Raw genomic sequence first — 124165 nt, 5'->3', positions numbered from 1 at the left:
CAATTTATTTAGGGATGGCGCATCGATGTTAAAAAGCGTTCCGCCAACGCTTTTGTTTAGGGAAGGCAGTAAGTTATAGAATTACAACGAAAAATGCCTTTGCTTTTTATATATTAGAGGGGGGTTGGAGCAATCCCTGGACCGATTTCAACTATTTTTGCCAACAAGCTATATTATTTCAAAGAATATATAATATGTTCACTTAATTTTGCTAAGATACATATTAACCGATATTCACGGTATAAAGTTAGGTATATGGAGGCATTGTCCTGATATGGCCAATTTCGGCAAAGAGGCACATTAGTAGAAAAATATATCTCCTTTGAATTCCTTTAGAATGTCTGAGAGATTTTAGTATATTTTCGGTAATAAATACGTCACAAGTAGTGACTCTCATGTTTGGTATCTGGGGTCTTGATATGTTATAGTCTGATTTCGGCGATTTTAAGATGGGATGTCACACTAGAAACGCAATATTTGTGCAATGTTTTTTTTCCATTTTTTTCACTGGTGCTTCAAAATTGTGGTATAAGAAAAGTAGGCGTAGTTGTGAACCGATTTATCACATTTTCATACTATGCTATTGGGACGCTAAGGAAATGTTAGGGCCGACTTTGAATAGGATTTTTCACTCATTTAAAATTTTGTATAAAAATTTAAGTGCAGCCCTTCTGTACCATCTTTACCATGAAATTTAAAGCATTTTTACTAGTTTTCAACATAACCTTTTTATGGGCGGCAGGTGTGGTTATAATCCGGTTTCCTCCATATTTATATTATATAAGGAAGTGCCTAGAGGAAACGACCGTAGAGAGTTTGTGTTGATCTAGCTTTGCTTTAGTAGTATACGAAGTATGTACAAAAAATGAGTAAGCGGCCACGCTCAATTTAGTTATAGTACTACAAATTCTATATGAGCATTACCACACATCGAATGCAGTATATGTCCGAAGTTGGATTTCGATTATTTTCTCTAGTTCTCGATATGTATATAGTAAAGTCGCGTATAATGGCATTGTTTAATTATTAAGATTTATATCTAAATAGCGGAGAAAGCAACATAAAATTAGAAATGCCCATTTAAATATTCAGTGTGTCACTTATTCATAGAGTTTCAGCTGTAAACAAAAATAAAAGAATGGAAAACAGCTTGACTTCTAATTATTTAAAATATACCACACAGTACAGTTTATTCTACATAAGGTAAAGTATAAAGACGCCATAACTATTTACAGTGGTTGTGGACTATGAAATAATATTTACATACAATAACGACAAAATGTTTAAAATGCTATCAAAACGATCAAAAGTTTATTTTATATTTTCAAATGCGGTGGAGCGCAGAAAACCAAAGACACCAAATTTTGAGCACAACCAATAGCAGATGCCAGCCAAAAATGCAAACTTGCAAACTCGGTCCAAAATGTATAACCTTCACAGGAAAAAGATATTAATTAGTCATACACACATAATAGTAGATTGGAACAATACATCGTAAACATAGCATGCTTACATTTTAAGCTGAGTCCTCGCCCGGGGCAATGAGGACAGTGGTTCTTTCACAACATATTGACGTCCGCCGAGAATTGTCGTTTTCAGATAGTCATATTCATCGATGTCGTTCATTTCGATTTTAAACCTTTTTGAATTTAAGCCAATATAAATTGGAGAATATGCCAACAAAAACAACACTTACATGATTTTGTCGCCTGGACTTAACACCTCTTGAATTTGTTCGAAGTTTTGTGATTTGAAGTCCCAGCACCGTGTGGTGAAGAACTGCAGCATATCCAAGCCGGTGGCAATACGCGTCTGAACGCGCACCATACTGAAGAAAGGCAAAGAGTGAATGGTGAAACTTGTTATTACTTCTTCTGTTCGAGACAACTATTGATATTCTAGGTTTTTACTCACAAGCGCCGTTGACCGAAAATAGTTAACAATAAATCCACAGCATAGGCTGGCAACCACATGAACATAACAACGCAGAACCAGTGGTAAATCTGAGTAAAAAGAAATATTTTTATATTATGGATATAAGTAAGCTGGAATGATGGAATAGAGATTGCGAAAAGAACGCTATTTGACAAAATTTTTTATACTTCATGAATTTAACTGCTTTCTTTGCTTTGCTTGGATAACTGGTCTTTAGATAAGTGGCCTCTATTCCTTCACTTATATAATAATATCTTATTGTTACCTTGTTGGTAGTTATGTTACCGTCCGGATACCAAAGTCCAACTTCGAATGGATATTTTATACCTAGATCACGCCCAACATCCATAATCCATTTCCAAGTGCGCTTTTTCGTTTCTGGTACAGTTAGATTATATACCGGTATATTTTGGGGCCTAAGTGACAAAAACATGTTGGGAAAAAATAGCATTAAATAACTGTTAACCAAGAATATACAGTAGTGTTATGATTTCTTAGACATTAATTTCAACTATCTCATAGATAAAGGTTATAATTACACTTTTAATAGTACAGTCAACTTGAGCTCTTAAAGTTAAACGTCTGTAGCCACGGTATTAATGGATTTTAATGTATTTTAAAATTCTAATTTTTTTAATTCTAAATTTAGATTAAATCGGGAACACTTTCAAATTGTATTCGACTAAAAGTACTCTTCTAAAAGGTATTCAAAAGGAACGGTACAAAAGTAGACCGATAGGGACAGCGTCTAGACTTCTGCAAGCGTACCCGTGGTGGTCAAGCAAAAGAAATTCATATAATCCAAAGTTTCATACCTAATTAAATCGAATTTACTTTCACAAGAATAAAGAATGTCATTGATATCCCAAACCGCTTTTGCTTTTGAAGCGCTCTTATTGAAAAACCCTTTATGTACGATTAAGTACTGGTATATTATTTTAAGTAAAGCTTGGAACATTTTCAAATAAGCTTACCTGTTCTCCATAATATTGAAACGGTATGGTAATAAAATTAAGCCGTTAATAGCTATATCAATTGGCAATATCTCCGACTTTAATTCACCATTGCATAGCATTGAGCGTATTACTCCTTTTCCAGCACCGATCATTACACCAGTGGGTCCATTTAGATTGTCCACCCAACCGGGGAGAGGTTCCTGTACAGCAGGTGTTACTATTTGCAAAAGTATTTTTGATTTGTTAGAAATAATTAAATACATTAAACATTATATTAACACTTATATGTATATATACCTCAGTTTTGTTAAAATAGTAAGGAAACACGTTTTACTTCCTATATAATAGGTCACACTGAATAAAAAAATTAATTTCATCAGGCTTAATATTTAGAATTTTTGTATTAATTGGGTTTTCAAATTTTATAACAAATAATTTTATAGTCTACGGATCAAAAGGTTACATTTTGTTTTATTGTTTTATTCTCCCATTTCTATCTTATACATATGTATAGTATATTCAACAGATGGGTTTTGTTTCGAATTAATAAATTGCTGAATTTTGGAAACAACTATAGTGAAAACATTGGCAGTTTCTTAATTAAAATTAATTATTTTCTTGTTATGCTTAATTTAAAACTAAAAAGTCTGTTCTTAGCATGAAAAGTCAATATTCTTAATTATCTCTCACCAGAAATTTCATTATCTATACTACTATTATAAAGAGGAAAGATTTGTATGTATGTTTGTAATGAATAAACTCAAACACTACTGTGCCGATTTCAAAAATTCTTTCACCATTGGGAAGCTACATTCACCCCGAGTAACATAGGCTATATTTATTGCTTGAATTTCAACTTTATGGAAATAGTTCCCAGGTGAGGGTATCAAAAGGACTCCGTGATGGAGAATCTTAATTTGAAACTGAAAATCGTCTTGCGAGTCATTCTCTTCGCATCGCAATCGCGTGCTAGAGAGTCGAGTAACGAGCGCTCGCAGTTCCTCAAGTACAAACTTGAGAGTCGAGTACGGAAGATGTGCAGCGGCTTGAAGCACAAAATATTAGTAATATACAAGCTCGCATTAGGGCGTCGACTCTGAACGTTCCCAACGCCTTCATAATAGAGAGAAAGACAACGGACGCCAAAGACTAGAGGTCTAATCAAGTTTTAGCTCATTCCAAAAAAAATATAATTTCATGTTCAAATTTGCCGCATTTTACGTTTTTAAAAAGAATCCACGCAAGAAATGGGAAAGTATATACATATGTATGGGAGAGCGTGTATAATTGTGTAAAAATTGATAACTTTTGAAACGTTTGTTTAAACCCGTGCGAAGCCGGAGCGGTCTGCTGGTCTCTTACAAAAATAATTATAAACTTTTTGTAACACAAAAAGCTCTTTAAGAGATGATATTTGTGATTATGAAATCTAACTTAAAAACTTATTATAATAGAAATAATTCTTCGAAAAGAAAGTGTTTTGTTAAATAAAAATATGTTTATAATTTTAATTTTAGCATTTTTAGAGATTAATTAATTAAATAAAAAATAATATCTCGTAATAATGGGTTTTTATATCATTATGATATTATCGAAGAAATTGGGGATAAATTCAACTTTCAAAAATCTCAATTTGAATTTGGTGCGAAATTACCTTTAATACTCGAAATCACTTAAATTACTAATTAATTAATACTATTTTTTTATCACATTAAATCATTCCAGCATTCTTCAAAATTATTTGGAGAATCTTTTCAATATTGTAGACTGTAGACAACTTATCTATCATATAATAGGGGTATTCGTTTAAACGTGTAGAAGTCACGTAAACTTCGAAAACCGTATAAGTTTACCATTGCGTAAATGACTTGTCAAAATTTGTGTGAAAACTCATTTACACACATCGGATAAGATAGTAAAATTATTGAAGTGTGATCAAGAGTCTTCTCGTTCCCCAATTGAACCCAGTCGGTAAAGTATTATTATAAATTGCACTTGCTTGCACGAACGCGGGCCAATGAACACTTCGTCATATTTTATTAGCTTAACGATAACATCAAACGTTGTTCGGCTGACCTACACAATTTGTCTAAACCTGTTTTCATCCAAATGTGGCAAAACGTTCCTTAACAATTCCTGCGATTTTGGAACAGAATCCATATCTAAACTATTTAGGCAAAGTCTTCCTTAATTTCCTGATCTTTTTTAAATTATGATTTTATTATTGAACACTCAAAATAGTCGCAATTAGATTACCATAATTTTTTCCAAATAGCTCCAACATTTGCAGGGTTTTTTCAAAAAAATTAAGAAACTTCACCTTTTCGTTTACTCTCGGAATTTTAAATGTATGATTTTGACAACTAAACAGCTGATCGATAAAAAGCATTTACACAAATAATTTTAAATACAGGGCGTAAATGTATAAATATATGAAATTGGTAAACTTGAACGCTGACGAACACTAATATATTACTACTTAACCGAAGAATACTAATAATAAACAGTAAAGTGTGTTAAGTTATTTTTTTATACTGTTGATTAAACCCATTGAAAACAAAATAATAATAACACAATTTATTATAAAGCTATAAAAATATCATATAACACACATATGTAGTTTTATTTATTTTTATTCAATTAATAAAAACACGTCATTGATAAAAACGCAAAAAATTCCTTTATGTTTCATATAGAATATTAACAAATAAGAAAATGAACTTATTTGATACAATTATTTGAGGTAGTAATTTTTCTATAATTGGCAGGAAAAATGAGGCAATTAAATATAGAAGGTACTATACATATCTTATTCTTATTGTGCATTGCTCGAAAATAAGGCCAAAATGCCCGTCCATTTCAGTAAATAATATACGAACAGTGCCACAAAAACAATTTTAAAAAACCGGTCGATGCCATACATTCTGAAAAAGAAATAACAGGATTAAGGATATTTGCACAAATATGGTTGGGTTGGAGCTGTTCACGATCGCACCAAATCACAAATATTTCATAACTCAAGTACGTATATCGACTTTGGATTTTCATAAATAAAACAATAATATTATTTTAAAATATCTAAATATACTCTTGCTAAAAGAACACTTTTAAAAAGTTCAAGATTATAATCCTTTTCAGGATAAATCTAATTACATATTTTCCAATTTGTGCCACTATTATCCTGAATGTAGGTTTTGAACCGACTGCGAACGTTTAATGGATTTTGGAATCGCTTTAAAAATAGAAACATTGTCAAAATAAATGGAATAGTACCATAGGGAACTTAGGTGTGAATATCTTTTTGTAGCACAAATATTGTTTTCAATTAAAAGGTTTGGTGCTATTGTAGGAAAAGGGGTTAAAATACAACGTAGTGAACTTTGTCGCAGTTGAGCAAAAACTGTAATTATTGCATTTGAGTTCTGTTTGTGCATTCCGAAGACAATGATATTGGTCTATGACTAAATAATTTAGTTTTATTCCAACTTACATCTTCTGATGGAATCTGGCTTTTGGCAAGTCTTCAATCTTTTCTTTTAGAATGTACTCACGACCTCCCTTAATGCAACCGATGATGTACTCCTCTTCACTATAGTCGGAATTCATGTCCATGTTGAAGCTAGATTTCGTTGGGAATAATAATATAAATAATTGATTATATTTTCTGATTTTCACAAATATGCACAACGCTTACATGGCCTTGTCCTCGGTTGCGAGGTTATGCCACAAACTGGCAAAATTATCTGATTGAAAACACCAAGCATGGAGGGTGAAGAATTGCAAAACATCGAGACCCGTAGAAATTTTATTTTGAACACGCACCATGCTTGAAGAGAGTTTTGTTTTGATCAATCTAATTTTCTAAATTCGAACTTCGACTTACAATCGCTTCTGTCCGAATATTAATAGCAAAAAGTCCAGGAAGTATGCAGGTAACCAATGGAACATCAGCACATTGAATTGATGATATATTTTGTTGGTGGTGATGACAGCATCCGGGTACCAGAGACCCACGTTGAGGGGATAGTCGCGTCCCAAGCGTTTGCACATGCTGATCACATCGCCCATTTTCGTTTTGCGGTGATCGGCATTTGTGATGTTGTAAACGGGAATATCGACAGGACTGCGGAATACAAATGCATATATATATAAGGAGAGTTTTCGATACAATATATGCAGTCGTCCCTGTGCCAAACAAATTTTTTTGAGAACAGCAACGACTTTTTTTGCTCAGTGAAGATTTAATAACATTTTCTAACCGTTTTTGACTTTTATAGAACTGGTATGGTATCACAATAAGTCCGTTTATGGCGAAATCGACTGGTATGACTTCGGAGCGATTCTTCTCGTCGACGAGCACAGAGCGTATGACGCCTTTGCCAACGCCAATCATCAGACCGGTGGGTCCATTCAAGTTGTCCACCCAACCCTTCTTGGGCTCGAATGCGGCAGGTGACACTAAACAGATTTCCAGAGATTAAGTCAACATTTGTTTGTTATCTTTTATTTACTGAATATATAGTTACCGGTTAGCCGCACCACAATGGCTCTATTAGTTGGCTGTGAGTGGATGTGTGTGTTATGTTTGTAATGTGTGATTCTGTGAGTAGGGGCTTGTGTTATGTAGGTGAGAGTGTGCGTGTGAGTTCGATTGCTTTTATTTTCAATAAAGTTCTTATGTAATTGTGTTAATGTTAGTATATAATTGTTTTAAATTTCTAAGAATAATATCTAGTTGTATATGCTTGTATACATATGAAGGTGTTTCAAATAATTTAATTGTGTGGAAATTTAGGGTTTTGTAAGTCTATGGTATAGCCTAATCTAATTGTCTGTAGTAAATGTGTGTCTGAAATAGTTTCTTTGTTTTTTGAGTATTTCATGTATTTGTGTAGCCAACTAGATGACGAAGATTTGTATTTACACATTTCAAACTTTCCGAAAGCAAAATATCAACGCGCGCGGAAATTCAACCAAACGGTTATAGGTAAGTATGCACTTATTATTTTACGATTAATCACTGTTATGTTTCTTTGACAACAGCTAGTTTCGAAGAAAGTTCGTATAATTCAATGCAGAAACTATGATTTAAAAAAAATTCAGGACCATGTAAGGGAAGTTCTACAAAACAATCACGTGTTATTATAGTTTTGTCGATATTTCTATTTCAGTAGACGTACAGTAGACACGCATCATACAATATGGATTCAAGATTCACAAATATACTATTTATGCACATATTTATGCACTTGTAAATATAATAAAATACGATAAGCTTTAAATGCCTATCAGTGGTTATATATTATTACTAAGAATTATATATGTATGAATACAAATCAATAAACAAAAATATAAACTTGATACTTTCTCATTCGCTTATTCAATATTTTTCACATAAAAAAATTAAATTTCAAGCTCCTCTTTCTACAATTATATATATATTTGAACCTACGTTTGACGATGCTATGTTCTCTTGGATCTAATTATACCAAATGATCCTCAATTCCATAAAAAAAAAATACTTAGTCTAGTTTAGCGATTGAAAATAATATTCATAAAATTTAACAACATCATCAAATTTGTTCATAAGTAGCTATGGCTGATTTAATATCGAACCCTATTTTAAGCGCTTTATGCAAGTAATACTACATATTTCAATATTGTCAACAGAACAAGCAGACATTTTTTAAAGTTATAAGTGATTTTAAACTTTTCGATTTTTTTAAGCAGATGAGATCAGAAAGTAATTTCGACATCCGACATAAGACTAAAAGCTTTTTTCACCTGTCGATATATTAATGCCCAAAAAATTCATTCTCTTTTAATTTTTACTGATATTTCGACACAAATTCGTTAAAAAAAGCTTTAGTTTATATTATAATAACATATTTTCATTTCAAATTTTGGTGTTTATTAAAACTTTAACTATATCTTTTAAACTCAATCTAAACGTACCTTATTAAGTTAAGAAGGTAGAAGTTCTTGTATTGTAGATCTCTCTCCCATATGGGAGATTTACAAAACATACGAAAACCATCATTTGTGGCCAAACTCAAAAATTCAAGACATTTCGGTAATTTTACAAATTGAAGCCTGATAATATTTCCAAATTTGAAACATTGGTTTCTCTTTTCCATAATTCCCTGAGTAGAAGAATAAAATTGAAAAGAAAAACACACCAAGATAATAAATGTGCACAAAAATATGCATTTTTATTTTATTCAAATTAAAACAACATCACACAAATATTATATGGAATACATATGTAAAATGTGTGATGGATTCACTTAAAACTAAACCTATAAACATACAAAAAAAGATTTCATAACCATTAGGTACATTTTGTGCATATAAAGCGAATTGAAGCATAAAATTCGAAATTCAGCGCTGCAAATATAATAAAAAATCATTCATCATGCTCCTGCTTCCATGATGATAATCTCACGTTACTATATACAAAGCCAACTCTAAACGGAGATAAAAGACGCAATGCGATTATAAAGCCAATAGGCCAACATGCCGATAATCACTGTCTTACAGAACCGATCCAAAACGTATAAGCTGTAAAATTCGGAAGTGTTTACAAATACATAAGACATCGGGTATTTCAGAGAAGTGGCACTTGGTCCACGTTAGTCTCATTCGCTCACATTTTTAGATTGCGGCGTGCACGCGGCAGTGACTCAGGCGTTTCTTTCATCAGATATAGACGTCCGCCATGCAGACAGGAAAGCATATACTCTTCGATTGACTCTTTGGGGTCCATATCCATGTTGAAACTATATACAGTTATTGTTATTTTCTTATTTCTTATGTTCAAATGTAGCTTATACTTTTGCGGTTACGTACATTTTTTTATCCTCCGGCGTGAGATTTTTCCACAGGCCATCAAACGCTGGTGACTTGAACACCCACGAGCGCATCGAGAAGAATTGTAACACACTAAGACCTATTTGAATACGCCGCTGCACACGTAACATGCTAAAATTTTGAAGTGTCAACACCACGTACGATTTTCGAAAGATTTCAACACACTTACAATCGTTTCTGACCGAGTAGGAAGAGTATGAAGTCAATAAAATATGCTGGTAGCCAATGGAAGAGTAGCACGTTGATTTGATGGTGCAATCGGTTGGTGGTGATGCAACCATCCGGATACCACAAACACAACTCCATGGGGTACTCATAGCCGATTTTCTTACCCATCTCGATCGCCTCGCCCCATTGCATTTTACGGTGTTCCGCTGCGGTGATGTTGTAAATTGGCACTGAGGCCGGACTGTGTCGATAAGTGCAAGAGTTTAGAGATTTTTTGGGATTTTATACTTGAATACAAGAAAGGGTTTGCATACCGCGTTGGCTGTGTGTTAAACTCGTAAGGCATAACAATAAGTCCATTAATAGCGTAATCAACCGGAATGACTTCAGATTTGAAGCGCGTATCGATGAGCATCGAACGTATAACACCTTTACCGGCGCCCACCAACAGACCAGTGGGTCCATTCAAGTTGTCAACCCAACCGGGTACGGGTTCATACGCCGATGGCGATACTATATAATAGGAAAGGAAGGAATGAGTTATCGTTAATAGGAAGAAAGGCGGGGATTCTTAGTACAGAGATGGGAAGTTGTTATAGAAAGGCTAGGTACATAACAAGGATTGGTTTATTGTGAGAAGGAAACGAATGTTTGTATGAAGGGAATAGATGGCATATATAATATATCTGATGTGTCGCAGTAAAGGATGAATGGAATAACGTGAATTTAAATTTTTCTTGATGAGGCCGGAAAATATTTTTTATATTTATATATTTAATGGATCCACTGTATATTGATCTGATGTATGAATCTGTCTGAATGAATGTATACAAGTACGTATCATTTGATCTAATAATCATATAATCTAGTATTAGAGGAACTTTTATTTTGGTCTTGATAATGTTATAGTAAGTTTAGTTTTTTTGTTTGTTGGGTAAAAAAAAAGCAGCTATTTTGCATTTTTTTTGGAAAATTTCGAAAAATAAATAAAGGGTAAAGGGTTCTTGCTGTCTATATCTTATAAGATGAAATAATATCATAGGTATAGTTTACAGATATAAAATTTTGCATTGAAAATGACTATCAGCCAACCTTCATTTTAAGAATTTTAGAAGAGAGATACCCTGGATCAAGGGAACTGTTTGAACAGTTTTTCATATGATATTTAAAAAAAATATCTAATTAATTAGAGCATACTATCTTAAATAATCTAAAAATGTTTTGAGATTTAACTGTTTCAATTTAGATGAAATATTCTAAATACTTGTTGATATTTTGGAGTTTTTGCTCGAAATTAGCTTTAAATCAAACAGTGTTATGGACAGGGTTTCTCAGTAGGTAAGACCCAATATTGTACTGGTACTTGGTAGTACACTTTTCTCTATTAGATAACTCTATATATAATATTTAGGTTAATATACCTATGTAAATAAAAACAGATGTATTTTATGAGTGTCGTAAGAAATGAAGAGGCATAATGTAAGTTTGAACTCTAAGTACTCATGAAGCTACTAGAGTATACGCTCAGTCGTTATTGTTTCAAGAAAATATTATTAAATTCATACCTTTTTATATAAATATGAAATAATTTGGAGCATAAAGCATTTGAAAATGATGAAATTAAAAAATATAATGAGGATGAAAAAATATGTATGAACTTGGATATAAAGGGAGGAATAAAGAAAAAACACTTATTCTTTGGAATGGAAAAGGAAGCATGGCTTGGAAACTCGGGATGTGAGTGTTTCTTCGTTGTTTGTTTTTTATTTGCAACATACCGTTATTCACATGTAATTTTTTTGCTCTTACTTTATTAAAAGCACTGGCCTTAGCAAAGCGTTACAACGGCGAAGTAGTGTTTCAAGACGTGCGGGTCGGTATAAAGTTATCAGCTGGGTAGGTTTAGCGGTGGCATTGCAACATTTCATTTGCACTTTTAACTGTTTCACACAAACACGTTTCGTTTTTTTTACTTTTGTGTTTGTATTTCGTTTGCGACAATGCTGATGTTTTTGTGGAGGCGAGCGATTGTGAGGAATTGTGAAGCTTGAGTTTGTTCAATGAGCAGAAGCTGGCAGCAAACATGTCCGTTTGTAAGCAAGTTCGGTAAGCAAATAAGGAGTTCGTTAATAAATGTAACTGTGTATGCATGTTGGTAATGTGTAGCAATGGCAGGTCGTTTTTTTATTGTTGTCTTTTTTTGGTTTTTTAAATTTTTTTTTCTATATTTTTGCATTTTATGAAATTTTTATAATATTTTATCTTTATTATTTTTCATGTTTTTTTTTAATTTCAAGTATGTAGGCACTTTTAATTACTAATATTGTGTTGCACAAATTTGGGTAAACGCACTTTCCGGTTAATAGATACATGAGGAATGGGTGTGTAAACCGATTTTGACTGTAGTTAAGCACAACTGCGTTTTGTCGCATGTTTTGAGGTAACACTTATAAATATTTGTTTTAGAATTTTCATGTCTTGTTTATGTTTTAGTTACACAACACAAGCGAGAGAGTAGACGGAATGTTCGAAAAGCGTTTTAACATTAAAAGCACATAGCACAATTTCATAAAGAATTTTGTTAGCGAATGTAAAGCGAGACGAAATAAAGCTTTTTTAAAAGAATAAGCTATATATATTAGAATATGGTATTTGTAATATAAACAAGTTATAATATATTCGATTAAATAATACTGTAATTACATATATATAAATAATAAATAAATAATTATATTTGTATAGATATATATTTTGCAGATTACCTAAAATACCTATTACTCAATAAATATTCCCTAAAACTAACAAACTAAATAATTTCTCAATATATTGTCTCAAAACTTTGGCTCAGAGACACAGAGACAAATATAGTAGACGGTAGCAACTTCTCTTGCTTCAAATAAAAATAAATTATCTACCTATAAATTTAACAAAAATAAAAGTTCTCAATGATTCTCTAACCAAAAATATGTTTAAGTTTTCATTTGTCTCTTTTTCTTACCAAATCATTGTAACAGTATTTTCCTAAACAAACCGACGCAAAAAGGAAATGGCTAATGAAATGTTTGGTGTTGAAAAACAATTACCGCTTTACAATTCTTAATTCAAATTGAGTTGTCCAATTGCTAATTGGAGTTGAGTTGTAAAACAGGTGGTTTACAGCGAGCTATACAAAGTGCAACAAAATTGAAAGAGGTGTTGCGTGGATACTGTTGATGATATATAACAGTTTGAAACACACACAAATATCTGTTAGCATTTTACTGATTTTGAGTTAAATTCATAAACATTTAGATGTGAATTAGTTATATGCAACAATATAGATGCTAAAATTATTATTTGTTTTATTTTTTTGTTGCAGGAGTCTGTATTTAAAGACAAATAAATATTGAATAATTTAATTCAACAAAATATGCTGATACATACTTAAATTAACTTAAAATTTTTGTTAATTAAACTCAAAGAGGTCAGTGAAGCATTAACGCATTTTAATTATCTTAAAACTACGAAAAGGGGAAAATGAAGCATAATGCGCCAAGCCCATTTAAAGAACGCATATTTATGGTGTATATAAAAATAATAGTTAAATGATTTATTATATATTCGTATAGAAAAATGTTGGTCACTAAGCACTTACCGATACTGGGACGCGCTATAATCACCGGCATAGTCTCGTAATGGTCACGCACCAAAATTTCAGCCAAACGCTTCGAATAGGTATAAGTGTTTGGATGCGGTTTCATCAACTCGGGCGTGATGGACTCCAACGTTTTAAGGTCCATCCATTCAACCATGCGCATAAGATCCTCTGGCTTGTGTGGATATTCGTAGACCTTCTCGTACATAACCTCCTGATCACAATTACAGAAAGCAGTGGACACATGTACGAAAGCTTCAAGACCCTTCATTTGTTTGGAAATATCCAGAGCGCGACGTGTACCCGTTGTGTTCATGTCAATGGCATCCTTTAAGTTGCCCTCAAGTTTGAGAGTGGCCGCCATGTGAAAAACGATGTTTGTGTTGTCAATGACATATTTCAAATTCTCACCGCTGAGACCCAGATCTGTGAGATAGAGGAGATAAAAATCAGGTGTTTAGATTTTGTAATGTATAGAAGTGAAAACAAATCAATGGACATATAACGCAACTAAATTTAAGAATTATGAATATACCGCGACCACAACGAAATAATTCAGAATAATATTATAAACCATAATATATTTTCAAAACACTGCTTTTAGTACACGGAAACTTACTTTCATAAGTCACATCGCCATTGAAACTGGTGACCTTCTTCAACACCTCCGGTTTCTCCTCACGTATACGCTGGAAAATCGGCAACTTGAACATCTCTTCCAAACGCACTTCGGGGCTCTTTCCGCGCTTTGGACGAACGATGATGATGATCTCTTTTAAAGCGGAGCACGAGTACAACAGCTTCTCGACCAAAACCTTGCCCATAAAACCAGAGGCGCCCGTAATGAATATGGTCTTGCCATTATAATACTCCTGAACTGGTGTTAACTCCGGCATTTTGATAACTGCAAATAAAGTAATAAAAATAGGAAAGTTAATTACATGAATATAGAAATAAGGTCTTAATGGATAGAAAACTCGATTGCCTTTTTATTATAATATATTTATTTTATTTTATTTCTTTATTTTTATCAAAACTATCTATATTCGAACCCCCAAAGAGCGCCAAAGATACCATTATTTGGGACTTTAATATATTTATTTACAAATACAAAGTTACAGTATTAATTTCAGTGTAATTTCATTGCTAGTAATACTGTATTCGATACGGTTGCCTGTTGGAAGTCATTGTATCAGTGCCACTTGATGAAGGGTTCAAGTACTCGCATAATTACCACAATACTCGTGGCTAGCGTAAAGCATTGAAGTAAGTTGTGGCAGAATGATTAATGGAAAAGCTAAAGCGAAGCACACTCTACATTGCTATCAATCTTTAAAGGGTCCTAGGCACTGATTTCAGGCACAGTTGCTTTCTAAAACAAATCAGAAGTTTTTGCAACAACTCATGTATTAGAATAAATTATCTTTCGATGTGGAAGTTGGTTTGAAACCAAAATAGTTCAACAAAAGATTATCTTTTCATTGAAGTTCAATCTAATTCGTGAGAATCGAACCAATGATCTTCACTACATTTGTCCCACACAAGCCTAAATTTCTTCGTCGCAACAACTTTGTTCGCCAACAGTGCCAGTGAATAAGCATTACAAGCACAAGTATGAGCATGTCGGTGGCATGACAGCCGACAATGCTTTGTTGCAACAACAAGTAGTTGAGTAGCAAAGTGCAACACTCCGCAGAACTTGAGTGGCACTGCAAGGCGGATACTTGCATTTATTGTAATATTATAATTGGAGTTTCCATTTCATATGCTGTCATACATAAATATTTTTCTCCTGCTGCAACAAATTGTAGCGCGTATTGTTGAGGCAACAGCAACGTCATAAATATGAACAGCAGACAATGTGGCAAGTAGTAGTGGCGGAGTTTCGCGACGTTGCAATGCCTTTTCCTTTCGAAAATAGAGAAGGTAGCAGCCGCGAAACAGGTTGCAGCGATTGCTAACAATTGCGAATACAGGTATAGCGGCGGCAGCAGATAGTTGCACGCGCGATTGGCAATATTGCCATGCCGCATTTACGATATTGCATTTGCGTTGCGGTTATGTAACGAAAGTAGTGCTGAAATGGAAAAGTAGCCGCGTAATGTCGTTTAGACACACACAGTTATGTAGGCAAACCGCAATTCGAGTGAATTGGGTGAACAACTGTTGTTGTTGTTGTTGCTGTTCGCAATTTTGTGGTCGATGGTCAGAATCCAAGTGCGGCGTGTGTGTGGAATCGCGCAACCGGGTGCTTGTGCCAGAATTAGCTGCCTAAGTAACGGCAATTGTCTGCCACTCGCACAATAAATGGCCAATTGAAGTTGCAGCAAAATGTGGTCGAAGAGTTATTGCGATTGCGTAGTGTTCCTCTGCGCTTTTTTGGCTTCGAAGTAGTTGTATGTCTAATAAGCGAAACTTATTTACAGTAAGTAAAAAGAATGCGCGCTCGCAAATGGTGCACGTTCACTTTGTCAACATTCAGACGTTACAATACGGCAATACGGCAATTTAGTAATTTTATTTATTTCGAGGATCAGAAAAACTTACTGCTAGTATGTCTTTCATCTCTTTCAATTGGATAGCTGTTCGTTAATGAAACTTTCAATAAACAAATTGTGTTATTAAAGAATACTTTTCTCTAGTAGTATGAATTTATTATTATCATTTGGGGTAAAATATTACGTAGACTATGTGCTATGTATGAGGACCATACGTCTTAAGGAAAAACTAAAATTTTACACTTAAACTAATAAATCGAAATATTCTTTTTTTTTATTTCAATCTATCGACGGAGAAAATATTGAGTATTCATAATACATACATATATTAAATCGGCGTGAATGTTTGTGTTTCTATATTTTGTAATAACTTTCTGGGATTCATTAAATTTTTGGAGTACCGACTCAAACAGAAAACTGGTATAATTTACAAAAACCAGTATAATCAAATTCTACATAGAATAAACAGTTTTATGAGATAAACTAAATAACTTTGTGTTTACTTTTACAAGTAATTTTTACTATTTTAGTTAATATTCTATATCCACTATTAATTAATTCTAGTTAAATACAGTTTTTCGAAAAAAAGATAAAAACCGCACAAATAGCATAAAACTGAACGAGTTAGATATAGGGTTTTATATACCATGATCAGGGTGACGAGTAGATTTGAAATCCGGATGTCTGTCCGTCCGTCTTGAGTAAAATTAAGATACCTTAATGAAACTACGCCCACATAATGACGTTAACCGAAAAGTTTTAAAGTACTATAACTAAGCAAAATAAGAAAATAACTAAGAACAAGTAAGGAAAGGCTAAGTTCGGGTGTAACCGAACATTTTATACTCTCGCAATTTATTGAAGAAATTTTATTAAGATAACGCACAAATTTACCCATAAATTCGGCATAAAGTTTAATAGAATAATTAAAGTCATATATAGATATGAGGGCTGAGGTAATTCCTGAACCGATTTCATTCAATTTCACCAGCAAGATACACTATATCCAATACTATACGCTCACTTAATTTTGCTAAGATATATCACATATTAACCAATACATATATGCGTGATAAAGCCCAACGAATTTTTGAAAAACCTATAATTATGTATATGGGAGCTAGGAGATGTTGTGGCCCGATTTTAATAATTTTTGGAACAGAGACACACTATTGGAAGAAAACAATTTCCTCTGAATTACATTAAATTAGCTGAGAGATTTACCGATATTTTCGGTTAAAATTTAACCTTAGGCGCTGAGTTCAACATGTTCGATATCTGGGGCCTTGAAAAGTTATAGTCCGTTTTTGAATATTTTTCCACAAGTGATGCCACAGATCATATACTGTATTTGTGTAAATTTTTATTTCGCTATCATCATTGGTTCCGAATGTATATATTATAAAGTGAAGGATTCAGATGGAATTCAAAATTGAGTTATAAAGAAAGTAGTCGTGGTTGTGAACCGATTTCATCCATTTTCCACACATGTCATCAGGGTGTCAATAAAACATTATACACCGAATTTCATTAAAATCTGTCGAGTACTTCCTGAGATATGGTTTTTGACCCATAAGTGGGCGATGCCACGCCCATTTTCCAATTTGTAAAAAGATCTGAGTGCAGCTTCCTTCTGCTATCATTTTTGTGAAATTTTGTGTTTCTGACGTTCCTCGTTAGTGAGTTAACGCACTTTTAGTCATTTTCAACCTAACCTTTGTATGGGAGGTGGGCGTGGTTATTATCCGATTTCTTTCATTTTTGGACTGTATAAGGAAACGGCTAAAAGAAACGACTGCAGAAAGTTTGGTTTATATAGCTTTATTGGTCTGCAAGATATATACAAAAAACATATTTGGGGGCTGGGTCACGCCCAAGGAACACCTGTTCCAAGTTTCATTAAGATATCTCATTTTTTACTCAAGTTACAGCTTGCACGGACGGACAGACGGACAGACAGACATCCGGATTTGAACTTTACTCGTCACCCTGATCACTTTGGTATATATAACCCTATATCTAACTCGTTTAGTTTTAGGACTTACAAACAACCGTTATGTGGACAAAACTATAATACTCTCTTTAGCAACTTTTGTTGCGAGAGTATAAAAACAGCAGACACTCAAAAATGTATGGTAAAGATGGTATAGGAGGGTTCCACTCATATTTTACTATATGGACTTATTTTCGTTATTCTAGTGGACTTTATGTCGAATATACGAGAAGAATTGTGTGTTGTCTTAATAAAATTAACTAAATAAATTGCGAGAGTGTAAAATGTTCGGTTACACCCGAACTTAGCCCTTCCTTACTTGTTAGATAATTTTGAATATCGGCCGATTTTAATTTCTACTCAGGCTCAAGTGGTCACACATTCAGTCCAACGAAGATTTTATCAAAGTACTAAGCCAACTACGAGCAGTTTTATATAAATTGTTCAATTCAGTTCTGAAAATTGTATTGGCATAATAGCCAGTTAATGGAGAATTATTACCGTATTCGTAACATTTTAAAAGCTCGAATGAGTAAACAAGTAATGTTTTGAAAAATCCGGTTTAACTGCTTTAATCGGGATTAATTCGGAAGTTATCTCAGTTAACTCCATTTGCTAACTCGCATATAATCCTCAAAAGAGATTAGAGAGTTAGTGGAATTTTCGGCAACATTGTTAAAAATGGCCGCTTTTAAGCTATTGTGAATGAAAACAAGACAGATGTTTTTCAATTAAATGTAAACAAAAACATTCGCAGGCAATTAAATAGCTAAGTTTTCTAAAGTGAAAGTTCTAATAATAACTTATTTATGTATATTTTTTTAATAATCTATGATTTTGTACTAGTTGTGCGGCTAACAACCGTCTGCCGTCTATCTAAGCTATAAAATATAAAGCAATTTACGGAATAAAAGCCCTGAAACTGGTTTGTGTAAATTATGAACAGAAAACTAATGGGTATCCTACATAAATATATTCTAGAAGAATCACTACAATTAAACTTGTTATTGTTATTACCTTCAATTGCGATGCCTAACTGTCTACAAAATTACTTTTGTTACTAGTTAGCGAAAACATTTATACATATTTAAGAGCATTTAAGAGAGGTCATTGCTCTGGTTGTGCAAAGTCTAATTTTTGCTTACATTTCATTTATCTTTACACACACACACATCCACAAATGTAAACGTAAGCGTAAGTGTTTTTACAAAATGTAAACATTGCTTCATAACCCGCACCGGTTAATTTAATGCTAGCAGCCATTGAGGAGCTACTAGCTGACTGCCATCCAACACTTTCGGTTGTCTAGCTGCCGTTCCATCGCACCACTACGGCATGCTCCAATTGCGTTATGTCGGCTCAATGGAATTTGTTCGCATTGTAAAAACACTCGGAATTACATACATATGCATGTACGAGTATACATGTAAGAGTGTGGAAAAATGTTGTGTGTTTTGACGAGACATTCAATGCACCGCTATGAAATAAATCTGGTAAGCAATTTGAAATATGTAATTCTGTTTTATGTGGTAGAGTAACTGACATAATTTCTGCGGAATTGCTTACATAGTTTCACAATGTAATTATTTTCATTCATATGTGCTGTGATGGCATTAAAGCGATTAGTTTAAAGGCAATTTAACATTTATGTGATTAGTCGTAAATATTGAATGTTTATTACAAAAGACTTAAGCAACGAACCCAACCAATTACTCTGTCATTACACAAATATTGCTTATCTTTTTACTGTGGGAAACTGATTTATCTTTTTTTTGTATGAAAGTATGTATTAAAAATGCACTGGATATCTATTTTCAGTTAATTTTTTTTCGGTTTTAGTTACTAAATTTTTTTACTTGCTTGTAAAACCACAAAATATGTATGAAAGGCAAAGGAATATGTATATAGGGGAACCTGTTTAACTGCTAATTTACTGTAAACATATGTGGGCTGGTACATGCAATAAGTAAGCCCTCATAACGTACTTTTAATGACAAAGAAATATCCAGAGACAGACAAAATGTGGACATTTGTAAACAAAGTATTAACACTGGAGTAGACATTAATCATATTTACCACATAACTAACGGTTTTTCAAATATACTTATTGAGTGAAAAGCAAGGAGACTTGGACTCACATCTTCATATTGCTTTTTTATAAATTTGTTGCTAAACGTGACCCCTCTTCCACAACCAACAAAAACACTAAGATGTGGCTTTAAAGGAGGAGTCACTGTTTATTAACACCTTTATATCTACGACGATCCAGTGAAAATCTTTTACAAGATTTATCGCCAAGTTAACGCAGTGAACTGATCGGAACTTCGCGCACGTGTCAATTGCTACCGGTTTTTGCCAGCGTTGCACAGCAACTTTAACACACACCATATCATGTTCGTGGTATTGCGAAAATCATTCTTTTGCAACAGACTTTGCAGTTTGTTTGCTGCCATTGCCTTAGACGCTCCGTAGCTCTTGAGTGTATTTATTTTGCTAGAATATGAGTGTTGTAAAAACGATTACACACACAGAAGTGCGCGTGTTTGCTTATGAAGAAACTTATCAACAAACATTTTCAATGAAACCAATTCTGTTTGACCTCAAGTGCGATAAATATTTGTACAAAAAATAAAATAAAATAAAAACAGTTGTAATGTGTAATAGCGGGGTGGAAAATTTTGAGCAATTTATTGCTATTTTGTTTGCGTTTTTGGCGCATGGAAATTTTCCGCAAATTTCAATAAAACTGGTTTATGGTGAATTTAATTGTAGCAAGTGTTTTTTATGATTTCTCTTAAAGCCTTTAACTATGGCTATACAATAATAAAAACAAATATATTGCCCTACAGAAATTGAGAAAACATTTTAACGTCAGCAAAAACCACGCCCATTTTAATTTTGTATACCATTTTGAGTGCAGCTATTCTGTACGATCTTTATAATGAAATTTAAGGTTTCTGGTGATTTTCCGTACTGAATTAAAGCATTTTTAGTAGTTTTCAACATAACTTTTGTATTAGAGGTGGGTTTCCGATTTCCTCTATTTTTGGACTGTATAAGTTAGTACCTAAAAGAAACGACTCTAGAAAGTTCCATTTGATATAGCTTTAGTAGTTTACGAGATATGTACAAAAAACTTAGTAGGGGGCTTTTACTTAAGTTACAGCTTGCACGGACGGACGGATAGACAGACATCCGGATTTAAACTTTACTCGTCACCCTGATCATTTTGATATATATAACCCCATATCTAACTCTTTTATTTCTTGGTGACACAAACAACCGTTATGTGAACAAAACTATAATACTCTGTGCAACATGTTGCGAGAGTATAAAAATTATTAATTGTATAGATTTATGGAATTAAATTTTTTAAATAGTGGCCACCAACACAAGACTGCAAACTTCATTACTATTTATTATATAAATTTTTCAATTTTTCAATAACTGATCTTTCTTATTTTTGAACTGTGTGGACTATAAATTTAATCTCATATAAACCAATAAAAACTTGTTGGAAAAAACAAACCTTGATAATATAAGACTATTTCGGTCGATATAATCTATTATTTAGAACGTCGAAACAAAAATTCCATATTATTATCTTCTCATAAAAATTCGATCAGTGGTTTTTAGGCTTCGTGGCTCTTACATGGGTCGAATAATCAGCCGATAATAAATAATTATTCGAAATAAAAATTTATATTTCATTTTCCTATTTTAGGTGTTTTATTCTGAACACCCAACTTTATTTAGAATTCACCGGTATTTGTTGTTGGCATGATTTCGCTACTCTAGCAGTATTTATACGGCATACCGGTTCATTATGTAAACTTTTGTTTAGTCTTCTAAAGCAATAATATAAAATAAAAAATTTCCAAATATTTACAAAATCATATGCGCAATTTACTAACCAAAGCGATACGAAGCTGGATTTTGCAAAGCCCACCGAAGTAAACATGAACAAAAAACAATTAACTGTAAAATTTGAAAGAAACCAAAACCTGTTAGAGATGCTTGTGTAAATTCGGTTCGGTTTTATTATGGATGCAAATTGCCTTTGGGAATATTTTTAATTATGCAAACTAGCAGAAAGTGAAAAAGAACAAAAATTCAAAAATACGAAGATAATAAAATCAAATACTACAAGCTGGTCAGCAAAAACGAAAGTGTAGGTTGCATGGCGACAAATGGAATATAATGGGATAAGCGATGCCGTTGGTGCGCATTTCGCGATGCTCCAAACGCTCACACCGCAAGCGGCTAATCTTGTAAAGCTACATGTGTGTATGTATATGTGTGGCGAAAACCCGATTTGCTTCTCTATTTTTGGCAAATTATTTTTACTGTTTTTAACTTTTCGCTTGCAATTAATATATGATCGATGAAATGGGTTTTAAACCGTGACCAGTGTGCAATGAATTGCAAAATATAACTGCTAAACTGTAAAATGAACTTCGAATATAATTATGATAAAATTAAAATATATAATTAAAAATTCGATTGCAAATTACCATTGATGCCGTTAACGGAATTAATTATTATATTTTATTTTGTTTTATTTTCCCATAAAGTGTGTTGCAATATATAAAATATCATTAATAAATCATGAATTGGTTGAAAAATAATTTGGTATTCGCTGCTTTTTGATTTCTAATGCTTATGAAATATGTCTTTTACAGAACTGCATGAAAATATTTCTTAACTGCACTTTAAGTGCTTCTAACCTTTGCTCATTGTTGTTTCTCACATTTTGAGCAATGACAATATTTAGCACAAATATTTGGAGCTGAAAGCTATTAGCAAATGCAACATCAGCTATTTGCTTCAGTGTTTTGTGCATATTGCCACTAATGGACTCTAAATTAATTGCATACAAGGGTACGAGAGTTAACCAGTGTTGTCCAGTTAAAGTGTAAACTGTTAAAGGCGAGCATAACTATGCCTTAATGTGCACACTTAATGCCACATTGCGCTGGTTAAGTGCGAAGAAACATGAGAAAACGCATAAAAAGTGAAAACGTCAGTTTACAACTAATTGAAAGCTCAACAATTACTATATGGTGCGAAATGTACGAGTGGAGAAGATGAGTAACCAATGCTTGTGCGAACGACCAAAGCTGAAGTGTTTAACTTCAGCAATTGTGTTGCCCCGAATGGTCGCATTTAGTATGATGCAACGATGCGGCACAAGTTCATGACCTGACCTTGTCTTACTTTTTGTAAATTTTGTGCATATTACATGTAAACAACACTACCAAAGAGTGCCGGCGGGTTACGACTGCATTGGGGTATTTCGGAAAAATACTCGTAAACATATTTCACAGAAGCCTGAGTGTACCGTTGAAGCATACGATTATAAAGAGGTTGAGATTTTATTAGCTTCTTATTATTTTTATTAGCTTCTTCAAAAGACACGTGTATAAATTTCACAGTAATATAGCATTTTGGTTACACTAGTTTTGATGTTTTGAGATGAAGCAATCATTCGAAAGTTGTTTGCTTTACTCCAACAGAACTCGAGACGATGGACGCAGTGGTCATTCAAAAAAGATATTATGGATGAAATTGTATACAAAATGATTGCAGAAGATATCGAAGGAAGTTGCTAAATATATCGTTCACTAAGATTTGAGTGTTCGATCAACACCAACACTGAATTGATGATCCTGAGAGGTCGGAACTCTTAAATCGTAAAATTCACGAATTTTCGCGTGAACATGTGACAATGAGAGATAATAATGTATGTATAAATATGATGATTAGACATCTTTTTTTTTGAAAAGCAAGCAACATCAACAGAGACAGTCCTATTTGAAGAACTATAAAGTGCTGATATTTTGCACCGTTCAAAAATTATAACGAAATTGAACATCGGGCCTTCTTTTACCTTAAAATAATGTTCACTAGAAAGAAATAAGCGCCAATGAAGAGGAAATTAACAATATAGTAATAGGTTTTTCTCATTTCTTGAATACTATCAATACTCTGAACCAGCGTTTCTAATAGCACTTTATTATTTTTTAACCTCAAAATATCTCTACTGGGTATAAAATTCATAAATGAGCGCTAAACATTGCTCACAAGCTCTCAACATTTTTTATTTACAAAGAAAACGAAGCTTTTAGGTTTTAATTAGCTACAAATATAGTGTGTGTACATTTGTATAAAATAAATTACCTCAGTTTAGATGCCCTTTGTCTTATACCCATATAACTATACACTTATGTACGAATATTCATATATATATAAATATGTCCACAAGCCATTGCTCGGATATCTTCTCATTTATCTTATTGTTGTTTACCGCCACCTACTTCTTTTCCACTTCAATGACATGTAACATTAAAGTTTTGTAACGCAAACATTTTAATGTCGCTGTCGGCTACGATTTAGATTTTACTGTGTACTTTATTTTCAATTTTGCATTTTTGAATTTTGTTTTGAACGCTTCATTTTGCAGTGTTGTACAACTTGGATCGCCTAAAATATTTGCCGAGATGTGAATATTTTACATATTTATTTAGAAATTCACTAAACTCTAGATTGGGTTAAAAATCGAAATATAATACGTGTGTTTTATTACGAAATAAATAACATGGAACGTTTTGTTTCCAACCTTTTCATCTCTCAAATTTCGCGGATCGTTACTCAAGGAAATTGGTTGTTTCGTTGCGTACAATTTTGCGTCATTATCTTTTTCCGACATTTAAATTTTCCCATTTCGTTGAGCATGAAAACGGATAAACACAAGTGATTCAGTTATTAGATTTACGATAGAAAGGAAACTGATTTTCTTAAAATTGTAAGAATAGTTTTTATCAAAGGACGACTAATGCTTGTGATTTAAGTATATCGTTTTCGTAAGTCAAGTTATTTCGAATCAAATGAACAATTCGTCAAAGGGGTTCAAGAACAACTGTGTAAACAGAATATTTTTAAATAAATATTGTTCCAGCAATTATAGAGGTCTTACAACCCTTAAATGAAACCATTTATTTCTTAAACGTGAATATGTACTAAGGTCATATTATAAGATATTTTCTTAACTTGAATAGAATGATCTCTCTGTCCTCTGTCTTAGTGCCTGTTTTTAGTCTATAAAGAACGTGCATTCTTTAAGAATAGGCACCTTCATCTAACCAACGACGAAGATAGCATTTACTCAATGAATATAGCTTTCTGAAGGATGATTGATGGAAATCTATATATTAAAATAAATTTTGCATAAAGTTAGCACATTTTGTATACAGATGTTAGATATATTGAGATAAATATATGAAATAATAATTCCTCCTGAAATAATCTGGTCAAAAACCCAATTTTATAGCTGAAACCGTACCCTGTAATAAGTTTGTAAAGTAAATATTTGTTACTTTCATGTGTAAGCTTTAGTCTATTAATTCAGGGGAACTTGAAAAATGTGTATGTGTTCTCTAAAACCCTAAGCGCTAAAATAGCTAAGACCGGTAGGGACCGCAAATAGCTAAGCTAAGCATAATTTTAGACTGAAGTTTTTTTGTTTCGTTTGTTAATATTTAAGTTAAAACAAACATTCGATATTTTTATACTCTCGCAACAAAGTTGCTAAAGATAGTACAAAGTTTTGTTCACATAACAGTTGGATATAAGGTTATACATATATAGCAAAGTGATCACGGTGACGAGTAGAGTTGAAATCCGGATGTCTCTCCGCCCGTCCATCCGTTTGTCCGTCTATCCGTCCGTGCAAGCGGTAACTTGAGTAAAATTTGAGATATCTTAATGAAACTTCATACACCTGTTTCTTGGCGACCATAAATTATGCTATGAAAGTGAAATTTGGTACAAAGGATCTTTCTAGGTAGGGGCATATGTGGATGTAATTTTTTTGATGAGTGAAATCGGGTCATAACTTCCCCTAGCTCCCATATACCTAATATTAGGGTTTTCAATGGACTTTATACCATAAACATATATGTATGCCAGATATTTAGTCAAATTGTGTGTGATGTTAATAAAATTAAATAAATAAATTGCGAGAGTATAAAATGTTCGGCTACCCCCGAACTTAGCCCTTCCTTTCTTGTTTGAAAATATAATTGAAATTCACTTTCGTAAGTATGCAAATCTACCCACAAACACTAACGTGGGAGAGATCTATGCTGAAAAGAGAAAAGAACTTACTAGTTCACTCGAAGAAATCAAAATTCGGTGTTTTAAGGATAGTTTTGGTAGAATATTTTTTGGCTATCATAAATAACTTTTTCATCACCGTATACGAAATAATAATAATAAATATGTCTTTGCTTTAATAAAGATTTTCATTAAAAAATTTAAGAGGTCTACTATAAATCGAGTTCTTGATAATTAAATCAAATAACTATCTGAAATGGACTTGCGAAGTTTTATAGTTCTTTCGTGGTACCAAAAAAACGTAAATATGAATCTAAACCCTCATACATAGACTAAGCTTCTTAAACCCATCATATCTGTTCAGACGATTGGTTTTAACACCAGCTAGTATGTCACGAGAAATTTCTACCTTGCCGTCTTTAAAATAACTCCGATAATTGGCATCCATCAGGATTTTCAACCTTAACTCATGGTTGACCAATGAACATAAAGATTCTCCAGCACTCCACTGGGCAGGAGGACCGAACGGTGCAAGTGCTGGTAGTTGCACAGTGCTCTAGTAGTAAATAGCAGATGTATGTCCTGTTCTCCGTCTGATGATATTGCAACCAGAGTTATCATCTTGTAAGCTTTACAGTTAGCGACAATTACCTAGTCATCGATCATTCATACAAATTTTATCACAAAGTAACTCGTTGCAATTAATAATGAGGCTAAGCACTAGTTTTGAATGCGCCGTCAATGGGTGAGCATTATTAAAACATTTTTATACTCTCGCAACAAATGTTGCTAAAGAGAGTATTATAGTTTTGTTCACATAACGGTTGTTTGTAACACCCAAAACTAAACGAGTTAGATATAGGGTTATATATACCAAAGTGATCAGGGTGAAGAGTGGAGTTCAAATCCGAATGTCTGTCTGTCCGTCCGTCCGTCCGTCCGTCTGTGCAAGCTGTAACTTGAGTAAAAATTAAGATATTTTGATGAAACTTGGCACACTTATTTCTTGGCACCATAGGAAGGTTGCTTTCGAAAATGAGCAAAATCGGACCACTGCCACGCCCACAAAATGGCGAAAACCGAAAACACATAAAGGGCCATAACTAAGCTATGGAAATAAAATTTGGTATGAAGGATCGCACTATGAAGGGGCATATTGGGATGTAATTTTTTTGGGGAAGGGGGCGTGGCCCCGCCCCCTACTAAGTTTTTTGTACAAATCTCGCAAACCAATAGAGCTATATAAACCAAACTTTCTGCAGTCGTTTTTTTTTAGCCACTTCCTCATACAGTCCAAAAATTAAAGAAATCGGATTATAACCACGCCCACCTCCCATACAAAAGTTAGGTTGAAAATTACTAAAAGTGGGTTAACTCACTAACGGAAAACGTCGGAAACACTAAATTTCACATAAGTATTGGCAGATGAAAGCTGCATCCAGATTTTTTTAGAAAATGGAAAATGGAACTACTCGACCGATTTCAATGAAGCTTGGTTTGTAATAGTTTCCTTACATCCCAATGATAAGTTGTGAAAATAGGCCAAATCGCTTCACAACCACGCCTACTTCCTATATATCAGAACTTTGAAGACAAATCTGAATCGTTTACTTTACAATATATAAAGTAAGTACTAGTGAAAATATCGGCGCAGAACTTTGCACAAATACTGTATTTATAGTGTGGCAGCCCATTCTAAAAATCGCCGAAATCGGACCATAGGTTTTTAAGGCCCCATATATCGAACACGAGGACCTCGGTGCTTCTAACCTAATATTATGGTTTCCAACTTTCAATGGACTTTATACAATATATATGATGGATATGTGGGCCAAATTGTGTATTATATAATATAAATAAAGTTAAATAAATAAATTGCGAGAGTATAAAATGTTCGGTTACACCCGAACTTAGCCCTCCCTTACTTGTTATATATATAATCATAAATCAAGTGCGAGCAAAGTTCAGATAAGAATTGTTGTTAATTCTACATATAGCTTGATAAATGCATTGACATTTAACCTTTCAGTAAGTATTAGTTAAATAGCGAGAAATTATAAAAGAGCTAAATAATGTAAACAATGCGCTCGAAAAAACGCGTTGCCGTGTTTTAGGCTACAATAGACTTAAGCGACAACCGCCTTTGATATTCGCATGCGCATGTGTCCACTGCTGCGCCTTCGCATGCAATTTATAATAAGAAAATATCCTACTGGTTTTACCCCTTGTTGGCGCAGAGGCAAAGAATTAGAAGACTTCTTTTTCTTTTCTTTTTTGAATTTATTTTAAATATCTGACTGAGGTCCTCATTTTCTATATGTAAGACCTTTAAAAGTCTATGCAACAATCGAAATGCAGTATTTGTGCAAAGTTTTGTTACGATATCTTCACTGGGGCTTAACTTAATAATATTGTAAAGTGAAATAATCGGATAGATAGATCGCCTATTTTCAAAGTATACTATTGGGATTTTGGGGACCGAATTTCGATGAAATTGGTCGAGTAGTTCCAGAAAAGACGGGGTCACGCCAAATTTTCATTATTTACACCAATATGAGTGCATTAACTAAGTATGTTTCGAGAGTATAAGAATACCTGGAAGTTAAAAATATCATTTAGGGGTCTATTTTATATACACACACTTTTAAAAATAAGTTCCTTCGGTGCTATTATGTTTACAGTTAAACTAATCTTAACAACATTAATTGCACAACGCACACAAGCTGAACCAACAACAAACACATCTAAGCACACGAGGAGCTCAAGTGACACTTGTCAAGGGGTTGCGCGACAAAATCAACACAAATCAACACGAATAAATGGCAATGGATAAACTTATGAATATGCAATAAATTAAGACACTTGTTAGCTGTCGCCTTAGGTTAGTTAGATTAGGTACGTACACGTTCGACGGACACTGCGTTTGCTTGACTGATGATCAGATGCTGTGCAATTCTAGCGAAAAGGTTACTCGCGATTTTGCCTTGAATGCGCAAAAAATCTGCTAAGCTGCAAATTTATCAAACAGAGTGACTTGAAACTTGAAAAGTTGAGCGGTTTTCGATTCACAATTCCACTTGACAGCTTTCACGTTTACTTTTGCGTTTTGCAGGCGAAGACTGTGCACCGAGCAACGTCCGATTGGAGACTGAGCCCCATCCACGGCTCGCCGGCTAATATGAATGGGCACGGCCGGCTTAGCCGACGAGGACGCCGACTGCGCGTAGCGCCATCGCAGCAGCAGCAGCTACAGCAAAAACGGCAAATTTGTTTACTAACAGCAATCACAAGCAGGTTGCGGCTGCGCCGTCTCAATGCGGCACACTCTCAATCAACCATATTTACCATATATGTTTGTGTGTTGCAGTGTCACATTTGCGAAAATCGAGTTGCGCTTTTTGGCTTGTAATTGGCCCGCTTTATGGCGGCGATATGAGTTGTTTGTGCTAAAATTGTAGTAAATTAATTTTATTACCTCTATTAGAGTGCGACTTATTGTTGTTGTTGTGTGTTTTATTTTGCCTTAGCCAGCGCTTTGAGTCGCTATGAATCTGCAATTAGCTGCTGTGAAAGAAGAACGAAGAAATGCGCTTACTAATTATTTAGAAAATGCAAGTCATAAGCTGCAAGCTGCTCAGTTTGCCTTTTACTTTTATTTGAGGAGAATTCAAACAACTTGCGCACCGCAATCTCTGATCGGACGCTCTTCAACGCCGTCCATCAGCCAGAACCAGTTCAGCTGCAACGACCGGCATGTTACCCCACCGCTTCGGCAGGTTTCGAGCTGCACTTTGTTTCACCAGCGGCTAGTTCGCTAATTAAGCCGCGGATTATTGATTTTCAGCTGCGAGCATTTTTAGTCGACTGCTTTTTGGCTTCTTTGTTGGTTTTGCTGTCAAATTGTTTACTTTGTACTTTGTTGAGATATGAAAAATGCGACTCAGTTGCATTCGTTGCTTTGTCTTATGGGATGCATTCAGTGACGTATTATGTGTGTGTGCGTATGTGTGAAGGTACAGCGCAGACATGGCTCATTTTCTTTGGCTTACTTCACGCTTCGCTTGCTGTTATGCTCGATAGTAGGCGCAGATGATCTAGCATTGTTTTTGTTGTTGTTATTTTTTTATGAACTGTTTCGGTTAATATGATACGTGTATTGTTCAAAATTACTTTAAATTATTTAATTGTTTCTTCTTGACATCATGTTTACCTTGCATTGGTTATTATGTGCTTACTAAATTTCCATAAATTACAAAAAATCGTATCACAATAGTGGAGCCAGCGTTAGAAATCTTAAAGTGGAGCTAAAATAACAGAGTTATAGTTGAGACCTTACAACATTTCAGAAGAGGTGTCAACCGAAATTTCCAAATTTCATTTGATACATATTCATATATACACCATCAATAGCCACACTAAAGTCGAATTAGTCCAAAAAATTATTGAAACAACTTATCAAAGATAGTTATAACTTGATTAGAAATTGGGATATATCAAGGAGCACATGTTCCTTGGATAGAAGGCCCACACTCACAACAGTATATCACAGTGTTAGGATCGAAGATTCAAATTTGGGGCAAACGTTTCACATACTAGTAAAGATATATCAACCAAGCTTAGCTAAACTCTTTCAACTATTTCATGATGCATGAAATCGAATAATAGTCACGTATACAAATATTATTTTGAAAATAACATACACGTTATCTCACTCCCAGATGATTTTTTAGTATCCTATTTCGTTTCGAGTGACCTGACCTCATAAGCGCATACTTTAGTTACTGGTTTTGCTTCCACCACGAAGAAAAATTTCTTTGTTGCTATTTCGAGCTGCATATTTTGGTGAGAATTCCCAAATATATTGAGCTCTTTGACATAATCTTAAGTGCCATAATAGGCCTAAATATATACATCGGTCAGAATGTTAAATATCTTAACAAAATTAAGCGAAAGTATTATCTCAGACGTATAGTAACTTTTGGATACAAAATAATATAACATTAGCTCAATTTTTCCACGCTTTTGGTGTTTACAAATTACTTGGGTATATAATACTCGGATGTTTTTCCCTATGTGTTTGTGAATCAGTTTATTGTGAGTAAATATTTAAAGTCGCAGAATGATGCATGTCTCTTTAGATTCTTATCGCGTATTGAAGTCGTAAGCAGTAGCCATGAAGGTGATCGTGTTGATAAGAGAGCTGCGATTTATTTAAATGATATATGGCTGACAGAATTTATGTTTTAAGTTAGTAACTTTACTTGTATTACATTTGACATTGTTCTGAAACAAACATATTAATATGACTACCAGTACTTAGATATTAATTCATTTTAAACGAAACTTTATAGGAGACGGCACAAAATAGGATAATTGATCGAATAGAATAATACATTAGTGCGTGGGCTCTGTAGCAAATATACTTACATATAAATAATACTAATGAAATCCTACATATTTACCATAGGATTTGCGTGATATATTGATTTCATCGCCATCTATTAGGCAAATTAATGTCCGAATATTATATTTTATATCATTAATATTACTTCTATATATGAATAAAATAGGTCCCTAGTACTTTTTATCGTGTACAATCTAGTCATGAACTAAACTCTTTCAACAAATCAGAATAGTTTTATTTTAATCAGTTCATTCTTATATGAACAGTTTTGTTGCATATACTTTGCAAACTCATTCGCCAACGTATTATGTATAATGTTATTGTTTACTCTCAAATGATGTAGTAATTAATTACTGTAATTGTTACACAGTAATGATATTACAGAAGGTTCGAATAGTTATTATAAATTATATGTTTTGTTTTGTACTTACATAGTATGCAGTGTTGTGTTCCTGCATAATCGCTTGAAATTTAATTTAAATATTACTAGATTTTGAGATTACAATTTATTCAATGCACAAGATGATGATAGTTATTTAATTTATTGCGGCTATAATCGCTGAAGCTGTTCCTAGGCCAAATATATATATAACTAACAGACCGCTCCGGCTCTCGCACGGGTTTAAACAAACATTTCAAAATGTATGTACTTTCAGGTTTCTTGCGTGGGCTAATTTTAAAAATGTAAAATGAGGAAAATTCGAACATGAAATTATATTTTATTTGCAATGAGCTAAAATTTGATTACGACCTCCAGCCTTTGGTCTCCGTTGTCTTTCTCTCTGATTATGAATGCTAGAATCTTAACAGTTTTGACTTGAGCAACCCCTTACTTGAGCTCCACTGGCCGAAATTGGCTCTAGTATTTGATTATTCTATTTATATACTTGTTTTCGATTGAAAGCGTGGATCTCCTACCGACTAGATGGTAAAACTTAGCAAATTTTAAATCAAGCTCACCCCTTTTTTCTTGAGATGCTCTTTCCAGCGAAGCTTAGCATCTAGGGTGATTCCTAGGTACTTAGCATTATTATGATGTGGTATACGAGTACCATTTATATAAATGGGATGGTATAATGGTCTTTTTTAAGTAAAGTCTACGTGCATTGATTTGGAATCGTTTAATTTAGTGCGCCACTGACTGCTGTTTGCACTCGATGGGTAAATATTGAGGTTGACTATACTGCTGCTAACAGGGCTGTGCCATCCGCAAATGTCGCAAGTTTGAGTATGCATCCTCTTGTTTTATGCGAAAGTATCTATCAATCATGTTTGGGTAACATTCATTTCAATTTCAGCAGTATACCCGAATGCCAAACTCTATCAAAAGCCTGAGACACGTCTAAGAAGGCCGTCGAACAAACGTTCTCTTTATCCATAGCATTTTCAACGAAATTAACGATTTGGAGTACCTGGCCAATTATTGGATGATCATCACGAAAGCCGAACTGATGTACTGCTATAAGGTGTTTTCAATCTATTATTGATTTCAGCCTCTTTATGAGGTCATTCTCGAAGACTTTCGATAGATCTGGCAGCAGCGATATTGACCTATAAGATGTGACATGTAGAGGTTTACCGGCTTAGGTATCATAATAACGTCAGATACTTTCCAAAGCGATGGAAAGTATCTTAAGTATAATGCACTGTGTACAATGTTTCCACTTTTTTTTGTACTCTCGCAACAAAAGGGTGACGAGGCGAGTCAAAATACGGATGGCTGTCCGTGCGTCCGTCCGTGCAACGGATAACTTGAGTACAAATTGAGATATCTTAATGAACACATGTCCCTTGGGACCGTGAGAGAGTTGCTTTCGAAAATGGGCAAAATCGGACCACGGCCACGCACACAAAATGGCGAAAACCGAAAACACATAAAGTGTCATAACTAAGCCATAAATAAAGTTATAAAAGTAAAATTTGGAATAAAGGATCGTCCTAGTAAAGGCCATATTTGGATGTAATTTTTTTTGGGGAAGTGGGCGTGGCCCCGAGGAAAATGAGAGAAATCGGATAATAACCACGCCCACCTCCCATATAAAGATTAGGTTGAAAATTACTAAAAGTGCGTTAACTCACTAACGAAAAACGTCAGAAACACTAAATTTTACAGAAGAAATGGCAGATGGAAGCTGCACTCAGATTTTTTACAAAATGGAAAATGGGCGTGGCGTCGCCCACTTATATATCAATAAATTGCGAGATTATAAAATGTTCGTTTGCACCCGATCTTAGCATTTCCTTACTTGTCTTTATTTATATTTTACAGTGGGCTATTATTTGTTGGGGAACTATCAGCTTTCGCTTCTTTTTGAGTATCCACTCAGTTTCTTTAGCTAGTTCATCTTCATCCGTTTTGTATACTTCATCAACACTTACATTTGATGGTTTTGTTAAAATGCTCTAAAATAGGTTAAATATAGACTGAAATGCTGAAAGTATACATAAAATTAATCCATGCATTTAGCATTCTTTCCAGCCTGAGTTATACTTTGGTTCGTCTTAGTTCACAATACAAATAACAACCTAAAATCTTGTGATGTCATGGAGAATAAATCAATAATTTTCCAAAATGAGATTTCAGACAGGGTGACTCACTATCGTGCGACTTTTTCAATCTTTGCTGTCAAAAATAATAATACGAGCTGCAGAGATAAATAGAGAAGGTACAATCTTCTATAAGAGTGTACACGGCTGGCGTATGCCGATGATATTGATATCATCGGCAGCAACAATCTTTGTTCTGCTTTTTCCAGACTTGATAAGGAAGCGAAGCGTATGGGTCTGGTGGTGAATGAGGACAAGACGAAATATCTCCTGTCATCAAACAAACAGTCAGCGCACTCGCGTCTTGGCTCCCACGTCACTGTTGACAGTCATAACTTTGAAGTTGTAGATAATTTTGTTTATCTGGGAAACAACATTAACAACTCCAACAATGTCAGCCACGAAATCCAACACAGAATCACTCTTGCCAACAGGTGCTACTTTGGACTGAGTAGGCAATTGAAAAGTAAAGTCCCCTCTCGACGATCCAAAATCAAACTCTGTAAGTCGCTCATTATTCCCGTCCTGATGTATGGCGCTGAAGCGTGGACGATGACAGCATCCGATAAGACAACTCTTGGGATTTTCGAGAGAAAGGAAAGAAATCTTCCGCATAGTTAAAGATATGAAAAACAATGTAATTTCATCCATAGTATTATAAATGTTGAACAGAACTGAGCTAATTCTAACTTGCCTTCTTTCAAACAACTGCGACAATTGCCATTCATCAGAATTTTCAGCATTCTTTCGACTGAGACATTGCTGAAATTAAAGAGTTCAATAGACCTCTTACAATATACACTATGCAGCGCGATGTAATTAATTATAAGATCGAGCACGCCAAGTCAACAAGTTCTCGGCAAAAAAACGGTGCTGCAGGCAACAAAAGATTTATGCAACATACCGTCTTTGTTGTGTGCAAGCGCATGCGTTCGTTGTATTGTCAGCGCTTTAGGACGCAGTTTCTAACAGTAAAAAAGTGCGTGAGCCATCGCCAATAAAGTGTTCAAAAGTGTACATAATGTATGAAAACAAGTAAAGAAGGGCTAAGTTCGGGTGTAACCGAACATTTTATACTCTCGCAATTTATTTATTTAACTTTGACCCACATATTCGTCATATATATTGTATAAAGTCCATTAAAAGTTGGAAACCATAATATTAGGTTAGAAGCACCGAGGTCCTCGTGTTCGATATATGGGGCCTTAAAAACCTATGGTCCGATTTCGGCGATTTTTAGAGTGGGGCTGCCACACTATAAACATAGTATTTGTTACTTTATATATTGTAATGTAAACGATTCAGATCGTCTTCAAAGTTCTGGTATATAGGAAGTAGGCGTGGTTGCGAAGCGATTTGGCCTATCACAACATATCATTGGGATGTAAGGAAACTATTACAAACCAAGTTTCATTGAAATCGGTCGAGTAGTTCCTGAGATATGGTTTTTGACCCATAAGTGGGCGACGCCACGCCCATTTTCCATTTAAAAAAATCTGAGTGCAGCTTCCATCTGCCATTTCTTATATGAAATTTATTGTTTCTGACGTTTACCGTTAGTGAGTTAACCCACTTTTAGTAATTTTCAACCTAATTTTTGCATGGGAGGTGGGCGTGGTTATTATCCGATTTCTTTCATTTTTGGACTGTATTAAGAAGTGGCTAAAAAAACAACTGCAGAAAGTTTGGTTTATATAGCTTAATTGGTTTCCGAGATATGTACAAAAACCTATCTTTATTTATGGCTTAGTTATGGCACTTTATTTGATTTCGGTTTTCGCGATTTTGTGGGCGTGGCAGTGGTCCGATTTTGCTCATTTTCGAAAGCAACCTCCCTATAGTGCCAAGAAATAAGTGTGCCAAGTTTCATCACGATATCTTAATTTTTACTCAAGTTACAGCTTGCACAGACAGACGGACGGACAGACAGACATTCGGATTTGAACTCCACTCTTCACCCTGATCACTTTGGTATATATAACCCTATATCTAAGCAACTATATCTCTAGCAACTTTGTTGCATTTTATAGATATTTATAGATATTCAATACTTATACACTTTTCCACAAGTTAACAGTTAAACTACATTAAGGTAGCATTTCAAGGAGAGATAGGAAAGTTATTAGGAGATCAGACACAAATCAGAATACTAAAAGAAGGGATCACAGTGGAATTTCGGGATTTAGACGATATCACAACAAAACAAGTAAGGAATGGCTAAGTTCGAGTATAACCGAACATTTTATACTCTCGCAATTTATTTATCTAATTTTATTGCTATAACACACAATTTGACCCACAAATTCAGTTTGACTTTAGACCTGGAAAATCTACATCTGACTAGATCTTCACCATTCGCCAAATCTTGGTAAAGACCCGTGAAAAGAGGAGAGACACAGACTATCTCTTTGTCGATTTTAAAACTACTTTTGACAGCACGAAAAGGAGTTGCTCTAGCTGCCATGTCTGAATTTGGTATCCCTGCAAAACTATTTCTACTGTGTAAGCTGACGCTGAGCAACTCTAAAAGCTCCGTCAGGATGGGGAAGGACCTCTCCGAGGCGTTCGATACCCAACAAGTTTTCAGACAGGGTGACTCACTTTAACCTGATGCTGGGGAAAATAATACGAGCTGCAGAGCTAAACTGATATAAGAGTGTACAGCTGCTGGCGTACGCCGATGATATCGATATCGTTGGAAATAACACCCGCGCCGTTAGTTCTGCTTTCTCCAGACTGGATAAGGAAGCGAAGCATATGAGCCTGGTGGTGAACGAGGACAAGACGAAATATCTCCTGTCATCAATCAAACATTCAGCGCATTCGCGTCTTGGCTCCTACATCACTGTTGACAGTCATAACTTTTAAGTTGTAGATAATGTCGTATATCTAGACACCAGCATCAACACCTATAATAATGTCAGCCTTGAAATCCAACGCAGAATCACTCTTGCCAACAGGTGCTACAATGGGCTGAGTAGGAAATTGAAAAGTAAAGTCCTCTCTCGACGAACAAAAACTAAACTCTACAAGGCACTCATCATTCCCGTCCTATTTTATGGTGCAGAAGCGTGGACGATGTCAAAATCCGATGAGACGGCACTATGAGTTTTCGAGATAAAGATTTTGCGGATAATATATGGTCATGTTTACATTGGCAACGGCCAATACCGTAGACAATGGAATGATGAGCTGTATGTGTTATTCGATTACGTAGACATAGTTCAGCGAATAAAAAGACAGCAGCTTCGCTAGCTAGGTCATGTTGTTCGAGTGGACGAAAGTGCTCCAGGTCTGAAAGTGTTCGATGCAGTACCCGCAGGTGTAAGACAAGGTGGAGAGGGACCTAACTTCACATGGTATAACCAATTGGCGCCAAACTGTCAAAGCGAGGAAAAAATGGCGCGCCGTTGTGGACTCGGCTATAACTGCGTAAGCGGTGTCTACGTCAATCAAGAAGAAGAAGATCCATTTAATTAATCGTCTTTAGGGTTTGCTAAATTGAAATGAAAACGAAGGTGAAAATAAAAGCTAAATTTCTTTCTTTTTCATTTACTATTCCGATGATTTATTTAGCCAGAGATACACCAACTTTGTCAGGCAAACAAAGGCTTGTTGCATTAAGTAAGTACACATGTGTGCGTACAACTTTTGCGCGACGTCGATTGTGTGAACTTGTTAGTTAAGGGTTTGTTTTTTCGCTTTTTGCAAATGGCCCGATTTTTGCAAACTTTTGTCAATTTCCTTGGCAAAACTAATATGCAAATGTTCGAATATATTATTTATGCGCCATTTGTGCTTAATTTTTTGCAAACAAAAAAACATCAAAACCAGCCAGTGTTCAGCGCGCTCAAAGAAAAAAATCGAATGTTATGTATGCACTCATTTGTTGTTGTTAGTGCAACTCTGTTTGTATTCGTGAATGGTTTTGCATGAAATTGGCAAATTTGTCGGAAACCGATTATGTATTTAAAATAATTTCTCAATGTTGGTTGTTTGTGTTTTATTATTGGCGGAAGATTAAGAAGTGTGTTGCTATCCACCAATATTTCCATTTATTATATAATAAGCATAGTTTTAGTCACTATTTTTTGGAAAGTTTATTTCATTATATTGACATGATGAATTTCTTCGTTGGGCTTCAGTTCCACATATAAGCTTGTATTTAGACACACTTCCCGGAAATTCGATATCAAATATGGGAAACATATTGTAGGCAAACCTGTACATGTTCTCATTTGTTATTGTATGTATGTATGTGATTGGCGTTGCAACCGTTTAGCCGGTTATAGCCGAATCGACGATAGTGCGCCACCTGTCTCTCTCCTTCGCAGTTCGGCGCCAGTTGGAGATCCCAAGTGTAACCAAGTCGCTCTCGACCTGGTCCCTCCAACGGAGTGGAGGCCTTCCCCTTCCTCGGCTTCCTCCGGCGGGTACTGCATCGAACACTTTCAGGGCTGGAGTGTTTTCGTCCATTCGGACAACATGACCTAGCCAGCGTAGCCGCTGTCTTTTTATTCGCTGAACTATGTCAATGTCGTCGTATTACTCGTACAGCTCATCGTTCCATCGTCTGCGGTATTCGCCGTTGCCAATGTTCTGAGGACCATAAATCTTGCGCAAAATTTTCCTCTCGAAAACTCCTAGTGTCGTCTCATCTGATGTTGACATCGTCCAAGCTTCTGCACCGTAAAGCAGGACGGGAATGATAAGCGACTTGTAGAGCTTGATTTTGGTTCGTCGAGAGAGGACTTTACTGTTCAATTGCCTACTCAGTCCAAAGTAGCACCTGTTGGCAAGAGTTATTCTGCGCTGGATTTCGAGGCTGACATTGTTCGTGTTGTTGATGCTGGTTCCCAGGTATACGAAATTATCTACGACCTCGAAGTTATGACTGTCAACAGTGACGTGGGAGCCAAGACGCGAATGCGCCGACTGTTTGTTTGATGACAGGAGATATTTCGTCTTGTCCTCATTCACCTCCAGACCCATTCGCTTCGCCTCCTTATCCATGCGGGAAAAAGCAGAACAAACGGCGCGGTTGTTGCTTCCGATGATATCAATATCATCGGCGTACGCCAGGAGCTGTACACTCTTGTAGAAGATTGTACCTTCTCGGTTTAGCTCTGCAGCTCTTATAATTTTTTCCAGCATCAGGTTAAAGAAGTCGCACGATAGTGAGTCACCTTGTCTGAAACCTCGTTTGGTATCGAACGGCTCGGAGAGGTCCTTCCCAATCATGACGGAGCTTTTGGTGTTGCTCAACGTCAATTTACACAGCCGTATTAGTTTTGCGGGGATACCAAATTCAGACATCGCGGCGTAAAGGCAACTCCTTTTCGTTCTGTCGAAAGCAGCTTTAAAATCGACAAAAAGGTGATGTGTGTCGATCCTCTTTTCTCGGGTCTTTTCCAAGATTTGGCGCATGGTGAAAATCTGGTCAGTTGTCGATTTTCCAGGTCTAAAGCCACACTGATAAGGTCCAATCAGTTTGTTGACGGTGGGCTTTAGTCTTTCACACAATACGCTCGATACAACCTTGTATGCGATATTTAGGAGGCTGATCCCACGGTAATTGGCGCAGATTGTGGGATCTCCCTTTTTATGGATTGGGCAGAGCACACTGAGATTCCAATCGTCAGGCATGCTTTCTTCCGACCATATTCTGCAAAGAAGCTGATGCATGCACCTTATCAGTTCTTCGCCGCCGTATTTGAATAGTTCTGCCGGTAATCTATCGGCCCCCGCTGCTTTGTTGTTCTTCAAGCGGGTAATTGCTATTCGAATTTCTTCATGGTCGGGTAATGGAACATCTGTTCCATCGTCATCGATTGGGGGATCGGGTTCGCCATCTCCTGGTGTTGTACTCTCACTGCCATTCAGCAGGTCGGAGAAGTGTTCCCTCCATAATCCCAGTATGCCCTGGACATCGGTTACCAGATTACCACCTTGGTCTCTACATGAGGATGCTCCGGTCTTGAAACCTTCGTTAAGTCGCTTCATTTTTTCATAAAATTTTCGAGCATTCCCTCTGTCTGCTAGCTTCTCAAGCTCTTCGTACTCACGCATTTCGGCCTCTTTCTTTTTTTGTCTGCAAATGCGTCTCGCTTCCCTCTTCAGCTCTCGGTATCTATCCCATCCCGCACGTGTTGTGGTCGTTTGCAATGTTGCGAGGTAGGCAGTCTGTTTTCTCTCCGCTGCGAGACGGCACTCCTCATCGTACCAGCTTGTTTTTTGTCGTTGCCGAAAACCAATTGTTTCGGCTGCAGCGGTACGCAGTGAGTTTGAGATGCCGTTCCACAGTTCCCTTATACCGAGATGCTGATGAGTGCTCTCAGAGAGCAGGAGTGCAAGTCGAGTAGAGTATTTCGTGGCTGTCTGTTGCGATTGCAGCTTTTCGATGTCGAACCTTCCTTGTGTTTGTTGACGGGCATTCTTTGCTGCACAGAGGCGGGTGCGTATCTTCGCTGCGACCAGATAATGGTCCGAGTCTATATTTGGTCCTCGGAGCGTACGCACGTCTAAAACACAGGAGACATGTCTTCCGTCTATCACAACGTGATCGATTTGGTTCCGCGTGTTTCGATCAGGAGACAGCCAAGTAGATTGATGTATTTTCTTATGCTGGAATCTGGTACTACAGACGACCATATTTCGGGCCCCAGCGAAGTCGATCAGCCTTAGGCCGTTGGCGATGTTTCGTCATGGAGGCTGAATTTTCCGACTGTTGTACCAAAGACACCTTCTTTACCCACCCTGGCGTTAAAATCGCCAAGCACGACTTTTACATCGTGGCGGGGGCAGCGCTCATAGGTGTGTTCTAGGCGCTCATAGAAAGCATCTTTGGTCACATCGTCCTTCTCTTCCGTTGGGGCGTGGGCGCAAATCAGCGATATGTTGAAGAACCTCGCTTTGATGCGGATTGTGGCAAGACGTTCATCCACCGGGGTGAATGCCAGGACTCTGCGACGGAGTCTCTCTCCCACCACAAATCCAACACCAAATTTGCGCTCCTTTATATGGCCGCTGTTGTAGATGTCACAAGGACCCACCTTCTTCCGTCCTTGTCCCGTCCATCGCACTTCTTGGATGGCGGTGATGTCAGCCTTGAGTCGTATGAGGACATCAAACAGCTGGGCAGAGGCACCTTCCCAATTAAGGGTCCGGGCATTCCAGGTGCATGCCCTTATATCATTACCCTTAAAACGTTTGCAGGGGTCGTCATCAAAAGGGGGGTGTCTCATCCGAGGCTTTCGTAGATTTTTCATTGGAGGGTGTTTTTATGTGGTGGGTCCCAAACCCTACGCACAACCGCATAAGCGGGCTTCGCCTTCTCACTTTAGCTCGCCTTCAAACGGATGTCTGTTGGCTACCCAGAGGATACTTGGTCTAAAACCGGAAGTCGTGAGCTGCTTGAACCATGTGGAGAAGAATCGTTTCTGGCCACTCCCAAGTGAGTGACAATCAAAAACTTTCCTCACTTGCGTGAACTTCTACACATGATCCCATCCTCCATTTGTTATTGTGTTTTTATGAAATTTGGATTAACTAGTGAAATACTTTCATAGCATTTTATTCAGTATTATTTCCTAATTAGATTATCTATATTACGAAAGTCAAAGTTGCGTCGAAAAGTTAAGAACTATCTCAATTTTATTCAGAAAGATAAAAACAACTAATCAACGGGACTTATACTAAAGCACTGCCTCTCGAAACAGTTTCCACTCATGTGTTCAATGCCGCTCATACCTAAATGTAATCATGTATGGGTGTTTTATTTCGAAATGCTCGGTATTTGTCGGCTCTCAAGTAAATATTACAATAATATAATGGTGAATTACAGCTATCCATATTAGACAAGATATAAAGTTATTGCATTTCAGTAAATGTAATTAAGTGATATAATATGTGAACATCGCGCTGCCTCCGACGAAGCAAAACTAAAAAGAGAGATGCAAAGACACAATCAAGATGCATCAATGAATAAATAAATAAAGTTTTTTGTTTTGTATACTTAATTGGCATCATTCGGGCTAATTCAATAAATAAAACTTGTATAAACTAGTTGCATATGAAATGCATCTGTGAGACCTTGACAGCGAAAAAACACACTTGTTGTCTTAAGCAGCACGATATGTATTTATGGTAAAATTAATAGTTGATAACCAAACAGTTGAGAGATGCTCCGAAAACACACTTTAGTCATTTACTTTGTTTTTTTTTTTTTAACATATTCTCTGTGGCAATAACTGTTTTTGAAAATAGTTTAGAAAAGTCTTTTATTTATGTCTATAAAAATCAGGTTTTGTCAGGTCGATTGTTTAATAAATACAATTTTCTATCCCAAATATATAATAATATATTTTATTTATCGTTCAATATATGTATTTAAGAGCAGAGCTTTTCACAGAATTCTGATAAAAAAAATAAATTCGAATTACTATACAAATTTAATTTAAGAATTAGGTTCAAAAGCTATATTAATAGTTTTGTCGCACTTAAGGTGGTTTAATACAGTCTATAGCGAAAAACTTTCATCATATATTGTTCCCCAAAACAAGTTGTCAACGTTTCGATTCCATACCTCTAGATTTTTTAGGCAAGGAATTTGTATCATATATGGTATTTATGATTCGGATTTTTCTTTTTTTTTTCAAGTAAAATGGGTCATTATGGCCCAAGTAGTATACCGTAAGGTGGGTTTGGGAAAAGCATAGCCTATACCGGATTTGTCCTGGGACAAGGTTATCCCATATGTAACTGGTATTGGGACAAGGGCGTGCCATTATTAGCGTAATGATAAGATAACAATTTAAAAATGCAGTTGAACTTCCATAACTCGAACTGTTCTAAATCGAAGTTCTCCATAATTTGAACTATTGAATTGGCAATAGAAGTTAAAATTCATACAAATTATATTCTGTAACTCGGAAGTCTCTCTAACTCGCTGTCGGAAGTCTCTGTTTTTGTGGATTGTGGTGATTCGAGTTAGAGAAATTCCACTGTATTTGGAAGTTTTATTGTATTTTTTATATCTTGTTATGAATTATAAAAGTTAATAGTAGTGAAATGAAAACACTCTGTTGGACACATACGTCCCGCCAGTATGAGTCCAATATGTGGTAACAACCGAGTTTCAAAAGAGAAAGATCAATTTAGATTGATCGGTTTTCGAGACTTAAAATCTTTAAAATTTGAAGTGCTATATCTTTGTCGAAAAATCAAGAATTCAAACAGAAGAATAAAGACGGCAAGGTATTTTGAATTCTTCAACAACACCGAATGGTAGGCGTGGCTATAAATCATTTACAGATCTTCAGTTCAGCCTTCGTCTTACAAATAATTGGTACGTTGGAGCTTCTTATTAAAATTTTAGTTATTGCAAAATAAAATAACTCGATTTCGATCTGCATTACGATTGACTTAGATTTTTACTCTACTCATGGTCGTTATGCAAGTTAGCTTTCTGTCGTTAAGCGCCTCCCAAGTGAAGCAGCAAATTATTTAATATCGCTCCGCTGCACATGGAATTAAAGCGGAAGCCGCCTCTGATCGGCTGCTGTCTTTTAGTTAAACGTGTGACACACATTCTCGTGCACATGTATGTATGTGCAAGCATGCGCACATATGGATGGCCATAATGGAGATGTATGGAGGTTGAAGAAGAATGGCTTGGCCGTAGCTATTATAAAATTCTGAAATTTCGCAAGTTTGTTTAATTATGCAATTGGTTTCGATTTCGTTTATTGTTTAATTGCATGTTTACTAAAAATATTGTTTTTCTTTTTTTTTACTTTTTTATATTGTATATTTGAATAGATATTGTTTTTGTTAGTAATGTGTATATATACAAACATGTGAACAAGTAAACATATGTAGGTACATATATACCTACAATTAGTAGTTCCTTTACTGTTGCTTAAATTCATTTTCGAATATTTAAAAACACAACTCTTTTATAGTACAGATATTTTAATAAGCTTGCTTTTTCAATCTACGTTTTTGTATTATTTCGACACCTGAAATATAAGTTTTTTCAGAGATCTAAAATCCTACTGATTTCTTTACAACGCCATTTTGATGGAGAGATGGAATATATGTGTGCCAAGAGTTGAGAGTTCCATAACTCGAACTTCTATTACTCAAAGTTATCCTTAACTCGAACTTTTAAATTGGCAATAAAAGTCAAATTCCATACAAGTTTCCTTCCATAAATCGAACTTTTCGGAATAATACAAAACTTAAAATTGTACTATCGAGGCAGAATAATAAAAGAGTCCCTCTATATCGTAAAATTATGTAGATTAAACTTTAAGCGAAATAAATAAACAAAACTGTGAATAATTCTAATAAATAATTTTACAGCCCTCTGAAAATTTGTATGTTTTAATGTAAACTTCTACAACTCGAAGTTTTTTTTGTGGATTATGGTGATTCGAGTTAGGGAAGTTCAACTGTACATATATACATATGCATAAAGTCAATAACTTAACAGGTAATTAGAATTTTGAAATATTTGGACAATTTTGGAATTACATTAATCTTAATAAAAGATGCTCACGTAAGTACATTGAGTTATCTCCCTAACTCGCTTCAGACACGGCCACATTTGTCGCGTTAAATTTTAATTTGTGGAAGTGGCAGCGACAGGGAAAATGCAATGCAAAACGAAAAAAGGCATACCATAGTCGAATAGAGAATAAAAAAGTATGAACCCCTTTATCTTTTTTTTTTTGCGAAATTGCAAAAAAGTTTCCGCGCAAAACGAAATTACTTTTTTATCAGAACTGCTGAAAAAAAACAAAAAAAGTTTTGTACACTGTACACGTTTTTCTTCTTTAATAATAGATATTTATTTAACTAATAATCTTCCTATTATTCCAAACGCCTTTTAATGGACCTAAGGGAAAATTTGTTATATGCCTAATGTATATGATATAAAGTCAAACAGTGTGGCGAAAGTCATCATATTGAGTATACTGGGCTTTAGGAAGGTATGATGCAATTTCATTCCCAGCAATTTTCGACTACCAAAACTCCTATACATAGAAAGAATTAATGTGAAAACTAGCATCACCCGAACATCAATTATCTTAATATCCGATTATCTGAACGTATTCGTCTCAGCGTCGATACGATACATGCGTCGTATTTACATAATAAAAGTATATTTCAATTAAAATATTCTTTAATTTGCTTTGAAAAAGATTATCCTTATTTTCAATTATCCGGAATACCAATGGTTTTATTTGATTCGGATAATCGGGATTCCACTGTATATCCACATTCGAATAACACATCTTCAGGCGATTTTTGGTAAAAACTATTACAAAATGTAATTCGCAATACAAACAAGTAAGGAAAGGCTAAGTTCGGGTGCGACCGAACATTTTATACTCTCGGAATTTATTGATGTAATTTTATAAAGATAACACAATTCGACACATATATCTATAAATAAAATTCAATAGAATAACGAAAATCATCATAAATAGTAATGGGGATTGAGTTAATTCCTGAACCGATATCACTTGTTTTCATCACCAAGATACAATATATCGAAGACTATACGCTCAATTGCACTCCTGCTCTCTGAGAGCACTCATCAGCATCTCGGTACAAGGGAGCGGCATATAAAACTCCTTACGTACAGCTGCAACCGAAACCATTGGTTTTCGGAAAAGCCGAAAAAACAGCTGGTATGATGAGGATTGTCGTCTCGCAGTGGAGAGAAAACAGACTGCCTACCTCGCAATGTTGCGATCGACCGCAACACGAGCGGGATGGGAAAGATACCGAGAGCTGAAGAGGGAAGCGAGACGCATTTGCAGACAAAAAAAGAAAGAGGCCGAAATGCGTGAGTATGAAGAGCTTGACAAGCTGGGCGACAGGGGTAATGCTCGAAAATTTTACAAAAAGATCCGGCGACTAACTGAAGGTTTCAAGACCGGAGCACACTCCTGTAGGACTCCCAGAGGTGATCTAGTTATTGATGACCAGAGTATACTGAGTTTGTGGAGGGAACACTTCTCCAGCCTGCTGAATTGCAGTGAAAGTACAACAACAGGAGTTGGCGAACCCGATTCCCCAATCGACGACGATGGAGCAGATGTTCCATTGCCCGACCGTGAAGAAATTCGAATAGCAATTACCCGCTTGAAGAACAATAAGGCGGCGGGGGCCGATGGATTACCGGCCGAGCTATTCAAATACGGCGGCGAAGAGCTGATAAGGTGCTTGCATCAGCTTCTTTGCAGAATATGGTCGGAAGAAAGCATGCCTGACGATTAGAATCTCAGTGTACTCTGCCCAATACACAAAAAGGGAGACCCCACAATTTGCGCCAATTACCGTGGGATAAGCCTCCTCAACATCGCGTATAAGGTTCTGTCGAGCGTATTGTGTGAAAGACTAAAGCCCACCGTCAAAAAACTGATTGGACCTTATCAGTGTGGCTTTAGACCTGGAAAATCAGCAAAAGACCAGATATTCACCATGCGCCAAATTATGAAGAAGACCCGTGAAAATAGGATCGCCACACACCATCTCTTTGTCGGCTTTAAAGCTGCTTTCGATAGCACGAAAAGGAGCTGACTTTATGCCGCGATGTCTGAATTTGGTATCCCCGCAAAACTAATACGGCTGTGTAAGCTGACGTTGAGCAACACCAAGAGCTCCGTCAGGATCGGGAAGGACCTCTCCGAGCCGTTCGATACCAGACGAGGTTTCAGACAAGGTGACTCACTATCGTGCGACTTCTTTAACTTGATGCTGGAAAAAATTATAAGAGATGCAGAGCTAAATAGAGAAGGTACAATCTTCTACAAGAGTGTACAGCTACTGGCGAACGCCGATAATATCGATATCATTGGAAACACCCGCGCCAGACTGGATAAGGAAGCGAAGCGTATGGGTCTGGTGGTGAACGAGGACAAGACGAAATATCTTCTGTCATCAAACAAACAGTCGGCGCATTCGCGTCTTGGCTCCCACGTCACTGTTGACAGTCATAACTTTGAAGTTGTAGATAATTTCGTCTACCTGGGAACCAGCATTAACAGCAATAACAATGTCAGCCTGGAAATCCAACGCAGAATCACTCTTGCCAACAGGTGCTACTATGGACTAAGTAGGCAATTGAAAAGTAAAGTCCTCTCTCGACGAACAAAAACCAAACTCTACAAGTCCCTCATCATTCCCGTCCTATTTTACGGTGCAGAAGCGTGGACGATGTCAGCATCCGATGAGACGGCACTAGGAGTGTTCGAGAGAAAGGTTTTTCGGAAGATTTATAGTCCCTTAAACATTGGCAACGGCGAATACCGCAGACGATGGAACGATGAGCTGTATGTGTTATTCGACGACATAAACATAGTCCAGCGAATAAAAAAACAGCGGCTACGCTGGCTAGGTCATGTTGTTCGAATGGATGAAAGTGCTCCAGCTCTGAAAGTATTCGATGCAGTACCCGCTGGTGGAAGTCGAGGAAGAGGGAGACCTCCACTCCGATGGAAGGACCAGGTGGAGAGGGACCTGGCTTCGCTTGGTATAACCAATTGGCGCCAAACTGCCAGAAGGAGGGATACGTGGCGCGCTGTTTTAGACTCAGCTATAAGCGGTGTCTACGCCAGTCAAGAAGAAGAAGATACGCTCACTTAATTTAATATTACTTATAATTAGGTATATGAGATCTGGGGGAAGTTAATACCCGATTTTAACCGCTTTTGGTACATAGACAAACTGCTAAAAGAAAACAATTCAGAAGAAATAAATTACATTAAAACATCTGAGAGATTTACCTATATTTTTGGTGAAAAATTATTCTTAGGCACCGAGTTCTTTATGTTCTATATTAGGGGCCCTGAAAATTCATGGTCCGATTTTGACATTTTTTCCACAAGTGATGTCACAGCTCAAATGCAGTATTTGTGTAAAGTTTTATTTCGCTATCTTCATTGGTTTTTAATGTATATGCGAAGTAGGTGTGGTTGTGAACCGATTTCGCCCATATTCCACCCGTGTCATCAGGGTGTCTAGAAAGTGTTATATACCGAATTTCATTGAAATCGATCGAGTAGTTCTTGAGATATGGTTTTTGACTCATAAGTGGGCGCCGCCACGCCCATTTTCCGTTTTGTAAAAAAATCTCACTGCAGCTTCTTTCTGATATTTCTTCTGTAAAATTTAGTGTTTCTGACGTTTTTCGTTAGTGAGTTAACGCACTTTTTGGACTGTATAAGGAAATTGCTAAAAGAAACGACTGCAGAAAGTTTGGTTCATACAGTTTTTTTGGTTTGGAAATTATATATAAAAAGCCTTTTTGGAGGCGGGGTCACGCCTCCCTTTAAAAAAAAAAACTTAATTCCAAATGAGCCCCTCCCTAATGCGATCCTATGTTCCAAATTTTATTTTCATAACTTTATTTATGGCTTAGTTATGACACTGTAAACGTTTTCGGTTTTCGCCACTTTGTGGGCGTGGCAGTGGACTGATTTTACCCGATTTTCGAAAGCAACCTCCTCAGGGTGCCAAGGAATATGTCTTTTAAGTTTAATTAAGATATCTTAATTTTTACTCAAGTGCACGGACAGACGGACGGACAAACATCCGGATTTCAAATCCACTCGTCATCCTGATAATTTATATATATATATAACCCCATATCTAACTCTTTTATTTCTTGGTGACACAAACAACCGTTATGTGAACAAAACTGTAATATATAATAAAAACCCGTTCACTTAGCTTAAAGAAATATTTGAGAATATCACAAAACCAAAACCAACAATTGCTAGCCGAAATAATACACATGATATGTATACATATGTATTTACATATATGTATGAATTAATTAACTATTGAAAAACTATTGAGATTATTAAGGGGTTACATCTAGTTAGAAAATTGTGTTCAAGTAAACATTCTGAAAATTTCAATTAAATCCGACGATTATTTTGAAAGTTACACGCAATATTGTAACAACGCGTCAGAGACCTTGAAGGTATTAGCCCGGTGAGAAAAAAAGATTTGAGTTCACACAATTATAGAATATTTGATTTGTAGATTTCTCCTTTCTATTATACAACAATACATAATTTTTAATATATCAAAAACAGAAGAAAAGTATTGCCATAGGGCGGCCCTAATGTTACAAAATGTTTCCCAAGGCGCATCTAAAATGCAACTTTGTGTTATATTTATTCACTCGCTACTCGTTACTTTCGCCAAATCGTTCCGAATTGACTCGTTGTATTAGGTAAATGTCAACTCAAAAGCAAATTCCTTCTTTTGTAAGGTCGCAAGTGGTAAGCAATCATTGCACGCATGCTGTTTTGCAAAATCTATCATTGAGTGAACAGTATTTCTCAAATTCATTCATTTGTATACAGTTGACGGAGGCAGCAATTGCTTTGGCGTTTGCAAGTGCACTAAAACAACACAATGGCGGATTTAGACGATTTCTTCGCTAAGAAGGACAAAAAGAAGTCCAAGGCCAAGCCCAAGTTTTTAACTGCTGAGGAGCTGGTGAAAAACCTAGAAAAGGAGGCAACAACGACCACCAAGGCAAAAAAGGTGGAACCAACCATACCTGCACCAACTATTACGCCAGGTGTTGTTGAAGAGCCAACTCAAGTAGTAGAGCAGGTTAGTAACGAATGCAAATATATTCTCGAATAAGTATTATTAAATATTGTTCTTTGAATGCAGCCGCCTGAAGAGGAATGGGATGATTTTGAGCAAGAACAGCGTAAAGATTATACTGGTCTGAAAATCGGTCAACTGACTTTGAATGATGAGGACGATGAGAGTCCCGCAGAAGGCGATGAAGATGAGGTGGATAGTGATGGAAATGTCAATACTGAAAATAATTCCTCGAAACGTAGCGGTGGCGGTCCGTGGAGAAAGGTTGTACCCGCCGAAGAGGTGACTCAAATTCCGATGGAAATAGAAAAACCCACGTCAAAACTTTATATATCACCTGCATTGCGAGCTGCGGTAAGTTATTAAAAAATAATTGCAGTGGATTTGAATATATGCCACGTCAATTGTTTGAAATTACTTTGTTTACAAATATTTACTTTGTTATTGTATATTTAGCAAGCAGCTGGAGCGGCGCCTGGACCACGTCTAAAGCCCCGTAACCGTGCGGCCCCCGATATTACAAATGCAGAGTACTTCCCCTCGTTGAGTGCTGCTCGCCCTGAAGAACAACGTAAGAAAAAGAATGAACCAGCTTTTGAGGAGGTTAGACACGGAGGTAGGGTGCAGCGCATCCATGAACCAGTTTTGGCGCCCGTTACCATGGCGAATCGATTCCAGTCGCTGGACGAGGATGACAGCTAGAAAGCAAAGGTCGCCAATCAAGTGTCGCTTCTATTTGGATTATTATTTTTTTTTTGCTATATGTTTTTTGAAGAACAGGATTTAGAGAAGTCTGTCTGTATTGTATGTATTGTACGCTTTGTATCTATATTTTTTTTGTAATTTCCTCAGAGCTTTTTATTTTCGCACTTTTTATACTTTCTAAAATGGAGTACGAAATTGTGGTACCTGATGTGCCGCCACTTTTCACAATTGTCCGAAAACTGCCGCTTCACAATAGAAATTATCATGTTTATATAGTGGTAGGGACAGATTAGCTTCCAAAAACCAAACAGCTCCCAAATTGCTATAATACTATAATAAGAATATATGGGAATACTATAAAAAGAAATACAATAAAATATAAATGAAGTCAACTGCTAACATAAAAATGTTATATTTATTTCTTATATCACGTTTATCTATCACATTTTCATTTGGTCTCATCTTTTATGTGATTTAACTCATCCTGTACATACATATCTTCCTTGGAGCTGTCCAAATAACTGCAAAAATGAAGTACTTCATTAGCATAAAATGAAACCTACAGACTACGGTTATAAAATACATTAATAACATTATTATATGTGGATGTCGTCATCCAGAAACTAAGCACTATAATTAATGAGATGCTGTACAAAACCGGATATCTTAGCCGTTATTAATTGCATATAAAGTTATGATTCAATAGGTCATATCATCTTTTGCTTTTACTTCAGGCAATCTTTCTGACCTTTCGCAGTAGGGATTCGCCTCTGAATTATTATACTTTTCCAGGAAACGTTTTGAAAGTAGCTGTTCCGGGAATTGCTTGATCAAATACAACCAACAGTCGATTGGTCTGTAATATTTACATTATATTTTTATTTACTCATAATTCTGTTATAGACTACTTACTCATTATTCATATTTTTTACTTGCTGTATTTCTCTGTGATAATAGTTGGGATAATCTTCTAGCACATCAAGATTTGCGAACATTGTGTCGTCTACCTCATATACTTCTCCATAAATATTATGCCCAACTCCTGGTTTGTTGAGTAAAAATGGAATGTTGTAGCGTGTTCCTATGACTAGTGGAAACTTTTCCACCGTTTGCGCTTCGCACAGAAACCGTGAGTGGCCATTTTCCGTTCGTGTCAGCCAATGGTGATTAGGCTCACCACGCTTTAGTGTCCCATAGACGAATACTTTTATTAAATTTCGAGACATTTTCGAGGTCATAATGTCACTGAAGTACTGAGAAAATGTTTAAGTGGCTAATAATAGTTATTTGAAAGCATAGAGTAAATCGTTATCAATGTGATTACGAAGCAACAAAGTGTACCCGGAGGTAAATAATAACAGAAACTGTCACAATTTGTTTCCGTAACACGAGATGAACGGCAACAATTACCCACATAATTAAACGTTCATGCATGTAAACTGTTGATATTTGGAATAATTTTGTATCATTTCTTTTTTGTTTTGCTATTATTGGTGTTTATATATATTATTTATATTTTACTAATCCGTCACCTATTGCAGTTAACATATGGCAACGCGAAAAATTAACCCGTAGGTGCAAATTTAGAAAATTCGATGCAAACGTGGACACATACATATCTATGTACTTGAATACTAAGGAATCAAACTCTTTTATTGTTGAATGCATTTGAAAATGTTTTTAAATGCTACAACAAAAAGGTCGAAGCAGTATATTAAGTGCAACGATTTCTGTACTCTCCCAACATGCAATTCTTGTATATTCGATTTTTATATCTAACACTTCACTCAGTGTTACATCATAAAAATATTGACTAAGGATAATTATGGATGTGACCTCACCCTTTAATGAACTACTAAACCAAAACCGTAGAAATCTTTCAAATATAATCTTATCCTTTATAAGAAATTGACTTTAACGTGGATTATACAAAAATACGTTTGGCTTTATTCCGCATATATCGGTTAATATGTGAGATATCTTAGTCTTGGATATATGTAATGTACCTTGGTGGTGAAAATGAGTGAAAACGGTTCAGGAATTACCATAGCCATCATATATTATTTATAATGATTTTCGTTATTCTATTGGACTTTATGCCGAATACATGGGTCAAATTGTGTTATCTTATTAAAATTTCATCAATAAATTGCGTGAGTGTAAAATGTTCGGTTGCACCCGAACTTAGCCTTTCCTTACTTGTTTTTATTATTTATAGTTATCATACATATATTCTTGCAATTTACGAGAAATTTTTGAATCACAAGGAATATATCAGAAAACCAATAAATTATTATATAGAACTATTCATTGATATTGAAGTTGAGCTGAGTCAACTGAGCAGGGATAAAGGGATGTCCTATAACTTATTCCAGTGTGAGAGCGCCTCAAAATTTGCATTTTTTATAACAATTTGTATTATTTCCAAATCATACAAAATACTAATTTTTTAGCATTTAAATTAAAATACCCAACATTTATTATATATTATACCTATACCTATTTAAATTTCATTTAGCGATATACTTCGAACTTTCAGTAATAAATAAGGTTAATTAATGCCTGTCAATTGACAATTAATATATTTTTTTTATTTTTTCATGAAAAATTAGTTTTTCGATGTTGCAAATCACAAACAATTTCTTCAACCACTTTTAAATTTCGCTTTTTCATTTATATTTTTTTTAATTTTTTATTTGTGATCTTGCACGGCGGTTATAAATGTCTCTGTTGTAATATTTTTAACAACATTTGAATCTGGCCGTTTCAGTTTCCCAATTGCTAAACGTTGAAAATTACTGATTCCAGTCAACTGTCAAGGATTGACAGGTTTTGACGTTTGTCATTGCGCTCTCACTTCCAAAGACAAAAAGAGTTGTAGATCTCTTTATCTCTGCATAGGAGTATGAAACGGACGGATGGTATCAGCGTTCTCCTCTTTGGAAATTACCGTATGATTTAACCGATTGTTAACTAGCTACGTTGTAATTTTTATTGGATTTTCATTATTGTCTCAGAGGAACGAAGTTTTCCGAAATTGAGGCTTCCCTAATTGAAAATTCCCAAATCGGGGTTCAAAAGGACTTACATAAGGCCCCAATAATTAATATTAAAAGAAATAATGAAAAGCTATACTAAACAACCTCGGTATAAAATCACCTCGTAAAAGCTCACTAGGAACAAGATATATAATGATTAATCAGTAATTTCAAATATTTCTTATCAAATGTTTTATTAACAAAATATTCTTAAAATTACTGCTTTATAATACGCATTAATTGACATTATTATGCTTGCTCAAACAATCCGTGGTAAAATTGATTTTAGGTTTTAGGCCATATTATAAAGACCAGGCATTGATTAAACATAAAAGTATATATGTATATGTTATATGGCTACATTTAAAGTCTACAATAGTTCAGCTAATATCGACATTGGAATTATTATAAGCTGCGCTGCTTTGCTGGATTTCCGCTTTCTTCAAAATTGAAACCGAGGAAACAGTGCAAGCCTTCCATTCAATACAAGTTCACAGTAAGTAAATGCTAATCACACAGTTGACCAATTATCTATTTCTTAGCAGTAAATAGGTCAATGGCTACCACTATTCTATAGGGTACAACAGAGTTTAGGCAGCAGTGTAGGCAAGATCCTCCTGAGGTGGATGCTTGTGTGTACGACGATTACGCATAACGTAGGGGTGAGCGGCGCTGTTTTCATAACTTGCCAAATATTGCAGGGAGAGCAGCTTCTCGGGATACTTTTGCAGTAAATATACCCAACAGGGCACAGTGCTGAAGATAGATTAGTGGGAAAAGTGTTATATAGATAGATTTGATTAAAAAAAATTGTGAACTCCAGCAACTTACCCTTCACCAACACCGATGTTCATGTCATGCACCTCCCGTGTGAATACATCCTGGCAATCCTCCAAGTTATCCAGCGATCTCAGCATCTTGTCGTCCACCTCATAAATCTCACCTAATACATAGTTGCCAACACCAGGCTTGTTCAGCAGAAACGGAATGTTATAACGAGTGGCTATCACCAGCGGCAGTTTCTCGGTGGTTGTGGCGCGGCACCAGAATTTCGCATAGCCATTGCCCGAATTGGCGAGAATGGAGTGACCGGGTTGGCCATATTTCAAGGCACCGCAAACGAAGAGCTTTTGCAGAGACGAAGCAGCTTTCTAGAGAATAAAAAATGAACAAATAAATAATGCAATGAATGGGTGTATGCAAAAAATGTTGTTGTTGTATATATTGTTGTTATTTATATATAATATGATAATAAAAAGTATTGCTTTCCTTGTTTGGCTATTCGATTATCAACATTGGGTTTTCACCATATTTATCTTTTATATAAATAACCACTTATTATTGCAACAACACCATTCGCCCTACAGTCAACGAAAAAATGAGCACAACTTAATTCATATTTAAGAATATAATGCTAATGAAAATCTTATAAATATTGAGTTTCCAAACAATCTCGTAATGTGTGATTAAAATTATTAAAAAATAGAGAGTGCTGTAGGCCGGCATTTGATATTCACATTTTCGAGCATTTAATTGATCATTATACTCTCGCAACAAAGTTGCTAAGAGAGTATAATAGTTTTGTACATAACTAAACGAGTTAGATATGAAGTTATATAAACCAAAGTGATCAGGATGACGAGTGGAGTTCAAATCCGGATGTCTGTCTGTCCGTACGTCCATCTGTGCAAGCTGTAACTAGAGCAAAAATTGAGATAACTTGATAACTTGGTACAGGTATTTCTTGGCTCCATAGGAATGTTGCTTTCGAAGCGAAATCGGTCGACTACCATGCCCACAAAATGGCGAAAACCGAAAACACATAAAGTGCCATAAATAAGCCATAAAGCTATGAAAGCACAATTTTAAGGGGCATATTTCGATGTAATTTTTTTTGGGAAGTGGGCGTGGCCCCGCCCCTACTAAGCTTTTGTACATATCTCATAAATTACTAAGGCTATTGTAACCAAATTCAGTACAGTCGTTTCTTTTAGTTACTACCTTATAGGTACTACCTTAGTTTAAAAATGAAGAAAATCGGATTATCCCATACAAAGGTTGTATTAAAAACTACTAAAAGTGCTTTAATTCAGTAAGGAAAAACACCAGAAACCTCACATCACTATAAATATGGTATAGAAGGGCTGCACTCAAATTGGTATACACAATTTTAAATGGGTGTGGCTCCGCCCACTTATGGGTCAAAAACCATTCTGGCATGATATGTTATTTAAATAGGTCAAATTGGTTTACAAACACGTCTACTTCATATATACCAGAACTGTGAAGTCAATCTGAATCGTGTATTTTTCAATATATAAATAAGGCACTAGTGAAGATATCGGAACATAATTTTGCACAAATACTGCATTTATAGTGTCGCATCGCCCTTCTAAAAATCGCTGAGGACCTCAGTATTTCTAATACAGTTTTTAACGAAAATATAAGTAAGTCTCTCAGATATTTTGAATAAATTAAAATGGAATATTTTTCTTCTAATAATATGTCTCCATGCCAAAAATGAGTGAAATCGGGTCATAACTTCACATAGCTCACATATACCTAATTATAGGGTTTTAAACTTTCAATGGACTTTATACCATATACATATATGACGAATATGTCGGTCAAATAAATTTAAATACATAAATTGCGAGAGTATAAAATGTTCGGTTACACCCGAACTTAGCCATTCCTTACTTGTTTTTAATTTAGAATTCAGCAAACCTCAAATATGACCTTCAAATTTCCCAAAAAATTGCTTCGCCTTAAGTACATATTATTAATAACTATAATTAAAATCGATAGAGACTCAATCATTCGAAAAAAATAATTCATAGTTAGGAGTATTTAGTTCTTAATAAAACCTTAATATTCCAGAGATTTATTAATGAGCTTTATAAAATATTTCGACATTGTAAAAACCAAAAAACCGGCATCCCTAATAAATATCTATGCATATTTGATCAGCCGTAGTCTAAATATTAACATTCCCGCTAAAAATAAACGTCACAACGGTCCCTAATTAGTTGATTCAAAGATTCTAATTTCATGCGTAATGACATTGATTGCTAACACAATAGCAAAAAATTAAAACCGACTGCAAAGTTATTGCTTAATCATGCCGCAGACATTTGTATATATAGTAAATATGTATTTTGGTGCATTTAAAACTGAATTCAATTATATTCATATATACGGTGTGTAAGCAAGGCAAAGTCTAGATTAATTATGACAAATAATTTATTTCTTGAAGTCTAAACAAACCTTTTTCAATAAGGAGACCACTGTAGCTAATCAGTGACATATGTACATATGTATGTCATGCACATAGAACATCTATTTATACATTATCATTTTATATTCTAATGAATTTGAATGAGATTTCAAAAACAAAACTCATATAGTAAGATCTGAAAATTATCTCGTTCATTCATCCAATGACGCGCTTGAGTGGAATGGGTATTCAAGCATTGTGCTACATATACATATATAAGTACCTCATGGCGTTTTGAAATAAAAGCTACTTTTTAGGAAAATATGGCAGTACTTTCAAGGCTATGTTTAATTGAGGCAAAACTGGTAGTTTCCGAAAGTCAATACGTATGGTTCTATCGAGAGAATGACTTCACAAAACAAATAAAATTCTGTTGCAAAAACAGCAATTTGTTCTGTATCTGTACATTATTTAATCACAAACATTTTTATACGATTTTATAGCTTAGTTTCCTAACAGTTACTAACAGTAACTATGTATTTCGATCCACAAAAAGCACCTAATCAGCTGAATCCCATCAACGCTAGTCGTCTACATGCGGAGCACCTATCCAACTTAGAAGCTATAGTTTTGAGTACCCAGTAGTTATTTAACCCATATAATCCCAACTTTTTCTAGAAACATTTTGAAGGAAAGAAAGCAATTTCGGTTAGCTATGAGACACCAGTAACCAAGCGCTTAAGGCCTTTTATTCATATCTCTCGTAGTTTTTGAGAAAATAGCCGCCCCAAAAATGGGGCGCTGGCCACACCAGGGAGCACCGAAAATATACTATGTAGTTCAGTTAATATAAGATGTGATTTCTGTATAGCGGACAAGCTTGCAAGGGAGGGTACCCTAGCTACATTGACGCCGGAATGGGAGCGTATTGGTAGTCCATGGTCCACCTGCGCAAGAGCGCTGGACATGCAGACTACGCATGAGCTCGTCAAACGCTGGTCAACTACCAGTACTTGTGCAGTGGCGAGGTCCTTTTGGCCCTCTGTGGAACGTAAGCGGTCCTTTCAACTGCTTTCTCTGGACAGGGTCCATCACAGCGTCATCATGGGTGTGCTTACTGGACATTGTCCAATGGGTACCCATGCGGTGAGACTTGGGATCGTGACAGATGCAAGTTGCCAAAGCTGTATGGAGGAAGGCGAGATGGAATCATCTAAGTATTTCCTTCTTCATTGTCCAACTTTTGCCAGACTGAGGGTCTGGTCTTTAAAGGTCTTTGATCCACAGGGAGTTTTATTGGTACCACAATGGACAGCGCCAAGGCTGTCTAAGTGAGATCTTCTGTTTTTACCGAGATCTGCCTACTAACTTAACCTAACCTAATTAAAATAAATATAAATAAAATTATGAATGGAAAGCCTCAAAACAGTTTGTGTGACATCCAACATCACATTTTCGACACTTTTTAGTTGTGTTTTTTTGCAACTGCCCTTCAACTCGTAGCTGATTTCCAGAGAGATGATTAAAGTTTCCTGCTTCGGGGTCGTCTTCGTCACTGTCACCATCACTTAGCATGTGATTTTCAGGAGGGCAAATGTAAACAGAAGCATTTATAATATCTTCTTCATTCTCCAATATATCGACTATGTCAGCAACAGTTAACCTGAATAGTGAGTTTCAGTTATGGAATTTCCGTAAAATAACGGGTGATTTTTTTGAGGTTAGGATTTTCATGCATTAGTATTTGACAGATCACGTGGGATTTCAGACATGGTGTCAAAAAGAAAGATGCTCAGTATGCTTTGACATTTCATCATGAATAGATTACTAACGAGCAACGCTTGCAAATCATTGAATTTTATTACCAAAATCAGTGTTCGGTTCGAAATGTGTTTCGCGCTTTACGTCCGATTTATGGTCTACATAATCGACCAAGTGAGCAAACAATTAATGCGATTGTGACCAAGTTTCGCACTCAGTTTACTTTATTGGACATTAAACCAACCACACGAATGCGTACAGTGCGTACAGAAGAGAATATTGCGTCTGTTTCTGAGAGTGTGGCTGAAGACCGTGAAATGTCGATTCGTCGCCGTTCGCAGCAATTGGGTTTGTGTTATTCGACCACATGGAAGATTTTACGCAAAGATCTTGGTGTAAAACCGTATAAAATACAGCTCGTGCAAGAACTGAAGCCGAACGATCTGCCACAACGTCGAATTTTCAGTGAATGGGCCCTAGAAAAGTTGGCAGAAAATCCGCTTTTTTATCGACAAATTTTGTTCAGCGATGAGGCTCATTTCTGGTTGAATGGCTACGTAAATAAGCAAAATTGCCGCATTTGGGGTGAAGAGCAACCAGAAGCCGTTCAAGAACTGCCCATGCATCCCGAAAAATGCACTGTTTGGTGTGGTTTGTACGCTGGTGGAATCATTGGACCGTATTTTTTCAAAGATGCTGTTGGACGCAACGTTACGGTGAATGGCGATCGCTATCGTTCGATGCTAACAAACTTTTTGTTGCCAAAAATGGAAGAACTGAACTTGGTTGACATGTGGTTTCAACAAGATGGCGCTACATGCCACACAGCTCGCGATTCTATGGCCATTTTGAGGGAAAACTTCGGAGAACAATTCATCTCAAGAAATGGACCCGTAAGTTGGCCACCAAGATCATGCGATTTAACGCCTTTAGACTATTTTTTGTGGGGCTACGTCAAGTCTAAAGTCTACAGAAATAAGCCAGCAACTATTCCAGCTTTGGAAGACAACATTTCCGAAGAAATTCGGGCTATTCCGGCCGAAATGCTCGAAAAAGTTGCCCAAAATTGGACTTTCCGAATGGACCACCTAAGACGCAGCCGCGGTCAACATTTAAATGAAATTATCTTCAAAAAGTAAATGTCATGAACCAATCTAACGTTTCAAATAAAGAACCGATGAGATTTTGCAAATTTTATGCGTTTTTTTTTTTTTAAAAGTTATCAAGCTCTTAAAAAATCACCCTTTATAAAAAAAGCAGAAAAAAATAAATCGGAAAGAAACAATGTGTCATACATTTACTGAAAATTAACAAATGTGAACAAAAAGTTTATGAAAAAACATGTGGGCATATGTGCTCAGCACCCCAAAAATGGGGCGTCACAAAATATCTCTTACAAAACTTAACAGAACCAATAAAAACCACTTTTGACTTTACTTTTCCACTCAACAAAGATAAATTTATAAACTTTAACAAAAAAATATCACAACTTGAAGATATAACAACATAAACTTACTTATTATTTCGCGACATCGTAAATTGTACAAAACACCAAATTTCTTTCACACGTTTGAAAAACAAAGTGAGGTTATGGTGAAAACAAAATACATGATAGTGTTGCCGCACAATCTAAAAATATGTAGCTAAAGGATTTTGTGGTAATAGACAATTACGTTTTTTAATAACTAAAATAAACTAAGCGTTTTAAAAATGGGGCGCTGGGATTATATGGGTTAATCTTATCATAATTTTATTGTTCTATTTCGGTCTCGGCTGCCTATTTATTTGAAGATATCTTTAGAATTCATATACACAGAAATGGGTCTCCACTTCCGTCTATTGTCAAACAAATTTATTAGAGAGATATGATGTATAAATTGATAGGTTCTCGTTGGGGTGGGTACACCCACTTCGAATCGAGTCTAATGTTCTTAAGTTAGATTAGGTTAGATTAAACCTTTATGTTCTTAATAATAATGATAATAAACATTGTGTTTCCCAAATTTCCATTACCTGTCTTTTTTAACAGCATCCATACTTTTCTCAACACAATGATAGCCAAATTTCTCTCTATTTGCGCCATCTTGTTGAATATTTTGCCTAACGAACAGCATTTTATCTAGTGTTGATAAGACACTACTAGATAACTAATAACGAACTCACCTAATGCTGTGCTTGTGCGGTTAAACACTTTTTATTGCACATTTTAATGAATATATGTACAAACAATCATGTTTTTGAAATTCGCCACATTCCCACATATGTATATATATGTACAGCACAGTCGTATGTTACTTTTGGCATTAAAAGCTATCGTGCCTCAAGTTCGTTTATTTATTTCGTGACGCGCCCCTTAAAAAACCTAACAAAAACTAAAAATGAATCTAAAACGAAGAAACCAGTTTCTCTTATCCACATATTATTATATGCATTTGTTTTCGATAAATCGGAAGATATTCGTTGAAGCCAATGAAACCGCCGAAACAAATACTTGTACATAAATATAATGTTGTTAAAATTTTGTATTTACATACGTATTGGATAATTCGAAATAATGCGGAAAAATTAAATGCGTCTCAAATATTCTTTCTATTCTGAATTTTTTAAAAACTTTTGACTTAATTTTTACTTTAGGAAGTCATTTAACAATAACCCCTCGACGCTCTCCCTAAAATGTGCTAATAATAAGAACACACACCGCTTTTAGTATGATTTGTTTTTGGAAATTTATATTATGTAATTAGGTGTAAATGCATATAAGTTCTAAAATCACTTTATTTATGCATCGACACAAAAAATAAGTTGAAGCTTCTTTTAAATACAGTGGAACTTCTCTAACTCGAATCACCATAATCCACAAGAAAACTTCGAGTTTGAGAGGCTTCGACTTATAGAATTTTCATTAAAACATACAATTTTTCAAAAAAACTGTAAAATATAGATTTACATAGAGTTTTCTTCGCATTAAGTTTTATGTATATAACCTTAAACATAAATTATGTATTTATGTATTTTGTTTGTTGCGGTTTGCTATTGTTTTGCTCTTGACGTCTGTATCCCATGTCTTTCTTACATGATTTATGCAACCCATAAGAGTAATATCATATTTTTTGTTCGCCTCCATACGATATAGGGACTCTTTTAAATTTCTTCCTCGAAAAAAAAATTTGAATTTTGTATTATGCCATCGTCGAAAAGTTCGACTTCTATTTGAACTTTGTCTTCTATTGCCAATGCAAGAGTTCGAGTTATGGAGAACTTCGAGTTAAGGAAGTTTGAGTTATGGAAGTTACACTGTATTGTATTTTATTAAAACTATTTAAATTATTCTTTCGGATGCTTAATTGTGAACACCACTGTACGTGCATTAACATGACATATCGCAGCGAACAGGTAAAAGTAACACTAATTTATCTCACCAACATGTAACAACCGGCAGGTAATGCAAGTATCGACATACCTACATACCTATACAAAAGAAAATTGTAATGCAACGAATGTTATTCATCAGCTAAAACGCTCGCTTTGGGTTGTGAGCGAATGGACAAACTTTTAACAAAAACTGAAAAAATGTTGATGAGGACAACCTTCCTTTCATGGTATATACAAATGTATTCGAGTATAGACATACACATATGTATATATAAGCGTAACGGCTTATGGAATGCATTAAAATTACAGAGTTTCTCTGAAGGAATACAATACTTGCACCGAAAGGTAAGCGAAATCCATTAACAAATGCCAACTTTTCTTTTTGTGAAAGAAAGAGGACGAAACAATTTTAAGAAGTCTGTGAAGGATTTTAAATATTTCGGCTTATATGCGTTAACATGTTTTCTATAAATGGCACAGCAACAATAACCGTATTATCTCATTTATCTGTTTCCTACGAATTGTTGTTTTTATTAAACTTAATATATTTTTATTATGGTCGTGCTAAATTTATTTGATTATTTTCATTTATTTGATTAAATTAATTTATTTGTTGTGCCATTATTTCACTTCGTTATCATGCTATTATTGCTTTCACAAAAAGTAGAGTTACTAGGTTTATGAGTGATAGATAATAAATAGTAATTGAAATTATCATTTACAATAAAATTATGTAATCGTATTGACAAAGCTCATAGATATCGTGTAGACTGCAAACACAGCAATCGGCTTGGTTATGGCAATTATACGAGGGAAAATTATGTGAAGCACACGACTGTAACTATGTACATATATTACAAATTTAATTTATTTTATTTTATTTATATTACTTCATTTTTATTATTTATTTATAATGATTATTTTTACAACTGTTTATATAAAGAATTTGAAATTTATTTCAAAATAACTTATCATTACAATATAGCAGCATCTATTTTTTAAACTCATAAATTATTTAAAACTGTAATTCTAAATATAAAATTAAATGCTAAAATTCACTGCCAGTTCATCTCGTTAAAACGCATTTAAAAAGTAAATTAAAGTCAATACACTTATCGACTTAATGTCTGGCGGAATTTATGGAGAAATTTAAATAAACATTTCAAGATAAACTTGATTTATAAGTTCATATATTACTAGAATATCATATACATACATACATACGTATATATGTAGTTTTGTAAATGTACATCTATGTATATGATAAATATATGTGTCACTACATTGCACAAGCGAAATCGCCAATTGGTGCAATTTTATGTCATGCGATAAATTTTAACTGAACAAATCGAATGCGTGTAACACGAAACACATTTCTACACAACTGCATGCGAGCGGACATAATGTATGTATGTATGTATGCCTCAGAATTTCGAGTTAATATGTAATATGCACTTGTAAGTAATTACAATAATTACACAAAAAACATAAGTACATATGGCATTTGTAAGGAAACATCATGTGCATGAGTAATTGCATTAAATTATGGCGAGAAATAAACTTGCAATTCAATATCACCTGACAGTGTGGCGAGACCTAATACATTCAGACATATGTATTTATACTAATTTACATTACATATTCACAAGTACATAATTTTAAAATTAAATATTCATAACCACAAAATCACTTTTATGCTTGATAAAAAGCGGCAGTGGCTCACTTTTATCACGTATAAAAACAAAGAGTATTTTTCATTGGTAATTACGTAACAATTTGCCAAGCACCATGCGACTTTTGTCTATGCGCCACAGTAAAGCGTTAAGAATTACAAATTACAAAGTACATAGATAATAGACGACTTATTTACTTTGAAATGTAAAATCAACAAATGTCTGCATTAGGCGGGTGTAGAGAAAGCGTTGCCTTGCGACTCTACCATTCACTTCACTTGCATTGCAAGGCTGTTTGAATGTGTATCTGTGTGTGTAACATGCATACATACGAAGCGGCAGGAGGCTCGTCACGAAGTGTGGAAGCGCTAAAGGCAGTGGCGCTACATTTTCGCCGCTTTTAAATTCATTAAATTTACCTGAAGCTATAATTAACTGCAGCTTTTTACAAAAAACTGAACTAAAATTGGAGAAAAATTAATTTACATACAAATTAACTTCACCATTTTGCGACATTTCACTTATTTATTCAAGTTTTTCAAACATTCGGTTCACTTACCCTGATATTGGTCATTGTTGTTGTTGAAATTGCAGTGCACACGTAGAGCTCTCGAAATTAAACAAAATTACAAATTCAGCAAAAAATTGCTAAAAAAAATTGCTGTCGTCAGTCTGGCTGTTAACCCTTCGAAATAAATTTCTGCCGTGTAATTACAACAATAAATGTTCAAAAAAAAATATACTATTGTTGTTGTTGTTTTTAAATGTTGAATATCCCTTTTTATTATGGACGACAAACTGGAAACAGGCGACAATGCAAATGCACTCGGATGACTTTTGAACAACGAATGAATGAGCTCCAGTGGAGATGGCAAACGATGCGAATCGGTGGAGAGCAAAACTTCAACTGAAATTCTGAATTGTACGTAGCGGCTGCAGGAGTCGTTGCGGGCTGGCTGATTGGGCACTGTGGCTGTCGAAGCAAATGGAAGGTGCCCACATACATACATACATACATATACACAAATTATATATATATGTATGTATATGTATGTATGTGAATAAAATATTTTTAAACTTATTAAAGCAAAAGCGCCAAGAACTAGACCGCCAGCGCGCAAGCCTTCGCCGGCAGTAGCAACAATAGCAAACAACAAGAACAACAATAGTCATAACAAATTGGAATTATAAAAATAAAACCACTAATAACAAGAAAAACATCAGATAAATACAACAACAATAATAAACAACGGAGCGAAGTTGTAGCAGCAACAACAACAATAGCTATCTGATAACAGGCCTCAGACACACATATATACAAATGTACATAGGTAGTTGTATGTATTTATACAAAAACTTGCTCAGTAAGAGTGAACCGGCTTGCTGTGTAAATTATTGGTTGGTTGCGCTACAGTTGGCCAATTCGAATAACAAAAGGTTCCAATAAGTTTGAATTTAACCCAATAAAACTCAATAATGAGACCACAATAATTTCTATAGTACATTTTTCACTTTAGTTCATTAAAGAGCCATCTAAAATGTGTTTAACGACTCCCATTTCGCGACAAAAATCCAATTTTCGAAACTATTGCTTTAACAAAATGATTTGCCTAGTTTTTATAAAGAGATTATAAAAAAAATGTCGAAACATATAAAATATGAGCCCCGATTGCCAAGCGAGTTAAGCCCCAGGTCGCTGTGGATTCAAAAATTATAATATAACGTCGGTCCTTTCTCAAGTGTCTATTTCTAAACTTACGATTGACACGGTTCATAAGCAATATCTTCCAATATTAAGGGGTTAAGTGGATTTCAGAGGTTGAAAAAAGGTATTTTTACAATTTTTTTTTTTATAAATACAATCGTGTATTTCGTTTAAAAATTTCAGCATATTTTATTAATAGTAATAATAATTTTATTTAAAAATTCTGAAAACTCAGCCATTGGTACCTCATTCAAATTGGTACCGTAAAAACTCTTGCGTGGACAGCATAACGCATTCTTGTTTCATCAAAAATAAAAAAAAAATATTTCGATAGTACATAGAAAAATCTACTTAAAGAACGAAGCAAAAAAGAAAATATTAAAATTTTCACCATATATTGGATCGAAAAACAATAGTTCTAATAAAAAAAAAATTCCTTCGCTCAATAACTAGATAATGTTATTTCAAAGATGTAAGCAAAGTTCAAACTAAATCGCTTGATGACTTTTTGAGAAATCGTGTCCAACGACTATAAAAATTTAGTTTAAAGATAAACGCGTTTAAAGTTTTGAATAGAAAATGACGTGGCCTGATGGCCAAAACTTCCAAAGGGTCTATCTCTTAGAATTTCACTCGGATTGATTTGAAATTAAATTATATTAGAATAGAATGAAAAAACTACTCGGCCCTATTCCCGTTGTCGTTGTCGTTTTAATAGTCGCTTCTAAGTCGTTGTCGTTCTTGTCGTCGTTTCGTTCCTAAATTGGTATTCTTGAAGTATATCGTAACGCCTAAGAAAAGTTATTTGTCTACATATTTTATATAGTATACTTAAAGGAGCTCTTTTCCCATATAAAAATTTCTTTCTTATGCAACGAGACACATTTTTAAAGCAGTCCTTAATGGATTTTATGCTATTCTATATTGACTCTAAACAACGTTATCACTGTAATTATTGTACTTAAGTACAACAATGTTAGTCTTCCATCTTTATTTGATTTTTTAAAAGAAGTAGTGGTGACATCTGCGTCCTCCAAACTTTTTTCTAAAATATGTTATACTTCCAGCGTCTCATGCTCCTTGCTTCTGGCTAATCCGACTACTCTAACTAGTGGTCCAGCCAAAGGAGACATGGGTATCTGTTTATTAACTCCTCCTCTTGTTGGAGTACTATTTTTTTCTTCGTTTTGGAATTTAAGATCTTTCATATCTTAAATATATTCTTAGATATAAAAATGCAATTTTATTAATGCCAACAATTTCCGACGAGAGATGGCGGTGGAATGGATTTATTATTTTTTTTTTTTTGAGAAAAAATATCCCTCCCAAAAAATCGAAATTTAAAGGATTTATCCCTTTTCTAAAGTCTTTGGCATATGCAGGATATTTTTCCATTTCAGAAATTAAAATTTCAAACTGTTTCCGATTTGGAATTTTCATCTTCACTTCAAATATTCCTTCAAACAACCGCGTCGTTTCTATGTCGCTCACAATTATAGCAACGACAAAAAACGACTGTTTCTATGTCGTTTCTATAGTCGTTTCAAATTGGGGAATCTCAATTTATTTTCGATAAATGTCGTTAACGCCAACAGGAATGCCAAATAGGCGTTCTTAAGTCGTTTTAAAACGATAACGACAACGGGAATAGGGGCGACTATTAATATATATATTGGAACGTTTCACCATAAAAATCTACAAAACTGGAACATTTTTCATTTTCATAGCAAATATAACACTGCCAACTGCACTACTAGGGTCGTGTAGGCTGTTCAGCAGGCGACTATTACCGCCGGTTTATAGCAATGTTTATCGAAATAAAAAACCGGCGCGTGTGAGTTTATTAACACTCTCTTTTAGGTAGGTTTAAAAAACATGGGCCCAATAGCAAGTACAGCGAGTGCGAGTATGCTAATGCTATTGTCATAAAGTTGTTGGTAAATACCTGTACTTTGTTGTTGTAGGCATGCTTAAGAAGCAAACTCGAGCGGTGAGCATTTGTCACGTAGTCCATATTGAAAGATCTTCTGGAGCATTTTAAATGGCGTTTTGTACTCTAATATAAGCCTTAATAAATGAGTTTAAAAAATTACCACTTATGTACATATGTATGTACATATAGCATATTTATGTTGTGCCGGTTCTCTTCCAGAGCACGCACAACATGTGTGAAATCTCAATTTTATATATTCTGCTTCATTCTTATGTACTTCTGTATGCTACACAGCAGTTCAAATATATTTTGATGCTTTGTGTGTGTGTTCTCTTATGTGGGCACTTAACCAACATCGAATTGTAGATAAAGATATTTCGAAGACCGCGCGTGTCCTCTTTATCTTGACGTGCGCGCTCCCAATTTTGTTGTGCAAAATGTCAATAATTAATCGCAAAATTTTTTGTTTACCAAGCCATAATTATTGATTCTCTTGCGCTTTGCAGAGCAAGTGCAAAAATGTTGATAAAAACTTACTTAAGTACCAATGAGCACAGGTAGGACAGCTGACCTATTTGAAAAACAAAAAACTCGAAGCGCAGTCAAATATTTTTTTTGTTATTTTTTTATTTCAAGACCCCCAATGGAAGAATTCTTTCGCATTTATTAAATACGCAATTTCTTTTCATTTATTTGCACACACTTGTCAAATGTTTTGGGCAATTTTTTCTTAGCGCTAACCAGTAAATATTTACATAAATGTTTATCTAACTACATACATATGTATGTGTGTGTGTGCATATTTGAGTGATTGTGCGATTTTCTTAGCGCGAGTAAATAAAATTTATTTGGGTGGAGTCGTGTGTTGGCCCCTCTTCTTGTGTGTGCAAGATATATGCATACCGAATAACGCACACATACATATTAACGCACACAATCATAGATACACGCCCGTGAATTGGGCGCTCCACAGACGTCATCGTGACGATGATAAGCATTTATTTATTTTCAGCCAATTTGTTGCATTAGATAGAGACACTTATCAGAAGTCCCATATGCTCTGAAATATTCGTTGTTTGAATTTAATTATAAATTTTCAATAAATTTGTTGCTGTGTTTTTTATAGCACATCCATACATACACCTGCTTGTATGTGTGTGTATCTAAATTGGTGAACGCGTGTGTGAATATTATAGCGATTTTATGGTCGACTCATCAGCTCAAATTCCATTGGTTTATGGAGCGTGCGAGAGCGAAAGAGTGAGTTTTATTAATTGACTAAATGAGTGAATGATGAGTGTTTATAGCACAGTGGGGTCGCAAATGTTAACACATTGTGTTCAAATAATTTATATATTTAATGAATTGTTTTGAGGTAATTTTTTAGAAGCAACTTAAAGATGGTTTATATGAAGAATAGATTATGAAAAATAATGAAAAATGATAAATACTAAATACTAAAACCACCACCAAGAGCTTTAATTCCTTTCGCATTTGTAGTACTCTATAATTCGACTAAAGCTTTCAAATGAGTTGAAAATAGATTTCTTCTTGCTTCAAGACCGAGGCTACGCCACAAATACTAAATTGTTTGCAAATTTCCTCTTTTAAGTGCCTCTGAATAAATTAATTTGTTTTTGGTGATTCATTCATGGATATTAACATGTAGTGATGATGATGATTATGTTCAACGAATTATTTGTTTAAAGCATTACCGGACGATATAACATTTGTGTACAAACATATAGTATATATGCACATACATATATATTGTTAATATTTCATTCAAAGATGTAATAACAAAAACTGTAGATTTTTATGACAAATAAATATTGTACGTCCTACTTAATTTATACTTAAACATAAATATCACTTTTAATCTAATGTACACTAAATTAGACAAACTAAAATATTACTTAATTGAAAGTGGCATTACTGCTCCAGATGTATGTAGTCCGCATGACATTTGCCATCATACTCGTAATGATAGTCTTTCTTCCGACAAGCGCACATATTCGGTAGAAAACAAAAGCCATATTGACCACAATCTCTGGAATGACAAAAGAGGAGCTTGTTTTATTCGTTGTAAATAAATACTATGCTTTAGCGATAACAGTAGTAAATGAAGTGAACGTTTGAACGGTGTGCCAATAATTAAAACACGTGTCTCTACCATTTACGAACTATTATGTCGAAGTGCAAATTTGTAATATTATGCATGTTAGTTAAGATTTACTACTCGTGTGTTCATTATAATACATCTTCTGACCAGAATTGCGCTGAACAGGTCCATTACATAAACGACATCGGTCATCGGTGTAAATATTTATAGCTATAAAGGTGCTGAGAGAAGTTTCTTTTATTGAATTCGCAGGAGTAACTTAAAAAAATTCCATAGATAGTAGCTCTCAACATCTTACTGATTAATTCCGTTCATTCGTTTTATATCTTAGTTATGAAGTGTATCAAAGAACGTTGAGTAGAGGTCACTTTCATAAGACTACCCTCACCTTTCACTTTCAAAAAATATTATGAGTATTTTAAAACGGTAATTTTTCGGTTTCCGATACTTAAATAATATTAAGCCTGAAAAGTACGTAAATGAAACATCGATGGTTCGATTCTTCAAAAAACATCGAAATCAAAAAATTGGCCATTAAAACATCGATGTATTTTTCAACTGTTTTAACGTATTTTAATATTATTATGAAAAGCTAGGAAATAAAGAAGCAGAAGCATAAATAAATGTAATATAGTAGTTAGTGCGTCTTAAGTTGATAGTTTTTTATACACTTAGCTTTAGCTGTCGGTTAAATTTCAATAAAAACATAATTTTAAAATTTCTTTTGCGTAAAAGGTGCTCTGGCTTTAGAAAACGGCCGTTCACTCGAGACTGAAGTATCCAGAATGTGTAAATATTAAGCCTCTTTATACAACTTCGGAAACACACTTTTTATGTCAAAATACGTTTGCTTTACGCTTGCTCTTCAACCTTCCGTCGTTGTAATTGTAGATAAATTTGACAGCTTACATTTTACATTTTATTGGTCCAAATGTTTATAATGATCTGAAATATCAAACAAGTGTCCTGTTTCACACTCATCCGAAGAGTCCACTGTATCAGCGTCATTCTTTGCACATTTTATTAATAGTAGCCAACGCCAGATTAATTAAATAAACAAGTAAGGAAGGGCTAAGTTCGGATGTAACCGAACATTTTATACTCTCGCAATTTATTTATTTAACTTTATTTATATTATATAATGCACAATTTGACCCACATATTCGTCATATATATTGTATAAAGTCCATTGGAAGTTGGAAACCATAATATTAGGTTAGAAGCACTGAGGTCCTCGTGTTCGATATATGGGGCCTTAAAAACCTATGGTCCGATTTCGGCGATTTTTAGAATGGGGCTGCCACACTATTAACATAGTATTTGTGCAAAGTTCTGCACCGATATCTTCACTAGTGCTTACTTTATATATTGTAAAGTAAACGACTCAGATCGTCTTCAAAGTTCTGGTATATAGGAAGTAGGCGTGCTTGTAAAGCGATTTGGCCTATTTTCACAACATATCATTGTGATGTAAGGAAACTAACCAAGTTTCATTTAAATCGGTCGAGTAGTTCCTGAGATATGGTTTTTGACCCATAAGTGGGCGACACCACGCCCATTTTCCATTTTGTAAAAAAAACTGAGTGCAGCTTTCATCTGCTATTTCTTATGTGAAATTCGTTAGTGAGTTAACCCACTTTTAATAATTTTCAACCTAACTTTTGTATGGGAGGTGGGCGTGGTTATGATCCGATTTCTTTAATTTTTGGACTGTATTAGGAAGAGGCTAAAAAAACGACTGCAGAAAGTTTGGTTTATATAGCTTTATTGGTTTGCGATGTACAAAAAACTAAGTAGGGGGCGGGGCCACGCCCACTTCCCCAAAAAAATTACATCCAAATATGCCCCTTAATAATACGATCCTTCATACCAAATTTTATTTCCATAGCTTTATTTATGGCTTAGTTATGGCACTTTTCGTGTTTTCGGTTTTCGCCATTTTGTGGGCGTGGCAGTGGTCCGATTTTGCTCATTTTCGAAAGCAACCTTCCTATGGTGCCAAGAAATAAGTGTGCCAAGTTTCATCAAGATATCTTAATTTTTATTCAAGTTACAGCTTGCACAGACGGACGGACGGACGGACGGACGGATAGACAGACATTCGGATTTGAACTCCACTCTTCACCCTGATCACTTTGGTATATATAATCCTATATCTAACTCGTTTAGTTTTGGGTGTTACAAACAACCGTTATGTGAACAAAACTATAATACTCTCTTTAGCAACATTTGTTGTGAGAGTATAAAAATAGTAGCCAACGCCAGATTTGAATTGTCTTAACAGCTTATAAAATTAACCACAGTATGTTACGAGTATAAGCGCATATTCCACTAACGAATTCTTCGTATTTAATAACAAAACGAATGTCAGTGTGACAAAGCGTTTCCAAATATAGGGTTTCGGGCTTTAGCTGAGTTTCCTCTCTTACTTTTGGTATGCGCCTTAGTGTTATCCACCAAAGAGTAGGAGCTACAAATTTTAAGGCCAACTTTCAGTGGATTTATATGAAATTAGTCTTTTACAATAGTATTCTGGATCAAGGACACTTTTAAGAAATAAATATAATATGTTGGTCGCTGATCAAACCCAGCTCAGTAGAATGCTGAGTCGGTAAAATATCGCAATTGTACTTACCATTAACCACATACATATAAAAATTAGATTCAATAAACCTTTGCGTTCAGTAACCTCGCATACATTTTTGGCATAATATGTGTATCCTTTCTATCTGTTAAGATTAATTACTTACTGTTTACACACGGGAGCGCACAGTTGGCCGAACACATTGTCTTGGGAGATGTATCCTTGTGCGCAGATGCATTCCCCATCCGCATTACATTTTCCATACAAGCAACGCCTGCAAAATTGGTATTCAGTAAGACGGCATTTACACTACGAACCCATAAGTACAACAATAGTCACTCACCCGAGGCAACGATCGCTGAAGCGATGATATCTGCGACAACGGCGCGCCACCGCATCGAAGTAATACCCCTCATGACTACAGAGACACAGATCGGGCGCTGCACAGAAGCCTCCAGCGCTATGACAGCCGGGTAGACATTCAGCGGCGCACACCAGCTCCTCCTTCTCAAACGAGGTTTGATATTGGTCGGCGCAAGGGCAATCGCCATCCTCAAAGCATCTGCCTTTCGTGCAACGGATGGGACAGCGCGAAACGCAATAATGCGTGTTGATAATCAGCATCTCATAGTCGGAGCAGGGCGTCTTCGATGGGCGCCAGTGACGCGAACGCAGAGAATGCAGTGGATGACGTGACGCAGCCCACAATGGAGCTGGCATGATGACAAGGAACACACAAAGTAACGAAGCGAAAGCGATTGACATGTTGCACAGGAAAGACGCGCGGTCTTTGTGAGGATGTGTCTTTGATGTAAGTTGTTCGGTAAGCAGCGGCCACTGTTGGAATGAAGCTGCGCAGAACGCGCTTCTAAGGGTGCAACGCGTGCGATTAAAGCGCGGATCATTGATAGTGAAAGTCCCAGGTTGTGTACTTAAGTGATTTGCGCACACGCACTGGTAATTGCCTTACATTACTCAATATTTTATTATTTGTTTATATACACGGTAGCTATGTGGTAATCAATAGCATGTTGATAAAATCTACGGAAAAAGCAAATACGAACATATATTGTGTCTTTATGTATGAACAAGATCAATAAGTAGCGATCCACCGAAATCGAATTTAATACGACTTATACAAATATACATAAGTACACAGGTACATATTTATGTATGAAGTAATCGATAGCAAAATAACATTGAATGGATTGATCGAAAGTGTGAAAACATCAAATTGAGCACAAGAAATTGCCATGGCAATAGGTGTAAGATGACATACACCTACACACACGAAAATAAATAAATAAATATTATATGTGCATAACGAACAAGGTTTGTATACGTCTTGCATACTTAACCCATTACTTATACAGACATATCTGATGTACATACATACATATGTATATAGAGAAGGTGCTAAGAGCGGAACGGAAGCTCATAATGCCGTCAATCCGCATTCTGTACACTTGAAAAGCCTTGAATGACTAGAATATTCAAAGCAAAACAAAGAATAGGTAAAATCGAAGAAAAACAAATCAGTGAATCAGACGTAGCCGTAGCCGCAGCCGCAACCACAGAATGAATACCAAGCGTATTTATATTTTACAAATATTATAATATTCATACAAACATAAAGTACATATATATACGTATACTTATCTGAATGCATATTGTATGGATGAGCATTTTTTCTAAGCAAAGTGTATACGCGCGTGGTGGCAATAAGTACAAAAGTCAAAGGCGGCGTATGCAATGCTAAGCTGAGGGACGGGGTTAGAGCTCGTTGGAATAATGTCAATCTAATGTCATCCGTCTGTCTATTGAAACAAGCAAATACTCTCCCAGTGTAGAAATTGTGGTATCTTAATGAATCTTACAACCATGACCAAGTCCTTAATGTTATCTTTGCAACTTCGTGTAAGCATTGCTTTTCATTAGAACGCGAAATTAAAAACTTCGAACGCTACAAGCATAGAATATGCTAGAAAGATTGATAGAAACGGTCCACATATAGATTAATACCAAAATTGAACATTAAATTTTAATAATAACGGAATTCTGAAGATGTTATCTACACAATAGATATGGCTGTACTATAGCAAATCTCAGTGTCAGCAAATATATCCAAAAAAACTTACACGGAACACAGAAACAACAATATAAGAAAATTTGTATACCGTATTAAAGGAAGCCAAATAACGATCCACCAACAATGGTAGTCTTGAAATCCAACGCAGAATCACTATTGGCAACAGGTGCTACTTCGGATTTAGTAGGCAATTGAAAAGTAAAGTTCCCTCTCGACGAACAAAAACCAAACTCAACAAGTCTTTGGTAATTTGTGGTAATTTGAACATTGAAAACGGCGAATACCACAGACGATGGAACGATGAGCTGTACGAGTTAGACGTAGTTCAGAGAATAAAAAGACAACGGCTACGCTGGTTAGGTCATGGTGTTGGAATGAAAGAAAGCTGTCCAGCTTTGAAAGAGTAAGATGTAGTGCCCGCTGATGGAAGCAGACGAGAAATACCTCCACTACCTAACATACAAAATTTCTAAATACAAAAGATCGCCGCCCCCCTAATTTTCCGCAATACGTACGCCTCAGTCACCTACTGACGGCACTATTCGCAAAGATTAGGAGTCACAATGTCTTTGAGAAGTACCAGCAACAACTATGCTTTGTGTTCCAACGCAATTGTGTGCGTCTGAATTCAATTATCAGGCAACTATTGTAGACTTATTGGTGCTGATGTGGGACCCAAGGAAACGCTCGTAATTAATATGAAATAAAATGTTGTAGACAATCAAGTATATGCAAAGGAAAAACAACCTAAAATTCATCTACAATGCAAAGAGAGCAATGCAACGATTTGCAACGCTGGAGTCCCCTACCAGGTTCGATTAACACCGAACGCCGACCGCCCGGTTTTTGGATCAGTTGTGTACCGAGGAGGAATGCCGCAGCAAGCAGCTGTTTCAGAGCGTACTTGTTTATATGTATGTGAGTGTGAGTTATCATGTGGAGCAACACGCCGACAGACAAGCGCACACAAGCCAGCCCACCAGGCGGTTAGTAAAACAAGCCACCAGCAAACACATTTGCGCGCTGGATGAGTGTGTGGTTTGTTGTTGGAGTAGCATAGTTCAGTAAAACGCGTGTACGCCCTCTCGAACCGCCCGCTAACGCATTGCCTCTGGCGCTGTACACAGTGACCGGCACTCGGAAGCCGATCGCGCAGTCAAGCTCCACGGAAAATAGTGATTATGAGTTCAACGGGTGAGTAACATGCAGGGAAATGACTGGATTTATTTATTACTTTTTGTTCATTGCTCATTCAACTGAGTCGTAACCAGAGTTGCCGTTTTGCAGAGTCAAACAAAGTTTTCAATATAATGGGGAGGTTATAAATGTCACAATTCAGATTATGGCTAATAATAATCTGAAAATATTTCCAATTTCAATCAACATGAAGAAATTAGTGAACAAATGTAAAAATTTCGTATAGTATAATTATAATGAACTCTTTAAACTCTGAAACTCGCTGAAAAACCTAAATTTTTCATAAAAATTTTGGTACACCATTTATAACTGAAGAGCGAAGGAGCCGATGTCGAGATCTCTAATATGTAGAATGCATCCCCGCAGCAATAGAAGAAGTAAGCCAATACATGGAAATCTCTCCAAATCCAACTATAGTACAAAATTTAGTATTTGTGGACGCCTTGGTGGCAACACTGCATGTATCTGTTGCGGGCGATGGCGTTGCTGACGGGGTGGTTGGTGGCTGACCGGCTCGTGTGTTCTGCCGCATGAAAGTTCGCTGCCACTCCGTTGCCTCCTCCACTGATTCGGCATTGCGTGTATTGACGATGCACCACCAAAGCTCAAGCAATTTCAGTCAACTCGTAGCGCTCAATGTGGCAGCAACAGCTTTGTTAAGCTTTCTGTTCTCTACGCTTCAGTCGTATTCGTCGATTCAACACAATTCAGACGTAGTTTCGCGTTGGCGGTGCACTTATTTTATTGGTTTTTTATTTTTATTGTTAATCTTTAAACAGTTGAAAGTGTTCTATTGTTTTGTTTTTCTGCGGGATCTGGCTGTTCGACTTTTTGTTTGTATGTAGTTTGGAGCAGAGAGATTTGCTCCAAATCGCACGATCAGTTGCCGCTGCTCGTTAGTCAAAACATAAAACAAGTACGAATTCCGAAATAAAAATAAAAACATAAAGTGAAAACAAAAGGTGCTATAGGAGTGGTGGCAGAGTTGGTGTTAAAGCAGCCGTGCTGTGCGAATAAGCCAAAGTAATTTAAATAGAATTATCGTTTTTTCAAATAATAATACTGATATATCCGACTCTTATATGGAGTTGTAATTTAAAACATATTGGTTATTTTGATGAACAAAATTTTTTTTCTTTCATTTTTTACTGTTATGTATTATAAACTTACCGTCATTCAAAGTATGTACATATTTTCTTAGATATAAAATCAGTTGTAATTATGAGTAACTATAATATTCTAAGGAATAACAATGCTGACTACGTTGTCTCCCTTCTTATTTGTCATAATTGAACCATAAAGTGTCAAGGAATTCATAAAATAGTGAGCAATCATAAAAAATATTGATATATCATAAAATATGACTGGAGTGTTCGAAAATCGTGCTTTAGAAATTAGAGTTGATTTCTAAGTGTTAGATAATGCCCAAAGTATTTTGATCAGAGGAGTTTATGAACGAATTCACTTGAATGTTCCCTTTTCAATATATACAAATTAATTACGTTAATTACTAATTACTGTTTTGTTGGTGGTTCCATGCAATTAGTATAATTTCTACAATTCGTATGTCTGATTCGAAAGGTTTCTCCTGAAAATCTGTCACCGTTACTTTGCATTTTAAGTAGTTTTGGTATTTAAAAATTGCTCTCTTAGTTGCTTCTCAATTTTCAGTCCAACTTATCCATTCCTTACTTGTCTACGTGCCTTTATAGACCTCCATACTTTTTATATGGAAGTGTTCGCTTATTAATTTCTTTTGTTCTTTTTGGATTTTCGTTTTATTTGTTTCCATATTTGTCATACTACTGTTCCTGAATTTTATTGGTTTAATGTTATTGTATTTATTCGTCATGTCTTCTTTTTTCGAGTGTTTATCATTCTCCATATTAATGTGGTAAGTAACAATGACTTCAACTGTCCGCCCGCCGACTCTATCTGCGCTGCACATACACATGCTTCATTTTATTTACTCCCCGTTTGGTTTGTTTGCCGTTTGGCAGTCAGTAAGCGTCAATGGCAGCGTCCGCATGAGCAGCCGCACCCCAAAAACCTAACTATCAACCTAGACGCACATTCCCTTCTTCAATTGCCGTTGCACTCTCTTCGTGTCCACAAGCAACCCACCACATTTCGCTATTCCTATGGGCAGAGAAATACAAACCGTAGCCGCCACCCGCGCCACCGGTTGGTGCGAAGCAATTGGAGTTTGGCGACCTCGAAAGCTTCAAACTGCCAGTCATTCATATAGTCAACGCGCCGTTTGACTTTAGTCAATACCGTATTAAGCGCTGTCGTCTGTCGTCTGTTGTTGTTGTTAATTAAAATATTTACATTATTATTAGTTTATTGTAAATTTTGAATAAACGCTTATCGGAAAGCAAAACATGCGCTGACGCTCCATTCTAATTTATAATTAAGAAATGTCTGCATTCAAATTTTACAGCATCGGTATCAATTGCATTGCCCCCTCTCTTTCCTATGCCTCTTCGCATCGCCAACCGAAGTGACTGCAGTTGCAGCGCCATGCTCTCAGCGCTTCGTTGCACGGCGCTCTTGCTTCTATCAGCTGCCAAAACACAATCATCCAATTATGAGCAGCCAGCCTGCCACATGCCATCAAACAACAAATACCACGGAAATTATTTTGTAACAACAATATGAGGCATGGAAAACAACTGTTGAAGTTGAAGCGCTGGCGGCCGAAGCCTCAGACGCCTCCCCTCTGCTTTGCCATTAGTGATGGGCGGCTCTGATGACGGCAATGCTTTTCGAAACTCTAAACAAATTAAATCTGATCGAGTGTGCTCCGGCAGCTAAAGCATTAGGCAGAAGTTCTTCGTTGTAAACCCAGTCAACTAGTTTGTTAACAAAGTGGTTGCCTGCTGTAGTTTTTCTTAAGTTTTCTTTGCGACCGACAAGAAGCACAGTGTTGTGAAGAAAACATAATTATATATAAGACAAAACTTTACTTGGTATAGGAACTCAGTTTGTAGAAGACTTTTCTTTATATTTGACCTATTGGACGATTTTTTTAGTTGGAACCTATGGCCGGGTTAAGACCTCGTCCTGCATGATGCTAGTCGACACCCTAACACTACAAAACGCAACCGCAATCGACTGTAAACCTGTGAGTATTAGCTAGCCTAATGAAATATCAGTGCAAACGGTATGACTATTTGTCTGAAATTTCCTCCGAATCTCTTTTAAATCATATGTGTCGCACCAAATTAAAATGATAAAAAAATATGGACCGATGATTCCACTGGCCCACAAACCACATCAAAATTTTTTTTTTATGTCAGCTCTTGAATCTCTTCAAGTGGCTCTTCGTCTCAAATGCAGCAATTGTGCTTGTTTACATACCCTAAGCCAGAAATGTGCCTCATCGCTGAACAGAATTTGGCTCGAAAACGTCGAACACATTCTTTACAGAACGTGAATATTAGCTGTCATCGATTGGCTAACTGCTATAGACAAGCCAATCGAACAAACTTTCCAAATTTCCATATAAACTGGCAGCACTGAAATCGAATTGTATATACTTAGTCGCACTGAACTCTTCAACCACCGTCTATGTCTAACGTTTTCTGCAACAAATTTATTTTTTATTAAAGTTTTTTATTCAATAAATTCAATACAAAAATACTGACGATTTATCTTCACTTGCCCTTTTCAATTTCAAATTTGTGTATAACAACACTGTCCAACAAATGAAGACTTTTTGAATGGAACAGAATAGCGACCCCATAATTCTGAAAGGGTATATTGAGTAGATCATTTTTGTAGAACAAACTTATGGTCCAGCACGTCTGAGTTTTTTCTTACAGTGGGTCAAAGTTTTCATTGTTTGGTCGAAGGGAGCATTATACTATATGAAAAAAATGTTGTAAGTTAATGTTTGAGAGAATTCTTATGGTCAGAGTTGTATTGTGGAATTGTATGAGGATTATTTTAGTGGAAGATCTTAACCCTCTAACTGGTTTTTTTATGGGTTAATTTGACCCTTTTTTCGAGAAAATCAAAAAATATCCTTTAAAAAAGGACATTTAAGGATTAAAATATTCTACTAAATTTTTGGCGGAAAATTTCAGTGGGGGTCACCAAAGACACCATTGTTGTAAGCTCTTTACGATTGATAAAAAAATTATAATAATTATTATAGTAGTAATTATTATTATAGTATGTACATATTTTTTTTTTGCTTCAGCAGTAGTAGGACAATGGATTAAAGATTAAACTTAATATGCTTTCCTGTATTTAGCTTGACGTGAATGTTTCGATGTGTCAAGGTTTCTGTACAAGCCCCATACGTATTCAGCAAGCATTACAGTTTGGGATTTCCCTTTGAATCTTTCTTCCAATACCTTTATATCCTGATGAAACCTTTCACCGTGTTTATCTGAAACCGCTCCAAGGTTTTCTTTAAAAAAAATTTAGATGAGAGTGCAGAAAATTCAGCTTTAGTGACATCTTAACGCCAATATTGTTAAAACCGATTAGCATGCTTTCAATATTTTCTGCATAGTTTTATGCTTTTGAGTTTCCAAGGAATTCTGATATAACCAGCTGCATAAATTTCTTTTGCATATCCGACAGATGACCATAAAATTCTACATCTTGTAATAATTTTCTTATATCGGGTCCAACGAGCATTCCTAGAAAAGGTAGTTTACATTAAATGAAATATATTATTTCTTAAAACCGTATTTTACCTTCTTTTAATTTTGCTGCAGATAATCTGGGGAAAATTGTTTTAATGCGTTTGAAAGCATATCCTTGTGTATTTAAGCTTTTTATAAAATTTTTCACCACGCCCAACTTAATATGCAGCGGTGGAAGTATGACCTTATCTTTTGGGACAAGAGATTCATGGATTACATTTAAGTCACCAATAATATTTTCTTTACGTTCTTCGAAATATTTAATATGATAATGGCTGCTGGTAGCTCGTGAATCCCATTTACAAAGAAAGCACATATATTTTGTGTATCCTGTTTGCATTCCAGTCAATATTGCAATCATTTTGAAGTCTGCGCATACTTCCCATTTATATTTATAGTATTCAATTTTATTTAAAAGATTTGAAATATTTGCGTATGGATGCTAATTTCCATTGTGCAGTAAAACTTAGTACCGCCTTTGTACCAGGTCAAAAGACCACTTTCGCAAGTAGTACATACAGTTTTTGGTATCCAAGCTTCACATAAAAATCGTATTCCAAAGAAAAGAAAATATGGTTCTTCAATTGTAAGGAAACTCTTTCTTCTGCTTTGAAGGTGCGTAAAATGTCCACAAATAAAACAAAACCAATCTCTTAATTTACAAACAGAATCCGCCATGTTTCTTTAAGCTTTAATTGTTCTTTTTTTATATTAATTTTAGTAAAAATCACACCCGATATGTACTGCTTAGTAAGTCAATTATGCTTAATTTTATCACACCCGATTTGTAAGTCACAGCTGACTAGACGCGAGAACTCAGTGTTTGGCCCGGCCGAACTTGACGACGTTTTCACCTACTTTGTATATGTTGGCGTGTAATTTTGCCAATTAATCGTAAAGAACTTTATTTACAACAATGGTGTCTTTGGTGACCCCCACTGAAATTTTTCGCCAAACATTATCGTAGAATATTTTAATCCTTAAATGTCCTTTTTTAAAGGATATTTTTTGATTTTCTCGAAAAAAGGGCCAAATTAACCCATAAAGAAACCAGTTAGAGGGTTAAGATCTTCCACTAAAATAATCCTCATACAATTCCACAATACAACTCTGACCATAAGAATTCTCTCAGACATTAACTTACAAAATTTTTTTCATATAGTATAATGCTCCCTTCGACCAAAAAATGAAAACTTTGACCCACTGTAAGAAAAAACTCAGACGTGCTGGACCATAAGTTTGTTCTACAAAAATGATCTACTCAACATACCCTTTCAGAATTATGGGGTCGCTATTCTGTTCCAAAAATGCTGTTGGACAGTGCAATTTTTATTATTTTGACAGTAATTTGTCCTTTGAGCCGTTCACAATAGTAAAATTGTTCTAAAATGAGTAAAACAAAACTTGGTAGCACTCAGCCAGCGACGATTGGAATTTTAATGAGGTATTCGCATACTCTCCAGCACGAATTCAACTAGATATCTTTGTTGTTGCTTTCACATGTAAAATTTTTGACAGGCGAGCAGCGCCCAAAGATACCGAGCAGAGAAGTGACCAATCGATGGCAGCTATTGGTAGTAAAGTTGAACAATTTATAAACGTTGCTCAGACGTAAGTCTTTCATTGATGAAATACCAAACAATACTGAACAAAAATAACATGACAGCTTAACATGCCTCACGCATGATCTGAATAAAACTGAAAAAATTACCTCTACTTGGATCAAAAAGTTTACTTATAGCTAAGAGAGGATAAGAGTTATGTATGTTAACGTTGTAACCAATTTAAATTCAATTCTGATTAGGTGAGGAAAAGGTACTTTATCTCTGAAGTATATTATATCTTAGTCATAGTCGAGTTGGAGAAGACATATTTTACAAAACCACAACTAAAGGTCTAACTTTCATCGTAACTGTAAACGAAACCTTCTCCTCATTCCGTTTATAACTTTGCGACATTTTCTATTAAGTGCTCTCCAAAAATGGAAGCCAAACGAAATTTTTATAAGCTCTATTTCTGTGATGGTAGCTCTATTGCTTGTTTTTTCTTTGTTTCTTTTTCTTTGAAAATTATTTTGCCAATTTTTCGATTAGGCACACTGTGCGGCAGCACATATGCCAACCTAACAGCCATGGAATCGCAAGTGCACACACACTCCCATGGTAGTTGAAGTTCAGTCTACCCGTGGGAGTGTGGCATGTTGTTGAATTAGATGAGCATCTGCTATGCTGCATCAACGCCTGCGTCTGTTGCAATTTGTTTATAGCTTCCGCATTGGGAGTCATCATCATCATCATTACAAATACAATGGCCGCAGGGACAAAAACAAAACAACCTAAAAAGCAACAGAAAAGTTAGTATAAAGCGCTAGACACGAGAGTGTATATTACTTGTGCACACGTACTACAGGCGGAAGTGTGCGGCTAAAGCTGTTTGTTGCCACAAACACATGTGGCCTTTTGTTTATGTTTTAATTAATTGTGCCGTTAATTGTCGGCTTAACGCGTTGCGCATGTTTAGAGCGCATACATCGCGACCACATCGTCTGCAATATCAAATGGAAATCACACTGTCAGCCGCTTGTTTATTGCATTTAAATTAGTTTCGCGCTACCGACGCGTCAAAAGCTTTAAATCACCTCAAACAGCCATAATTTCATATTAGCCATATCACATAGATCGTGCAACGGGCTCCTCGCAGCACACCCTTTTCCATGCCCTTGCCCTTGGTATGCTCCCATTGATAACTAACTAACTGGCTAATTTGAAATCATTTACAGGTCATTGTGCCTCCCGCGATAGCGCTTCTAAGTCATATACATGTGTATATATGTACAGTCGACTCTCGTTAATTCAAAACTCGAGGGACTCTTGAAATATTACGAATTATCGAGTGTTTGAAATATCAAATGGTTCGAAATTTGTGAGAGAAAATAAATAAAACTTCGAATTACTAAGTGTTGGTTAATTTTTATTTATTAATATAAAAATGACAAGAATTAAGAGGTACATTCCTGTACATACATGTATTCGTAATGTGAATTAATTAATCTTTCGAAAGAACTTTGTTATACTGGTTAGCTTTAAAGCACAATTCTGCTGCACACTGCTCAATAACTTTTTTTAAAAGAAAAAGTGCATTTCAGGCATCACTTCACTTTCGTTTTATAGACAGAAGCTTTGTATCAAATTTCGCCATCGGTTAGTGAACCTGAGACAGCAACATTTTCATCCACTTGAACAAAATCAGAAAAACTCACCCCGCTGATGTCAACTAATGGTTCTATTGCTAAAAAATCTTTTGCGACATCACTCTTCTTCTCACCTTCTTCTACTTTTTCGATTAACTTTTTTTTTTCAGCAATCGTCAAACATTTATACTTCCTAGGGATCATAAATAACGCTAACTTTTAATCTGCATACCAACGAAAGAGTAACAGTAACTGAATAACTAAACAAACTAATTCGTGAGAAGTGTGTTCGTCAAATAGTCAAACTAATCATAACAAAAACATAGGCTCGTGTATCTTGATACAAGTTTGAACTTGTCGCAAAATGTACTTACAATCTTTCCGCCTCTTCTCTCTGCAACTTTGAATTGTCGAGTGTTTGACGCTGATGAGTTCGAATTAACGCGTCGTTTTGTTAAATAGCAATGATTTTTTCATTCGAATTACCAAGTGTATGAAAATGTATTGATTTAGTTCGAAATATAAAGAGATTTAGTAGGGAACTCGTGATAACTTTGAATTATAGAGAGGTTCGAATTATCGCAGGTTTGAATTAACGAGAGTCGACTGTATGTGTCTATTTCTATTTGTTATTGTTATTAAAGGTTGGACATGTATTCATACATATTAGAAGTACATATGTATACACATATGTATGTATATAAAGCAGATATGAATGAAAAATGAAGGAGTGCCAGTTGGTAATGGCTATGCGAATTCACCCCCAGCTGTACAGTTTGGGCGTAATGAGAACAATATGAAACACACACATACACATATGTATATGCATAGTTAGTGATTTAATAGGGCAGCGGTTATGTTAACTGGTATTGAAATAATCGAATACTAATTCAGCGGAAATTACATTTGAAAGCATGATTAGAAAATAACATTTAAATAATGTATATATACATACATACATACATATTGATACGACGTTTCGGTATACAATTACATACATATATACAGTTGATGACAGAAAATTAAAACATACATATGTACAGTGAACCAAAAAAAACTTGTAGAGAGAAATGTTTTGACTTTGAATTTACATATCTCTTAAACTAATTAAGATTTTGACTTGCAGTGCGTTTTATTAGTATTGGTTATTTAAGAACAAGTAAGGTGTTACCGAACATTTTATACTTTCGCAATTTATTCATTTAAATTTATTAATATGACAAACAATTTGACTCATATTCGGCATATATATGGTATAAAGTCCATTGAAGGTTTGAAAACCCTAATATTAAGTATATGGGGATAGATGAAGTTATGACCCGATTTCTCTCATTGTTGGCAGGGAGACATATTATTAGAAGAAACATATTCCCTCAAAATTTCTTCAAAATATCTGAGAGACTTAACTATAATTTCTGTAAAAAATTGGTTAGAAGTACTGAAGTCCTCATATTCGATATATAGAGTTTTGAAAACTTATGGACCAATTTCGCTGATTTTTAGAAAGGCGTTGCCACTATTTAAATACAGTTTTGTGCCGATATCTACACTAGTACTAACTTTATACATATATTGTAAAGTAAACAATTCAGACCGACTTCAGAGTTCTTGTATATGGAAAGTAGGCGTAGTTGTGAACCGGTTTGGACTATTTTTACAGCATATCATTGGGAAGCTAGGAAGATATTATGAACCGAATTTCATTGAAATTGGTCGAGTAGTTCCTAAGATATGGTTTTTGACCCATAAGTGGGCCGAACCACGCCCATTTAAAATTTTGTATACCATTTTGAGTGCAGCTCTTCTGTACCATCTTTATAACGCAATTTAAGCATTCTGGTGGTTTTCCTTACTGAATTAAAGCATTTTTAGTAGTTTTCTACATAACCTTTGTATGGGAGGTGGGCGTGGTTATAATCCGATTTCCATTTTTGGACTGTATAAGGTAGTACCTAAAAGAAACGACTCTAGAAAGTTTCCTTGATATAGCTTTGGTAGTTTACGAGATATGTACAAAAAACATTATCCAAAAAAATTACATCCACATATGCCCCTTCATAGTGCGATCCTTCATACCACATTTTGCATTTCAATACCTTAATTTATGGCTGAGTTATATATAGCTTTTATATGTTTTCGTTTATTGCCATTTTGTGGATGTGACAGTGGTCCGATCTTCGAACTTGACCTTCTTATGGTGCCAAGAAATACATCTTCCAAGTTTCATCAAGATATCTCAATTTTTACTCAAGTTACAGCTTGCACGGTCGGACGGACAGACATACATCCGGATTTGACTCTACTCTTTACCTTGATCATTTTGATATATATGTATAACCCTATATCTAACTCGTTTAGTTTTAGGACTTACAACCAACCGTTATGTGGACAAAACTATAATACTCTCGTAGCAACTTTGTTGCCTTGCTTCCAATCTTCTAATAATATAATGCACTAAATTTCGTGTAAGTTTAAGAAGGGTATTTGTCCATATCTCATGAAAAACAGACTTTACCTAAGTTTTACCATTAACTTTAGGCTCTGGTACCTTTTCTCTATACAGGCCCGCTGGTATTTGCCTATATTTTCTGGGGAGAATGCCACATTACTTTATTCACGTTGTAGAATAGCCATTCCGCAACCACTAAAGCGGAATGCTTTGGGTCGTTATCCTGAGGCAGTAACCACCATTTAAGTTAAGTTTACTTGCTTACTGAGCCAATTTATTTTTTTAATATTGTTAAGTATTCCATTATTTTCATTATGCATTTGCGCCCATGCTAGACAGTATAACTTAAAGTTTTATTTTACAGCGCTTCTTCCTCCTCGCGCTATACAAATCGACGATTATTAGATCCAAATATATTTAATTTGTACACATATGTAATATTCACTAAATTCCAAAGTTGGTTATCACGTGGATATACTCCCTCCTTGGCATATAGTATACTTTTGACAATTTTTTTCTTCGGCAAGTGTGGCTTCTTTCGTGGTGTATATGTACGTTCTAAAATCGAGTGAGTGCAAAAAGTTCTGCACACTTTGAAGAGGGAATTTTCTCAAATTAAGAAACGTTTGTTGTCTTTCAAATTGAATAAATGTTGAAATTCAAATTTAAAATTAATATTTTCTCCAACGTTTGAGAATTTCAATTCCAATGTTTGTTGGGTTGATTCTTTGATAAAAACTACTTAATTTCATTATATTGTAAATTTTGAACAAACGAATTCTCTTTTAATTGTTTTGCCAAACAGTCACAAAGAAAATACCTGTTTCGAATTGAAATTCGAAATCAAATGAAATCGTACGAATTGTAATTTCCAGAACACGCCTGTATATAAAATTTAGTTGCGCATAAAATTTTAATCAGGGTTTCTTAGATTATCAAAAATTAGTAAAAAAAAAAAATAAATAAAAAACTTTCACTTTGAGAGAGACACTTTGGTAAACGAAGTGTTGGATCCTTTTGGTACATGTTTTTCCACGCCCGTGGTTATTCGCTTGCTGCATTTAGATTTGGGTGTCTCTTTGAGGAACGTCAGCATTTATTTGAACTATCATATTGTTCATTGTTATACTCTCGCAACAAATGTTGCTAAAGAGAGTATTATAGTTTTGTTCACATAACGGTTGTTTGTAACACCCAAAACTAAACGAGTTAGATATAGGGTTATATATACCAAAGTGATCAGGGTGAAGAGTGTAGTTCAAATCCAAATGTCTGTCTGTCCGTCCGTCTGTGCAAGCTGTAACTTGAGTAAAAATTAAGATATCTTGATGAAACTTGGCACACTTATTCCTTAGCACCATAGGAAGGTTGCTTTCGAATGAGCAAAATCGGACCACTGCCACGCCCACAAAATGGCGAAAACCGAAAACACATAAAGTGCTATAACTAAGCCATAAATAAAGCTGTGGAAATAAAATTTGGTATAAGGGATCGTATGGGAAGTGGGAGTGGCCCCGCCTCCTAATATGTTTTTTGTACATATCTCGCAAACCAATAGAGCTATATAAACCGAACTTTCTGCAGTCGTTTTTTTTAGCCACTTCTTAATACAGTCCAAAAATGAAAGAAATCGGATCATAACCCACCTCCCACCCACGCCCACCTCCCATACAAAGGTTAGGTTGAAAATTACTAAAAGTGGGTTAACTCTCTAAGGAAAAACGTCAGAAACACTAAATTTCACATAAGAAATGGCAGATGGAAAGTGCACTCAGAGTTTTTTACAAAATGGAAAATGGGCGTGGTGTCGCCCACTTATGGGTCATATCTCAGGAACTACTCGACCGATTTGTGAAAATGGGCCAAATCGCTTCACAAGCACGCCTACTTCCTATATACCAGAACTTTGAAGACGATCTGAATCGTTTACTTTACAATATATAAAGTAAGCACTAGTGAAGATATCGGTGCAGAACTTTGCACAAATACTATGTTAATAGTGTGACAGCCCCATTCTAAAAATCGCCGAAATCGGACCATAGGTTTTTAAGGCCCCATGTATCGAACACGAGGACCGCGGTGCTTCTAACCCAATATTATGGTTTCCAACTTTCAATGGACTTTATACAATATATATGACGAATATGTGGGTCAAATTGTGTATTATATAATATAAATAAAGTTAAATAAATAAATTTGCAGAGTATAAAATGTTCGGTTACACCCGAACTTAGCCCTTCCTTACTTGTTTTCTTATACAACTGTCTTCGTATTGTTTTTATTACTCCTCGCTCTTTAGATGGGCACTGCGTGTTGGTTGGTTGGTAGAAGCCGTCTTGAAATAGGTCATTCCGAAAATTCGCCCAGAAGCCGCCGTTAATTCGCGTCTATTTCCTTTTTACCTCTTTTTTACCCTTAATAACCAATCCCCAAAAATAATTGAATTCAATGAATATGGTACAGTGTAGTGTCTCCTATTATTTTACCACAGCTGTATATACATACATACATATATGTATGCATATATACCACAAATTCAAATAAATTCCGTTCTTATATGTATAAGTATATATGTATTTTGATTTACTCATATTGTTACTAAATAAAAAGTCTAGAATCAGCAAGCAGTGACGTCATTTTTAGTTGATCAGAGATCGCCAATATGTAGTGATTCTTCGTTTTGCTTTTTGTTGCATTGTATTTTTATTGTTCTACACACATGTGTTTGTTGTTGTTTTTGCATTCAATTTGTTTACTCACAATTTCTGTATGTACATACAATGCATATATGAAAATGTGTAAACATATGTTTTCCGAAGTAATATTTGGGTCATACATTTTAGGGGATTCTTGCGCCGAAGTGAAAAAAAGTGAAGCATATTCCAATCGAATCCATTCCAAGTAAAACAATTACACATTTGTATAGTACACACACTCATAACTTTCGTGTTTGGTTCTTTCCGAAATTGCTTTTGTTTGAAATTGTTTTTGTTTATCGCATTTATTTATTGTCATTTCATGCCAGTTCAGCGTTCAAATGCATAGAGCACAGTCAGTGGCAAACGCAAACGGATCGAATAGTATTGGCTGAGGAGTCAATGACAACATTTTTGCGGCAGCTGAAATACAATTAATCAATTATGTGCTACGTCATTATAACCGGCGGCAGTTTGGTCTGGTTTGTACTAAGCCTGGTGGCCGACATGCTAATCGCCTCAGCGATAGTCACACCCAAATGGTTGATCGGACCAAATCCGACATTTGTCAGTGTCGGTGCCAGCACTACCGCTCGCCTAGCAAGCACCTCAACGCAAAACGAAACTCAATTAATGTTGCCTATACCCACGGTCCGTTATCCCTCCGTGGGTATTTACACTCGCTGCAAGGTGATGCACAACTATGGCTACCACTGTGGTCCCTTCGATTTGGATGGCTTCGCGACCGACAGCAATGTTTATCCAGCAGCATGGAAAGCCACAATGTTCTTCATGTCACTGGGTTTCGCGGTGCACTCCATCACGGTGGCGCTGACGCTGATAACCTGTTGCCGACAATCGGCTTTTGGCAAAAGCATACACAATATGACGGGTTGTGCACAAGTCGTGTCAGGTGAGTCGTTCTAGCATTCTACGAATTTCTAAAATAGCGCATGACGATATTTTCGCACAATGAATTCGGTGCTAACGCAAATGTTTTAATGTCTTGCAGCAATAAGCATCATGTTGGCGCTTTTTCTACATCCGCTAGCATGGGGCGCGCCGCGTGTGCAACTGCTATGTGGCGCTGATGCTGAGCCATTCTATCCAGCAGGCTGTACTATTGGTAGAACTAAGTCAAATCATATGCTCATGCATTTCATTTATTTCTAATCATTTCAGGTATTTCCTTATACTGTGCTGTGGCCGCTGCGGTGTTTTGTTTCATTTGCGCCGGCATCAGTTTGAAGGCCGAGTCATCCAACATGCGCATGCGCGTAAAGCGGCGCGTTGAAGAGGGCAATCGTTTGGTGTGCATTCCATGAAACCGACTCTCTATACAATGTTGTTTATTCGTCAAACAGTCGCTTCGGAATATTGCATTTCGTATATTTATCGAATAAAACTACTGTGGTGTAAATTATTTAATATATGTATGTAAATGTATTTTAATAGTATTAAGTTCCTTTATTTTTAGTAATTTAGTTTAAACATTGTAAACTATTGATTACACAAACTCAAGTGACATATTTTTTGTATTGACATACATAAGTGTACTTATATTTAAAGCATCACATGCGCAACTCATTTTTAAATAAACTTATAAGCGTGTATATTAACATTGTATAATGTTTATAAGAACAGAAACCCAAAAAAGTTTTCGAATAAATCCACACATACAATTCATGCACCTATTGTATAATTGTTTACTTGTTGAGGTTAGCAAAGTTTAGTCAGTATTTCAAGTAATTATAATAGTTTGTGAAAATATCACAACAGTTGATATAACTTACATTTATATGTAGACTCACAGAAAAGTATGACAACTAGACCGTACTCTCTTCTAATGGTAGGAACTTTAGCGAAAGCATCAAATTCCTTGCAAGGTCCGTAAAAAATACAACAACAGCAACATTTATTAACAAATTTACAGAAAGCTTAGAATACTCCATTCAAAACAAAAAGTAATTTTAATGGCTGTGTTGAACTACAAGTATTTTTGATTAATTGAATATAATTTCTCAGTATTTATACTAGTTATACGATTTTTAATGTTTTTCGAAAATAAACCACATACACGTATCATTTCGGTACTACAATACAAAGGAACGAAAAATTTCAATATTTTTTTCAAGTTTAAAACACATTCTTTAAATTGATAATGCACTGGTTGTTTGAATTAGAAATCAATTTCCAATGAAATTTTTTTGTTAATTTAAATAAGCACATCTACGTAGTTTTTAATAATTTCATAAGCAGAAATTACACATTTTATAGTATATGTAGCGAATATAACTAAAATTTACAATTGATATACGTCTATTTTCGTTTTCCTTTATTCTTTTTGATTTTGCCCTCTGGTGCTGTCGCATTTACTTGCGCCTTTGTTTTCGGTATGTAGACACCGTGGTTGGTGATCTTTAGATGTGCAAAGAGCTTATTTTTAGACTGAAAGTTTGCATGGCAAGTGACACACACATGTGAAATTGCAGAAGAATCGGTATCATCTTTTTCCTTTATCTTGGCGGGTTTCTCTTTTGCTTTAGCGGAAGATTTTGGAATAGGTTCATCATCGCTTTCATCTTGTACAATTTTCGCATCTGTTGTCGTTGTTACTTTTTCATCCAGTTTGGTAGAATTAGCCTTTTTTTCTTCCACGATAATCTTTTTGGCTTGTTTTTTATTTTTTCGAGTTGGTTTTTTACTTTTGTTATTCCAGTCCTCCTCATCACTTGTATCCAATTTTGCTTGAGCCAGGAAGTCGGTTGGCAAAGATTCCTCATCGTCCTCATCAACTGTTGGTTGTGGCTGAGATTTATTGAGTTTGTTGCTTTTTCGTAACTTTTTTGTCTTTTTTGATTTGTCATTTGTCAGTAAGTCTTCCTGTTTACAGGAATCTTTTTCTTCATTATGATCCACATTATCATTTCCACATAAATCCCTATCTTCTGTTGGCTCAATAGGATGCTCATCTTTAGAATTGTCAGTCTCTAATACATCTAATTCACTATCCTGTAATACTTCACTGTGTTCCTCATCTTCATTACCATTTAGAAAAGCTTCTTCCTCTGCTTGCATTTCGAGTTTCATACGTTCCAATGCTTCCCGGTGTTTTTTGCTTGTTTCATGGTTTGCATAGGCATTTTCGTTCTTAAATGCTTTATTACAGGCTACACAATAGAGATCATCTACATACAATTGCTCGTCGCCCGACTCTAGCACATCATCTTCATTTTCCTCATCTTCTTCATCGTCAGTTTCGGTTTCTTCATCGGCGCTGCTGTCTCCATAATCTTGTGCCAATTGCTTTAGTTGCGCTTCATACTCATCGTTGTTGTGATGACCGATTTGTTTATGATTTTGACGCATTTCTTCCACTTCACGTTGTCGCTTGCGAATTTGCTCCAGTCTATTCTGCTCTTGCTTTTTGCGATTGAGCTCAGCTCGTTCCTCCAGAACTCTTTTGTAGGCTTGCACACGTTTATCTCGTTTGCGAACAAATGAAACTAAATTTCTGACCTGCAATGATACAAAAAGGTATTTTTTTATTTTTTATCTATACTAATATTATAAAGCTGAAGAGTTTGTTTGTTTGTTTGTTTGAACGCGCTAATCTCCGAAACTACTGGTTCGAATTGAATAATTCTTTTTGTGTTGGATAGTCCATTTATCGAGGAAGGCTATAGGCTATATAGATAGGATGCGAGGAAACAGTGGTAAATTTGTAAAAAACGGGGGAAATTATTTATCTTTTAGGGCTTCCCTTCCTTGCGCTGCGAAAGCGGTTCAAGATACACAAAAGTTATGTATGAAAGAATTCATATGTTTGTAGTTGTTTTCAATATAGTACATATTTTTTTGTTTTAGTATATTACTTTGTTTCTAATAGTTTCACAGTAATTAATCCTTTTTTTTGTTTTCATGTTTTGTTGATACATCATCTAGATACATTACATTCCCTACCAATTTTTGTAAATTTTGTGAATCAAAGACCGAACTCATGGAGATGGTTTTCCCAAACATTGCTCAAAATTACGTAAATCTCATTTGGTTAAGCGAACGTGTTATATTGGCCGCAAAAAATGTTGATGTGAATGAAATGAATTTTCAGATTCAAGAGAAAATAGCTGGCGAATTGAAGAATTACATATCAGTTGATCCCATTACTAAAGAAGATTAAGTTGTCAATTATCCAACAGAATTTTTAAATTCGCTGGAATTGTCCGGCTTACCTCTTCATAATCTACAATTAAAAATCGGATTAGTTATTATTATTTTACGGAACATAAACCAGACACGTCTGTGTAATGGCACCCGGCTTGCGGAGAAGAAATTATTGAACAACGTCATCGAAGCCACAATTTTGAAAGGGAAGTACGAAGGCGAAGATGTTTTAATACCACGCATCCCCATAATACCGAACGATATGCCATTCAGTTTTAAACGTTTATAGTTTCCAGTGCGGCTTGCATTTGCAATGTCAATAAATAAATCGCAAGGGTAGTCGCTAAGTGTATGTGGCATCAACCTAGAAAATCAATGTTTTTCACATGGCCAATTATATGTCGCCTGTTCCCGTGTCGGAAAACCATCAACATTATTTATTTACGCTCCAGAGCATAAAACTAAAAATATAGTTTATCAAAAAGCGTTAGAATAGAGAGAAGCAGTGAAGGGTATAAAGGCTATTAGTTGCTTTCTAGAGCGCGCGTGATTTTGAGCTCAGTGTTTACTTCAAAATGCCCAGTTGTTCAATAGCGATTTGTAAAAATATAAGTGAAATTATTGAACCCTACGGAATAAACACTATTATGAAAATATAAATTTGGTTTTTTTGTTTAACAAAATTAGTAAAGTCCTTTTTAGGTTTGACGAGACCAAGGAAATAGGTATTCATTTTTATATGGAGGATATTATAGATTCCAGTTCAAATTGAATAGATACGCATATATGTATAAGATAGCTCAGTTATACAAAATAAAGTAGTGCCTCAAATTTACGCTAAGGCGCTACGAATTTCGCCAGGTCAGCTAGTTTTAAATAAAAATATTAGTTACCAACCACTTACCTCTTCATTTCTTTCTCTCCGCGCCTTTTGCACAACCTTTTTCATTTCTTTTTCCACCTCACGCAATATTCGGCGGTCCCTTATCTCCTTTACATCATATGGGCAAAGCCACGTATACGGTTTCTTTGTGCAATACGACTGCCAATAGGCATAAAAAGGTGCAACGACTTCCTCATAGCTGCTCTTAGAATCACCAAAGCTGGGAATTTGTTCGATATCGCTGTCGTCATCCACAAATTCAGCATCCTCTGCAGCAAGCTTCTCGAATACCTCTCTATAAACGGCATAAAAACCCTTTTCGCCATCCTCGTATCCACGGAAACATGATGAAGTGAAATATTCGAAAACATCCAAACAGTTCTCGGTGTAGTCCGAGTTTTTGCCACGCAATATTTGATCACGGTGGTTATCGTACCATGCTCGTTCTTGTGCATCAGACAGCACTTCATAAGCTTGCTGTATCAACTGGAAACGTTCTTTAGCCTCCTCTAGCGCATTGAGATTTTTATCGGGATGCCAACGCAATGCCAATTTGCGATATGCAGACTTTATATCGGCATCCGTTGCATCTCGTGCAACTCCCAATTCTTCGTAATAGCACTTCATTACTTTGTTTTAGTAAGTTGCAACAGACCTTTGCAGTTAATTTCGCTAATCCTTCTTAATTTAGAATAGAATATAATGTAAACGTAAAAGTCAGCAAATCCAAACAAACACACCGCAAATTCACTTGCACGATTTTTTGAAATTTGCAATTACACCATACATAAGGGAGATGTCAAACAACCAGCTGATTTAGTGGTGTTGCCGTATCGCGTGAAATATTTTTATTTAAATTAAGAGGAATTTGAGATGGCGAACACAGTCTGTTACATATGACATTTTGTAATTAAATTTTTAATGTAATTATCAATTATATAAATATTAATAATTTGCAAATAAAAGCAGATATATATTTTTTTATTTGAGGTTTGATTTTCACAATTCCTCTTATTATATTTTTTATCGAATGCGACAGTAGAATATAATATTATTTCTTGGAAAGGCCATTGAAGATATAAGTCGGTTTTTGTCAATATTGATCTTGAAGTGTTTATTTATAATGATATGTGGATCATAGGCGTAATTGTCTAGAGTGTTGTCCAATTCAATAGCATTCGTTCTATAATAATTTACAATTTTAATATATATTTAAAGGTCATGTGATTTCTGCAAAGCAATTTGGAAAAGTCTCTTATGTCGAAATGAAGTACATATTTGGCTTGCAATATATTATATTCGAAATTGTTTGTACTTCCCTTAAACCGGATTCGGTCAATCTCAGCACACCGCCGATTACACGCAAAACAACAGTCCCCTCATCTAAATTACTCCGCTCTAATTACATTTTCTGCACATCAATTAATTTCAATTCGTTCGCACTTGAACTCGTCTTTTCAATTAAATTTCGAATGGTCGCATTAATGAGAGAGATGTTGGGATTGCTTTTTTGCTTAGTCGCTTGTTTTTTTAAATACGTTATTATCAAAATTTATTGCATTCCTTAAGCTGGCTATTAAAAACACCGTTAACGTTGCAAACTCATCGTCTACAGCTAATTTAATTTAATATGCAAGTAAGGTCGCTTGCATATTGAGCGAGACCTTCACAATGCGCTTGCGCTAAACCAAAATCATTGTTTAGAGAAGGAAATTTGTAAATAAAAGACAGGAGCGGATTTTGGTGACATTAGAGAAAGCTGCTTTACATGTATCAAAATGTGAGTATATATTATTCTTAAGCTACCGGTCTAAATATTAAAAAAATAACAGCTTGGTCTAGGTTCTACTTAATATACTGTGTGGTTATATGGTAAACCAAAATATTTTACAAAGTAAAAAAACATTTAAAACTGCTACTTAGTCTCTGTAGATTTCAAAAAATTATTCAAAATCAATTTCTACTTTCTTCATTTTCTCAGCTAACTTCGTTGGTAGTGCCTAAATGTATGCTTGAAAATAATTTGTTTATGGTTGGAAAGAGGAGCTCGCTGAAAGGAGTTGAATTATTTGCTAAATTCTAATTTTAAATTTATCTATGTATTTTTTCATTAGGTTTAACTCTTCTGAAATAAATTAAACTTTGAGGGAATCTCAGCGCCCCATATTTTGGTGGGCCTTCATTTTGGTTCGTGGAAATGTACGTGTGTCGTGCCCGAGAGAATGCACAAGTGTATGGAAATTTTGCCACTCCAGCGCAGGGGTTGCGAATGTCAACAGTCGCCGAGTCAGTTGCTTGGTACATCTCAAACGTTGCGGACGCATTTCCGGTTAACGGAAAATAACGGCACGTACGGTTACTACAACACACACATTAGACCAACCCGAGACACAAGTATACATATAAAGTCGCCCCGCATAGGAGGACGAAGGCAGGCGGTGGATACACTGAGACTGAAAAAAATCTCGAATTCATTGTCAGGCTACAACAACACGCTTTGGCGGCTGGCCATCGTCGCGGCTATTTTGCATATTTTCACGCTTCTTAATTGATTTATTTTGTAACAATTTCCATTTTATTTGCGAAATACGAGCGAGTATAGAAGAGGTGCGGAGCAATTTGTGTGTTAATTTGAGAAAAACTTGAGTGAGTGAGTTTCTGAGAATTACATTACAATAACATGTAAGTGATACCGTTGTACCGTTGCAAAGAAATTGGCTTGAAAATCTAGAAAATCGCTAGCATTTTTTCTCGAGTGGCTAGACACCATTTATATGTAGTGTATAAGTATGTGTAGTACATAACGGCACATTGGCTGTGGATGAAAACGGAAACGGTAGACGAGTGCGCGTAAAGACCGCTATTGTAACGGCAAACGGTGGGGAATTGGCCTAACGGTGAAAGATTGGCGTATATAGTGTAAAATTCGTGTAAAAACGCAAATTATATATAACAGTGAAATCGAAGTAGTGCGCAACAGAGTGAATAGAATTTATTAATAATAATGAAAATTTAATAAAAAATAATATGTAAATAAAACGAATTGAAGCAGCATTAGTTGTTAAAATATAAATAAAAATAATTAGAAAAAAAAAACGAACAAATAATTGAAGCAAGTCGCTACCAAAAGTGTTCACTGAAAAATCGTATACAAATTTCAAAATTATTATTTATGTGTTTGTATTGATTTGCGCACGTGTGCGTCGATGAACATACAGATTTATATATGTATGTAGATAAGTGTAGGTGAATGCGAAAAATTGATACAATACAGAAAATTCCGACGGAATTGAAAATTTCTGACGAGAATACGAAAATTTCGCTCCGTGCAACTACAATAATAATAACAACAAGAAAGCAACCGACACCACCGCTATCATTGCCAACCAAACAACCCAAACAACAGAGCCAAATAATTACAACAATACTAACGAGTATAACTACAGTAGCAGCATTAACACCAACAAAAACAATTACAATAACAACAGCAGTCGCAGCGGCAGCAACAACTAACCACCAACAACCCACCCTTGTTGCATAAGCAGTTACTCATAATCACAACCACTACACTCCACACCTCACCACCACCCTCCGTCAACGTCTTTTGCTTGAACGCGTCCATCAACAAACACTCACCCACCCGCATCCGTTCGCCCCACTGCCCACACACCATTGCAGCTGGGATATAGCGCGCATCCTACAAGCATCCTGCGTGTGTGCCAACAAACAGTCAATCAACATATGCAGCCAACAGACCGACCCATCCCCCCACAAGACCGCACAGAGAAGCCGGCACTTCAGGCTCACTAGCACACTGACAAACGCTCTCGCATTCTCTCTGGCGTTCGAGTGCTCTAGCGCTCTCTCCATTGCCTACTATAAACAACAAGAATTTGCTTTGGTGACTGCTGAATTCTAGTGCAGTCGCAACAAAAATAAACAACCAAATTGTGGGAAACATTCACCGAACGGCAAACGGTAAACAATCTCTACACTGACTACACAGCGAAGAAGATACACACACTGGTTGGCGCATAAGCCGAGCGGGGGCTATAATTTGTAGCGGGGTTGCAGCGAGGCGGCGCAGGTAGAGTAACGAAGGCGCATCTATAACGGCAACTATTAAAGTTTTTCCGCTTTTGTTTGGGTCTTTGATTATCATGTTGTTGTTGTTGTTATTGCCCACATTTCCGCTTTGTCACTGAAACAATAAGCCAAAGGATATGAAGGATATACTAGTAGTGGCGCTGATGATGATGACGCTGCGATGGCAGTTGCAGAATTCGCAAAGGATAAGGTAAATGATGCCGCATTCCGGCACACCATAATATGCTACAAAAACAAACATAAACACAGGCACACAACTTCACATATACTATCTACATACATATGTATATTATATATTTGTATTGGCACACAAATGGTTTTCTGCATATCACACCTCACCCCTCTTGGGTGGGCTTGGGCTTTACAAACTCTTTATATGTAAGTACATACATACTTATGTATGTGTGTGTGTGCAGCGATAGTGTACTAGAACCTTCGTGTAACTACTACCACACCATGTGGGCGGAGAGCGGGGCATGTGGCACTGTCTGTGTTGTACACTTTCGTGGCACTGCAGGCGTTCTCTTAGTGGGTCGTTAATGGAAGAGCGCAGCTGCATAGAAAAGCGGCGTGGTATGCCGTGACATACCAGCGCCTGCATTGAATTTTTGTTATCAGCATAAAATGCTCCCTGGAGGCTTTTCAGCTTTTCTGCCATTCAACTACAACATTGCAATGACAACAATAACAATAACAGCAACATTTTAGAGTTGTATATATTTAGTGTAATTTCGCCTATCACATACTAACAGCGTATCCTTTTGTGCGCGCACCCGCTCTCCCGTCGCGCCGCCCACCGGTTGCCTTTCAGTGAACTTCAGCTTGTACTTTTCTATTCCTACATTAATTTGAAATTTCGTCTACACAAATAGTAAATAAAAATCTGTATCCTTCCAATCCAGAGCGTATAGCGTAGCATATTTCTCAAGATTTCATTCTGTCTTTCTTGTTTTATTTCTTCATTTTTATGAGTTTGTAGTGCCATTGCTCGGCTCATCTCTTGCTTGGTTGATGATTATGCCGGGATTTGAATGGCAACGGATAATGATGGCAAACAATTGCAAATGTGCCCCAATAGTCTAATCAAAATCCACCCAAAAGCCGATGATAGTTGGTTGGTGTACTGGTATGCAAATATAGGAGCACAGCAATTAAAAGGATTCATTTAAAAGGATATCTGAGTGCCCAGTTCAAGGGATACAATAAATTAAAAAATGTTTTATTAATTTTATTTAAAATTTTAAATAAAATATTTTTGCCATTCTTGTAGCTTGAATAAAGGATCTTTAAATTTTCCGTTCTAATAATTCAAAGACATTCTATATCTAGACAAGTATCATTTGAAGGCTTATATCTAGATTTGAGGTTATAAAAATTTAGTAAATTTGGCAGTTGGATGGAAAAAATTGAGAATTTTCGTCAAATCAACTGGTTTATTTAGGTGACGTTTATTAGGGTACCTCAGTTGAGTACAATGGGCCTAAGTACGGCCGCTTGCGTTCTGACTCTTTTGCCTTCCTTTTCAACCAACTAACCAACGGTTGCTTGTAGCAGCTTAAACTCATCGAGAAGATGATTATTCGAGTATAATTCTGTATGGATGTACATACTTATGTCTGTCTGTTCTTTCATTGAGATACATATCTTGGTACAAGTGTTTATTTGTACTTTGCGGAGCTTTGAACGTTTGTACCTCCACAAATTGTCAGTAACGGAAAAGCTATAAACTACCGCAATTAAGCCACCAACTTTGCAATGGAAACAAATCAAAAATCGGTGCAGAGGATCACTGTACGTAGGGACATCAGTCGTTAAAAACATTATTAGAAAGAGGGATCTCTCGGTAATAGATTTTTTTATATATATCTTCAAAACATGCTGAAAACATTTTCATTTGTCATTTCATCATACAGTGTTGAAAATGGGTGAAATCACCCTCCATACAAATCTTATGTTGAAAATTATTAAATGTACATTACACAAAAGCTTTGAATATGAATTGGTATAAAAATTTGGCAATCGACGTGGCATTGCCGACTTTTGGGTCAAACTTCCCATTTAACATAATTTTAAACTCTATCTGATTTTTTCCTCTACAATATATAAAAGAAGTACCAAAGAAGAAGAAGAGGAAGGCTCTACACAAATAGTCCATTCATGGCGTTTTAAAATATTCGAAATCAGACAATATCATACTTGGTCCTTCTTTACATTTTTTGCATCATATTCTTTTCGAAGTAATCCAATAGAGTTAAATATGCTTAATATGTGATGCTTAATTTATATCACAGTCTGTCACTCGTTCACAGCAAACATAATCAACATCTGAAGAGTTTTCATTGTAATAACATTATTATAGGTGAAGATGCATAATAATATATGTATTTATATACGAGGAGTGTTCAAAAGAATGGTGCATTTTCAATTCTATCCAAAATTTGTTTGATTTCTTTGAAGCTAAAGAGTACAATCCTTTGTAAATTTATGTTGTTATTAAATTCTAATTATTAAAACATTGAAGCGCCGAAAGATCGCCAGCTTTAATTTCCTTAAAGTGTACTTGGATATGCATACGACACCATATAAAGAGTTATCCGAACCCAATACAATTGTCATCTGTGCCCCGCGGGGCCCCGTCCGCCTGGTAATTACATCATACGTGTGTGTATGCTACTGCCACAAACATTACTTCGCGTGTGTGATGCAGTTTGAGCCAGTTTGACTCCAAGTTGGCTTTATGGCCTGCCCAAGCACATACTCGTTTGAATGTATGTCCTAACTAGGACCCCTTACATGCAAATATTCATGGCACATGTGTGCATATCCGCCTGTCGGCCACTTGATATGAAACGTTGACAGAACTAGAACAACTGGAAGTTATTGTTACAAACTCAAGCGAGCGTGTTATGAAGTTAGTGAGGGCGTTAAACCACTTACTCATACTCATACATACATAGGCTTTTTTCTCGTCAGCTCGCATGCTGATTCAAAAAAATTGAATTTCATTATATCAAACTATTTGACAGCAAGTTTTGCATGGAGAACATTGATTGCGAGGCGACATACTGTGCTGGAGGGGCAATATGGAGCCGTTAATGGATTGAGTAATTTAAAGGGACAATATTCATTTGAGAAAATAGGGCAAGTAGAAAATAATGCTTGGAAAAGTGATGTTGAAAATGGTTTGTGGAAAGCAATCGTATTGAAGTACGGAATAAAGCTGATTGAATTTGTTCCACAAATTAAAGTTTATCCATTTTCTAAATAATCTTAGTACGATTCTCGTTTTTCTTTCAGTAGTGGAATTAAAAATATAACGTTTTCCATCTTTTATTTTGTAATCCATATTTATTAAACAAACATAAATTGTATAGTTGTATTTCATTAATGCCTACCAATGAAAAATCTACGAAAGCCTCGGATGAGACACCCCCCTTTTGATGACGACCCCTGCAAACGTTTTAAGGATAATGATATAAGGGCATGCACTTGGAATGTCCGGACCCTTAATTGGGAAGGTGCCTCTGCCCAGCTGGTTGATGTCCTCATACGACTCAAGGCTGACATCACCGCCATCCAAGAAGTGCGATGGTCGGGACAAGGACGGAAGAAGGTGGGTCCTTGTGACATCTACTACTGCGGCCATATAAAGGAGCGCAAATTTGGTGTAGGATTTGTGGTGGGAGAGAGACTCCGTCGCAGAGTCCTGGCATTCACCCCGGTGGATGAACGTCTTGCCACAATCCGCATCAAAGCGAGGTTCTTCAACATATCGCTGATTTGCGCCCACGCCCCAACGGAAGAGAAGGACGATGTGACCAAAGATGCTTTCTATGAGCGCCTAGAACGCACCTATGAGCGCTGCCCCCGCCACGATGTCGTGCTTGGCGATTTTAACGTCAGGGTGGGTAAAGAAGGTGTCTTTGGCACAACAGTCGGAAAATTCAGCCTCCATGACGAAACATCGTCAAACGGCCTGAGGCTGATCGACTTCGCTGGGGCCCGAAATATGGTCGTCTGTAGTACCAGATTCCAGCATAAGAAAATACATCAAGCTACTTGGCTGTCTCCTGATCGAAACACGCGGAACCAAATCGATCACGTTGTGATAGACGGAAGACATGTCTCCTGTGTTTTAGACGTGCGTACGCTCCGAGGACCAAATATAGACTCGGACCATTATCTGGTCGCAGCGAAGATACGCACCCGCCTCTGTGCAGCAAAGAATGCCCGTCAACAAACACAAGGAAGGTTCGACGTCGAAAAGCTGCAATCGCAACAGACAGCCACGAAATACTCTACTCGACTTGCACTCCTGCTCTCTGAGAGCACTCATCAGCATCTCGGTATAAGGGAACTGTGGAACGGCATCTCAAACTCACTGCGTACCGCTGCAGCCGAAACAATTGGTTTTCGGCAACGACAAAAAACAAGCTGATACGATGAGGAGTGCCGTCTCGCAGCGGAGAGAAAACAGACTGCCTACCTCGCAACGTTGCAAACGACCACAACACGTGCGGGATGGGATAGATACCGAGAGCTGAAGAGGGAAGCGAGACGCATTTGCAGACAAAAAAAGAAAGAGGCCGAAATGCGTGAGTACGAAGAGCTTGAGAAGCTGGCAGACAGAGGGAATGCTCGAAAAGTTTATGAAAAGATGAAGCGACTTAACGAAGGTTTCAAGACCGGAGCATCCTCATGTAGAGACCAAGGTGGTAATCTGGTACCGATGTTAAGGGCATACTGGGATTATGGAGGGAAAACTTCTCCGACCTGCTGAATGGCAGTGAGAGTACAACACCAGGAGATGGCGAACCCGATCCCCCAATCGATGACGATGGAACAGATGTTCCATTACCCGACCATGAAGAAATTCGAATAGCAATTACCCGCTTGAAGAACAACAAAGCAGCGGGGCCGATAGATTACCGGCAGAACTATTCAAATACGGCGGCGAAGAACTGATAAGGTGCATGCATCAGCTTCTTTGCAGAATATGGTCGGAAGAAAGCATGCCTGACGATTGGAATCTCAGTGTGCTCTACCCAATCCATAAAAAGGGAGATCCCACAATCTGCGCCAATTACCGTGGGATCAGCCTCCTAAATATCGCATACAAGGTTCTATCGAGCGTACTGTGTGAAAGACTAAAGCCCACTGTCAACAAACTGATTGGACCTTATCAGTGTGGCTTTAGACCTGGAAAATCGATAACTGACCAGATATTCACCATGTGCCAAATTTTGGAGAAGACCCGTGAAAAGAGGATCGACACACACCACCTTTTTGTCGATTTTAAAGCTGCTTTCGACAGCACGAAAAGGAGCTGCCTTTACGCCGCGATGTCTGAATTTGGTATCCCCGCAAAACTAATACGGCTGTGTAAATTGACGTTGAGCAACACCAAAAGCTCCGTCATGATTGGGAAGGACCTCTCCGAGCCGTTCGATACCAAACGAGGTTTCAGACAAGGTGACTCACTATCGTGCGACTTCTTTAACCTGATGCTGGAAAAAATTATAAGAGCTGCAGAGCTAAACCGAGAAAGTACAATCTTCTGCAAGAGTGTACAGCTCCTGGCGTACGCCGATGATATTGATATCATCGGAAGCAACAACCGCGCCGTTTGTTCTGCTTTTTCCCGCATGGATAAGGAGGCGAAGCGAATGGGTCTGGAGGTGAATGAGGACAAGACGAAATATCTCCTGTCATCAAGCAAACAGTCGGCGCATTCGCGTCTTGGCTCCCACGTCACTGTTGACAGTCATAACTTCGAGGTCGTAGATAATTTCGTATATCTGGGAACCAGCATCAACGACACGAACAATGTCAGCCTCGAAATCCAGCGCAGAATAACTCTTGCCAACAGGTGCTACTTTGGACTGAGTAGGCAATTGAACAGTAAAGTCCTCTCTCGACGAACCAAAATCAAGCTCTACAAGTCGCTTATCATTCCCGTCTTGCTCTACGGTGCAGAAGCTTGGACGATGTCAACATCAGATGAGGCGACACTAGGGGTTTTCGAGAGGAAAATATTGCGCAAGATTTATGGTCCTCAGAACATTGGCAACGGCGAATACCGCAGACGATGGAACGATGAGCTGTACGAGTTATACGACGACATTGACATAGTTCAGCGAATAAAAAGACAGCGGCTACGCTGGCTAGGTCATGTTGTCCGAATGGACGAAAACACTCCAGCCCTGAAAGTGTTCGATGCAGTACCCGCCGGAGGAAGCCGAGGAAGGGGAAGGCCTCCACCCCGTTGGAGGGACCAGGTGGAGAGCGACCTGGTTACACTTGGGATCTCCAACTGGCGCCGAACTGCGAAGGAGAGAGAGCGGTGGCGCACTATCGTCGATTCGGCTATACCGGCTAAACGGTTGCAACGACAATCACATACATTTCATTAAGTTAAAATTCAATAGACAAGTCTAAAGCATCCCCTTATATCGGAGTAATTAAATACATTTACATATATGTACATATGAGTTAGAGTACGACGGATTAATCAGCATCGGCATCGGCCATTTTTGGCCGATTTTTTGTACTTATTTCGTATGTCACTTAAATGAATGTTTTTTTTATATTACTTTTTTGATTTCTTTAATGCTTAAAATATGAATTCTTCAGTTCACCTTATAAAACATATTTGGATTCATATTTGACTGAACCATATATTCCTAACGATAATAATACATATAACGTATAAAGTATAAAGAATTTAATTATTTTTGCATTAAATATTATTGTATTATTTAGTACAGTTAGAATAAACTGATTTATGTCAAATATGCACAGTATTGTTCAACAACTTGTTAAAATTTAGAACATAATTTCATAACGCCACCCTCGTTGCTATTGGTTTGCTGTCGATTTTTTAAAGTTTCTCTTTCAAGAAAAGGTGCCTTACTGTCTTCAGACGGATCCATTGTTGACAGAACAGTTTTGGCCGTTGGGGAGTAACTTATAATAAACTATTCTCTGTCTCACCGCGATTCGACTTCGATCGTTATCACATGATGTTTTTGTTACAGAACCAATTTTCATCAACATTAACCATCCACTTAAAAAATGTATCGATTTTTTGGCGATTCAGCAGCGATTCGCAAAACGAAATTCGATCGAAGAAGTATGGCATAAATTCGTATGACAGCAAATACTTTGAGCTTCATCATTAAAAATACCGATCACACTCATACAATGCGAGATATAGTTGACTAATATCGTCTCTTATTAAACCTACTATTTTCAAATATTGACCTCAAAGTTCTTATTTGTCCTTAAAAGAAAACAGATATTTTGCAAATATAGTAACAAACGCGATAAACTTCTTTTTTTCAACCAATATATTATAATAATGAGATATTTAGTTTATTCAATCAATCGTTACCGGTATCAGACTAAATTGAAAATCGGTTGGACCCTAGTATGTATATTAATCATTTCTCAGCTCTCTGTGAGCGTTGGCCTACTGAACAAAACGCCTCCACGCTTGGAGTAGCTACTCTGTATTTTGAGGTCTCTCTCCAGTTTTCTAATCAGAGCTTCTTCAGATCTTCGTTTAATTCGTCCTTCCATCTTGTTCTTGGCCTTCCTCTTGCTCAGCCGATGTATGCTTTCGCTTTCAATACCGTCGTTTGGGCTCTTGAATCATCCATTCTTGTAATATGTCCTACCCATCTTATTCGTTGCGTTTTGATAAATCGCACCACGTTTTCGCCTTGAAATAGCTGGCCAAGTTTGCTATTCCATCTTATCCTCCATTCGTCAGGTCCGATTATGACTGCGACGAAAATTTTTCGGAGAATTTTTCTTTCAAAGGTCATTAATTTAGTTTTGTCCATTTCGCTTATTGTTTCAGCTCCATAGCACAAGACTGGTCCTACTACGGTTTTATACAAGGCTAGTTTGCATGGCCTCTTGATAGCCAAGGTATGTGAATGTGCTCACCGCTTTAAACTCATATTTTTGGTTTAAATCTAGAACTTAAAGTTTGGGCGAACTTTGCTCTGGACATAATTTTTTGATGCTGCCGCTTCAATTTCGAAAAAAGTGGTTAGACGCGAATTTTAATTATGGCATGCAATAGCAATGTCGTCACCGCACAATTCGTCTATTACTTTGGATTGAGTATTATGCAACGTCATTCTGATTAATTTTTCTGGAATTCCACATTTTTAAAATACTGCAGGAATAGTCGATCTGTTTATTGTATCGAATGCTTGTTTGAAATCAATGAACAGAAAGTGTAAATCGATGTTATGCTCGTAGCATTTTTCCATTGCTTGTTTGATGGAGAAAATTTGGTCTGATGTTGATGATTTTCGGCATACTTTAGGAGTCTGTTGTGAAGTACTCGTGCGAATATTTTGTATGATGTGTTGAGAAGCGATATACCACGATAGTTGCTACAGAGGGTTTTTTCTCCCTTCTTATGGATTGGTATTATAATGGCTGTATTCCAATCCTTAGGCAAGACTTCTTGCTCCCATATTAGAGTGATTAGGTGGAGAATTCTTTCAAAATATAGTTCACTGACATTTTTTAATAGTTCAGCTGTTATGTTGTCTTAATATTAATACTTAAAATTAAAATTTAGTCATTGAATGCCGCAACGCTATTTTTACAATTTGTCTTAATTCTACAGTTTTGCTACTTAATTTTCGTATTATAGCTATCCAAAAATATTGGAATACAGATGAAATGAAGACCGAGCTAAACACTCGATGTCATTTGGATGCTCAATTTATTATCCAGTTGGTACATCCATCTTAATAGAGTTCTCTCTTTAGCACTACAAAAAATATCTAGGATATTAGGAAACGTTTGTCAACGGTGTCTGTATGTTATTCAAATAATTCCATAGATTGACAAAAAACTATGAGAAGATGTTACTCATATTGCATGTAATATTTCCTTTCGTCAATATGCTTAGGTTTGTTATATACGTGGCCCTTACTACTCGTTATTGTTATTCGCCAAAGGCTTTACTGTTTTGGATAATAATGTTTAATTCAAAACCTACCTTATACATCTTAACAGCAATGAACTCTTGTATGTACGAGAACTGTTACTATCGTTGAAATTCTTATATTATTATAAATAAATCAACAGGATACTATTGTTACCATAGTTTTGGTTCCAATCATCGACCATATTCTGCAGAGTTTTCAGTTCTTCGCCGTCATATTTGAATAGCTCGGCAGGCAATCCATCGCACAGTGGTTCCGCTTGTATGAAGCCGCGGCCATAAATACTTCCTGTTCAGATATCGTTATGAAATTTTCACCAAAAATCAAGAAAAATGGTTTATAAAATATATTATAAACAAGTAAGGAAAGGCTAAGTTCGGGTGCAACCGAACGTTTTATACTCTCACAATTTATTGAAGAAATTTTATTAAGATAACACACAAATTTACCTATAAATTCGGCATAAAGTTTAATAGAATAACGAAAATCGTCCTATATAGTGTATGAGGGCTGAGGTAATTCCTGAACCGATTTCATTAATTTTCACCAGCTAGGTACACCATATCCAAAACTATACACTCACTTAATTTCGGAAAGATATAGTATCTCACATATTAACCAATACATATATGTAGATTAAAGCCCATCGTATTTTTGAAAAACCTATAATTAGGTATATGGGAGCTAGGAGATGTTATTATCCGATTTTAATAATTTCTGGAACAGAGACACACTATTAGAAGAAAACAATTTCCTCTGAATTACATTAAATTATCTAAGAGATTTACCCATATTTTCGGTTAAAATTTACCCTTAGGCGCTGAGTTCAACATGTCCGATATCTGGGGTCTAGAAAAGTTATAGTCCGTTTTCGACAATTTTATCTCCAGTGAAGCCAGAGATGATATGCACTATTTGTGTAAAGTTTTATTCCGCTATCTTCATTGGTTCCTTATGTATACATTATAAAGTGAAGGAATCAAAGGTGAAGGAAAAGAAGGGAAGTTGTCGTGGTTATGAACCATTTTTCACATATGACACAGGGTGTCAAAAAGGTATTATGTACCGAATTTCATTGAAATCTGTCGAGTAGTTCCTGAGATATGGTTTTTGACCCATAAGTGGGCGATGCCACGCCCATTTTTAATTTTGTAAAAAAATCTGAGTGCAGCTTCATTCTACTATTTCTTCTGTAAAATTTAGTGTTTCTGAGGTTTCTCATTAGTGAGTTAACCTACTTTTAGTCATTTTCAACCTAACCTTTGTATGGGAGGTGGGCGTGGTTATTATCCGATTTCTTTCATTTTTGGACTGTATAAGGAAAAGGCTAAAAGAAACGAAACGTTTGGTTTATATAGCTTTATTGGTTTGCGAGTTATATATAAAAAATCTATTTGAGGGCGGGGTCATGCCCACTTTTCCAAAAAAATTACATCCAAATGTGCCCCTCTCTAATACAATCCTATGTTCCAAATTTTATTTTCATAACTTTATCTATGGCTTAGTTATGACAATTTATAGGTTTTGTTGGCGTGGCAATGGTCCGATTTTGAAAGTAACCTCCTCAGGGTGCCAAGGAATACGTGTTCCAAGTTTCGTTAAGATATCTCAATTTTTACTCAAGTTATCCGTTGCACGGACAGAAGGACGGACGGACAGACAGACATCCGGATCTCAACTCGTCTCGTCATCCTGATCATTTTGATATATTTAAACCTATATCTAACTCGTTTAGTTTTATGACTTACAAATAACCGTTATGTGACCAGAACTATAATACTCTCTTAGCAACTTTTGTTGCGACGGTATAAAAATCACTTCTTTACTTTTTTATTTGTATCGGATGGACTTCAAAATTGTGGTGTAAGTGTTGTAAACCGACTTCGCCAATTAGTATTGGGAGGCAAAACAATTAAGAACTGAATTTCGTTGGAATTGGTTGAGTAGTTCCTGAGGTATGTTTATTAACCCATAAGTAGGCGTCGCCACGCCTATTGTTAATTTATTATGCCAAGTTTAATGCAGCTTTTCCGGTCCATCTTTACGATAAAATTTAGGATTTCTGGTATTTTTCCTTACTGAATTAAAGCACCTTTAGTAGTTTTCAGCATAACACTTGTATGGGAGGGGAGCTTGGTTATAATCCGATTTCCACCATTTTCATACTGTATAATCAAGTGCTTAAAGGATATGACTCCAGAAAATTTGGTTGATTTAACTTTAGCAGTTTATGAGATATGCACAAAACCATAAATGGGCGTGGTCACGCCCACTTACCCAAAAAAAAAAGTTATCCAAATATTCACCTGTTTAATGTGATCCTTTGTACCCAATTTTGTTTTTATAACTTTATTTATTGCTGAGTTATAGTACTTTACAAGGCAAATTTGACCTTAAAGAAAAAAGATGGCGTTAGTATATTGTAGATTATGCATATATGTATCTTTTATATCAACTTAAGACACCCACATATATACTGGACAAAAAAAATGAAAGGGGAGAGGGGGGAACACAAATAAAACTTGAACTAAACATAACAAAGACGCATACAAAATATACAAAAAACAAGGTAAAGAAAAGCTTTAATAAAAAAATACAACACAAATTAGCTTTTATTATTATTGGAACATAAAATATATACATACCGTTCACTTAAGAGTACATTTAAAATCATTCAAATTCAGGAAAGTAAATATTCGACGAACATGTACTGACGTCTTCGATTCTATTTTTGGAAAGTCCCGTTAGATTTCCTGATAAAACTGTTTTACTATATAAAATTTTGGACATTTTAGAGACAATCAATGTCAAACTATTTTGCTATCGGTTTTTTGATTTTTGGACTATGGGGGGAACCACTGTGCATTGGTTCCCGTCGTTTTGTTGTTATTTAAGCGAGTAATTGCTATTTCTTCATAATCGGGAATGGAACATCTGTTCCATCGTCATTGATTAGGGAATCGAGTGCGCCATCTCCTGGTGTTGTACTTTCACTGCAATTTTAGAAGCTTGGAGAATCCTCCATAAATCCAGAATGCCCTGGATACCTACTTGGTTTCTACAAGAAAATGCCCCGGTCTTAAAACCTTTACCCATGTCACCCATTTTTTTAATCTCTTCGTTCTTACGCATTTCGGCCTTTAGTGATGACCGATATGCATCGTTGTACGAAACATCGATGTTTTTTTAATCTGATACATCGCTCAAATTCGAAGCTCGAATGGTGGTTGATATTCCCGCTACTTCGATGTTTTTATCCGAAGCATCCATTTTTTTGTTGGATTTGTCTCGTTGGGAACTTGCTTTAAAATGACAAACGCAAGCCATCAAAAAATGTTCGAAACACAAATCTTTAACTATTGGTGTATTTGAACTAGATCAAAGGCCTACATCTGAATATATAAACGAACAAATTTTGAAGACATGCGAAGAATGGGGAATTAATGAAACTAAATTTGTTGGATATGTTAGACGAGCTTTCCTTATACATTTGCGCACTCCAATTGGAAGAGTAGCTTTCAAAACCTTAACAATTGTTGCTACATCATTGTATTATATTATTTTTATAAACTGAAACAATTGAATATTTAATTTAGCAAAGTTGTTTTTAATATTATTCTTTCAAAACTTGCAAAGTAATATTACATAAACATATGCAAACAAAAACTTTTTTGATACTTTCGATGCATCGCACAACTTCGATGTCATGTTTCGATGCATCATATCGAATACCAATACATAATATTCATATTTTACATTAGTTTTAAATTGTATTAATTTAAAAATTGTATTTTTATTTAATTTACAAATATTCTTCTCTTCTTTCAGTCTTGTGCGATGATTTGACGAAATCCGTCCATTGTTTTCAATATATACAGGAATAAAACCGAAATGATAAACAATTAAGCAATGCTCAAGTCAATACATAGTCATAATAAGTCATAAGAATAATCTACAGGAATATAATAGTAAACATTAAAGCTTAAATCGCTCGAACAACAACTAAATATACGGACACGATGTTCGGTTCGAAATTACGTTCATGGATGGAGAACCACATAGGGCGCCCGCGTAAGAAGGGCGCCAAAAATAAAACTACAAACAGGTAAAATAAAACTGGCAAATGCTTGTGCACTCAGAATCCATTTCAAGTTTAGATTTGTCAGCAGTTCCATATTTATTTTGTATTCATTGCTCCTTTTTTGCGCATTTTTCTTTCAGCAGTACTGTTAGTGCCGCCACGGCCGCGGGCTGCAGTCATGAGGCGTATCAGCATTACGGTGGCAACAACAAGAAGATTTCCAGCTCGAATTCGAGCTCTATTTTTACGCTTCATCACGCGCGCAGTAATGGCGCGTCTTCCACGTCACCATCAATCACTGCCAACAACTCGTCTGCGTCCGCGGCGCCGACAATGACGACGGTAATGGTTTCGCCCGGCACGATGTCCTCATTCGGTGCTAATCATCACAATGGTGGCGGTGGAGGTGGTGGCTGTGGCAGTGGCTGCGGCAGTGTCATTGCTAGTCCGGTCAGGCGACGTGAAGTCTCGCCCATTCAAGGCCATGTAAGTTCACTGCGGGAATGTTGATATATAGTGGCCCACTTAAATCTCCATAGGGATGATTAGCTATTTGGGTCTGGGGCGCGTTCTTTGTGTGTTTTTGCTAATTTCTCTTTTTGTTTTGTTCTCCATTAGACACAGAGTCGTTACGGTTGGCAGTCACCGGATCAGGAGACAATCACTTCACCGAAATCCGACAATTTCCTATATGCGCCACAACATCGCGTACGCAGCCAGTCGCATCACACAAATCACCATCATCATCAACAGCAACAGCATCCACCGCAGCTACAACAACCTCCATATACAGTGCCAAACAGCAAGGATAATTCCAGTGATGATCGTTCATTGCAGGCAAGGTCTTTCACACAATCGTACAATCATCATATACCCCAACAACAGCAGCAACACCAACATTCACAGTTGTCCCAGAATACTATCCCACAACAACAGCAACCACATCCCGCCGATTGTTCCTCCTCATCGATTTCGTCATTGTCGTGGTCCACTGGTTCTAAGGAGCCTTCCATGAACTCCAGCAGCAATCCCAATAACAACACAAGCCACAACAACAGCAATAATAATAGTACATTTTCCAAACCTCTGCCTGCTCCTGAGCAACCTAATAACAGCATCAACGATTTACAACATTTCGAAGAGGAGGATCCAAATACCGTTCACTATGAGGAGATACGCACAATTCTACGTCATCCGGAACATTGCAGTTCCAGTTACAATAGTAATAATCCTTTCCTTATACATGAACGTCCCAAATCCGAGCAGCTCACTTCGTTTACAGCAGCGCGTTCGCTCTATGCAGATCGTCGCTCGCAGGATGACGCATCCACGCGCTACGGACGCCTCTTGCCGTATAAGATTCAGAGCTGTAGCAACTCGAATGACAGCTTGAATGCGAACGGCTCGATGACATACGTAAAAAGCGGCAGCGCTGAATATATATTACAACAATATCAAACTTCCGCTAATGGATACATGTGCAGTACCGCAGCCGAGTTTTCCTCGAGTCATCAGTCGGGTAATGTCAACAGTCCAGCGACCATGCACTGTCAGCGCGCACGTTTACGTGGAGGTCGCTTTGCCAATGGGCATGTTCTAAATGGTGCACAGCAAGGAGCCAGTGTGGCCGGAGTACCGCTTCATAGTCTCTCATCGCCGGAAAGTGCCTACTCTACTGGCTACTCCACCGACGGTACTTCGCCAGGCGCCATTTACACACCACCAGAATACTATATCAATATGCGTACCGGTACGCATTACTTCCCGAAGAGCGTTAACTCACTGGCTATCGAGGCGCAGCGTTACAAATTTGGTCTGAATAAAATAGAGGAAATGTCACCTATAGATCCAATGGTAAGAAGTAGAAAACAAAGTAAATGAAAACCATTATCATATTCGAAATTATGCACCTTAAATTTAGGGGCTGATTCGAATATGGTTGAAACTTCTTATTCTTTAAATATCCTAAAAATAAAAAAAAAAATAATTCTCTGGTAAAATTAGACTCTCATCTTTCCTATACAACAAAGCAGCTGTTATATAGGACGCTTGTTTTTAATAAGACATATTTTTTAAGGTCTTTTCTCAAAAATTTGTTTTGGGAGAATCCATTAATAATGGTTTCCTAATACAGTGGAACTTCTCTAACTCGAATCACCATAACCCACAAACAAACTTCGACTTAGCGAGACTTCGAGTTATAGAACTTTGCATTATAACATGTATTTTTTAAAAAGCTGTAAAATATAGATTTACCCACAGTTTTAGTTATTTACTTCGCAAAAAGTTTTATTTAAATACATTAACACATGTTTTCTATAATTTTGTTTGTTGCACTTTGCTATTGTTTGGCTCTTGACGTCTGTATCTCATGCCTTTGTTAACACGATTTATGAAATCTATAAGTGTAATATAATTTTTCTCGTTCACCTCCATACGAATATAGTGATTCCTTTAAAATTTTCCCTCGATAGTAAAATTTTAAATTTTGTATTATGGTCTGGTCGAAAAGTTCGATTTATGGAAGGAAATCTGTATAAAATTTGACTTCTATTGCCGCTTCAAGAGTTCGAGTTATGGAGAACTTCGAGTTATTGAAGTTCAAGTTATGGAAGGAAAGTTGTATGAAATTTGATTTGTATTTAAACGCTATTGCCAATTCATAAGTTCGAGTTATGGAGATCTTCGAGTTATTGAAGTTCAAGTTATGGAAGCTCCACTGTAATATAAAAATCTAAATAGATAGGAAATATTTGTTTAAAATATATATTATTTAACAAAAATATACGAAATTAAATGCTCCTATATTATTCTCCCTTTTCCAGCCGAAGACCTCCTTTGCCAATGCTTCCAGTCTATACAAGCGTGCCGATTCGTATGATATGGGCCAAGGTTGTAGCAACAACAATGGCATGCATCACGAACCATTTATACCATTAGATGCTCCACATGCCATTCAACCACCCGACAGTGTTGGCCGACACAGTCCTTTGCCGTTGCGTAACACCATTGTTTTGCCCACCTTGAAGGGTTTTGAATGTAAGTCTTATTTATTATGCCATTAAAGTATAAACCAAATCATTGACTTCGAGGATCAATATCATAACTGAATGTCATTGTCACGCTTCAAAAATGTTCTCTTCCTCAACAATCGCACAGCACCATCCCCCAGACAACGTTGCCGTATACGTACGAATCCGTGGTATCTCACAACGGAAGCAAATGCGCCAGCGGCGGGTGATGTGAGTGTGCAAAATGTGCTGGCATTTTTGCCACCACCACCACCAACACAGCCGCCGCCAACGGCGATGTCAACAACATCTGACACGTCGACGATTTCCTCGTCAGCGCACTCAACGAGGCTGCCGGAGGCTGTCGGCACGCCACTGCGACAGCAGAAACAGGGTAAGATGATGACAAGTGGCAGTGCGGGAGGTGGGCGGAGGGAACATGATGCCGCAAGCACATCATCCTCTGGAAAGAGATCCAGCAATGCAACAACAGATGGACGACGGGGAGTGCAACACATCCAACAGACAAGTGACATGTAAGTGGCCGAGTATAACGCAGAAAGCGCAATCGGATACTTCGTCACAATGCGCTTTCTGCCACACAAGTGTAGTTTCTCGGCAAAGAGAAGAGAACAAAGGAGGAGGCCATAATTAAAATGCTTAATTTTTATATGCTTTTAGGAACAATGTTGGCAAGTTGACTGCTGGATACGAGTCCACAGAGAGCTCTTCGTCTTTGACTGAAGTGGAAAATATGCAAAGGAACTACACACCCAACACTGTGCGTCGCAAGCGTGCAGAGCAATTGCAGATGAAGGTGGGTCAGCCTCTGTCTGCGGTGTTGGCAGGTGTGTGCGTTATAAATGGCGAGCGCGTTGGAAACAACAGGGAGCCGATATTAAGTGACGATGATGCCACGTTGAACGAGATGATGGGAAAGTTTGATGAGAGTTATGTGTATGAGAAGGAGACTGATATACTCAGGTAGATAGAAGCTTGCAACAGTTGGTAATACAGTTTTAATGAGTATTTTAATCGAACACCTTGCAGCAGTGATTCGGATCAAACTGATTGCCCCTCTGATTTGGACACGGGACAGGATGCGGGGGATGAATGTGATACTGACGAACTGCTCGACATCGATTTCATTGATACCTCATCTATACAGGAGGTTTCGGAACGTAGGGACTCGGATTGCAATTTAGGCAGTTGTTATTACTACAACCAGAGTCCGAAATCGGTACACCAACAAGGTGGAAAGCGCGCATCCGTGCGTTCGCGGAGAAGCTCTAGAAGTTTGAAGAACACACAAGAGGAAACGAATACAGTCGTGGCTGCTGGAAGTAGCTCACAGCGACGACGTAAGCGCTTTCTGAAGACACGCAAGAAGAGTGCTGAAAACCGTAACGAACAACCAAATTCGCCACACAAAACTCGAAAGTCACGCAGTGTTGGCGGTACGCCAGTTTGCGTGCGCCGACAAAGACATATCACAGCAAAGAATAGGTACATACGTGTACTATATTTGGCGGAAAACAGGCATTTTGCTAACTTGTGTTATCCTTTTAGAATTTATGAGACTTCACCACTTACGAACAGATCTAGCTCACTAGTATTTACAGAAGTACGCGACACCAAGCGTTTTATGACAATCGCGGAGAGTGAACGGGCTTTGCTGAAAGCGGATTTAGAGGCGGATGTTAAGTATAGACAACTAATACAAGAAGCTGAATCCTTACTAGTATCCATGAAAAACAGTATGCAAAGGTAAGTACCGATTTACAAGAAAAAATAAGTTCAACAAATTTCCCTTACATACCAGCATACCACGGGACACACCCGTCTCAAGTCCACGTCGAGTCAACCCTCTGGCCAATAAGCGTGTAGAAATGCTGAAAAACTGCGAAACAGAAACACGTCGCGAACAACTGAAACAAGCACAGCAACGTTCTTTGGATGCTATCCATTTAGAGAAACAACAAAAGCAGCAACAACAAGATTTGGCCGCCGCTATTAATCGGCGTATAGACTTACTGAGGCATGCGCCTGCGTCAGCACCTAATAGCCCACGCTTCAGCCGCTACAGTCCACGGAAAACCCACATAACGAATTTCATCAATCAAAATGTGCCGCCAGAGATACCACCTCGCAAGGCGGTGGACGCAACGAAACCTCCACAGTCTCCACAGTTACAACTGAATGGACGACGTATGCCACCGAGCCCAACTTCCACATCTATTCAAGAACGCCGATTCCGCAGTCAGTCGCCAGTGTCGCGTCACAAGTCTGGCGCTTATTTGCAACGTATTCAAAACATTGATAGCGACTCTGATTCAGAGTTTCAAAGCAAAGCTTATGATGATAATCAGCTAAGTAATGATTATGGTGCGCAGACGACACAGGTCCACGCCGCGACAGCCGTCGATGCGGTAAATCACAATTATTTGCCTGAGTTCGAGAGACTTTCACGCTACGATGAAGCAGATTTGTCTAATCACAATGTGACCAGTTTGGAGGGGAAGTCAGCGAGTTCAGCGGCTAAGCGGCAGGCAAGGATAATGCAAGCCTGTCCACAGAGCGAGCCGCTGAAGAGAAAGGTTTACAGCGGCAGCTCGACATTTGAGCGCATCAAAAAGAGTTTCGACTTGGAGGCCGGTAAGTGTTGCGATAAAATTATTGTTTATTTTTGGAAGAAATTAACTAAAAGCATTATCTTAGAAATCCCAAAACAAGCAATGTTAGCAAAAATTCATAATCTGCGGCGTCGTGAGCGTCAAAGGTCGAATCCACGCTTAAACACGCACACAAGCAGTCAGGATTTACAACAATCGGTGGGAGAATATTCTAACGGGGATAATACAGTTGATGTCAATAAAAAGCAAATGATTCTCAGCACAATTGCAGATCTCAAACGTAGTCTTGAGTCACAGAGCGTCGAACTAAATGGTCTCAATGAGGACTAAAGCTACAGTCATATAAAAATTTAGAGTGGTAAGTCTGAAGAGGTGTAAGGATCTATATTGGTTGTATGAAAAGTTAAATTGAATCACAAACCTACCGAACTTGTTCAGCCTTGCAATATTGCCTAAACTGTCAGAAAAATTAATTAGCAAAGATTTATTGTACCATGTTTATGAATCCGTGTCCTCAACTCTTTCGTACTTTTCAATATAATAGTATACAGAAGACGAAGATGTTAAACTCAAAAATTGTTTCCTTGATTTATCCCGGAAACCCCATTAATGTGAGGAAGTGCGATAATAAAACAGTTCCCCTGACACTGCGAATTCTGAATTATTGTAACTATTATAAATTTTTTTGGAATTATTCAGGGAGAATCCAAAATTTTACATAGCGATTTTTTTTAGAGAGCGAATAATCCAAGCTATGATCCTCAACTTAATGAGACTCATAATGTCTTTCGTCTACCTATCAACTGTTCAATTAACTACTCACATCTTACGTCACGTCACCCACCATTTCAAAAAAAAACTCATCCGCCCTCTTAGTGCATCATGAATTAGATTTGATTTTGTGATTGATTCTTTAGAGTATTCACTATATATTTATATGTGATGAATATATACATATATATGTAATGTGTAAACATACCTATATACAGTAGTTACATACTTACATATATATGTGTATACATTGAGTAAATGTCATTGGCCTAGTAGCTATAATGTTATAAAACAATATGATTATGCATCTATCAAAAATAAAAATAAAAATAATACTATATACATAAATAAGTTATAAGAGGGAACAAATTAAGAAAAATTTTGAATGTGCAAAAGTTTATGTGACAATTATTGTGTAAACGGCGTCTCCAATTAGCCAGAATATTTTGCGGCAATGAATGACGTTCGATATTATCATGCATATATAAGTACATAAGTATCAATGAGTTAGTTTAAATGTATTTATGTATTTATGAAGGTTCACTTTCTTACACACGTACATAACAGATGCTGCTGAAGGTTACTTATACGATATGACGAAAGAAAAAATATTAAACACGCCGTAAGAAATATAAAGACAACTCACAAAACATGTATTACAAATAGAATGTTGTTACTAAATATTGATATGAATATGACCAGCATAATTGCAAACAATAAGTTATATTAAGAATTGAAAAATATTATGATTAAATGGAAGCAAAAAAACAATAAGTAATACATATAATTGAAGGACTGAAAACATTGCCACGTTGCTGTTTACCACATAATTAACGAATACTATATTCGGATATGCATAAATATGGCAGCGTTTATATAGAATAAATCGTGAAGATATAGCTATATATATAGAAGAGTTCATTAGAAGTGCAAGTATATGGCGGATAAATGTTAAGAGAGAACGAATTAATAGTTTTAAACCACGAAAAAGTTATAATGTGACATGTTATTCGAGCGTATTTGGTTACTCCAAAACACTTATTATCGAAGGGATGAATATAACAAAAAAACAAGTTAGGAAAGGCTAAGTTCGGGTGGAACCGAACATTTTATATCTCGCAATTTATTGATGTACTTTTATAACGATAATACAATTTGACCCATACATTCGGCTTAAATACCACAAGATTAACGAAAATCACCATATATGGTATATGAGGGCTGAGGTTTCACTCATTTTCACCACCCAGGTACACTATATCCAAGACTTTATTTTTCTAAAAACCAATAATTAGGTATATGGGAGCTTGGGGAAGTTATGACCCGATTTTAATAATTTTTTGAGACACACTATTAGAAGAAAAACATTTCCATTGAATTACATTGAAATATCTGACAGATTTACCGATATTTTCGTTATGTATACATTATAAAGTGAAGGAGTCAGCTAGAATTCAAAATTGAGTTATATGTAAAGTAGGCGTGGTTGTGAACTGATTTCGCCCATTTTCCATACGTGGAATACTTTCTGAGATATGGTTTTTGACCCATAAGTGGGCGAAGCCTCGCCCATTTTAATTTTTTTTTCAACCTAACCTTTGTATTAGAGGTGGGTGTGGTTATTATCCGTATTACGTAAGGGAAGTGACTGCCAAAAGTTTGGTTTATATAGCTTTATTGGTGGCTATACGCGCCATTTTGTGGGCGTGGCAATGGTCCGATTTCGCCCATTTTCAATAGCAACCTCCTCAGGGTGCCAAGGAAATGTGTACCATGTTTCATTAAGATATCTCAATGTTTACTCAAGTTATCGCTTGCACGGACAGATGGACAGACATCTATATTTCGCATCGTCATCCTGATCATTTATATATATATAACCCCATATCTAACTGTTTTATTTCTGGGTGATATAAACAACCGTTATGTGGACAAAAGTATTATACAATGTGCAACATGTTGCGAGAGTGGAATTATTTGCAAACATATGCGTAAAATTCTCTTTCTACATCAATAATGTATGGTCAATCCGATTTTTTTGTGAGTAATTGATATTAAATACAACGTATCATAATAATATAAAAAGAAAATACACATGTATTCGAGATGAAAATTACTCTACAGTATCATTTTTATTCACTTTCTTTCGTTAAAGCATTTCGATAAACAATTCTAAAAACAATCATATACAAGTATACATACATTAATTTTATAGTTTAACTTCAAATTTTTGGACGGTTAATGAACTTGGAATTTTCTCTTCTTTTGTGGGTAGTTTTGGAATACAAACCATTTAAATTTTTTTTATGTATTTATTATTTATCAGTATTTACTATTTAATTTTTTTTTTTTCATTAAGCCTCTATAGCTTTTTTTAATAGAGTTTAAATATAGTGCTCTCACTATTACCATATAAATAAGAAGTTTAAGTGTATCTACTTGACTTCCTGATGTTCAAGTGTATGCTTGAATATACAATTCTCATGTGTACAATGACTTAATTACAGAAGTTCCGACGTGCGTACTCGTATAATTTAATCGGATTATAGCGACGTCACAATCCAAAGCAACAAGTTCATTAGGTTTTACCTAGACACAACACAAAACTATAAATAAATATATTGTGGCATATCGATACTTTGTACTCACACAGATATTTACTTACACCAGCCACATACATATAGTGTGCTGAATAAATATAGTTATCGTAGATGTAATTGTTTACAGTGAAAAATGCATTACTTTCAACTGGTGAAAAGTAAATCCAAAGAGTGTTCATATTATTGTTTTGTAATGCTATAAATGATATCTACTATTTGGTAGCTAGTATTTGCAGGTAATGCAATTAACTAAAAATTAAATAAAAGTCAACAAACGTGGGAGTAATTTAATTGCAACGTACTCAAATTGAAAAGGTGCTTCAAGAAATCAGAAATTTCAGATGCGTTGTCATAAAACCTTCACGATATGTATTTATTATAAGAATATACAACAAAACAAAAAAATTAATTCGAATTATGTAAGCCCTACGCAAAAGTAATAAAACGGATATAGTGTAAGACACATATACATATGTATATAGATATATATATATGTACACCTTGTTGGTCATTATATGACAAGTCAATAGCAAGTAACTCACAGATATTAGTAGAAGAAGGAGTTATTTAATACAATTATATATTATTAAATTAAATGCATATATAAATATGCAGCAAGTAACAATTAATAGTGCACAACAAAACTACAATGTGAGCTGTTACTCTCCATCTTATCTGACTCTAAACTCTACTATCACAACGTATTGAAAGAAATTTGTGAATAGTAGAAAACATTCGAATCACTGAAGTTATTCGAGGAACCCTAAATTACACACATCCTTAAACTATAAAAATTTAGTATTATCATATACGCTTATCATAATTGAATATCATCTATTGTGGGGTTGTGTAGTCAATTACTTCTGAAGCTCTTTTAATTTGATAATAATTACTTTACAATTTACTACATGAAAACGATAATTAATAATTTTACTACGTATTTATTATTTTTACTACATTTTATACATTATTCTGAGACCAACATTTTTTATATATGCGCTAATTAACATTTAACTGTTCTCAATTAAGCCTACAACAAAGCATTTAACTGATTGCTCAACACGTATATGAGCTATAAAATTATAATCAATCAACATATTGAATTATTTAACTAATTGCTCAACTTATAAATAGTTCGCATTTAAATATATAAAAATATCTCTTTAGTAAGGAAATATGCTAATATCTGAAGAAATTACGGCATTCAAATCATACGGTGATCAGCGTATTACGAGTGCTTCCTATATACAATATGTTTAACAGTTAAATTGTTCTCGATTTTATTTTCACATGATTTAGTCAGTTATTAATTACTAATTGTTTGGGCTTTATTGAGTTCATTTAATTGTCTAAGCTAATTGATCTGTTTGAGCATTGTAACAGGAAACAATTATGATCAATTTTATCAACTACCGAAAGCAAATAGAACCCTATTAAACAAATTATTTTGTATATTTTATATTCTCTATCTTCTTCTCTGAATTTATTCAATAATCTTTTTCGCTAAATTAAATGAGACACTTATTGTCAACATCTATAAGGTAGATTTGACTGGGAATAGGTAACTGTTCACTACCGATCTCATCCATTCACTCATTTGAGTTTTAATCCAATCCAGCAGTATGGACGATAGTGATAAAGCTATTATTCTCGTATACTGTAGAAAGTCACTTGTATTCCAGACTAGTTTAAATTACTTTTGCGAACAATATATAGAAACTGGTAAAAAATGTTTCACGATATCGAAATAAAGACCAAATAAAATTTCATAAAATATTTTTTTTTTGTTATTTTCGAGAACTACACAACCCCAGTCATAGTCATATCCTCTTAGAGTTGTACTCATATTTTGCTTAGCATTTGAATAGTAAATAATTTGATATTATTATAATATTAATGTAATTTTTAAACCAATTACAACAAATAAAATACTTAACAATTTAGCATTTAATAGTATTTGAGTAATTTTGTAATGAATATTAGCACAATATTGGAATAGTTTTATTTAGATGAAATTATGTGTATCAAAACATTGTTTGTTTTCAAAACTAGCAGAATTTAGTTGTATTTGTTTAATACAGAAATTAAATACTGTAATTGTAATTTTAAGTGTTATTTTCCTGCATTTGAGTACCGTTCGGCGCGTTTAATTGCCGGATATATGAAGAACGAGTAAAAAGTGAATAATCAGCGGAAATTTTGCTTGAGTGAAATTGAGTTGTTTTTAAAGCAATATTTGTATTAGAAATCTGAAAAATTAAAATCGATTAAAAATTATTAAATTATAAATTGTTACTCTCAATTGCATTGAAGTAAATTTGAATAATTATTATATGTTTGAATATTGATTTGTTAGTTGATTGATTTGATTATTGATTTTGTAGTTGAAATAATTTAAATTTGACTTCAAAGGCGTATATTATGCATATTTATGCAATTAATTATATACCGAAACACATTATATATGATAGATATTATACGGTTATTACTACATTAGCGATATGGTAACGATTATATTCCGACAGCATTCTATCTAATAATAAAGTGATAATAAAATATGAATTCAGTGGTGGTAGTAATACAATAAAATGTACTTTAATTATAATAAAGAAATAAAATTAAACAAATCTACACATTTTCTTTCTGGTTACTAAGCCGCATGCATGACTTTTTTTAACATTTCTCAGTATAACATCTTTTTCCTCTTCTTTTACTGTAAAAATAATTCTACTAATTAAAGTTTAAGTATCATTTTTAACTCAGTAGAGCATTACAATTTATGCATTCTTTGTACTCTGAATTAAGTTCTTTGTTTACTTTATTACTTCCCCCCTCAGTCGAGTAGTTGAGCTATTTTATTACGTAAAGTCGCAAGTTAATTTTGTTAAGTTCATACTTTCTACAATATAACAAGGTTTTATATATACATTTTAGCAGTCGCTTGCTGCTTAATTCATGCCTCGACCTTCTTGACACTTGTCCAATGGACATTGCGCTCGAAATATACTATTCTTAGATATACGAGTATAAATATATACATCTGTGTTTGAGTGCACTCCTGAGTATTAAAGAAGCATACTATTTAAAGTGAAGTTTGCTATGTTTCTCAGATTTTGACCGGATCCATTCAAAATATGGAGTTTTAGTTTATCGACTTAATTTGAAATAGTGCAAGTAGATGGAGTTCAAAAATATGGTTGCTTTCAGTAAAATAATTTTTTAATTGGAGATAATTAAACCTTCAAGGCAATTAAAATTAAATTTCCAATCCCAACGAAAAATACCCATCATATGTATGCAATTTTTAAGGTCTTTATTTCTTAATATTTATAAGAATACAATAATAAGTATTGCCTATGATATTGTTTGAAATGTAAATCTTGATGAAAAACATTGACTTACTCATACCAATATGTCACTTTATCTGGATAGTTTTATTCAAGTTTTAAATCATTGGTATGTAATCCTTAAATATATGTCAAGAGCTATTTTGAAACCTTTTTTCTGCTCCCAGAGCTTGAAATTCATTTCAATTTTAAAATGTAAATTTGAATTTTAGTTTTAAGTTATTTTCTAGAATTCTTTTTTCTATTGGACAATGACAACATTTGAAATTGTTTTTATTAAAATTAATTGAGGAAGCATTGAGATCGGTAATCGCATTTCTATGTTCAAATGTTGATATTTAAAATATATTGTTTGCTCCCCATTTGTGTAGAGTTTTTAGGGTTAGGTGTCACTTGTCGACGACAATTCTGTATTAATACATCACACTTTTACAAATTGAAGGACAATCATTCTATGACTAGATTTTTTCTTAATTTTCATTTAATTTTATCATAATAATGACCAAAATTGAAAAAATTAAGGCTGCTAAAAAAATTCAAAATGATTTTCCTGTTTAAAAATCTGTGCATTAAAGTTCGAAATGTCATTGCGATAAACCATGCAAATTAGATTCAAAGAACGTATAGAGGAAATACTGAATGATTGGCCATCACTCCAACGACGCCAGTTATATTGGGAAGCAGGTTTTATTTCATATTCATTGAACCATATTTAAAATGTAATCCATTAAAGTAAATAAAAATAAGATAATAATAACAAGTTAGAGTTAATTTGGTATATTTTCTATCTCTATGCCTCTTTACTTTGTTTTTAACTACGCACTTGTTACAAAACGGCATCTATTCGAATTTATTTTGAAACAAAGGTTGAAGGAGCGAAACAATAAGATGGAGTATTAGTCAGCAATTTCATACGAGTATAAGCTGTATGGAAGAGAAATTAACCTAGACAATCCGACGAGCTTTCCAAACCACACCCCTTATTGTATATTTGATACGAATAAACAATTTAATTATAAAACTAAAATATTCTTTTATTTATGGAAAGTGAAAGTTAAACTTTCGGCATCAACTACATTAGGCACAAGGAAACATTCCCACATAATGAAGTGTACGTAATTTTGAAAGAAAACATGTAAGTATCACTTTAAGTGTCGTTTCGAGAAATGTGTTAATACTTACTTCAATTACAGTTTGCATGACTCAAATGTATGGGATCCTTTTCAGGCATGGGTAGTACTTTAATAAAACAAAGAGCAACGAAGGGGAGTAATTACCCTTTTTTCTTTTTTTTTTGACACATAGGCACCTTATTAAAAGAAACAGATTCACATTTCTATAAAAAATATATAAAATATATAAAAGATTTAACTTTACTTGCATATCCTTTATGTTCGGTATTTGGCGGCCTTGACAAGTTATAGTCCGATTTCTACAAT

At 35.8% G+C, this 124165-nt stretch overlaps 8 protein-coding genes across 19 annotated transcripts; 3 read left to right on the top strand and 5 right to left on the bottom strand.

The window, feature by feature from the left end:
- Positions 1–1150: 1150 nt before the first annotated feature.
- On the bottom strand, positions 1151–29340 carry LOC105216892 (putative fatty acyl-CoA reductase CG5065). 5 transcript variants are annotated; one of them, XM_054232744.1, is made up of 9 exons: positions 29073–29340; positions 14183–14467; positions 13564–13989; positions 2910–3108; positions 2201–2351; positions 1915–2003; positions 1697–1828; positions 1514–1639; positions 1151–1432 (listed from the first exon to the last, which is right to left on the bottom strand). In XM_054232744.1, exons 2-9 carry the CDS (start codon positions 14457–14459, stop codon positions 1312–1314), a joined length of 1521 nt encoding a protein of 506 aa, XP_054088719.1. In that variant the 5' UTR covers positions 14460–14467; positions 29073–29340; the 3' UTR covers positions 1151–1311. The 5 variants fall into 5 exon arrangements, with proteins under 5 accessions (XP_054088719.1, XP_054088723.1, XP_054088720.1 ...); XM_054232748.1 differs by lacking the exons at positions 1151–1432; positions 1514–1639; positions 1697–1828; positions 1915–2003; positions 2201–2351 and adding exons at positions 5148–5815; positions 6382–6510; positions 6586–6717; positions 6775–7014; positions 10244–10442 and having other exon boundaries at positions 3015–3108; XM_054232745.1 differs by lacking the exons at positions 1151–1432; positions 1514–1639; positions 1697–1828; positions 1915–2003; positions 2201–2351 and adding exons at positions 5148–5815; positions 6382–6510; positions 6586–6717; positions 6775–7014; positions 7151–7349 and having other exon boundaries at positions 3015–3108; positions 29073–29339.
- Positions 29341–49434: 20094 nt separating this feature from the next.
- Positions 49435–50874, top strand: LOC105216895 (protein CDV3 homolog). The gene is made up of 3 exons (XM_029043283.2): positions 49435–49765; positions 49829–50116; positions 50219–50874. Exons 1-3 carry the CDS (start codon positions 49562–49564, stop codon positions 50462–50464), a joined length of 738 nt encoding a protein of 245 aa, XP_028899116.1. The 5' UTR covers positions 49435–49561; the 3' UTR covers positions 50465–50874.
- On the bottom strand, positions 50847–51968 carry LOC105216893 (putative gamma-glutamylcyclotransferase CG2811). 3 transcript variants are annotated; one of them, XR_851957.3, is made up of 3 exons: positions 51380–51965; positions 51051–51323; positions 50847–50988 (listed from the first exon to the last, which is right to left on the bottom strand). XR_851957.3 is itself a non-coding variant. In XM_011191641.3 (3 exons), the coding sequence occupies exons 1-3, from the start codon at positions 51703–51705 to the stop codon at positions 50916–50918; spliced, it is 507 nt and encodes a 168-aa protein (XP_011189943.1). In that variant the 5' UTR covers positions 51706–51968; the 3' UTR covers positions 50847–50915. The 3 variants fall into 3 exon arrangements, 2 of the variants coding, with proteins under 2 accessions (XP_011189943.1, XP_028899117.1); XM_011191641.3 differs by having other exon boundaries at positions 51216–51323; positions 51380–51968; XM_029043284.2 differs by having other exon boundaries at positions 50847–51323.
- Positions 51969–53673: 1705 nt separating this feature from the next.
- Tina-1 (troponin C-akin-1 protein) lies at positions 53674–64443 on the bottom strand. The gene is made up of 3 exons (XM_011191643.3): positions 64088–64443; positions 54337–54656; positions 53674–54261 (listed from the first exon to the last, which is right to left on the bottom strand). Exons 1-3 carry the CDS (start codon positions 64100–64102, stop codon positions 54096–54098), a joined length of 501 nt encoding a protein of 166 aa, XP_011189945.1. The 5' UTR covers positions 64103–64443; the 3' UTR covers positions 53674–54095.
- Positions 64444–66998: 2555 nt separating this feature from the next.
- On the bottom strand, positions 66999–73205 carry LOC105216897 (epidermal growth factor-like protein). Its single transcript, XM_054232749.1, has 4 exons — positions 72216–73205; positions 72039–72146; positions 69083–69216; positions 66999–68226 (listed from the first exon to the last, which is right to left on the bottom strand). The coding sequence occupies exons 1-3, from the start codon at positions 72635–72637 to the stop codon at positions 69099–69101; spliced, it is 648 nt and encodes a 215-aa protein (XP_054088724.1). The 5' UTR covers positions 72638–73205; the 3' UTR covers positions 66999–68226; positions 69083–69098.
- A 2563-nt stretch (positions 73206–75768) lies between these two features.
- Positions 75769–89848, top strand: LOC105216898 (LHFPL tetraspan subfamily member 2a protein). 4 transcript variants are annotated; one of them, XM_054233300.1, is made up of 4 exons: positions 75769–76181; positions 88484–89067; positions 89167–89271; positions 89337–89848. In XM_054233300.1, the coding sequence occupies exons 2-4, from the start codon at positions 88599–88601 to the stop codon at positions 89477–89479; spliced, it is 717 nt and encodes a 238-aa protein (XP_054089275.1). In that variant the 5' UTR covers positions 75769–76181; positions 88484–88598; the 3' UTR covers positions 89480–89848. The 4 variants fall into 4 exon arrangements, with proteins under 4 accessions (XP_054089275.1, XP_011189950.1, XP_011189948.1 ...); XM_011191648.3 differs by having other exon boundaries at positions 75771–76181; positions 88489–89067; positions 89167–89280; XM_011191646.3 differs by having other exon boundaries at positions 75771–76181; positions 89167–89280.
- On the bottom strand, positions 89528–94038 carry LOC105216899 (dnaJ homolog subfamily C member 21). The gene is made up of 2 exons (XM_011191651.3): positions 93223–94038; positions 89528–91673 (listed from the first exon to the last, which is right to left on the bottom strand). The coding sequence occupies exons 1-2, from the start codon at positions 93826–93828 to the stop codon at positions 90474–90476; spliced, it is 1806 nt and encodes a 601-aa protein (XP_011189953.1). The 5' UTR covers positions 93829–94038; the 3' UTR covers positions 89528–90473.
- Positions 94039–95396: 1358 nt separating this feature from the next.
- Positions 95397–123732, top strand: LOC105216900 (uncharacterized). 3 transcript variants are annotated; one of them, XM_054233859.1, is made up of 12 exons: positions 95398–97498; positions 110112–110388; positions 110505–110850; positions 110983–112218; positions 113190–113403; positions 113524–113911; positions 114057–114359; positions 114426–114881; positions 114945–115142; positions 115198–116030; positions 116094–116366; positions 123593–123732. In XM_054233859.1, exons 2-11 carry the CDS (start codon positions 110303–110305, stop codon positions 116336–116338), a joined length of 4305 nt encoding a protein of 1434 aa, XP_054089834.1. In that variant the 5' UTR covers positions 95398–97498; positions 110112–110302; the 3' UTR covers positions 116339–116366; positions 123593–123732. The 3 variants fall into 3 exon arrangements, with proteins under 3 accessions (XP_028899123.1, XP_054089834.1, XP_028899121.1); XM_029043290.2 differs by lacking the exon at positions 123593–123732 and having other exon boundaries at positions 95397–97498; positions 114429–114881; positions 116094–117887; XM_029043288.2 differs by lacking the exon at positions 123593–123732 and having other exon boundaries at positions 116094–117887.
- The last annotated feature ends 433 nt before the right edge of the window (positions 123733–124165 follow it).

This window comes from Zeugodacus cucurbitae, chromosome 6 (assembly GCF_028554725.1).
Source record: "Zeugodacus cucurbitae isolate PBARC_wt_2022May chromosome 6, idZeuCucr1.2, whole genome shotgun sequence".
In the NCBI taxonomy this organism is placed as follows: domain Eukaryota; kingdom Metazoa; phylum Arthropoda; class Insecta; order Diptera; family Tephritidae; genus Zeugodacus; species Zeugodacus cucurbitae.
The sequence above is the reverse complement of the archived record's forward strand: the minus strand, read 5'-3'. Positions and strand labels throughout refer to the sequence as shown.

Coding starts and splice junctions, on each gene's coding strand:
- LOC105216892 (XM_054232744.1), bottom strand. CDS start 14,459: ATGCCGGAGTTAACACCAGTTCAGGAGTATTATAATGGCAAGACCATA. Junction 13,990..14,182: donor TGGCGATGTGACTTATGAAA/GTAAGTTTCCGT, acceptor TCTATCTCACAG/ATCTGGGTCTCAGCGGTGAG. Junction 1,433..1,513: donor GCGAGGACTCAGCTTAAAAT/GTAAGCATGCTA, acceptor TTTCCTGTGAAG/GTTATACATTTTGGACCGAG.
- LOC105216895 (XM_029043283.2), top strand. CDS start 49,562: ATGGCGGATTTAGACGATTTCTTCGCTAAGAAGGACAAAAAGAAGTCC. Junction 49,766..49,828: donor CAACTCAAGTAGTAGAGCAG/GTTAGTAACGAA, acceptor CTTTGAATGCAG/CCGCCTGAAGAGGAATGGGA. Junction 50,117..50,218: donor CACCTGCATTGCGAGCTGCG/GTAAGTTATTAA, acceptor TTGTATATTTAG/CAAGCAGCTGGAGCGGCGCC.
- LOC105216893 (XM_011191641.3), bottom strand. CDS start 51,705: ATGACCTCGAAAATGTCTCGAAATTTAATAAAAGTATTCGTCTATGGG. Junction 51,324..51,379: donor GTAAAAAATATGAATAATGA/GTAAGTAGTCTA, acceptor TAAATATTACAG/ACCAATCGACTGTTGGTTGT. Junction 50,989..51,215: donor GCGAATCCCTACTGCGAAAG/GTCAGAAAGATT, acceptor TCATTTTTGCAG/TTATTTGGACAGCTCCAAGG.
- Tina-1 (XM_011191643.3), bottom strand. Junction 54,262..54,336: donor AACATCGGTGTTGGTGAAGG/GTAAGTTGCTGG, acceptor ATCTATCTTCAG/CACTGTGCCCTGTTGGGTAT.
- LOC105216897 (XM_054232749.1), bottom strand. CDS start 72,637: ATGTCAATCGCTTTCGCTTCGTTACTTTGTGTGTTCCTTGTCATCATG. Junction 72,147..72,215: donor TTCAGCGATCGTTGCCTCGG/GTGAGTGACTAT, acceptor CCAATTTTGCAG/GCGTTGCTTGTATGGAAAAT. Junction 69,217..72,038: donor TGCGCTCCCGTGTGTAAACA/GTAAGTAATTAA, acceptor TTGTCATTCCAG/AGATTGTGGTCAATATGGCT.
- LOC105216898 (XM_011191648.3), top strand. CDS start 88,599: ATGTGCTACGTCATTATAACCGGCGGCAGTTTGGTCTGGTTTGTACTA. Junction 89,068..89,166: donor TTGTGCACAAGTCGTGTCAG/GTGAGTCGTTCT, acceptor AATGTCTTGCAG/CAATAAGCATCATGTTGGCG. Junction 89,281..89,336: donor TCCAGCAGGCTGTACTATTG/GTAGAACTAAGT, acceptor TAATCATTTCAG/GTATTTCCTTATACTGTGCT.
- LOC105216899 (XM_011191651.3), bottom strand. CDS start 93,828: ATGAAGTGCTATTACGAAGAATTGGGAGTTGCACGAGATGCAACGGAT. Junction 91,674..93,222: donor GGAGAGAAAGAAATGAAGAG/GTAAGTGGTTGG, acceptor GTATCATTGCAG/GTCAGAAATTTAGTTTCATT.
- LOC105216900 (XM_054233859.1), top strand. CDS start 110,303: ATGTTCGGTTCGAAATTACGTTCATGGATGGAGAACCACATAGGGCGC. Junction 110,851..110,982: donor TCTCGCCCATTCAAGGCCAT/GTAAGTTCACTG, acceptor GTTCTCCATTAG/ACACAGAGTCGTTACGGTTG. Junction 115,143..115,197: donor ATGAAAAACAGTATGCAAAG/GTAAGTACCGAT, acceptor CTTACATACCAG/CATACCACGGGACACACCCG.